Source organism: Pleurodeles waltl, chromosome 8 (assembly GCF_031143425.1).
Source record: "Pleurodeles waltl isolate 20211129_DDA chromosome 8, aPleWal1.hap1.20221129, whole genome shotgun sequence".
Taxonomy (NCBI): domain Eukaryota; kingdom Metazoa; phylum Chordata; class Amphibia; order Caudata; family Salamandridae; genus Pleurodeles; species Pleurodeles waltl.
Genome location: NC_090447.1, coordinates 882756053 through 882900231, shown reverse-complemented (window position 1 = coordinate 882900231; position 144179 = coordinate 882756053). Strand labels below are relative to the sequence as shown.

At 44.8% G+C, this 144179-nt stretch overlaps 1 protein-coding gene and 1 pseudogene across 1 annotated transcript; both read left to right on the top strand.

Moving 5' to 3' along the window:
- Positions 1-46792: 46792 nt before the first annotated feature.
- On the top strand, positions 46793-111649 carry LOC138250372 (DNA dC->dU-editing enzyme APOBEC-3C-like). The gene is made up of 4 exons (XM_069205186.1): positions 46793-46843; positions 63808-64375; positions 89639-89693; positions 106230-111649. Exons 2-4 carry the CDS (start codon positions 63824-63826, stop codon positions 106418-106420), a joined length of 798 nt encoding a protein of 265 aa, XP_069061287.1. The 5' UTR covers positions 46793-46843; positions 63808-63823; the 3' UTR covers positions 106421-111649.
- On the top strand, positions 57347-58393 carry LOC138249173 (RNA-splicing ligase RtcB homolog; annotated as a pseudogene).
- Positions 111650-144179: the final 32530 nt, after the last annotated feature.

Here is a 144179-nt window from a genome sequence, read left to right as displayed (position 1 = left end):
ATGACGTTGGGAATATGTCCAAGGGCATAGAAATCACCCTTCACTGTAGCCAATTCGCCCACCTCAGGGAAAAGGATGTAGCTCCTCATGTATTTCATCAGGGCAGACAACACTCTGGATAACACCTTCGAAAACATGGGCTGAGACATCCCAGAAGCAATTCCCACTGTTGTCTGAAATGACCCACTTGCCAAGAAATGGAGTACTGACAGGACCTGCACCAGAGGGGGAATCCCTGTGGGTTGGCGGATGGGGGACATCAGGTCGGGCTCCAGCTGGGCACACAGTTCATGTATAGTGGCACGGTCAAGCCGGTAGGTCAGGATAATGTGGCGTGCTTCCATTGTCGACAGGTCCACCAGCGGCCTGTACACGGGAGGATTCATCCGTCTCCTCGCCAAACCCAGCGGACGGTGCCTAGGAAGGACAACATGGAGCACACAGTCAAGCAACCCACAGGTACGTACTCACAGCTTGCACAGTAAACGATTCTCTATGCAGTGAATGGCGTGTATGAGTGGCTATGCAAGGCCTAGGCCTGTGTGACGCAGTTGAAATTGAGCCATGTGGACCCTCGAAATGGCGGCTGCCTGACCTGTGAAGTGTGACAATGGGATGTGAGGTCAATGCGCTGGCGTGGCACACCGCGGCGGTCGGCGGTCGAAGACCGCGGCGCGAAGCCGCATTGGTTAACATTGAAGCCTATGGGTTTCAGGAGCCAATGGCGAAGGGCGCCGGCGGTGGCGGTACGCACCGCCGCGGTACGCACCGCCGCGGGCGTGACCGCCATTTTCTATCGACTTATTCACTCACGACTTGAACTTTCACAGGAGAGGACCTATACTGCAAGTGTTGCTGTGACCTCGGTCTGGAAGGGACAATGGCTGCTGCGCCTGGGGAAAGGGCCCCTGCCTTCACTGGAGAAGAGTTGGAGAAACTTGTGGATGGGGTCCTCCCCCAGTATGCGCTACTCTACGGTCCTCCAGACCAACAAGTGAGTTTAATTCAATATGGATTTGGGGCCACTGGCTGGCTTGGGGGCCTGGCGGGGGGCCTGGCGGGGGGCCTGGCGGGGATGGGGGGCATGTTGGGCCTGGCGGGGGGCCTGGCGGGGATGGGGGGCATGTTGGGCCTGGCGGGGGGCCTGGCGGGGGGCCTGGCGGGGATGGGGGGCATGTTGGGCCTGGCGGGGGAGCCTGGCGGGGGGCCTGGCGGGGATGGGGGGCATGTTGGGCCTGGCGGGGGCCTGGCGGGGGGCCTGGCGGGGATGGGGGGCATGTTGGGCCTGGCGGGGGGCCTGGCGGGGGGCCTGGCGGGGATGGGGGCATGTTGGGCCTGGCGGGGGGCATGGCGGGGGGCCTGGCGGGGATGGGGGGCGTTGGGCCACTGGCAACGAAAATGCAGACAAACTTGAACGTGGTATTTCTCCCTCCCTGTACGTGTCACATAGGTCCGCGCCCATGAGAAGATCGGGATTTGGCGTGCCATCACCAAGGAAGTCCGGACCCTGGGGGTCCACCATCGACGGGGCACCCACTGCCGCAAGAGGTGGGAGGACATCCGCCGCGGGACCAAGAAGACCGCCGAGTCTCTGCTGGGGATGGCCTCCCAACGTAGGCGGGGTGCCTGCCGTCAACTGACCCCCCTGATGTTCCGGATCCTGGCGGTGGCCTACCCTGATTTGGATGGGCGCGTGAGGGCAGCACAGCAGACACAAGGGGGTGAGTACAAGCATAATCTACTCTGTTGTCGCGCAGTGGAGGTGTCTGGGTGGGGGAGGAGGGCTGTGGGTCCCCCTAGGCCAGGGCGATATCTGTAGGCTGGGCACCCCCGTAAGCCCCTTTGTCCCCAGCCACCACCCTCAGTAGTGTGCCAGTACAGCCATCCCTGGGCAGTGTCATCCATGGGTGCAGTTGTCAACTCTAGGCGTGTAGGGCATGTTCCACGGAATGCGTAGCGGACCCCAAGTGCGCAACTTAGTGCAGGGGGCATCTGTGTCTGTCATGTCCGCTAACTGTACCGGTGATCCATGTACTCAAAATCTCTTTATTTCTCTCTCCCCCCCCCTTTTTGTTTGTCTTTCTGTGCTTGTGTGCATCAGCATCATCAGGCGGAGGAGAAGTGGCATCGGGGCAGGAGGGAGCTGCATCTCACATGGCCCAGGAGGGCCATGCCACAGAGTCTGACTGGACCAGTGAGACGGAGGGCGAGGGGAGCTCCACAACGGGGACGACTGGACCCTGCAGCGACACGGACACGTCCTCGGAAGGGAGCTCCCTTGCGGGGGTGGCACCATCCGTGCCCCCCACCATTACAGGTACAGCCGCCACCCAGCGCACCATCTTCGCCCTCCCAGCAGCCCCTCAGCGTTCGCCCCGTGCCCGCTCTGCCAGGAAGCCGGGCATCTCCTTCGCCCCAGGCACCTCAGGCCCTGCCCCTGTTACCCCCGCTGCCCTCAGTGAGGAGGTCATTGACCTCCTCCGAACGCTCATTGTTGGGCAGACTACCCTTTTGAATGCCATCCAGGGGGTGGAGAGGGAGGTTCATCGCAGCAATGCATACCTGGAGGGCATTCATTCGGGTCAGGCTGCCCATCAGCGATCATTCCAGGCTCTGGCCTCAGCACTGACGGCAGCCATTGTCCCTGTCTCCTGCCTCCCTCTACTAACTCCCTCCTCCCAGTCTCCTGTTCCTCTGCCTGTCCCACCCACACCATCAGACCAGCCTGCACACACCTCAACACCCAAGAGCAGCTCATCCAAACATAAGCACCACAGATCACGCAGACATTCACACAAGCAACATTCCGATGCAGACATGCCAACAGTCACTACCACCTCTGTGACCCCCACCTCCTCGTCTCCCTCCTCCCTCCCTGTGATGTCTACACTCACACCTTCATTCACCTCACCATCAGCCAGTGTTTCCATCACCAGCACCCCCTCCAGTACAGTCCGCACACGTGCAGTCACCACCCCCACTGCCATTTACACGTCCCCTGTGTCCTCTCCCACTGTGTCTGTCACCCCCTCTTCCACACCACACAAACGCAGCCACCCACCCACCCAACAGCCATCCACCTCACGACAGCCTCCCGCTCCTGCACCTGCACCCAAAGACAGCAAACTTGTCTCGCCTACAACCACATCCTCTCCCTCCACTCCCATACCCACTGTACCTACCACTATCCATTGTCCCAAGAAAATCTATCTCTCTACTGCTACCTTCTTTCCTGACCCTGAGCCCCCCCCTCCTTCTCGTCGGGGTAAGAAGACCACCTCAGCCACCACCAGCCCTGCAGCCCCCTTGACAAGGGTGCAGGGGTATTGGAGCCCACCAGCCCGCAGGTCTGGATCTTCGCCCAGCAGCAAGGGGACAGCCAGCCCACCCCCTGGGAAGAGGAGCAGAAGGCGGAAGGGCCGCCGCAGGAGCCCGGGTTCTATATCCCCCCAGGACACTAGCCAGCCACCGTCAACAGCCACAGCTCCAAAGGGAGGAAAGGGCCACAGACTCCCGACTAAGGAGGGCAAGGGCAGCAAGGCGGAGAAGTCAGGCAGCAGGCCTGCTGCCCATGGAGGACCCGTCACAGCTGCCCAGGAGGAGCCCGCAACCCCTATAGCCGCTGCCCATGGGATGGCCGCCGTCTCCAGCACCGCTCCGCTGGGGACCGCCATCTCAAGAACCGCTGAACTGGGCCCTTCAAGGCAGGAACCGCTGAACTGGGCCCTTCAAGGCAAGAACCGCTGAACTGGGCCCTTCAAGGCAAGAACCGCTGAACTGGGCCCTTCAAGGCAGGAACCGCTGAACTGGGCCCTTCAAGGCAAGAACTGCTGAACTGGGCCCTTCAAGGCAAGAACCGCTGAACTGGGCCCCGCCGTCTCCAGCACCGCTCCGCTGGGGACCGCCGTCTCAAGAACCGCTGAACTGGGCCCTTCAAGGCAGGAACCGCTGAACTGGGCCCTTCAAGGCAAGAACCGCTGAACTGGGCCCTTCAAGGCAAGAACCGCTGAACTGGGCCCTTCAAGGCAAGAACCGCTGAACTGGGCCCCGCCGTCTCCAGCACCGCTCCGCTGGGGACCGCCGTCTCAAGAACCGCTGAACTGGGCCCTTCAAGGCAGGAACCGCTGAACTGGGCCCTTCAAGGCAAGAACCGCTGAACTGGGCCCTTCAAGGCAGGAACCGCTGAACTGGGCCCTTCAAGGCAAGAACCGCTGAACTGGGCCCTTCCAGGCAAGAACCGCTGGCCCTTTGGCAGACGTGGCAGGGCAGGATCTGTCTCGGGCAGGGCTGCAGGATGTCCTCTGGCCAACATGCCTCCTCCAGTGGCAGTGGAGTCTGTTATGGACTGTTTGGACTGTGGCTTTGCACTCCCCAGGATGGCCCAGTGGGCAGGCCACCCACTGTATGGACTGTATGGACTGTGGCTTTGCACTCCCCAGGATGGCCCAGTGGGCAGGCCACCCACTGTATGGACTGTATGGACTGTGGCTTTGCACTCCCCAGGATGGCCCAGTGGGCAGGCCACCCACTGTATGGACAGTATGGACTGTGGCTTTGCACTCCCCAGGATGGCCCAGTGGTCATGGAGTCCCCTCGTGGATCTGGCGTCATGTACTCAAGTGGCTGAGGTGCCCCCCCTTCCCTTCCCCCTGAGGTGCCTGTCCTTTTTTCTTTCTGATGCCCCTGCAGTGTTCTCTCCGTGGAGTTCTTGTCGTGGGACTGGGCCTTGCCCCTTTGCTCAGGACCCCTGTGGTCCACGGACAGTGGTTGGACTACATATAGTAGATGTATATATTTTGTACATAGTTTATTTATTTATTTGGATTACTGCTGTCCATTTTTCAATATATCTGCCCGTTTAAGATCTCTTCTTTTGGTCTTTGCATTATTTCGGAGGGGGGGGTTTGTGGGTTGTGACAGTGATCTGTGGGAATGCATTGATGTGTGTGTTGTAGTGGGTGTGGGTGGGTGGGTGTGTGCCGGTAATCTTTTCCCTCCCCTGTGTCGTAGGTGCAGTACTCACCGATGTCTTCCGCGCCGCCGGGCGTGCTCCTGGTACAGGAGCAGGTATAGGAGTGCGGGGATGACCTGTAACTCGGGTTCCATACTGCCGGAATCTCGCGTGGAGTATGTGGAGGTGAGCGTTTTCCCGTTCGTAGTCTGTTTCCGCCGTGTTTTTATCGGCGGTGCTCCCGCCCCGGAAAAGGTGGCGGATTGGTGGGTCGTGATAGGGTGGGCGGTACATTGTCTGCCGCCTGGCTGTTGGCGGTGACCGCTGCGCTGTTTGTTTGTTCCGCCGTGGCGGGCGGAGTGTTAATGCGGCGGGCTGTGTTGGCGGTTCCTGCCAGGGTCAGAATTGCATATTTTGGACCGCCGGCCTGTTGGCGGGTTGGCCGCCGCTTTATCACCGACCGCCAGGGTCAGAATGAGGGCCTAAATCTGAGATGAGTTCCAGTGCGACTCTTGTTGATACAAGTGTTATCCACATGACTCTCCCCAGTTCTCATTACGGGGCCTACAGGAATGACCTACAATCCCTAGATAATACAATAGGATAAGCATTGGCCAACTCAAAAATGGTGAGAAACTGAAATCCCACTCATGGAACAAGACAAATGATTGGCCAGCGCGTCACACCTTGCTATGTGTTCGACACACAGGAGTCCATCAGACATCACCAGCAAACACAACACATAACAGATATATCAACACTGACTGGAGTGGTCGGGGTCCTCAAATGTAGCCACCTCTCCCACAGTGTACGGTGCCGGTCCACCTGTAAGGCATGGAAGGAAGAAATGTGCTCAAAATCTGTGCACTGACCAACAATTCCAAAGACAAAAACAATGTGTAAGATGACATAAGTAATGAAAGCTATTCAGACATGATGATACTGCATCTGATATATCACGGCTAACATGTACATAGCATGGGTCTCCTGTGACAATTACACACATATCTGCACACATGCAGTGGCCCTAACTGTCATTTGGTGGCAAACATGCTCCTTCATTAGTGAGCAGAAATAATAATGGTGTGTAATTGTCTCATCATGTGCATCCAAGAGAGACATCCAAAGCCTTGTTACTTGAGGACTGCATTACCAGTCAAACAGCCTATGTGGCCATGACACATTTATGACACATAGGTACAATGTACAGAGGGGCAGGGACTTTTGTAAGCCCTCATGTTGTTACAGTTTCTTCATTTGATGTGGCCCAGCAATGGTGATTTGCACCAAACATAGAGATATGAACCCATGTGCATACCTTTGGACTGCCATCCCTAATTGGAATGTGGGACAACAAACTCCAAATACCAGTGTGAGATGTTAGCTGAGGGCACCTTACACCTTTTCCCGATGTTTTCAAATCCAGATCTGACATGTATCTAAAAAGATGAAGGACCACAATAATCCCTAACATTCATAGAACTTCCAAAAATGCTTTCCTTACACACTCACCAGACACACATGAGACATATGTCTGGGCCACATTGCTATCATCAATTGACGTGAAGCTAGCACTCATTTTGTGCATCTAGTAGTGTTTCTAAAGTCAGTCTAGCTATTGCGTCAACAAAGGTTGCCAATATTTTAGTAAATCTATGCTTGACTGGCATGCGTGAAAAAATATGCCGCATAATGATAAAAACGTCAAAATTTCAGGGCGTGAACTGGTTTGGGGGATTTTTTCCATTTTACATCTGGGACACAACTGAGATAGGCTGATTGCACCCACTTGGGTTTTGATGGTGTATGTTCACATATGAGACATCATACTGCAGCAGACCATGACCCGCTACTTCATTAACATGATTTTGACGCACTAGATGGCCATATGTGTGGCCTACATATATGTATTGCACAATTTGGGCATGTTTGGCATCAGGAGAGGATAGCAAGGTGACGCACATGAGTACAATACCTCAATGCCTATGGCTCAATGTGTGTGCAGTGGCTACTAATGTGTTAGTCGACCCAGTGTGTGTGCATCACAAGATGCATTATTGCAAATATGCTTGTATGAATGTGAAGTCAATGTGGCCAAACCTTAGATGCAAGTCATTGTGGAAATCAGAGAGGACATTTGTTAGTCATACATGTAGCAACATCCGTTGTGTGCACTTCCAAGATTTTGGGTAACGTAGACACCACAAATGACAAAGCATGCACCAGATAGATGACAGACGCTTGTTCATGTCAATGGTCCGCAATTTGGCCATCCCATGTCCTAGATTTTTGGTAACTGCTTCCTAGGCACTTGTTGGTGAATCCCACAGTGAGTCAGGCACATGCATAGACGAAGTGGGTACCATGTAATTGGCCCAGACAGCCAAAGGTGAACCACAAATGTAATATGAAGCCACAGTTGAGGTCATATAACTGAGCCACAACTCTCCAGTGGCTGTGGTGGACCAGCAGACGAGGCAGCATGTGTCCACATTTTTCCAGTGATCAATTGCACAGAGGTGTCTTGTTCATGTGTGTGGTCCAATGTTGATCCTGTATATTTTTAGAGGTGTATGTTGTCACAGTTACATCCAGGTTTCATCATGAGTCAGTGGCAGCTATTCCTGTATCTACTGAGTATCCTTCAGAGATCAATGTGAGTAAAGTTAATGAGGACGTGAGAACCTACATGGGGATGGTCCCCCCGTGTCACTGAAGACGTGTAATGAGACTGTCAACAGGGCAACCTTGGTGTGCTGAGTGAGATAATGTCTCAGGTGTCATGTTCCAGCAGATGTAATTACAACATTTGTACACAGGTTGGCCTCTAAAATTCCCACTGCATCTGGGAACATCATAGCCTCTGTGCTGATTATTCTCGCATCTTTTCACCATGCACGGCCCATCAATATGCTGTGAGCAATGTGATTCAACGTGTGAACTGTCAGGGTCCTAACATATGTGGACTTTTCATGGACATTATCAGAGGTAGCTGGTTCTGCTGGAGGCACCGTACCCAATCCCTGCATACGGCCCTGTGACACTCTGTCGTTCATGCATATATGAGACCCAGACAAGGGATGGGCCATGATTTTGGTATTCAAATACAATTTAACAAATATGGTACAATTAAAAGGCAGATGATGCTATACAATGTATTTGGGTAGCCATTGATGAAGCACATGACAAAATACCCTCTGAGGAATGAGAGGTTTGGTAAAGCAAGTGTGGTACATATGTAGCCACAAGGAATCTTTAGGGTAACGCACAGACAGGTGCCAGTCAGGCTGACAGGATGCAGGGTCAATCAGGATCCAGCAATTTCACAAGTTACATAATCAGTGGTCTGACTAAGACTGGTCGGAGGAAGAACAAGACAGTTGACATGTAAAACTGTCTATGTCCTGTGTTTTTTAAGGTGACACATGAACCATGTGTTACACGGCTTAATTACTAGCAATGCATAACGGTGTATTTGACAAAATGGCAACTTCTATGCTGTTCCAGGCATCAGCAGGGGCAGTGCATGTTCAGATGGGTGGTGTGCATGGAGGTGATCACAGGTGTGTGCTGCATCTGTTTCTCACAAGTCCTGTATGTGAGATTTGCATTCAAATGGCCAACAGTACCTTTCACATGGGAAGCAATCTACAGGTGCTAACAGGGCTTAGTAACTACAAGCCAGTGTATTCATTGACCTGACATCCATGCAGTCAGATGTACTATGACAATGGCATACCATAGGAAAGGGTGTAGCACACTGGATTACTATTGTTTGTCTGTGTGTATAGAGGAGGGAATATCGGGTGCACATATTACTATTCCAGGGACCTCTTCCGACAGGTGGGTTGTGACCAGGAGCATGGGTGTGTCAGGAGTTAGGAAATGGGCTGACATGTACATGGAATGTCATGTGCGCAATGCTTGTCATATGTGTGGCACTTGTGCTGCCTATGTTCTGCTTATATGGACCTCTAGTCACAGATAGTCGTTGCAAAGATTGGATGCAGTTGGACTTACTGCTGTCAAGGGTCTGGTCATACATTCCTGTTACCAATGCAATAGCGCATCAACTGCCTCATGTGAGAGGCTTGTTTTCCCCTTATTGAGTGATGGTGACTTAGTTGTGTGCCATATGCTGCGATGAACCATGTTTGCAACGTGTATGTGTGAAATAGGTGTGGTCCTCTGCTATTGCCCTTCAAAAGTGAAATGTACAGGATATATGTCATCTACAGTGTTTCTGTATGTGACCGTTGTATGATATGGATCACAATTGCTCTGGGATTTTCTGTGTCCTGATCGGTATATCAGCAATGCTCCATGAGGCTACACTCTTTTTCTGATAGTTAGAGATAAAAGTGAGCAAAAATGATTAGCCAGACCATGCAATGGTGATTATTATCAGTGTTTATTTACATTAGTTTACAGTGATGATGGTGATTATTTTTAAAATAAATTATTCACGATATGTTGGCGCCTACGCAATCCAGCAGCCGTGTTTTGTTGTTCCCCCTCATGTTGCAGGCCACCATCCTCCTCTTCAGGCATGTGTGGCTCTGGTTCCAAGAGGTGAATGTTCCTTCTTATGCAAATGTTGTGCAGGATGGCACATGTTAGAATGATCTTACAGACCATTTCAGGGGATTATAGGAGGCTACCACCAGTTATGTTGAGGCACCTGAATCTCGACTTGAGGATGCCGAAGGTCCTCTCGACTATGCTGCGTGTCCTCCTATGTGCATCATTGTAGGCATGCTCCTCTGCAGTGCTTGGGTTGCCAAATGTGTCATTATCCATGGCTGGATCCCATACCCCTGAACAGCTGAAAGAGAAAATGAATGGGATCATTTTGATGTAGCTTGCCCCATTGATATCACCTTGCATGGCAGTAGATGTCTTGTGTTGTCTGTGACTCTTTTGTGTTATTGTGTTGCATCCTAGGCTTGTAGGATGTACCATCTGCATTGTGTTGTTTCCTTGGCTGAATGAGTGTTTGGCTGCTGACGTTGTGGTAGCTGCTGTTGTTGTTGCTGGGCTCTGCGTCTGCGTGCACGCTGGATGAGAAGCACCTCCATGTCTTCCTTTTGCTGCTCTGCTGTTTCTTCTGTGTGTTCTGATTAAATGCAGGTGTGTTTGCCCCATTTTAATGCCTGCCCTGACCCAGGTGTTAAATTTTGATGCAAATCGGGCTGTGCGTCATTTTCCGGCTCCACCTCCCGGCCGTGCGGCATTTGCCCGAAAGCATAAATATGACACACTGCCGCTAAAGTCATTTTTTGGACGGGAACACCTACCTTGCATATGATTAACGCAAGGCGTGTTGCCGCATCCCAAAAATGACGCAAACAGTGGGATTTTGACGTCAGCGGGCTCGGGCGTCAAAGTTTAAATATGGGGCAAGGTTTGCGCTGAATGTGCGTCATTCGGCGCAGACAGAGTATAAATATGCCCCTGAGCCCAGTGGTGGCAGCAAAACTACAATGTCCAGTGCTGCGGAAGAGGTCAACCTACCCAGACATTTGGTACCTGACTTCAGAGAGGGGGAGGACATAGACGAGTGGTTTGAGGTATATGAGGTCACCCTAGTAGCACACAGGATTCCTGAGGAGGATTGGGGGGCTGTCCTATGGGGCATAAACCTGATAATGGGAGGGATGCCCTTCTGGCTCTAGATGGGAGAGACAGATTGAGGTATCCAGCCATGAAGGAGACCCTTGACAAGAAGTATGGGGCTTAACCCCAGAGGAGTGCAGTTTGAGATTCAGGGACAGTAGGAAACTGCCTCACCAGTAATAGGGGATTTTGTGGGACACTTTTGTAAGGCACCGAATGGCTGGGTGAAGGGTAGTATGGTAAACACTTTTGAGGGGCTGTACAATTTGATGACCAGAGAGCACGTGTTCATTCACTGTTTTCCAGGGCTATGCCAGCAATTGGTTGATTGTAAGTTCTCTGACCCCAGGGAACTTCCAAAGGAGGCAGACCTCTGGGTGAGTACCAGAGTGTCTGAAAAGGTATTTGGGAGTGATCCTAAGGAGAATGGTTTAGGTTCCCCTCAACAGAGTGGAGGGGGGGAGGTACACGGTGACCTACATAGGTCCCATAATGGTAAGGGGGGAAAGGGTCCCATGTCCCTTCTAAAGGTAGGAGGGGAGGTGGGGGTGGGCAGAGGCCCAGGATGCCCTATTTCCAGCCCCAGTGCTTGTACTGTTCCCAAAGGGGACCCAAGCAGGGTAACCTAGTCTGCACAGAGAGACCGTCCCCTGATGGGAGCTCCCCTGTGTCAGGAGAGCTGAGCGGGGTGAACCCTAAGGGTCCCCTGACAGTTCAGTTGTCTGGCAGTATCACTCCTCATAGGAGGGCACGGAAGTCCAGAGGGAGGGGCAAGGTGAGGAAGGACTCACCCTTGTCCCATGTTCAGCCTCAGGGTACAGACCCTGGGCTGAGTGACCAGTGTCAGGGCACTGCACCTGAACTGGTGGGAGGTAGAATGGAGAAGGGGTGCAAGACCCCTAAGGCTACTGCCTCCCATTCTGAGATGCCTCAGGAGCCCCTTGGGAGCTCCCTACCAGCCCCCCAGCTGGAGGAGAAGCTCATCCAAAGGCCACACTCAGGGTCTCCATTTAGTGGACGGTCAGGGGCCTAGCTCCTGACACTGACAACTGTCAGCGGCATCTTTTGTCCAGTGGGCAGAGTTTTACCTGGGTTGGGTACAGAATTCATACCCAAGGGTTGGAATGGGCCACATCACTTTGTTGGCCATGGTTGTACTGTCTGCATTGGTGTGCAAATTAAAGTTAGGAGCTTCACAGATGGGTCCTCAGATGAGGAAAAGGGTTCCCCATGGGTCAGTTCAGTGGCCCCAAAGAGTATAGACAGAGGAGCCTTACTGAGTTCAGATAGGCGTAGAACTGGCAAGTGACCCTGCAGTAGTGGGCCATTGTCCATGTTCTATCGCCTTAAGCAGGGAAGTCTATCAGAGTGTTGATTAGCCTACCCTGGCTTTAGGTTGGAAGGGGGATATGTTGGAAATGGCCTTTCTGCAGGGTCACCCCCAAACTTTTTGCCTTCCTCCTTCTCTTTTTCTGACCTCATTTTTGCTGGCTTTAGGACTCTGCGCACTTTACCACTGCTAATCAGTGCTAAAGTGCATATGCTCTCTCCTTAAAACATGGTGACATTGGCTCATACCCAATTGGCTTATTTAATTTACTTGTAAGTCCCTAGTCAAGTGCACTACATGTGCCCAGGGCCTGTAAATTAAATGCTACTAGTGGGCTGCAGCACTGGTTGTGCCACCCACATAGGTTGCCCCCTAACCATGTCTCAGGCCTGCCATTGCAGTGCCTGTGTGTGCAGTTTCACTGCCACTTTGACTTGGCATTTAAAAGTACTTGCCAAGCCCTAAACTCCGCTTTTTCTACATATACGTCACCCCTAAGGTTGGCCCTAGGTAGCCCATTAGACAGGGTGCTATGTAGATAAAAGGCAGGACATGAACATGTGTGTTCAATATGGCCTGGTAGTGTAAAACTCATAAATTTGTTTTACACTACCGTGAGGCCTGCTCCTTTTATAGGTTAACATTAGGGCTACCCTAATATACTGTTTGAGTGGTAGATTCTGATCTGAAAGGAGTAACAAGGTCATATTTAGTATGGCCAGAATGGTAATACATAATCCTGCTGACTGGTGAAGTTGAATTTAATATTACTATTTTAGAAATGCCACTTTTAGAAAGTGAGCATTTCTCTGCACTTAAATTCTGTGCCTTACAATCCACGTCTTGCTGGGTTAGTTGATAGCTCCCTTCTGCATTCCACTCAGACAAACCCCAAATACAGGGTGCTCAGTCACACTTGCACACATCTGCATATTGGGCTGGGAGGGTGGAGGGCCTGACACTTACATGTTAAAGGACAGTAGCCTGCCCTCACACAAAGGACTGTCACACCCCCTACTGGACCCTGGCAGACAGGATGGAACTGAAAGGGGACCTTGTGCACTTCTAAGCCACTCTTTGAAGTCTCACCCACTTCAAAGGCACATTTGGGTATTTAAGCAGGGTCTCTGACCATACCAACTCAGACACTTCTGAGGGAGACTCCTCTACCTCACAGACACTTTTGGACAATATACCACTGGTGAAGAATCCCTGAACCAGAACCTGCAACCTGCCAAGAAGAACTGCCTGGCTGCCCAAAGGACTCCCCCGGCTGCTTTTCTGCAAAGGACTGCTGCCCTGCTGCCTTGCTGTCTTCTGGCTGTGCTGAGAAGTGCTCTTCAAGGGCTTGGATAGAGATTGCCTCCTGTTCCCTAAAGTCTCAAGACTAAAAAGACTTCATTCCTGCAAAAGAACTCCTTGTGCTGCGAACATCAATGCACAGCCTGCAAGAAACAACACACAGCCTGCATCGCAGTGAGAAAATCACTGCACGCCGAACCACATCGATGTAGCCCAACTTCCCGAAGAGGAGAACGACGCAGCGCCAGCGTTGTGACCGGAAATTCGATGCACAGCCCACTGAATCTACGCAAAGCAGAGTCGTAACCACGCAGCCCGAGAGGAATCAATGCAGCACCTGCCATGTGGCAGAAATTTCCATGCATCGCCCACCGGATTGACGCAGCCCCTGTGAATTTGTTCTGCACACCCAGGATTTCAATGCCTCATCCCCAGGGCGTCCGAAAACCCCGCAACCCGAAGAGGATCCCAATCTACAAGCCTGCCCTGTGTGAAAACTCAACGATGCATCGTCTGTGTGCGCTGGAAAAATCGACACACACCTCCCCGTTTTCCACACATCTCCTCTGCGGTCACTTATGGAGAATCTGAACGCAAAATAGGTACTTTGTGCTTGCAAGAGACACTTGTTGCTTTTTAAGAACTAAAGACTCTTTATATCATTTTCTAAGTGATATTTCAATGTATACTTATTGCATCTTAATCGTTTTGACCTGCATTTATCCAGATAAATATTATATATTTTTCTAAACACTGTGTGGTGCATTTTTGTGGTGTTCTACTGTGTTATTGCATGATTTATTGCACAAATACTTTACACATTTCCTTATAAGTTAAGCCTGACTGCTCAGTGCCAAGCTGCCAGAGGGTGGGCACAGGATCATTTGGATTGTGTATGACTAGAATGAGGGTCCTTGCTTGGACAGGGGGTAACCTAACTGCCAACCAAAGACCCCATTTCTAACACCCTCAAAATGTTTCAATGGTACATTCTTTTTTGTCATGGCTACTTACTGTTCAAGATACATACAAGACTTTGCCTCTTTTAGTGCTCCATTATCAGAGATGACGAAGAAAAATGTCTTTTTTCAATGGTCGCAAGAATGTGAGAAAAGTTACAAGAGAATCAAACATGCCATTGAAAATGCTACTGAAATGGCGCACCTCAATCCAAAGCTTCAAACAGAGGTTGTGGTCAATGCTAGCCCGGTCAGGTTAGGAGCTATCCTTGCACAGCATAGTGGACACCTGACAGCATATTGTGGCCTATGCTAGTAGAAGCCTGTCCCATACAGAATATGCTTACTCACAACCTAAGATAGAAAGATTATGGTATGGGCTTATGAACATTTCCATATATGCCTGTATAGAAAGCGTTTTATACTGATAACTGCTCATCATGCTTTGCTGACCATGTTTGGCAATCCAAGAGCCAAGATGCCTCCTTGCATTGAAAGCTAGGGACTACGATTGCAATAGTACGATTACACAATTGTGCATCATCCAGAAAGGAATCAGAATCCTGCTGACTACTTTTCAGGAGTGCCTATACAAGGTCACTGTACTCCATCCAAGACGGATGAGGCCTGCATGAATTTAATTGTAAACGCAAATACACCAGCTGCTATTTTTTTTTAAACACATTTTTATTGCTTTCATCATATAATATACAATATCATTTATGCTGTACTTTGTGTCATATTTTGCATATTATGTATAATCCTTATCTCAGTAGCATATTTTCATATATTAGAATTCAAACATCCAATCTTATGCCAAGGCTCTATTATAATGTTCGTTCTAGTCCAATGCATAGTTATATATCATGAGCATGGTAAATTTAACTCTAACAAGTGATAATGTGTTCTTTTAATAACTCATAGCAAATATTAATTAACAATCCCCTCCTCCCCTCCCCCTTTGAACTCGACATCATATTCTCATATAATAATCACAGCAGTGGTGTGTCTTATTTCAACCGTTCACGGCTTAGCACATGACCACATCCTGGTTCTAGTGTGGAAGAGATCTTGCAGTGTATTTGTGATCCGGGGATAATACTCCTGTATCCCATCTCTATTATCTACAATTTTCAGTGGCTACAGTTGGGCTTTGATAATCACAGTAGCCTATTATGAGTAATTTTTATGTCTTCAGTCAGTCTCCCTCTCCGTCTCACATCTAACAACTCATCCCAATCTAATGACATACAGGGGGTCATTCTGACCCTGGCGGTAAAATCCGCCAGGGCCAACGACCGCGGGAGCACCGCCAACAGGCTGGCATTGCTCCCTTGGGCATTCTGACCGCGGCGGTACAGCCGCGGTCAGAAACGGAAAACCGGCGGTGTACCGCCGGTTTTCCACTGCCCTGGGGAATCCTCCATGGCGGCGCAGCTTGCTGCACCGCCATGGGGATTCCGACCCCCATACCGCCATCCTGTTCCTGGCGGTTTTGGCCGCCAGGCACAGGATGGCGGTATGGGGTGTTGTGGGGCCCCTGGGGGCCCCTGCAGTGCCCATGCCAATGGCATGGGCACTGCAGGGGCCCCCGTAACAGGGCCCCACCAAGATTTTCAGTGTCTGCCATGCAAAATGCGACGGGTGCAACTGCACCCCTTCCACTCCGCCGGCTCCATTCGGAGCCGGCATCCTCATGGAAGGGTGTTTCCCGCTGGGCTGCCGCCGGCCGGGGTCAAAATGACCCCCACAGTGTCTTCTCAGTTCCCTACTCTCCTCCCTTCTGAGGGCGGTACTCTCAGTTTTGCCCCACTCCATCACCTCTGCACTCCACTGCACCACGAGTGAACTGTGGTAGCCTTCCAGCGCCTAGTCAAGAGGCGTTTTGCCAATAGTAGGGCCAAGTCTGCAAACCGCAATGACACCTTCCCTTTTTTTGTGTGGGGAAATAACCCAAGCAGGCACACCTCCGCTGTCCTCCAGACACAGCTTCCTGTCACCCTCTCCAAGATGGTACCCACATCGTGCCAGTATTGAGTGATACTAGGGCAACTCCAAAGCATGTGTAACAGCTCTGCATCTTCCGCCCCACATGTTGGACATGCCGGCGAGAGCGTTGGGAATAGTATGTGTAGCCTATATGGTGTAAGATATGCTCTATGTAGTATGGTATATTGTATAAACTTGAACCTCGTATTTCAGGATACCTGTCTAGGCTACTCCAGAATGGAAGACCACTCCTTGTCCGAGAGTTCTTTGCCCACGTGTACTCCCCATTTAACTCTAAGAGCTGTTAGGCGCTTTTGTAAATGTACTCTAAGCCCTCGATAAAGCCATTTGATTAGGTGTTTACCATGTCCTATTACGAACAAAGTATGAATTAAATTGTGTGTAGGAGGCTGTAGGAAGTTGGCTCTGTATGTACTATTTCAAAGTAAGAAATAGCATGCACAGAGTCCAAGGGTTCCCCTTAGAGGTAAGATAGTGGCAAAAAGAGATCATCTAATGCTCTATTTTGTGGTAGTGTGGTCGAGCAGTAGGCTTATCAGAGGGTAGTGTTAAGCATTTGCTGTACACACACAGGCAATAAATGAGGAACACACACTCAAAGACAATTCCAGGCCAATAGGTTTTTGTATAGAAAAATATCTTTTCTTAGTTTATTTTAAGAACCACAGGTTCAAGATTTACAAGTAATACTTCAAATGAAAGGTATTTCACTTAAGAACTTTAGGAACTTTGAATTAGCAAAATAGCATATACAGTTTTCACACAAATGACAATAAGCTATTTTAAAACTAGACTGCAATTTTCAACAGTTCCTGGGGGAGGTAAGTGTTTTTTAGTTTTGCAGGTAAGTAAACCACCTACAGGGTTCAAAGTTGGGTCCAAGGTATCCCACTGTTGGGGGTTCAGAGCAACCACAAAGTTATCACACTAGCAGCTCAGGGCCGGTCAGATGCAGAGGTCAAAGTGGTGCCCAAAACGCATAGACTTCAGTGGAGAAGGGGGTGCCCCGGTTCCAGTCTGCCAGCAGGTAAGTACCCGCGTCGGGTGCAGAGTGCAAAGTCTCACGCTTCCGGCGGGAAACGTGTGGTCTTTTAAAAGTTGCTTCTTTGTTACAAAGATGTTTCTTCTTTGGAGCAGAGCCGCTGTCCTCGGGAGCTCTTGGTCCTTTTAGATGCAGGGTAGTCCTCTGAGGCTTCAGAGGTCGCTGGACCCTGTGGAACGCGTCGCTGTTGCAGTTTTTCTTGAAGTGGGGAGACAGGCCGGTAGAGCTGGGGCCAAAGCAGTTGGTGTCTCCGTCTTCTCTGCAGGGCTTTCAGGTCAGCAGTCCTTCTTCGTCTTAGGTTGCAGGAATTTCGTTTCCTAGGTTCTGGGGGCCCCTAAATACTCAATTTAGGGGTGTGTTTAGGTCTGGGGGGTTAGTAGCCAATGGCTACTAGCCCTGAGAGTTGCAACACCCTCTTTGTGCCTCCTCCCTGAGGGGAGGGGGCACATCCCTAATCTTATTGGGGGAATCCTCCATCTGCAAGATGGAGGATTTTTTAAAAGTCAGAGTCACCTCAGCTCAGGACACCTTAGGGGTTGTCCTGACTGGCCAGTGACTCCTACTTGTTTTTCTCATTATCTCCCCTGGACTTGCCACCAAAAGTGGGGGGGTGTCCAGGGGGCGGGCATCTCCACTAGCTGGAGTGCCCTGGGGCATTGTAACACGAAGCCTGAGCCTTTGAGGCTCACTGCTAGGTGTTACAGTTCCTGCTGGGGGGAGGTGTTAAGCACCTCCACCCAGAGCAGGCTTTTGTTTCTGTCCTCAGAGAGCACAAAGGCCCTCACCACATGGGGTCAGAAACTCGTCTCTCAGCAGCAGGCTGGCACAGACCAGTCAGTCCTGCACTGTACAATTGGAGACCAGTCAGTCCTGCACTGAACAATTGGGTAAAATACAGGGGGCATCTCTAAGATGCCCTCTGTGTTCATTTTTTAATAAATCTAACACTGGCATCAGTGTGGGTTTTATTATTCTGAGAAGTTTGATACCAAACTTCCCAGTATTCAGTGTAGCCATTATGGAGCTGTGGAGTTCGTTTTTGACAGACTCGCAGACCATATACTCTTATGGCTACCGTGCACTTACAATGTCTAAGGTTTTGCTTAGACACTGTAGGGGCATAGTGCTCATGCACCTATGCCCTCACCTGTGGTATAGTGCACCCTGCCTTAGGGCTGTAAGGCCTGCTAGAGGGGTGACTTACCTATGCCACAGGGAGTGTGAGGTTGGCATGGCACCCTGAGGGGAGTGCCATGTCGACTTACTCATTTTCTCCCCACCAGCACACAAGCTGGCAAGCAGTGTGCCTGTGCTGAGTGAGGGGTCCCTAGGGTGGCATAAGACATGCTGCAGCCCTTAGAGTCCTTCCCTCGCATCAGGGCCCTTGGTACCAGGGGTACCAGTTACAAGGGACTTACCTGGGTGCCAGGGTTGTGCCAATTGTGGAGACAATGGTACATTTTAGGTGAAAGAACACTGGTGCTGGGGCCTGGTGCGTATAGTAAAAATAGTGAGGTAGGCAGGTTGTGTTCATGGATGAAATCCATATGTGTGAATAAGTGACAGTCCTTGAATAGCATCCCAATTGTATCCACTCCCTCATGTGTCCACCTCTGTATCCTACTTTGAGTCAGTATTCCAACATTCATGGGTAGTCCCAGCAAAGGAACATTGGGGGCATAGGGAATCGTGCCAGCCGTGTATCTGAGAGCAAGCTTCCAATACTGTAGGGCCACTCGCAACAAAAGTGGCATCCTCTTGGGGGGATGGGATCCGGGTAATACACCAGCTGCTATATCGTTAGCCCAGACTGACATTGCCATTATAGTGACCTGCAGAAATTAAAAAACATAATTACACATCAATCCTGGAACAAACACATTCAACCTCTCAGAGGGGATGGTGAATATCAAAAATAAAAAAAGGTCAGAGATTAATTATTCATAACTCAGGAAGGAGTTATACTGCAAGGGTCAAGTCTGCAACAGAAAGTGATTGAAGTGGCTCACAAAGGACATCGTAGTATCGTTTCCACAAAGAGAGCTGTCCAAGACTGAGTTTGGTTTCCATACTTACATTAAAGAGTTGAGAAGGAACTCCAGAGCTGTCATATATACAATTGCCTGTCAACCAGTGTTACTCAACATACTTTGAACACGTCAGAAATCCCTAGACAAGCACTGAAGAGAATAGCCATTGATTTCTTTGGTCCACTTGATAATGAACATCATCTAATGATGATTGTAGAAGAATACAGATGTTTTCCTTTGGTTCAGGATCTCTCATGATGTTTGGGAGAGCACTGACAACCACGTTCCCTCAATGGACCACAAAGAGATAGAAAAGTGTATATATGACTCGTTGAAGGGATTCGTTAACAAGCAGAAAATTAAAGCTCATACAGACTAATTATACAGGCACTGATCAGTTCGCACCTTGATTATGGTAAAGCCCTATTTCTTGGGTCTTCAAACTATGTGAAAAAGAGACTAACTGGTGCAGAATTCTGCTGCCAGCTTGCTTTTTAACATACCTAGGCACGAATCAGTTAAATCGACATTTTAGCTCTGCACTGACTCCCATTGGAGCAGTGCATGACATTTAAGGCACTATGCTATATTCACAGAGCTCTATATGCCAAAGGGCCACCACAACTTCAAACCCTGTCCACTTTTTATAAGCCTATGCAAGCCCTCAGGCCAGCCTCAGCTGCCCTGGTGGTAATTCCCTCAGTAAAAAAGGCCAGATGGGGCGGAAGATCTATGTCACATCTAGGCTCTAAACTGTGCAATTCGCTACCTCTGTCCTTACGCCAAACGGACAAGGAATTAACCTTCCGGCGGCTACTGAAAACATGGCTGTAGTGATTTTTTCTCTATGAAAGTGTTATGGAGGATTTGTTGAAGCGCTGGGAGGCCTTCGGGTGGCCATGCGCTGTATAAATTCGTTCACATAACATAACATAACATGACATGGTAACATGCAAAAGACATCTCATTTAGAAGAGGAGATTTGCTGATCACCTGACAGATGCCCAAAATAAAATCTGATGCTCCCTAATATGCTAATCCTTTCCAAGTGGCAGCTATCATGGGACTCATGGTGACTGGCTAGCACCCTTCGAAGTCTGTTACCGGAGACCCTTCTCACTTTAGCCTCTGTTTCATCTGTATTCACATCGAAATGGTGAAAGAAAGACTGCCTTTAAGAACATGCCAAACTTACCCACTTTAGCAATCCCTGACACTGAAAATGACATCTTCCAGTAACCAGATCAGGTTGTATGATCAAAGTGCCATGAAGATTGATTTAAGATATATAGTTGTACATGTGTCTATATATGTATATATATGTGTGTGTGTATGTCTAACGATTTTCTAAACATTTTCATTTTTCATTTAACAGATGGGGAGATGAAGTGAGTTGCATGTTTTAGAACAGAAATGTTCTGGCTCCTAGATTGGCTCTGTATCAGTGTGACATAATTGCTAGAACAGAATGTAATGAAAGTTTGGTTTAGAATGTGGGAGTTCAAAGGTACACGCAGAGGAATAAAGACGTGTGATTTACAGCGCTGTGTGTGGCATAGTCATTGGGAGGTGCCCAGGCTGGAGAAGATGCTACAGCATCCACTAACTTGGGCTTTGACTTGATCTTTTCTTCACTAACAACATACCTCAAATAAATGACAGTGTTTTGAGCAAATTTAAAAGTTGACTGTTTATCCTATAAATTTCCAATAACTTTTCCCAATCTCCTCTCATGTTCCTCCCTACTTTTCCCAAATATGAATATGTCATTTTGAAATGCTCTAGAAACATATTTTTTCCCAAGTACCTGAAACATCAGCTGGTGAAACACTGACACCACTGACACCACAATAAAAGGCATTCTCTTGAACTAGAAACTCTCTGTGGGGGTGACATAGAATCAACATCCTATGGGATCCGGTGGTATACAGAGGACATGTCCATGGTCGGAAATCACCTAGCACTTTTAACCAAGCCTATCTTCTCATTTATCATAAGTATTGGAAATCTGTCAATAATAATGCAATTATTAAGGTGGTGCAGGTCCACACAAAGTCTTATCTTGCCACTCATGTTTTGAGCCACCACCAAATATCAGGTTCAATAATGCCAGCTTGCACCAATTTCTCCAGTTCCCCTTCCACCTCTCCCACATAGTCATGGGAATATTTCTTAGTCTGTGGACTTTAAGATAGGTGCTGCTGTTCAGCAAATTTCTGTGTTCAAATCCACCCAGTTTACCTATAGTCATATTGAAAACCTTAGGGAATTTCTGGAATATGACACTTCCCACTGTTTCTTCATTATCAACTACCAGGATTCTGGTCTCTACTATCAGAGCCCAACACAGTCTGTAAATTCCTATGGTCATGCCATTCTAGCACAGAAGAAGCTCATTTATCCACATACATTTTTCCTTATGTTTTGCTATTCTTGAACACAAATTCCAACCATCTGTACTTTAACATATCAGTTTATTCACCCCTAAAGCCTTCATGGGCACATACATTTCCAACAATTTACCCCCTAGCTTGCCAACAAATGTATCTTTCCATATATCCTCATTAAAGATTGTGATCCTGACACTGCAAACATTGTGAGGGAAACTCCACCTATGCTCATCCGACACTCAGATTTTGATTAACCTTTCATCTCATCTGTTACATTTAAAACTAAATTTCCTCTAACACACATAACTCCCACAATATTGCTAGTTTCCTCACCAAAAGCACACTTCTTCTCATCTTATCTTACACACTCACACATGTAATGCTTTCTTTCTTCTTTCTAAAAGCCTTCTCAAAATGGTCTACCATACTGCAAGCATCAAACCTCTCCTTAATCACAGCACACGATTAACTGAAAGCTAGATGTTCTTCGCTATTGAACTGATTACATATAAGTTGTCATTACTTTTGGTACTGTTCACTTTGGTTACATTATCAAACAGATTTCGAATTTACAGTGAAGAGCTAACTTCATCAACCTAGTAATAGCATGCTCATCAATTGATTCTAATATCTCTTGCTTCCTCTGGAAAAATTTGTTTTAGTGAACCCAATGCATACTTTAGAGGCAAAGTAATTAACCAAGTCAATGAAGACAGAACTGTAAACATTCTAACCCCCACACTGGCAGCATAGGCATTTGATTGTACACTTTTATTCCCTTAAATCTCAAGGAATGCAATAGAATATTTTCCTTCTGTTCAGGGAGTCATAATACCCTGGTCATCCAAAACAGACAAATGATCAATGAAGCACTCCTATTCTTCCCACCACAAGGAAGTTTCTACCTCACAGGGCCAACTTGTAATGGGCTGATCATCCCATGTGATCTGTCCAGTGTTGTGGTCTCGCCAGTAATCTGGCCAAGTCCACTGTCCTTTCTTCTCTATTGCACCACTTTAGCCTCACTATAACAATAGCAGAAAACAGTGCTTAATCCAAAACATACACGATTCAGAGGAAAAATGAAATTTTAGTACAAATTGGTAAAATGTAACAACTACTTGACTTGTAGAATCACTGCCAACTGTGGTTAGTTGATAGTACCAAAGTTCACTTGTATCACAGAAACTGTGCTTTAAAGACCATAAAGTTGAAACCCACCTCAATTTCCAGATAAACCACTGCAAACTCACCAAAACAATTTCAGGATAGCTCCACAACTAATTGTCCGATACCACACAAGAGCTCAAGTACTGAACGATTTGTATCGCCCTGCTTCAAAATAGCCATCATATAAGGTTGTCCACCACAACCTTGCATTTGGCATTCTCTGCTGATGACACTGCTCACTAGCACATCGTCACTTACACTTACCTAGCACTCAAATGGAAGGCCATCCTCCACTCTGTGTCAGTCGAAGTTGAAGTTCTGATGTACGAGAGACACCTTCACAGAGGATCAATCGGAGGTGCTCATGCCCTCTTCCAACAATTAGAAAGTTTCCCTTGGAATACTGGCCACACCCAAAAATGAGAAATCTGGTCTTCTGGTGAACAATCCTAAGCACCAGAACTGTTTTCCCATTGCACAAACTCCAAACAGTGTCCTATAACAAATCATTGTTTCCCCAAAATTCCAAAGTGACACCTAATCTTATGCACACATAGGTCCCAACTCCTCAGCTCATAAACGTATTGCCACTTTTGTTAAATTAAGTATTCCAAGTAACATGATACTTTAAGTAGTTTTTGGCAAACTTGAGGAGCCGAAGCAAGAACAAGGACACCCAACATCGCCTCCCTGTTCTCAAATTCTCTAACCTCAGAGTATTTTTAGGAAGTTGGGTTATTAGTTGTTTGGCCAGCACAAGTAACAGGTCCACAGTTGTCCTTACTGGGAACCAAGTACCCCATTGTAGTGCTTGACTTCCTCAGGGTAACAATGCAGAGCAGTCCAAGGCCTATGCAGGAGAGATGGTGTGGGCTAGCAATCACCGTTCACTGGCAGGCAATAACGAGGTGTGGGTTAGCAAACAACGTTCACTGGCACACAATAATAACACTTAATAAATGATTGTCCAGTCAGTACTTTTTCTTTAGAAAAGGAAGTACATTTATTACACACACTACTAAATACTACATAGTAATTTACAAATATATACAATGGTAGATGGAAAATACCACAGGTGACATTATATAATCACCTTCGACTCTCTAAAGTGGTCATTCAAATATAGAAGGTAAGTCCATTGGCTTAGTCAATGGCTCAAGATAAAAAAAACACATGTAAAAGACATCACTTTGTGCCTAAATGCAATCATTAATAATAATAATCAGGTGTAAATGCACTTATTACTTTTAACAAAAACTATTCACTGTGAGCAATAGATGTCTGTCCAATAGCCAGCCATTTACAGGCACTCCTAAGCAAGGTAGAGAAATGTGGCCTGAGGGGCAGTGCATCTCAGGCAATGCACCTCTTTGCATTGGTCAATGTGATGCAGGTACACTGGGGTGCATTATAGTCTGTTCATAAACTTGAAGTGGATGAGCCTCAATCTGTAAGTGGGCGAGAGCAATGCATTCTGACCACAGCAGTAGAACCACTGTGCATCTGTGATGGGGGGACTAAAGTCCAGTTCCCAATCCATGCGGGCCGCAGGACCACATACTCCTACATTGTGGAGTGTAACTGGGTGACCAATTTTCATGGAGAAGAAATTAATAGGTGCTCTAGGGCATGCAGTGTGGGGGGAGACACGGGGAACATTGCATGTAGAGCAGCATGTAGCACAACATTGGGAACAGAGGGGCATTGCTGTGTCGTGGTTGGTGAGCTGTGTGCGACCAGCAGCGTCAAAGTCCCCCATGAACAGACCGTAACAGCACCTAGAAGAGGTTGGGGGGCACAAGCAGGCCCAATGCAGGATAAAGAAGGAGGACAGGCCTGGCAGATTAGTGGCAGGTCGGGGCAGAGAGATGTACAGGAGTTTCCCTTCATGACAAGTGGGGTTTGCAGATCACCAGGGATCTGGGTGGGCCAAGCCATGTCTCCCGGTAAGGGCTGCCCCTTTCTCCTGCAGCCACCCCCCCACCTCACCTGCTGCCGCTGGTGCAGAGCTAGGGCTGTCAGTTAGAACCAATGTCCAGGTGTCGTCTGCGGTCTCTGCATCCATGTACTAACAGCACATACCAGCTCAGGAGGGAGGGTGGCCAGTACACCAGTCTAGGTCCAGAACAAAACCCCACCCTGGTTATCGATGGGGGCATGCCCTGTCTTGAAAGTGTAGCACTGTCAGGGGCTTTCGAGAGCCCCCAATTGATCAGCTGTAGCACAATCCTCCGGGCAACCACCAAAGCAAGTGCAAGTCCAGCTCCCAGGGCCCCCCCTGGGCCCAACAGCACAGAGCTTGCCCACCTTGGGTCCAGCCCCTGGGAAGAGAGGGCCACTCTTCAGGGCAATGATGGACTACTAGGGCTTGCCATTCTCTGACGCCATGATGCTCTCCTCAAGCAAGGCTTCTATGGATGGTGCAGTTTACAGGGACAGGTTCGCCAGTGGGATATGTCAGCAGCTCCAGTGTGGGAAACCCCATCAGGGCAGGCCCACTGCTCTGCAAATGTAAATCCCGCAGGTGGGCCACTCACCAGCCCCGCACCACCTCCCCCAAGTGTAGCAGGCCAGGATCACACAGCTCCCTGAAGTGGGCCCGCTGTGCAATCCTGCGGTAGTAGTCACAGCTCTGAAGCTCACCTCTAGCCATCTCAGCATGCACAAGCACCCGTCTTCTCATAAGCTGAGCCCCAGCCAGGAGACTACAGCCGCAGGGGCCATACGCAGGACTCTCAGGCACTCATGGCCAAATATGCTTCGTGAGCGCACCACGGGATGGGGGGAGGGACCACAGGGATGCTCAGTGTCGCGAGGTAGGCTGTGCCCGGCAGCCACAGGTTTCGGGCTTCCTGAGCCACTACTGCCAAGATAGTGACATATCCAGTTGCTGCAACTATTCAGGTAATGTATCAGGCGGACTGATTGCACCAGGAGGAGGGGCAGGGCCAGGAGGCCCCTTTAAACAACGCTCGCACTCCCGCTTCACGGGAAGCTCGGACTGATTGCACCAGGAGGAGGGGCAGGGCCAGGAGGCCCCTTTAAAAAACGCTTGCACTCCTGCTTCGCGGGACGCTTGTGGGTGGCGCCCGGGCCAAGGGCGGGCCCGTCCTTCACCCGTCATCGCCAGGAAGAGGCAGGGCTGGCCCCCCCGTGACATTTTCTCCGCGATTGTGACTCTGGGACTTGGAAGTGTGTGGTCGTTAGGAGGTATTCTTGCTAATAGTCTCCCTGTAATTTGATAAGGGTATTCTTATTCTTGGATTGTTGTAAGATTATTTTAGATTATTCCCATCTGTTTTAGCTTTCCTAAATCTAGCTATTAGCCAGAAGTATTTTGGAGCAATATTGTCTGAATCTCCTAGTATAAGGCAATTAGCCAAAAATGGGCAAGAGGAAGCAATTAAGTGCAAAAGATATTACCACTCACAAAGATCACTCTTCAATACTAAAATTTATTTCAGGAGCAATGGGTGCTATCGATAAACAGATAACTAAAATTGAGGAAAGGATACTAACTCAGAAGTGCCCGTCGGGATCTTATCCTAATCTTAATAACCCTCTTCCGCTAGTATTAACCCCTCCAAAGTTGTTGGAAAGCGGGATCCAAAAAAAAGGTTTAAATGGATGTATCTACTATCTAAATGAGACTATCTCAGAGGCTGATGAGCACTCACCTTCACTCAAACGTACTAGAAAACCTAAGCTAGCTAGAAAGGGCAGAGCCTCTAGTCAAGAGCCATCTGTTATAAACAGATATGGCAATTTTGGAATTCAATCCATGGAACAAGTTCAAACTAACTTTGAACATATAAAACCTGGCCAGAAGCCTAAACAAACCACAGCTAAAGCAAAAATTAACACCTTAGACATTATCAATGCGTTGGAACATCTAGTTAGGTCATCCTTTGAGCTAATGATAAAGCGTTTAACCCAAGTGGAGGAAAATGCAGAGTTAACGCTCAATTTAATGAAGGCACAGTCTTTAGGTCCACCACCTGTAATCACCCAACATTGTGGTGACATAGACTTAACCCGAAATTCAAACTCTCTCAAAAAGTGTCACAATCCACCAATTATTTCCCAGGTTACTCAACAACACGCAGATCCTTGTTTTTCTCCAACCAGTACTAGAAGTCCCCAACATTTAAAAGCAAACACAAATTGTTTGGAGCCACAGAACAGACTGAAACCCTCCTGGCATATTCCACCAACATTAAGAGACACATTAGATCTTCCGCCCGCGGCAACTCCTTATGTGGTAGTTCTTGCAAATGTCCCTACCTTACCCGTGGATAATAGGGAAACATGGACAGCTCTGAGAAATAAATCCTTGAATTGGATAGGGACTCGTATGGAACCTGGCATGATCGACCCACACTTTGATGATATTAAAATGGTCAGAAGAGTAAAATGGGTGGGTAGGAACCACAAAACATTAAGAGGCTACTGCGTGGTACTTTCGTTTAAAACCCCAAAATTGGTTCAAGACATTTTGAGCAATTTAAATCCGCGAAAGATTACTGCTAATGGCATTTCACTGCTCCCTTTAGGCTTTTTTTTATAATTCTAACGCAAGGCATGATCGATCTAGTCCTAACTCTGTAAAACGACAAAGTAGATGTGAGAGAAATTACACTGTTCCTACTATGAACAGATTTCATGCCCTTTCCTTGGAAGAAGTTGATTGACTGTTAATAGACCAGACCGTGAGCAGGATTAGCCCTGTACCGACAAGTTCTGTGCCTGACCTACTGAAGGGTGGCGATGGCCTGGGGGGGATCATGGGAGACACAAGTATGGAAATGGAAAATTTACCCAGACAGGACGTTATTGATGAAACTCCAATAAGTGGAGCTTCCGTCCAATTGGCTATATCTACATTAACTCCCATATTCCACATAGAGACGGAGATTAACATCTCCTCACCAACAAGGAAAGTAACACAACACGCACCTGTGGGATTCGGTAGAAACATAGTGGGAGACAATTTTTTATTTTGGAATGTGGCGGGTTTGCGTACTAAAATCGAGAACGAGGAGTGGTTAGAATTTATCAGATCTTTTTCTTGCGTTTGTTCACAAGAGACTTGGTCCGTGGATCCTATTCATATAAATGATTTTAGGACATTCCATACCCCTGCAATTCCTAGTTCACGGGGCAGGGCCAAGGGTGGACTGTCCACATTTATTTCCAATAAGTTTGATTTAGTAAAGGATTTTAGCTCAATTTGTAACACGTTTTACCAATTGATAGTATGTGAATTAAAAAATAAAGCACAAATGGTGATTATTAACTTTTATAACAATACCCCCCAACAAAGATTTTTATCTATACTTATGTTACTGCAGGAAGACTTGGACCGTGTATTTAATTATTCACACAAAGAGACCTTTATTGTCAATACTCACCTGTGCCCTCAAATAGACGAGAAACCCTGTTCCTTTGGCACAGGTGGAATTGATGATTCATTCCACTTCACACATAACCATTATGGTAATTTGTTGAATGACGTCTTACTTAAATTTGATCTTTTTTTCTGCAATACTCTAAGTGATAACAATTCACAGCTAAAACCTACTTTTAATGGCAGATGTGCTAATACAATAATCAATTTTATACTAGTTTCTAACAATTTTGCTTTTTGAACATCTGAGTATCAAATTCATGATATTGTGTTCAGCGACCACTATCCTCAAAGTTTAAGCCCTGCACTGCCTCAAGCTATAAATAAACAGAGGGGTACAGTAGAGAAGGTAGTGAATATCGAACTGTGCGCAAGGAATGGTTACACTATTCAGTGGTCCCAGATTGAACCTATAGGCTTCATGAAACAACTGCTGACTAAATACTCTAATGAGTTTGAAATTTGTCTTTTAGATAATACCAGATCACAGGAGTGTATTAAAGCATTCACCACAATCACTACTGGAATAAAACAGTCTCTTACAGCAAGTATGGGGAAAACTAGATTATGGGGAGACAAAGGGTGGTTCGATAGTGAATGTACACAGGCCCATAAGAGACTCAAACAGCACCTACATAGCCAAAACCCTGACAAATATGAAATCACTTTTTTTAGGAAAGAGTATAAAAAGGCCATAAAAAACAGGAAACAGAACTTAAAAGATGAGGCATGGCATTCTCTTCATGACGCAAGTCTTCAGAATGACAATGTCAAATTCTGTAGGATAGTGAACTCCCCCTCCTGTGTGATGGAACGCCACCAACTATTGAAATAGACATCACGGAAGAGGAGTGGGTTACTCATTTTTACAGAATATACTCCTCAGAAAACCTAGCCCTAGACTTAAACGCCGATAGGTTGGACTCCTACCCTATTACGCCATCATTTACTTTAAATGAGGTTATTGATACCATCAACACTAGCAAGAGTGGGAAAGCATCAGGCCCAGATGGAGTACCAATCGACATTTATAAGTCAAATGTCTTACTATGGGGCCCATTATTGACACAGGTCTTACGAGCCTGTTGTGACACAGCCTTTATTTCAACCTAGGCTGAGTCCATTATTGTCCCAATATTTAAAAAAGGAGATTGCCAAAATCCAGCTTGTTACCGACCAATCTCATTGCTTGATACTCTTGCAAAGATTGCTGGACGCATTCTACTAAATAGGCTGCGGGAATGGACGGAAGTTAATAATACCCTTTCGGATCTACAATATGGCTTCAGGGCTGGGATAGGGACAGTGGAACAGGCCCTGAATTTAGATATTATAATTGGCAAAAATACCAAGGCCAAGTCAGGAACCTTACACCTTGTATTTGTGGACCTGATTTCAGCATTTGACTGTGTAATCCACAGTAAACTTTGGTCCATTTTACTGGATATGTGGGTAGATATCACAATAGTTCACTTCATCAGGGAACTATATTCAGGAGCCAGTGCTAGGGTGCGTTATGGGTCTCAGGGGGAATGTACCTCTGCCTTTCCTATAAAGCGGGGGGTACGTCAAGGCTGTGTTTTAGCCCCCTTATTGTTCGCCTTATACATTAATAAATACGAGAATGTTCTATCTACTGCTTACAGAGATCTTCCTCGAGTTGGTCCCCGAAAGATTCCAGCACTTATGTATGCGGACGATGCCGTTTTTATGGCACGTACCCTAGTAGCTTTGCAGCGATTGTTAACAACTTTTGATAACTATATGGAAGACCTAGTTCTTAGAATTAATCCTTCCAAAACCTTTCTAATGAACTGTGGCAGAAAACCTGCAAAAATATTTCAAGTCACGCTAAAAGGTGTCAATTTAGACGACACAGAAATGTTCCTCTATTTAGGAATCATGTTCGATAATAAAGGTACTTGGTTGCAAGCCATCAGGTCTAGGAATTTATTATTTATGAAAACTATCATGGCCGTAAAAAAAAATTCCAAGAAGGTTGGTAGGGCTACCCCTAAAGATATGATGCCAATTTATAAGGCAAAATGTGTTTCTGTTGCATTGTATGGGGCAGGCCTTTGGGGATACAGGAAATGCAATGCCCTACAGCTAGCCGAAAATGATTTTCTAAGGTCCATTCTAAGTGTGCCAAAATCTACTTCAACTTTGGTGTGTCATTCAGAAATGGTGGCAACATATGTTACAGATTTAATAAGCACGCAACTAATTTTACTTTGGCACAAGGTATGGACTTTTGACCTTAGGCTGAATAGGGCTATCATTGAAGATGCTCAACTATTAACTTATTCACTGCAAATCCCATGGCTGAACTATATAAAGAATTTTCTTACGGACCTGGGCCATCCTGAGTTATACTTTACTCCAGACAAGTTGGAAACATTTTCTAGGAAAGGTCTGAAAAACATCTGTTTTACCTACCTGGCTGACTCGAGGTGGGCCATTGAGTCACAGAAAGCTAGTGTAAGGAGGAATATTCTGCTACAGCAAGTAGATGGCATGGAACCATATCTGAAATACGTACTGAATTCGAGGCACCAACATGTCCTCACGCGCTTGAGACTAGAGACTTTTCATCATCTCATCTGTTTTCCGCTTACCAATGACTGGACTCCAGTTCTAGAAACATTTCCTTGTAATTCATTGTCTGACCAAAGTACAATGCATTTAGGGCCTGATTACAACTTTGGAGGAGGTGTTAATCCGTCCCAAAAGTGACGGTAAAGTGACGGATATACCACCAGCCATATTACGAGTCCATTATATCCTTTGGAACTCGTAATACGGCTGGTGGTATATCCGTCACATTTGGGACGGATTAACACCTCCTTCAAAGTTGTAATCAGGCCCATAGTTTTCTTTTGCAAATTTTATTCTGAATTAAGGAAAGTGTTTGTGATTCCACTTCTAAACTCTATGCACTTTAAACAATGTCGCCCAGCTTTTATGTATTTGCAGTCTCTTCCATCAATTATGATCTGCAATGGATTAGCTCTATATTTATGTGCTGTAATTAAGGCTAGGTCACATCATTAGGCAAATCAGGGAGGCCTCCTATTATGTTTTTTTTTTTTTTGTCAGGTTTAATAGTTCTTGCTTCTAAACACATTGTTTTATTGATCTTATACGGTTTTATAGAATTATATATAAACTTGGCTCTTTGTAGTGAATTTTATCATATAGTATTAATTGTTGTATGCTTTGATATATTTTATTTATTTATTTCATGTGTTTACTGATTGGTGTTATTCGTATGTATTAACTGCTTTTATGATTGTGAGATACACATTTGAATAAAGAATTTTGATGATGATGATGATATCAGGCCAGTTTTGTACCAACCAGTGCCCTTACACCATGAGTTATTGCTGGATTGTGAAGTGTAGGCCGGAAGAGCCTCACTATGTGATGGCCATCCTGCCGCCGGCTCTTTAGCACTCCCACAGAGCATCACAATTTGATTATATTACATTGCAACCATAGACTTGGCCCACAGAGAGTGCCTGAATGATCTTTAACATATTCAGGCCCCCATAAATGCAGCTATAAACAAGCCCCACTGCCTACTGCAGAGCAGAGCTCCAGCCTTGGGAGTGCATGTAACATTGAGAACATTTCAGATGGGTCTTAGTTTTGAGGACCCTGCAAACAAAGGGTGAGTGCCTTGTGAAAATTCTGAGAGGGTGAGCTACTGCGCTCCTGCAGCTTCCCCCCACCACCACGACCTCTGTTCCTTCATTTTGTTAATGGTGCCTCTGCCATCCTGGGGCCAACATGAGGAGAGGAAATTTGCAAAATTGAACAGCAGGGCATTATGGGGCTGTCCTATGAGAGCAATGAATATTAAATCAGCAAGCCTCCTGCTGACCCTGGAGCCCATGTGTCTTTTTTTGTGTGTTTCCTTTTTTCTTTCTGTTGTTTTTGGGGGTGCCTTGTCCTATACTTCTGTGGTGTAAGCCATGCTCCCCCAGACACGGGCATGGAGGTGGCATGGGCAAGGCCAACACCATGTGGGGGAGGCGCAACAGTACTCCCCATCCTCCTTTGCTTCAAGGGAGTCGGAGATGGGATCCCAAATCAATTTTAAGCAGAAAAGGCCTGGGGGATTGGGTCCCAGGCCAGTAGAGAGTCCAGGGAGGGGTCCCCATACACACCCTTTTGCAGAGAAATATAGATAAACAAATATATAATCTGCAGACAAACGGCCCCTGGTCCACTCCAGGGCTAATGTAAGGAATGGTGGTGAAGCCCCACACAATTGACCGATGAAAAGGTCAAATGTTGCCATTCTTTAAAATGACATAACTCTGCCCCATTAGGGCAGTTTGATGATCTTGGGCTAATTTGACTTCTGGTGGCAATCTCTAGCCACCAGGGGCAGTTGAAGTAGACCATCTCACCTCCAAAGCATTGTCTTCCTCAAGGATCTGGCTCTCCTGGCTCCCTGTACCAGCCTTACTTCCTTCTGGTCTTTGTTCCTGTGAGCAGTAGTCCAGGGCTTTCCCTAACTGGTGTTCAGGGTGTATAAGGGGGCAAGCCTCACTGGCCTTTGGGGAGACCCACTGCTCCAGGGTTAACGGGGCAGAGTCCTTAGTCCTTTGTGGGCAACATGTGGTTCTTCCTTCCAGTTCTTCATGGTGGCCCCAGAGTCCAGCAGCGAAGCACAGAGAAATCACCAGGCAAGAGAGAGTCTCCCCCTTGTGCAAGCATTTTTAAAGCAGAGAGGAAGGTTCCAGAAGCCATGCACCCCTAGCCAATCCTAGGGTGTCATGTCACCTCTCCACCCCATCCCACCCCTCCTGCACAGCATGCTGGGACAGTTCAAATGGTGTCATCCAGGAGTCACTTGTCACATTTCCTCTAGGGGTCTCAGCTCCGCCCATCGCTGACATCACTGCCAGGGCCTTCCTCACTAGATTTTTAAAGGGGAGCTCCCTCCTGTTTTAGCTTCAGAGGTTTGGGCTCCCTCCTTTGTTCAGTGGGCTTATGCTGGCCCATCCAGGGCACAGTGTGACAGCTGATTAATTAATGCTGATCATTCCGCCTCACCCTTTTTCTCCTCAGAAGCTGAGTGAAGTATTGTTAATTGCTCCTTTTGTGTGGAGAGGCCATTGTTCCTGCTGCTGGAGAAAAAGGTAAGTAACTGGGCACAGCATGGTGACACAAGGCCAGGGCTTTGATTCTGCGCTAAGCCAGAGAAATATGACAATTCTATATGGCCCATAATTGGTAGAACTATTATTTTGGGACTTGCAGAATTGATTTTCACCGACAATGTTACACCCCAGTTTGATACATCACTGGTCTCGGTAGGCCAAGGAGAAGCAAAAATGGACTGCAGTTTTCTCCCTCTGTGTATAATAAAGTGTCACTACAGACAAAACAGTCAATCATACTGGCTTTCCCTATTAGTGTACACTAACATTATAAGGCCTACCTAAGTCAATATCAAATACTGCAAGGTCTATACTGCACCAGGCTACATGAACCCAGTTATTGGGCTGCGCACAACAGTAGTCTCCCACGTGCATTCACACATGTGTGTACACACGTGTATACATGTTCATGTGTAACAAGCCAAGTTTCCCTACGCTTGCTGCATCACAGCAGTCTTATCTTAAAAGGCAGGCACTGGTGGTAAACACGAGCAGTACATTTGCCATATGAGTATCATGACTGAGACACATGTAGTGAGTTTCACCCTTAGTAAAAAGTAAAAATTTTTTAGCAATGGGGACTTTGGTTGACAGTCAGGTTACCCCCTGTTCAAGCAAGGACCCTCACTCTAGTCAGGGTAAAACAGAATCACCCTCAGCTAACCCCTGCTTACCCCCTTGGAAGCTTGGCAGAGCAGTAGGCTTAACTTCAGAGTGCTAGGTGTAAAGTATTTGTACCAACACACACAGTAACTTAATGAAAACACTACAAAATGACACAACACCAGTTTAGAAAAATAGGAAATATTTATCTAAACAAAACAAGACCAAAACGACAAAAATCCGACATACACAAGTCAAGTTATGAATTTTTAAAGATTAAACTCAAAAATAGCGCTTAGAAACACAAAATGCTTCAATGAGGTGTTAACACGGCGTCGTGACGGAGTCGTTCCCAACAAGTCGACACCAGCAGCACTGGACACGGAGTCGCGTAGACCCCCAAGTACAGTACCTTTGGTGAAGAGTGAAAACAAGTTGATGCGCGAAGTCCGGGATCGCGGCGTCAGTGTAAAACGTTGAATCTGCGCACTTCGAGCGGCGTTGGTCACGACGTGGTGCGGTGACTTCCAAGGAGTCGTGGACTTCAGCGGGGCTGCAGCAGGGTCGGGCCTGCGAAGGTCGTTGCGTTCCAGCGAAGATCACGGAGTCGGTTGCAGGCGGCGTCACCGGATTCAGCAGCGGCGTCGGTCCGAAGTCGATTTCCTTGGATTTCCACCAGCTTTCTTTTCAAGGGACTGGATAGGGCACCACTTGTCAGAGCAGGAGTCTCTCCAGAGACTCCAGGTGCTGGCAGAGATAAGTCTTTGCTGTCCCTGAGACTTCAAACAAAAGGAGGCAAGCTCTAAATCAAGCCCTTGGAGATTTCTTCACAAGATGGAAGGCAGGCAAAGTCCAGTCTTTGCCCTCTTACTCTGGCAGAAGCAGCAACTGCAGGATAGCTCCACAAAGCACAGTCACAGGCAGGGCAGCACTTCTCCTCAGCTCTTCACCAGGCAGAGGTTCCTCTGGATGTCCAGAAGTGATTTAAAGTCTGTGGTTTTGGGTGCCCTTCTTATACCCAATTTCTCCTTTGAAGTAGGCCTACTTCAAAGTAAAGTCTCTTTTAAATGTGAAATCCTGCCTTGCCCAGGCCAGGCCCCAGACAACCACCAGGGGGTCGGAGACGGCATTGTGTGAGGACAGGCACAGCCCTTTCAGGTGTAAGTGACCACTCCTCCCCTCCCTCCTAACACAGATGGCTCATCAGGAAATGCAGACTACACCCCAGCTCCTTTTGTGTCACTGTCTTGTGTGAGGTGCAACCAGCCCAACTGTCAAACTGACCCAGACAGGGAATCCACAAACAGGCAGAGTCACAGAAATGGTATAAGCAGGAAAATGCTCTCTTTCTAAAAGTGGCATTTTCAAACACACAATCTTAAAATCAACTTAACTAAAAGATGTATTTTTAAATTGTGAGCTCAGAGACCCCAAACTCCACATGTCCATCCGCTCCCAACGGGAATCTACACTTTAATCAGATTTGAAGGTAGTCCCCATGTTAACCTATGACAAGGACAGGCCTTGCAACAGTGAAAAACGAATTTAGCAATATTTCCCTGTCAGGACATATAAAACACATTACTATATGTCCTACCTTAACCATACACTGCACCCTGCCCTTGGGGCTACCTAGGGCCTACCTTAGGGGTGCCTTACATGTAAGAAAAGGGACGGTTTAGGCCTGGCAAGTGGGTACACTTGTCAAGTCGAATTTACAGTTAAAAGTACACACACAGACACTGCAATGGCAGGTCTGAGACATGATTACAGAGCTACATATATAGGTGGCACAACCAGTGCTGCAGGCACACTAGTAGCATTTGAGTTACAGGCCCTGGCACCTCTAGTGCACTTTACTAGGGACTTACTAGTAAATCAAATATGCCAATCATGGATAAGCCAATTACATACACATTTTGTAAAGGAGCACTTGCACTTTAGCACTAGTTAGCAGTGGTAAAGTGCCCAGAGTGACAAAAACAGCAAAATCAGAGTCCAGTACACATGAACAACCTGGGGAACAGAGGCAAAAGTTAAGGGAGACCACGCCAAGGATGAAAAGTCTAACATGTGTCCCCCCCAGCTGAAAGTGGGGAGCAACTACCCAGCCTCATGGGAGTTCTCATCACTAAAGCGGAAGAACCTGAACAGACCATCAGCAGTGGCGTGCTCTGTACCAGGACGGTGTTCCACCGTAAAGTCCATCCCCTGTAGGGAAATGGACCACCTCAACAGTTTTGGATTCTCCCCCCTCATCTGCATTAACCATCTTAGGGGCCTGTGGTTGGTCTGAACTCGGAAGTGAGTCTCAAACAAGTAGGGTCTTAGCTTCTTCAGTGCCCACATCACAGCAAACTCTTCACGTTCTATGGCACTCCACCTACATTCCCTGGGTAGTAACCTCCTGCTAATGAAGGCTACGGGTTGATATAGGGCCACTTCATTAAGCTGTGAGACTACTGCTCCAATACCATGCTCTGAGGCGTCTGTTTGCACAACAAACTCCTTGGAGTAGTCAGGTGCCTTCAGCACAGGTGCTGTGCACATGGCAGCCTTCAGGGCATCAAAAGCGTTCTGGCAAGCCTCTGTCCAGATCACTTTCCTGGGTTGCTTCTTGGAAGTCAACTCAGTTAAGGGGGTAACAATGGTACCACATCCCTTAACAAAACTTCTGTAATATCCTGTGAGACCTAAAAAGGCTCTCACTTCAGTCTGGGTCTTGGGAGGCTCCCAAGCCAGAATTGTATCAATCTTAGGCTGTAGGGGTGCCACCTGGCCACTCCCCACCTGGTGTCCTAAGTACACCACCGAAACCTGCCCTATTTGGCACTTGCTAGCCTTAATAGTGAGGCCTGCCTTCTGCAGGGCCTCTAACACTCTCCAGATGTGTTGCAGGTGTTCCTCCCATGTGGAACTAAACACAGCAATGTCATCCAGGTAGGCGGCACTGAACTCATCCAGTCCTGCCAGCACCTGGTTGACCAACCTCTGAAAGGTGGCAGGGGCATTCTTCATCCCAAATGGCATCACTTTAAATTGAAAGTGTCGATCTGGTGTAGAGAATGCTGACCTCTCCTTGGCCCCCTCAGTTAAGGCAATCTGCCAGTGCCCAGATGTTAAATCAAACGTACTGAGGTACTTGGCAGCTCCCAACCGATCAATGAGCTCATCAGCTCGGGGAATGGGGTGTGCGTCAGTCTTGCTGACCGCATTGAGTCCCCGGTAGTCCACACAGAACCTGAGTTCTGGAGTGGCACCAGGGGCAGCAGCTTTGGGGACCAATACCACTGGGCTGGCCCAAGGACTGCTGGAGTGCTCAATAACCCCTAGGGTAAGCATTTTGGATACCTCATCCTTAATGCATGCCTGGACCCTGTCAGTCACCCTGTAAACTTTCTGTTTAATAGGTGTACTGTCCCCAGAGTCCACATCATGTGTGCACAAGTGTGTGACTCCTGGGATCAGGGAAAACAGTGAGGAAAACTGCCCCAACACGTGGCGACAGTCACCTTGCTGCTCCTCAGTCAGGAAGGCGGAGAGGATCACTCCCTCCATTGACCCATCTTTTTCTCCTGCAGACAGGAGGTCAGGAAGAGGCTCGCTCTCCTCCTCCACCCCATCATCTGTCGCAAGGAGCATGGACAGCTCAGTCCGCTCAAAGTGTGGCTTGAGGCGGTTGACATGCAGGACCCTTAAAGGGTTCCTTGGAGACCGCAAGTCCACCAGGTAGGTGACTTCGCTTTTGCACTCCACCACCTCAAATGGCCCAGTCTACTTATCTTGGAGCGCCCTAGGCTCCACTGGCGCCATCACCCACACTTTCTGACCAGGTTGAAACTCGACCAGAGTGACGTTCCGGTCGTACCACCGTTTCATATCCTCCTGGCTTGCTTCTAGGTTCTCCTGACCGAGACTCCTGAAGCGGGCAGTCTGGTTTCTTAAAGCCAGCATGTAGCTAAATACATCCTGGGGTGGTTTACTAGGGGCTTTCTCCAAAGCTTCCTTCACCAGACTCAAAGGTCCCCTCACAGGGTGGCCATAGATGAGCTCAAAGGGGCTAAAGCCAAGTCCCTTTTGAGGCACCTCCCTGTAAGCAAACAGAAGGCATGGCAAGAGGACGTCCCACTTCCACCTCAAGACCTCTGGCAGGCCCATGATCATGCCTTTCAAGGTGCGGTTGAATCTCCCAACCAGACCATTACCTTGGGGGTAGTAAGGGGTGGTGAACTTGTAGGTTACCCCACACACCTTCCACAGAGACTTCATATACGTAGATATGAAGTTGGTACCCCTATCAGATACCACTTCCTTGGGGAACCCCATGCGGGTAAAAACTCCCATCAAGGCACGGCCTACCACAGGGGCAGTGACGGACCTTAGAGGAATGGCTTCTGGGTACCGGGTGGCATGGTCCACCAAGACCAGGATGAACCTGCTGCCCATGGCTGTCTTGGGATCCAGAGACCCCACAATTTCAATACCAACCCTTTCAAAGAGGGTACTAACTACAGGAAAAGGTTGGAGGGCCGCCTTGCATTTCCCCCCACTCTTGACACTTGCCTGACAAATTTGGCAAGACCTACAGTAGGTATCAGAGTGCTTTCACATTTAGGGCCAATGAAAGTGGGTGACAAGCCTGTCAAAGGTCTTGCCCTGCCCCAAATGTCCAGCTAAAGGCACATCATGAGCCAGACCCAGTAGGAAGGCCCTAAAGCACTGGGGTACCACCAGCACATGGGCTGACCTAGTCTCAGGAACCTTAGGCTCGCTATACAGGGGGCCATCCTCCCAGTAGATTAGGTGTGATCCTGGCTCCCCGCCAGCCGCCTGGTCTGCAGCCTGCTGCCGCATCGTGGGAACTTCGGGGGCCAGTTTCCCACGCCCCCTGCCCTTCCTCTTCTTGGCAGTCCCATGGGCCATTGTTTCAAGCTCCAGGGGCTCGTGATCACCCTGACAGGCTGCCATTGACTGGGTGGATACGCATACCCACCCAGGCAGACCCAACATCTCCAAGTGAGACCTGTGTTCCACCTCCTTCCAAGGGGAGTCCTCCAGGTCATTGCCTAGCAAACAATCAACAGGCATGGTTGGACTCTCAGCTACTTTTAAGGAACCTGAGACCCCCCACCCCCCATTCAAAGGGAACCTGTGCCACTCTGCACAGGCATTCTGAGTTGTCCACTGCAACTACTTGGTGAAGTACCAGGGGATCTATCTGCTCTTCAGACACCAGCTGACTCCTCACTGTAGTCACACTGGCTCCTGTGTCTCTCAGAGCCTCCACCCTCTGTCCATTAATGGTCACCCACTGCCTGTACTTCTTAGTGTTTTCAGGCACTAGGGTTCTCTGTACCATCTCACTGTCCCCTAGTGAGACAAGGGTCATTTCAGCTGGCTCCCACCCACCTGAAACCAAATCCTCCCCAAGCGCTACACTGGCCAAACCCTGGGACGGCGCACCAGTGGGTGCCGATGTACATTTGGGGCCCCCTTTCACATGACCCACCTGGTCACATGCATAGTATTTACGTGGGGGACCACCTGCCACTGGCTTCCCTTTGGAGAACCATGGCTTCTTCTCACTCGGGGTTGGGAATCCTTATGCTGGGAATCAGTTTGGGGCCCTTTAGAGAACTCCCCCTGTTTACCCTTACCCCCCCTTTCTTCTGAGAGGGACCCTGCCCACTCTTGGCGTGGTCTCCCCTATACTTCTTCTGGACCCTGGTGCTCTCCCAGCGGTCCGCTTCCTGCGCAAGCTTCCTGGGATCAGTCAGCTTGCTGTAAATCAGGTGCTGGCGCAGCTCTGTAAAACATAAACTGTACAAGTGCTCCCAAGCAATCAAATTGTAAAGCCTCACATATGTAGTTACCTTACTGCCCTTCACCCAACCATCCAGTGACCTGCAAAAATAATCTACACATTCCAACCATGTTTGGGATTCCTTTTTCTTGTAGGATCTAAACTTATCCTTATACTGCTCAGGGGTGAGACCATACCTTGTGAGTAGGGCATCCTTTGTGATAGGGTAGGTGAGATTCTGAACATCAGCTAAGGCCGTCAGTGTATCCCTCCCCTCTACCTCAAAGTGCTTCCACAGAGCCACCCCCCAATGAGCTTCAGGGACCAGATTCATGTGGAGAGCAGACTCATACCCATTGAACCACAAGTATATGTCATCCTCCCTCTTGTAATCCTTCACAAGATCCTTTGGTATGTGTACTCTTCTTTCAGGCTGCACTGTAGTAATGCTGCCACCATCTCTACTAGACTGGCTCCTCTGATCTAACTCCTTTAAGTTAAGCTCATGAGCCAGCTTCATCTTCTTTTCCTCAAGGGCTGCTCTCCTCTCCTCCCTATCCCTCTCCCTTTCCCACTCCATCTTTAGACTGAGCTTTTTCAGCTCCAACCGGTACTCCCTCTCTGCCTGTCTGTCCTGTAACTCTTCAGGGGTCAGACCCTTGGAGAACACACTGCTACCTGCCCTAGAGACTCTCTCCCTGGGTATAACAGGTCCACCCACTATACCATTGTGAATGGATTGCCCCTCTCTCTCCTCATCCTCCTCATCCTCTGTGTGCTCCTCAGCTTCTGTGGCTTTCACCCAGGCCCTCAGCGCCTTTTGTAGCTCCTCCTTCTTGGATGAGCTCTTCATGGGACAGTCAAAACTTTTACAAAACTGCTTCAACTGAGCCTTTGTATAGCTCTCTAATTTCTCCAGGTCACAAGCAGCTTCAGCTGATGCATCTCCAGATTGAGACATGATGAGAGGTTTAAGTGCAAAGTTCCAAAGGCAGAAAAACAAGTTCCCTAATGAAGTTCAAGAAAAGTCAATCAAGGGATTCAGCAAAAATGGAAGTAGAACAAAAACAGTCCCAAAGAGAAAAAGCAAAAATCACAAGACAAGTAGTATGTGGTCATGTAGTGGTCTGCACTCAAAATAGTAGTGTACATTTAATCACTGTATGTCGAGTACAAATACAAGTACATATCCCAACCACTTATCACCAATGTTAGAAATGGGGTCTTTGGTTGACAGTCAGGTTACCCCCTGGTCAAGCAAGGACCCTCACTCTAGTCAGGGTAAAAGAGAAGAGTACAGTACCTTTGGTGAAGAGTGAAAACAAGTCGATGCGCGAAGTCGGGGCTCGCGGCGCCAGTGTAAAACGTTGAATCCACGCACTTCGAGCGGCGTTGGTCACGATGTGGTGCAGTGACTTCGACGGAGTCGCAGACTTCAGCGGGGCTGCAGCGGGGTCAGGCCTGCGAAGGTCGTCGCGTTCTAGCGAAGATCACGGAGTCAGTTGCAGGCGGCGTCACCGGATTCAGCAGCAGCATCGGTCCGAAGTCGTCCAAAGTCGATTTCCTTGGATTTCCACCAGCTTTATTTTCAAGGGCCCAGGGACTGGATGGGGCACCACTTGTCAGAGCAGGAGTCTCTCCAGAGACTCCAGGTGCTGGCAGAGAGAAGTTTTTGCTGTCCCTGAGACTTCAAACAACAGGAGGCAAGCTCTAAATCAAACCCTTGGAGATTTCTTCACAAGATGGAAGGCACACAAAGTCCAGTCTTTGCCCTCTTACTCTGGCAGAAGCAGCAACTGCAGGATAGCTCCACAAAGCACAGTCACAGGCAGGGCAGCACTTCTCCTCAGCTCTTCAGCTCTTCTCCAGGCAGAGGTTCCTCTTGATGTCCAGAAGTGATCTAAAGTCTGTGGTTTTGAGTGCCCTTCTTATACCCAATTTCTCCTTTGAAGTAGGCCTACTTCAAAGTAAAGTCTCTTTTGAATGTGCAATCCTGCCTTGCCCAGGCCAGGCCCCAGACACTCACCAGGGGGTCAGAGACGGCATTGTGTGAGGACAGGCACAGCCCTTTCAGGTGTAAGTGACCACTCCTCCCCTCCCTCCTAACACAGATGGCTCATCAGGAAATGCAGACTACACCCTAGCTCCTTTTGTGTCACTGTCTAGTGTGAGGTGCAACCAGCCCATCTGTCAAACTGACCCAGACAGGGAATCCACAAACAGGCAGAGTCACAGAAATGGTATAAGCAAGAAAATGCTCACTTTCTAAAAGTGGCATTTTCAAACACACAATCTTAAAATCAACTTAACTAAAAGATGTATTTTTAAATTGTGAGCTCAGAGACCCCAAACTCCACATGTCCATCTGCTCCCAAAGGGAATCTACACTTTAATCAGATTTAAAGGTAGTCCCCATGTTAACCTATGAGAGGGACAGGCCTTGCAACAGTGAAAAACGAATTTAGCAATATTTCACTGTCAGGACATATTAAACACATTACTATGGCCTTCATTCCAACCCTGGCGGTCTCTGACCGCCAGGGCGGAGGGCAGCGGAAGCACCGCCAACAGGCTGGCGGTGCTTCCTGGGCTATTCTGACCGCGGCGGTAAAGCCGCGGTCAGAAAAGGGGAACCGGCGGTTTCCCGGCGGTTTTCCCCTGGCCCAGGGAATCCTCCATGGCGGCGCTGCTTGCAGCGCCGCCATGGGGATTCCGACCCCCTTCCCGCCACCCTGTTTCTGGCGGTTTACACCGCCAGGAACAGGATGGCGGGAACGGGTGTCGTGGGGCCCTGGGGGCCCCTGCACTGCCCATGCCACTGGCATGGGCAGTGCAGGGGCCCCCTAACAGGGCCCCACAAAGATTTTCACTGTCTGCTTAGCAGACAGTGAAAATCGCGACGGGTGCTACTGCACCCGTCGCACCCCTGCAACTCCGCCGGCTCCATTCGGAGCCGGCTTCCTCGTTGCAGGGTCTTTCCCGCTGGGCCGGCGGACGCCCGTTTGGCGGGCGCCCGCCGGCCCAGCGGGAAAGCCAGAATGGCCGCCGCGGTCTTTTGACCGCGGTGCGGTCATTCGGCGGTGACCGCATGGCGGTCAGAATGACCGCCTATATGTCCTACCTTAACCATACACTGCACCCTGCCCTTGGGGCTACCTAGGGCCTACCTTAGGGGTGCCTTACATGTAAGAAAAGGGACGGTTTAGGCGTGGCAAGTGGGTACACTTGCCAAGTCGAATTTACAGTTAAAAGTACACACACAGACACTGCAATGGCAGGTCTGAGACATGATTACAGAGCTACTTATATGGGTGGCACAACCAGTGCTGCAGGCCCACTGGTAGCATTTGATTTACAGGCCCTGGCACATCTAGTGCACTTTACTAGGGACTTACTAGTAAATCAAATATGCCAATCATGGATAAGCCAATTACATACACATTTTGTAAAGGAGCACTTGCACTTTAGCACTCGTTAGCAGTGGTAAAGTGCCCAGAGTAACAAAAACAGCAAAATCAGAGTCCAGCACACATCAACAACCTGGGGAACAGAGGCAAAATGTTAAGGGAGACCACGCCAAGGATGAAAAGTCTAACAAGTGCCATGAGTGAGACACATGTAGTGAGTCTCACCCATAGTAAAAAGTCAAAAACTGGGTGACCCAAAAAGCAAAACAGTCCAAGCATACTGAACGAACTGAACCCAATTGCAACAGTGTTCTACTCACAAGTGAGTCCCTAACCCAGAAGCGTTAGTGCTTTCCTATGTGCTTATTTTGCAGACCACACAAAGCTATCAAATGGATCAAGTTCCACCCCTGAGCTTGGTCAACAAATCAATACATTCAATTATATGTGAAGCATATTAGGCTCCACAAAAAGGACAAAGAATAATTCAGTTTCAAACTATGAAACTTTATTAAAAATTAATGGTTTCCAGAAGACACAGACAGGTTAGTAGCAATTTATAATCAGAATGTGTATATTTCAGATAATAGGCAAATCAAATTGTATGAAAGTCATATAAATTAGGAGGCGATCTAGCATTTGATGGAAAGGACAAAGGAAAGTCAGTCCTGTCTCTTGGGAGGGCACTCTAGTGTCTTCTGCTCTGCTAAATTCTAATTCAAAGTTTGAAGTACTCAATTAGCTCTGTACTACGCACCTACACGCAGTTCTCAGAAGACTGTCCAATCAGGTTAAAACAGGATGATACATTTAGAACTCCAGCCCACTTAGAAACAAAATGTTCATGTTACAAAGCAAAGATGCCAACCAAAGTGTAGGAGATGGATGGCAAAAATTGTTCAAAAAATAAACTCTCTCAGTCAACAGCCAGTAAAATAGAAAATAATGTATTCTTCAGTAAGGACCCAGGACTGCAGACATCTAAACAACTCTGGAATCACTCAATAACCGGCTCTAAAGCAGAAACACTCTAGAACTGTACAACTATTCTAGCCATAGAACATACCATTATATAATATACTAATAGCATTTGGAAATACAAATAACGTCAATGCCGAAATTAAGTAACCCTAGCCATTTCAAAATTCAGGCCTACATTAACAATAGTGAATCTAAACATGTATAAGAAATATTTCTTAAATAGCATTAGTGTGTCTATGCATTATTGATGTTTTAATCTGGGCCAGACTGGCCTACCGGGCATCTAGCATTTTGGTGGGCTTGCATGTTAGGGGGTGGTTTCACTGACGATGGGGATCGGTTGTATTGCTGGGGACTGCCAGCCATAATCCTACTTGCAGCACATCTAAATAAACAATGCAAAAACAAATGTTTTTTAAAGTACACTTCAAACATGTTTTAAAACTATTTGTTTTTATATTATTAATTTAGAAGAGCTGCAAGTAGGAACGCGACTGGCAAGTTCTCTGCAACAAAACTGCACCCACAAAAAAATAAACCGCCAGCCCACCAAAATGCCCGGTAGCCAGTCCATCCCAAATTGTATTCAAAAGCTGTTTAAAGCCCATAAGCCCCTGTGAGTAAAATAACTATTACCATTTCCTTACAGTATTAATGAAAATACACTGGCAGGTATATGTAAAAGCCATTTAACACTCATCATCCCCCATATAGAAAATCCCTATGCCTATTTCCTACCTGGAACACTCCTAATACAGTCACAAACACATTCAATAGCCACATACTCCCATAAATCCCCAGTTAAACGTTATCTATTCCCAGTTTTCTAGCAGAACCATTATAATAGAGGGAAATGTGTTGAGCAGCTGTTTGAAGCCCATAATCCTCTGTGAGCAAAAGTAGCTATTACAATTTCCTTCCAGCAATCATGAAAATACAGTGGCTGGTATATGTAAAAAACAATTAACGCTCATCATCAACGATATAGAAACTCCCTATCCCAATGTCCTTCCTTGAAGAATCCTAATACATTTCCAAAGGTATTCAATTACCACATAATACCCACAGTTCCCCATGCAGAACATAGCTATGTCCATTTACCTTCAACATTTACTAAGTAACATTACCAGGTATATGTACCAGCCTCAATCTTCCTGATGCAAAAACTTTGTTTGCCCATTTCCTAAACACACGTCACTATATTACAGTGGCAGGTATATGTCATTATCCATGATACCCCATGTAGAAATCATTATGGCCATTACTATTTCCTTACAGTAATCGTGAAAATACAGTGGCAGGTATATGTAAAACTATTTAACGCCAATCATCTCCAATGCAGAAAGCCCTATTCCCAGTTCCCATTTCTTACCTGGAACAATCCTAATACAGTCCCAAATATATTCAGTGACCATGTAATCCCCATAATCCCCCATACAGAATGAAGCTATGCCCATTTTCATTCAACATTTATTCAATAACAGTACCAGGTATATGTAACATCCATCTAATTTCCATCATCTCCATTGTAGAAAATCCCTATGCCCATTTCCCACCTGGAACAATCCTAATGCATTCCAAAGTAGATCCAATGGCAATTGAACACCCATAACTCCTTATACAGAACAAAGCTATGCCCATTTTGCTTCAACGTTTGCTAAACAGCATTTTCAGGTATATCTAAGTATGTAAAAGTATCAGTCAGTGCTAATTACATGTTATTGCAATACTTCATCCAATAATCCCTGCTCCATAATGTATATTGTGTGTCCAGTATCACTATGAATAGCTGCACTGCAGCTGTATGTGGCCAAGCAATATAACAATTAAATTACCATTTAATCGCCAGTAATCGACGTTGGTATAAAACACCATATCCTTTAGTAACCCATCAGATTTCATGTATAGGTAAAAATATCTCCAAATGCACATATTATGATTGTCTACCAACAAGGCACTGCTAAATAAATTCACTAAAATATATCCTGATAGGTCAAAAATAACAATCGGTGAAGAAAGTTAACTTTCACTTTACACATATAAGATAAAAACCCTTCCTGGTAACTAAACATTAGCAATTGCTGAAGAGAGTTAACTTTCACTTTGCACTTGTAAGCATTAAACTACACTGCCACTAGTGGCCACTTAAGAGAATGCAGCATACCATCCCATCATCCCAAATGATCCTTTTAGTGTGTCCTTATTTAACCAAAAACTCTACATCAACCAGACATACTAAAGAGCTATAATTGTATATTCACCCAACACAGAGTCTGTTAGTCTGCAATGCGTGGCCAGGTTTAAGAATATTGTTGCCATGCACCAGCTTCCGAAAAGCTATTTTTTTCACCCTTAGACGTGTGTGGTGTATTAGGTGGCGGCATCTTGCCCGATAAACAGCTGAGCAAGACGCCGTGTAACCTGGCAGCTTTAGCCTTGGGTCGGATACCAGACCTCTTTCTGAACGTGTACAGTTCCTATGCTACGCCTAATCACCAGCAGCTGTGAGCCTTGGCAAGAACAGCACTGGTGGTTATTTAAAGGCACCGGTGCCAATGTGCAATGTACAGTGGGTGGGGAGTTACAGAATGATGTAACGCATGCAAAGCAGTTTCGGTTTCGTTTCCTGACATTTGCTTACAAAGCCTATCTGTTTCGAAGCAGCAGGGTAAGTATAAATCTTTATCACTGCGATTTTCGTTGTAATTAGAAGCTTCATTCGAACGATCAAATGAGTATTACCAATTATTCTGTTTAAAAAAAAGTGCTTTGGGATAAACGCCCGTACAGGGGAACGGCGCTGTGAACTTTATTGAAGGGTTTCCGAACGTAATGTTGAAGTGACAGCATGTAAACAAGAAAACAAAGTCAGCTGGAACGTGTAAATGAACATCACTCCTCTACAGAAAGTGGTGTGCAGAGTCCTGACATTGATTATATAATTCTAGAATGTGGAGACACGCCAGGCACTGTACCACCAAAGAACGTTATCACAGTGCACTTGTTAATATCTCTTCCCGTGGTGTCAAGTCCTTCACTCCTCCTGTGACATTTATTCAGACCTTAAATACATGTTACAAATTATTTGTCTGCCTAACCTTTCATTTTAGGTTAGCATATTCAGTATACATTGACATAGGAATGTCGAGTTGTGGTAACAGAAGTTTGTGTAGCGGGCGTCCAGCCCTTATAAATTACCTGTACCTGGACACATTGGAGGTCGGTGAATCTTTTAACCGAGTCGGGCTCTCCTCATCCTCAATAGTCGAGTCACTCAGATCAATAATCAATAACTGTTGTAATCGGTAATCAATACTCAATTAATAGATCGATATAACACATCAGAAATCAATAACAGTTGGTATTTCGGCGCACCATGACCTTTCAGTCATGAATAACCACACCAATTTATTAAAAGTTAGTGAATTTATTTCCCTATATTAACAAAGCTAGCACGATATATATATGTCTCAAGACCAATTGATATATGTATATGAACATTACTAGCTGTCCATAACGGCGGAAGAAACGCAATCTACGTAAAATCTGAATGATGATACACTCTGTTATAGCAATGCAAATCACCAATGTGACTAACTGTATTTGACTAATTGCATACATTCGGTCAGCATAACAAGATTTAAATTCTTCATGATACATTGAATGAAAACCTCGACTAACCTCTAATTAGCATTGGCATGTGGGACTTCATGCAAAACGAATTTAGTCAACACAAATTTGGAAAACTTCTAGCTAGGATCCTATCAAAGTAGCAGTTGGTACCTAAAAGGAAAAAAAAATACACAATGCATAATACATTTATCCTTTCATATTTACCAAATACAATCAGCATTCAAGAAAAGTCTTCGTCCTTCAGGTACCGGTTGATCAGCATGGGGCAAATTTCAAAAGGGGCAAAGTTAAGGGCAGGCTTCCTTGCAGCGGCAAGGAGAATAGGGCAAAGTTACTGCATGGGCAAGATGGGGGCAAATTAAAGTTAAAGTCTCTAGGGTGAGAATTCTTAAAGTCTCTTTCTCTCAGATAGAGAAAAGGGCATCAGGGTGTCGTCCAAAATGGAGTCTGGCATCAGGCTTCAAACTGGCATCGAGGAAAATGGCTGACTTCTCTTTGTCCGGTGGGTTTAAGTAAGAAACATTCCAAATTCTGTAGGGTCTTCCATTGGAGGGTTCATAGGATGGCTTCAAATTGTCCAATCAAAAATTGTCTTTTACTAGCGCCCATTTATGCATACACTGTCCTTGGAGCCTTGGAACACAAATTGTATCATGGTTTGCCAATTATTTTACTATCTGTACCTCCATTGTCCGCACCTGCAGAGGCTGACCTTGTATCAAAGGGGATGTAACCGGCCTAGCACGAAACCTTGGAGATAAGTGTACCAGCCAGTTTCTACTGGAAAAATACAACTTCAAGCAAGAATATATTTCATTAATTCAAGGAAAAAAAGAATCACGCAGTTAGAATTTGAAACCAAGCAACTAGGCCAAAGCCTGTACTAAATTTAAGCTAAGCAAAACAGTATTCAAACAAGAAATCATGGCATACATTTGCGATTATGACGGATTAGTACAATTTTAATACTTCGTGATTAATAAAGCTCGTTTATAATGATGGCGAACTACCCCGAGGGCACAATTTCCCTCGTACATTATTTCTTTTACTAAAATCACACTTCATTATGTGTATTCGATTACACGGTATACATGAATATATGTCGGACCTTCTTTTTCTGCGTCATCACGGTCGATTGTTATTAGTATGGCCTCGCAGCGCTATGCTCTGCGAGGCTGCGAAGCACTGCCGCATTTTATGCAAGCGCATACCCCTGCCCATCCTTTCTCATAAACTCTGTCCAATGCTTAATTTGTGCTTGTTGTTTCCGGTGTTGAGCACCGGCACTTATTTTTGAGGGCCGGGGCTTGCTCTTCTGCCTCAAGCATTTGCTGCGAGAAAAAGACACACATGGGAAAGATGGAGGAAGGGAAAAAGGAAAAACAAGTCACACGGGGAGAAAACAGCTGCAAGAGTGAGCTGAAGGGGCAGGGAGTGGCTTTATATGGATTGAAGAGGCCCAAGATGGCTTCAGGCTTACGTTGCCTCAGTATTCCGTGTTCACACATTTAATTGTAGCAGCCGCGTGTTAAAGAGGAGGGCTTTGGGCACGGCACCTCTTTATTTACAAATTAAGCACTGACCCTGTCCTATCTCACTGTACACGTGAGGTACGCTCACTGACACTGTCATACCCGGAAGTAGATCTCCTATGCAAGCCTCCCCTCGAAGCGCTATATCATTTCACACATATTGACTACCACTGAAGAATTAAGATGACCTTTCTCTGTACCCTCTAGGCCCACACACAGGATAGTGTAAATGGGACTCTTGTTTACCACATTGTCTCCATCGAGAGGCACTAACGCCCATTATTATGCAACCCTGTACGAGAAGGCTATTCTTAGAGCCAAACGCATTGTCAAAGCAAATACGTCTGGTATAAGCTGCCAGCGTTGGCTTTGCCAATGCTGGTTCTGTTTTGCCATGGTTTTTGTAAAACGTTATTGGTCCGGGAGATGTCTAGCACTCACCAATACAAAGAAGCATTGGCAAAGCCAATGAGTTTCACTTTGTGACCTATTGGCTTTGCCTATGGCTTTTAGCCACGCTCTGCAGCATCTATGATCATGTGCTGCATTACTAAGGTTAAAAATAGCAAAAACCTTTGACAAAGCCGTCCATGCCATTTTAAGGCGAGCACACCACTCCTGCTCGAGCCAGCTGAATGACACAGACACTTTTTTTAAAATTTACTTTCTGATCTAAAAGGTTTTCTAAAACAGAATACTTTGTACAAAAGTGTATTTTTTTTATAGTGATATGAGAGGAACAATGAAAGCAACTCAGGGAAGTTTAAGGAGGAACGCTAAAGCAACACCGGAGGAGAAGCAAAAGCAACGTGGAGGGCTGGAGGGCTGGAGGGCTGGAGGGGAGACAAAAGTAACATTGGTAAGGGTGGGAGCAAAACCAACATGGGGGATGGGGAAAGCAACATGGAGGGCTCGGTAGAGGAAGCAATGTGGAGAAGCCCACGAGCGAGCACAAGAGGAAGGGGGCAGGAAAAAGCAGTCCGGCAGCAGAGTGCAGAGAGGAGATATACACAAGAAAGACAGCTCGAAAACAAACGCACTCTAATGGAGTGCTTCAAACAAAAGAAAAAGTAGTACTTGAAAACCAAGCAGTGGAAGCAGCAATGCCAGACAGTCAAATAGATTGTAAAGAAGCAATGCTCTATGGGAGGGATGGAGGGAGAGACAAACACAAGATTGACAAGTTGATCCACTAACAAAGATCAGACAAATGAGAGTGACAAGGAAAGTCAAACAATTGTAACCAATGGGCGGGCTTTAAGCTCCTCCATATTCCAGAGGCAGCTGATGCAAATTTCAAGGAATTAGGGGGAGTGGCGGATAAAAGATAGTTAAGAAAAAACCTACGGTTCTGATGCTGCCACTGCCTCACTCCTCTGCTCTCCTGGTGTCCCAGCAGTCCCTGGGACACCAGCACAGGCTCCCCATGCAAATCTGATGCTGCTCTCATGCCATGCCTAGCTTAAGAGCAGCGTCAAGATTGGTCTGTGAAGCTTGGTCTGCCACTCAGACAGTCTCAGCCTAAATAGAACAATGTTAAATGCAAAAATATTTCTTGGGGTCTGATTGCTGTTGAAAAGGTTTATGTAAAGTTTAAGTAGGTGAATTTTTTATTTTTGGAGGATTTGGAGCAAAATCGTTGAATGTCTCAGGTGACCAGGAGAGACTTCCAAAATCACTTCTAGAGAAAGACTGTGTTAATACAGAGCCCTAAACTTTCAAAGTCTGGCTGTATGTCAGTGCATGGGAACCTGCGCATGAGTGAATGATTTTATTTTTTGTAAAGCGTAACACATACCTAAACATCTCTTGGTGACCGAGAATACATGACACAGTGAGGGAGAACTCGCCAGAGACAATTTTAGCATAACAGATAGGTCTTAAGAGCTGTTCTGAAGGTAGTGTTCTGGTCAGTCTTTCTCATATGAAGAGGCAGCTGGTTCCAATGTTTAGAATTAAGAAGGCTGAATGAGGGCCCACTCGTATGTGCTCTTTTTACTGACGGTACTTGAAGTAATAACAAGGTTTCTTAGCGACAAGATTTCAGGGGAGAGCAAGGGCTCAGCAGATGGCCTAAGCTGGATTCCTCTGGGCCGTAGTGAGCATTGTGAATTAAGCGCAGACTCTTGAAATGCACTCTTAGCTTCACAGCCAACCAGTTTAGCTTTCTGCGAGCCTCAGAGAAATTATCATATTTTGTAGATGACATTCTGTACTCTTTGAAGCTTTAGCATAACAGAAGTTGGCAGTCCAAAACATAATCTGTTGCAGTAATCTAATTTAGACATCACATATGCGGGAACAACAGATGCATGTACATTTCAGGAATAAAAGTGTGAGCCTGTATGAACAGAGACAGGGCCTTATTACGACCTTGACGGAGGGGTTTGCTGCGTCACAAATCTGCCATGAAGGCCCAAAGTATGGAAACTTGCACTGCTTTTTTGGGAATGCATAGAAACCTTGTGGCCCAAAGAGGTCTGCCCCAGAAAATCAAGATGGGAATCTCAATATCACAAGATACCTTGACCAGCATATTGAGGCTGAAATGTTGAAAGGTTAGTAAGTGGATATTTTCTATACCTAATTCCACATCTATGTACCTTGACGATATATATATCTTCAAGGGGCACAGATGTGGAATAATGAATTATAAATCTATGCTTTCTCTGGACGCACTTCCTCTTTGAATTTCAGTCCAGTGCTTAATTTGCTAAAAAATATAAATTCCAGGGCCCCTGTCAGGAGGGCATTGGAGTGTGCACCATCCATTGCCCCTACCAGCGCTTCCAAAGACAGCTTCAATACAACTACTAACCATCACACCTCTATAATTGTGACAATTCAGATGATTCCAGGCCTCCAAAGCTATTAAGAATGGCTTGGGCATCAGGTATTATTCCCATTTAATATATATAAAATAAATAAACCACTGTTGTTCTGTTAATCTCTAATTAGACAAACACCACCATGTTGGAGACTGACATAAGTGCTGGTGTTGACAATTAGGTGCCAGCTCAAATTAAGCACTGATTTTGTCCCTCATTATTCTGTCCAAGTAATTTTAATACCACAATATTCCTATGCTCGATATTCCGTAATATCATTGTCCAAAGAGATACTTAAAGATTTTTCCTTTAGTAACCAGGGGGTGGGCATACATTTTGGAATGTCAAGGGTATTTGTATGGTTCAGGGGTTGTGGGTTAATATGGTTATATATGTTCCCTACTTGCGGTGGTCAGTAGGCAGTTATAGTTTGCACCTAGTTTCCATAGGAAAGCGTTTTTTGACTTGGCTATATCGTTGGCGCCAATGAATCTTCATGAAATGTTCCAAAGAAGGTGTCCTCTAAGGTCTTGTTGTGCTTGGAAAGTTTCAGCGTGATCCATCAAGTGGCCACCAAGAAAAGGGGGAGGTCAAAAAAGTGCATTTCCCATGTGAATTCCCATACGGAATTTGAACACAACTACAGCCCAAACCACTGGACGGAATTACATTAAATTTGGTAGAAAAGTAGCTCTTGGTCCAGAAAGCAAGCTTTTTGTTATTTTGTGTAAATCCTTTCAGTAGTTTCGGAGAAATTAGAGGAAATCCAAATTTGTATAGCTAGGATTGCGACAAATTCATGAATCCTCCCGATCTTGTGCAGAGATCTGATTGGCTGCCAACACTTCAATCAGGAAGTGTTGGCAACCATTTTGGGACTCAACATGCAAACTAAAAGAAAAGGGGGCAGGGTACAAATATCCTGAACCCCTAGCCTTGGTGCCGGGCTCTCCCTGGGACCCTGGCAGGACAAAAAAGCATTTAATTTTTAAGTTACAGCAAAATTCGTAGATATCCATGAATGTTGTCTTACATTTAAAAAAACAAAACAAATGCAGTCTCCTTTGCTTGTTTTTAATGTAGTCCCCAGGTGGGCAAGGTCCTGGGGGCTGGCACATTTTTTTAAAATGGCGGGGGTCAAACAGGCACCCCCTCCAAAGGGATTTCTTAAGCCCCAGGGACCCCCACCTCCCAGGGACTACATTAAAAAATATATAGAGGAGGTCGCACTGACCCATCCTGGCTCCAGGGACCACCAGCTCCCCAGGGCTTTTTCAGAAAAAGGAGGGGGGTTTTCAGACGTCCTGGGGACCACCACCTCCCCAGGACTAAATTGAACATTATGGAGGGGGCCCAGGGCCCTGCAGACCACTGACTTACTGGGGCCAAATATTAATTTTAAAACATGGAGGGGAGCCGTGTCACCCCCTCCTCACGAGCCATATAAGGCCCGGGAACCACCACCTTCCTGGGACCAGCCCATGCAAAAGAAAGGAAGGGAGCCCGGTGCTCCCCCCTTCCTGGAGCCATCAATGACCCTGCGGACCACCACCCTTCAGGGCCAGCTCCTGCTATCTCCCGTGGTAACCACCCTCCAGAGATAGCTGTTTGCTTTTGCTTGGTGGGAGCTGTCAAAATGCTCTTGCTTGCTGGAAGCATATTTTTCAACTGTTTCCCTGCCCGCAGACATGCACTGCTAATAACCCCAGATATTATTGCACTCATGACATCTTTTAAAACACCATTATTAATATCAATTCAACATAAGGAGTCAAATTATTGATAACTGTGCATGATGGGAGTGCGAGTTATGGTTACCTTAGGGCACGGATTATAGTTACTTGAAATAGCTATAACTATAACAGCTGAATTTCTAAGGTTTTGTATGTTAGAAATGTGAGCCTAACTATAACATCCATATATATATATATATATATATATATATATATATATATATATATAGACACATAAAACACCTATTGGCAGTTGCCACTTGGTAGTTATAGCTAGGACCTTATTTTCATAGAAAAAAGCATTTTTTGACTTGCCTATATCTTTAGCAGCGTTTGATGTATCTTCACTAAATTTTCCAAAAAAAGTGTGCCCAAAGATCTTGCTGTACAAGGAAAGTTTTTGGAAGATCCGTCAAGTGGCGGCCGAGAAAATGGGGGAATAAATAAAGAGTCCTTTCCATAGTAATTTCCATAGCATGCCTGCAGTCCGAACCATTGGACAGAATTACACCAAATTTGGCAAGAAGGTAGCTTTTGGTGCGCAGATCACCACTTTTTTATTTGGTGTAAACCTGTTCAGTAGTTTTTGAGACATTAAAGGGAAAAGCCATTTGTATTTCTAGGGCCATGGATCCAGGGAGATCTCCTGCTGAGAACTGATTGGCTGCCAACACTTTACCAAGAGGTGTTGGCAGCCATTTCGGAACTCATCTTCAGTTGAGTCCCAAAAAATAGTAAAAAAAACAAGAAAGGAAAGTTTATGTTTATCCTAGCTCCCTAACCTTGGTCTCCTCCAAGGCTAAAGCGCATTTTTTTTTTAAAATCAAGGTGAAATCGTGACTGGATCTGCGTATTTCACCATGATTTTTAAAAAAACAACGCAGTTCCCCACTTTACTAAATGCTTTGGACCCCGAGTGGGCTAGGTCCGAGGGCATTGCGGGCTTATTATAGGAGGGGAGGAGGCCTCTCGCCCCCTCCAAGGGTATGTCAAGTATGCGGGGGCGCACAGCCCTTCCATGCCCCGGGGACCACCACCTTCCTGGGGCAGTACAAACAATTATGTGAAGTATTTGGGGGGCTTCACAACCCGATGTGCCTCGGGGACCGCCACACCCCTGGGGTAATGCAGTATGTGAAGTAGGCAGAAGCCATACTGTCCCCCTGCACCCCAGGGACTGCCACCTCCCTGAGGCAAAAAAAGTATTTAGGAGGGGGTTCATTGCAGAGTCCTGGGGACCACCACCTCCCCAGAGCAAATAGAATATAAGGAGGGGGGCCACTGGCCCCCCTTTTGGAGCCATATATGGCCCTGGGGACCGCAACCCCCGGGGCCACCTTCTGCTACCTCCTGAGGTGCCCACTCTTGAGAGATAGCTGTTTTGCTTTTGCTTGGCGGGAGCTGACAGTTCCTGCCTAGCAAAAGCAAACACTTGGATTTCAGCAAGCGGGAGCTGTTAACAGCTCCCACTTGCTGAAGGTGTAGATTTCATCTCTTTCCCTGCCCACTGTCATGCAGGCAAGGAGAGAGATGAAAACATTGCTCCCACACTCAGGGAGCTGCTATTTGTAGCAACTCCCTGCATGAAGGAGCAATGCTGGCTCCCACAGGAGGCCAGAGCTGGTGGACCTGCAGGGGCCTTGAGGTTTCCCCCGCAGTCCCCATAACTTTACATTGGGCACCCAGTAGCATGTGGCCCGGCCCCTCAGGGATAGGGTTCCCTGGGGCTGAAATCGGCCTATGGAGGGGGGCCACATGGACCCCTTCCATTTATAAAAAAAGTATTTAGCCCTGGGGAGATGCTGGTCCCGGGGCCAGGGGGGTCTTTGTAACCCCCCTTTAAATATATTTTTAGAATAGCACTGGGGAGGTGGTGTGTGTGCCCCCCTATCTTTTTAAAATGTTGCCTCCAGAATGTGGTGGTCCCTGGGACATGGTAGGGTCTGTGTGCTGCCCCCCCCAGTATATTTTTTATGCTGTCTCAGGAGGTGGGGGCCCTGGGGACACAGAGGGTATTGGTCAATGGGGCCCTAGGGGGGTGGTGCAGACCATCATATATTTATTTAGTGTTTTGCCAAGGAGGTAGTGGTCCTAGGGGCCTGAATGAGGGAATTGCATTGCCCCCCCAACATTTTTATCAGGGAGCCATGGGGAGTTGCAGGGCATGGCAAATCCCCACCGCACATGGCCGCACACGGCCGAAGGCTGTGCATGGCACGGGGTTGGGTGGTTATAGGGGGTTGGCTGCTGGATCTGGCCACAGGCCAGGCCCTACGGTCAACCTCCACTATGCATGGCCAAAGGCTGTGCGTGGTGCAGGGTTGGGTGGTTATAGGGTGGTTGGCCGCACGGCCTGGCCAGAGGCCAGGCCCTGCGACCAACCCCTACTGTGCATGACCCAAGGCCATGTGTGGCATGGGATTGGGTGGTCATAGGGGGTTGGCCAAAGGGCCTGTCCACAGGCCAGGCCCTGTGCCAACCCCCTCCTTGCACAGCCAAAGGTCGTGCATAGTTGGGTGGTTATTGGGGGGTTGGCTGCAGGGCGTGGCCATATTACTGGCTCTGCAGCCAACCCCTGTCACACATGGCCAAAGGCTGTACGTGGCACGGGGTTGGGTGGTTATAAGAGGTTATAAGAGGTTAACTACAAGTTGGGTGGTTATAAGAGGTTATAAGAGGTTAGCTACAGGGCCTGGACACAGGCCAGGCCCTGCAGCCAACCGCTGCTGCACATGGGTTTGGTTGGTTATAAGGAGGTTGGCTGCAGGGCCTGGCCACATGCCAAGCCCTGCAGCCAACCCCCATTGCACACGCCCTAAGGTAACTATAACTTGTGCCCTTGTCATGCACTGCTAATTACCTCAGATATTACAGCACTCATGACATTTTCTTATAACATCATTGATAATATCACTGTAACTTTTGTTGTAAAATTATTCATTAAAAAAACTGTGCAAAGCAGGGGCACAAGTTATGGTGACTTGAAATAACTCTCACTGTAGCAGGTGCATTTCTATGGTTGTGTGTGTTTAAAATGTGAGCCTAACTGTAATGTCTCTGTAACGTCTGTAACTTTTTGTTTTTTAAGTGAATATATCTATATATATATAAATAGATTTAAACTTACCATGAGTATCTGATCATAAGTATGCCTTTACCATGCATGCTTGTACAACAGAAATGTAAGTATTTTATAAGTATAAACCCATTGCACATACACAGATATAGATATACGTGTGTGTGTGTGTATATATATATATATATATATATATACACTTATATATATACATTTTTGAAGGGTTTATATTTACCTGTAAAATGCTTACATTTTCATGGTAAAGGCATTTATGGTAAAGGCTTACTCATAGTAAAAGAAATGTGTTGACTTTTGTTGTAAAGGCATTCATTGTAAATACTGTTGTGATTCCATCATACATCCGTGGGTATAGGTTCCAAAGTAGTCATCCCGATGAACACCAAGGTCCGAGAATAGGCTCTTGAGATGGGTATAGACTGGACGCTGCAAGAGGGCTATGCCTGGGCAGAGGATAAAGAGCAATGTGAGGAGAATGACAGGATGCCACAAGCTGACTCAGTAAGGTATCCTCAAAGGCAAAGAAACAAGAACTGCCACCGCTGGGTACACTAGGGGCTGGGAGTCATTATGAAGAAGTTCAGGTTGTGGATGAGGTCTTCAATGAGTACGCTGCCAAAAAGATGGACATTGACCACAAGGGCCAGGTGTGCGTGATGATCCACAGTGGCAGTGGAGGGCTTGGACATCAGGTTGCTAGAGATGTTCTTGTTACCATGGAGAAAGCAATGAAGAGGGACAAAATTATTGTGAATGACTGGCCACTGGCCTATGCCCAGATCTACTCCCCTGAGGGACAGGACTACCTGAAGGGAATGGCATTAGCTGGCAACCACACCTGGGTGAACTGCTCTTCCATGACTTTCCTTACTAGACAGGCTTTTGCCAAAATCCTCAACACAACCCCGGATGACCTGGATATGCACGTTATCTATGATGCGTCTCACAATATTACAAAGGTGAATCAGCATGTGGTGGATGGGAAGGAGAAACCCTTCTAGTGCATAGGAAGGGTTCCACATGTGCCTTCCCCCACACCATCTTCTCATTGCTGTGGACTGTCAGTTAACTGGATAGCCAGTCTTCAGCGGTGGGACTATGGGCACATGCAGCTGTGTACTGACTGGGACTGAGCAAGGCATGACTGAGACCTTCGGAACCACCTGCTACGGGACCGGTTGTACATGTCCTGAGCTACGTTCCAGCGTAACCTAGACAGGATGTGCTGGACAAGCTTGAAGACATGGGATTGGCATCCATGTGGCTTCCCTGAAGCTGGTGACGGAGGAGGCACCCAAATTTTACAAAAATGTAACTGATGTTGTCAACACATGTCACGATGCTGGAATCAGCAAGACAACCATCAAACACTGCCCCATTGATTTGATTAAAGGCTAGAACTGTCCTACCTGTTGCATTGGATCGACAACCAACAGCAAAATCAATGTTATCCTTATCCCACTTTTTATTCCAACCCCTTTCCTTACTCACTCTTATACAATAATTTCTGCTATTGCTCGATCTTTCTGCTACTCCCTTGCAGCCTCTGTCAAACTCTGTCTATGTGAAGGTTTTTTAAGGGTTTATCAGTCAGAAATATCTGTGTTTTGAAGACGTAAACACACATTGTACTTTGTTTTTCATTTTTTTAGTTGCTCTGGGAACAGCAATTTCAACCTCCTCATTTTGTTTATGTTTTTTGTAATCTGGTTTCAACCGATCCCACGCACAGAATACACCTTTATGTAGAGCACCTTGTGCATAATATTCTCCTGATGTCAGAGAAATGTTGTCTATGAAGGGCTCCATTGGTCCTTTGGCTTAGGCTCACACTGTCAAATACCTAACGTAGAATTAAAATAATCCCGAGTTCACACACATTCCCATACAAAAGTTATGCAACAACGTGCATTAACACCCCAAACTGTTTTACTACCACTAGAATATGTAATATGGAGGGTATACTGAAGTTCCTGTTTCACCTGGTGACCATGTGAAGCTACCTGGCTGAAGCAAGGCTTCCAGTGGAAACAGCACCTGGCTGAGACACCTGGGGAATCCCTGGGATCTGCACCTCTACACTGTGATGGAGCGGGGATACTAAATCTCAAACGTCAGGTGTAATCATCATACAAACCCCACTACTGGTCATATGGACCTTTTTTTGTCAAAGTGGAGAGACACCTCGAAATATTCATTTACATAAATTGCCATAACATGGAAGAACAATGGGGCTACAAAGGAAATAACAAAGAGAATTGTAGTAGGTTTAAAAGATGTATTAACACCTTTAGTTAAATCAAGGTCATTAATTCATTAAGTATTGAGAATTAAGCATCGGTATTGCAAGTTTAAACGGCCCAAGAGGCGATATTTCAGGAAAAGGAAAAGTAGAACATTGACAAGAACTACACAAAGAATACAAAGTCCTCAAAAAGTGTGTTCCATGAAGGAAAGCTCTAATCTAAATTAGGCAAGTACATATATATATATATGTATATATATGCATTTGTTTTGGCAAGTAAGGTAATAAGTCAGCTTCAGAAAACCTAATAAAGGTCTAGCTAATCCTACCGTTGGCTGTGGCAGCGGTAGGTATACTGCCGTCTTTATGGCAGTATCCCTAATGTCGCAAGCACATTATGATTGGCGGCTGTATGGCAGCACCTTGTTAGAGGGAGTCTACTGCCTTCCTCCGCCAAGACCAAAATAGAGGCCAGGTTTTAGTGACAGATTTTCTTTTGCAAGCACTTTGTGTACAGCATATCAATCTTCAATATCTAGATATACATAAAGGGCTTCAAGACTGATTACTTTTCTAAATTTGTATCCTCCCGTTGACACCCCTAACATGCACCGACAACCTCCTACTCTCCCAATACCATTTAAACTTCCCTACCCCAATTTGTCGCATCGTGTTTGTTAGTTGAATACACAATCGTGATTGTTGGGAAACCCTACTAAGATGCCAAAGCCTATTGTCCTGCAAATTCACACAATTGCACCCACTTAAATCACACTTTGGGGATTTGGTAAAAATGACTGTCCCTTTTTGCAATAAACCACTTTTATTATTACTAACATAATAACCAATCTATGACTTTTTTCCACAACCTATTGATTTTTTCAGTCCAGTACCACTTTACTTTTCCACTGTCTCTCTTCTGTTACCCTCTTCTAGTCCAGGGCATTTTGTCAGATGCCTTGTACCTGCCAGGCATGCATTTGTATCTAACTGTTCGTCCTCTCAGGAACTCAAATGGTGAGAACCAGTCCCTTCAGGGATCTACTAAATCTCTCTATGAGACCATCACCCCTTGGATGCTATAATGATGTATGAATGTATGTAATTTAGAAAAGCATCCATAGTGTTTCTGAGGTTAGATGAGTGCAGTTGCTATGAGGCAGTTTGGCACACACTATTCACTAAAAATTATTCCTAAGAACCATAAAAATAATTTAGTAATAATATGAACCACTGTTTCTTCCTGTGGACCTTTACTATATTCTTTAGTCAATGTAAAGAGACATTTATGTTCCTTTGCACCAAGCTAGATAGGGCCCATAACTTTGATAGATAACTTTCCCGATTGGAGGCATGTGCTGAGTATGAAATTGAACATGCTATCTCAGTCAATCTAAGCCACAAATAGCCTCGCCACTTTTTAAACACTTGTTCAAATCAGGCCACTTAAAGTCCTTCTTTAACTTTTTCTTGGTCTTCCAAATACCTAAATGCAGCGTATGACCTCACTTGATTGTGAAGAAGGGGCAACGTTCCATTCTCTGCACACACAATCTCAGAACAATTCTTTGCAACATACATAAAAACTCAATCTGTAATTCCTTATGAGGAAAACCTTCCAAAATCCATGTTTTTACTTTTTAGTGCTTCATCTTCCTCATTCCCATGCTTGCTGTATGAGGAACATTTTTTTTTTAAATGGCACTCATGTACATTTATCCCTGTCAACAATCTTTCCACGTCCTCTGGTACGTGCAACAAGAAATCCACAGTAACAACATTTGTTCACATTACTTTCTACCATGTGAGAACATTCATGATGACACACTCACCACAAGCCCAAAGGCTTTCAACCCACGGCGGCTCCTCGCCTCCCGTCAGCAGCAGAAGCTGCAAACCTCTTACAATGAAAGGATAATAAACTGTGTTTATTATCCTTTCATTGTGAAAGCGATGGGGCCATGTACAATGGCAGGGACGAGGGGAGTGCACTGTGCACCCCTACAGTGTGCATGTGTATTTGGCCGGCCGTCTCGGGCCGGCCAAACACACATATGCATTGTGTTCTCTCCAGCCCAGCACTGTGTTGCCACGCTGGAGAGAGCAGGCACAGGCTCCCAGTCTGACTGGGAGTGCCCTGGCTGGGAGCTCCCAGCCAAACCTAACGCTGCTCTGAGCAGCGTCAGGATTGGCTGCCTGCTGCTGAGGAGAAGGAAGATCGGAGGATCGATGGCACAGTGGCGTGCGGGTAAGGTTTTTCATTTAAAAAAATTAAATGCCCCCCCCCCTCGTGCGCAGCACCGCCCCGCCCCTTCAGAGCACAAGCCGCAACAGCTTTCAACATTGCCTTTAAGGGCAACAATTTTGTCAGAGTTTTATGGTCGCTCCTTATAACTAATTCAGCACACACACATGCATGCACACACTCTCATAGAAACAGTTTTTTTTGTAGACAGGATTACGTTTGTTCTGCTTTTATGAATGAACGTCCCCATGTTACGATCCTTTTCAAAGATTACAATGCATTTTTCCTTATTTATTGCATCGCTAGGCACTCAATCCTGCAATTTTAGAGGGTACCCTTTAAACATCCCTCTACTTTATATTGATCACTTGAAACTTCAAAAAGAAAATATATTTACATTCATCGCCCCAGTTAAGTTGTATTTTTAAGAGTTTCTTTAATGAAATTATTATGCATTCAAACTTATTTTTACATATGTTGCATAAAGTTTGTTGACACAAAAAGATTGAAACTTGTGGTTTTGGTTAGTGGCTTATCCTTTAATGATGAATCCAACAAAGCGTTTTTGGATGCACGCACAAGCTGCTCAACTTATTCCCTAAGTATGTCTGTAAAACCACTATAATTTTGAATGTATTTCCATTCCACAGTTAACATGTTTTTCTTTGTGTGCACCTTAAGCCCTTAAAATCTTCGGTCATATTCTTTCTGGTCTTCCATTATTCTCAACATATGGTCGTTGGAATACGTTAGACCTTCCTAAGCATTGACAAGCCATGCATTATTCTTTTAAAAACCTCTGCAGTCGGAACAAGGCCAATGATTACCCATTTAGGCTGGGAACACCCAAAAGGGCTAAAAAAACACTGTTACAGGCCTAGATTCTCGGGGCAATGGCATTTGCTGGTACGCAGACCTAAAATCTATAGAGCTAAAGAGTTTAACATCTCTCACCTGAGCAAGCATTTCCCATTGTGTAGTTAAGTTATTAATCTATGTTTTCTCATTGATAAGGCCTTTAAATCTGCAGATGCATTTTTGCTCCAATATCAGGCAACCACCAAGGTGATCGCCTACCAAGAGGCCTACATGGACTCTACTGTACCTGCAGCCTCCAATGTCATAGGTAGTGCATCAACTTCGTACCATACTGCCAAAGACATCTTCCTAACATTATGCATTGGTAGTACAGTATAATCTTTCAAACAAATATGTTGACCGTTATAATTCAACATACCAATAGGACCACTGAATACCTCTGGAGTTCCCTCCTGAACCCCATTGCTCACTTTTTTCACTCCAAAAAGTGTTCCTCACTATTGACATCTCATCTTGTCCTTAACTTACCCTGTTCTCTCCATCCTTAGCTTTGAAGGATTGTTATTTCCAATATACAGTGTCCTCATTGTCTTCTCCCCTTTAAATTAAAATTCCAAATTATCATAACACGACATGGTGATAGACTGCCCACTATGTCTATTGGGGTTACCACCCATGGTAATTAAGCATTTGCCCATGCGGCCCCTAAACACATCCTACCATGGTTCTCTTGACAGTGCGGTAAACAGATCTTGATTCTACCACCATCTCATGTTTTTTACTCCACCAATATTCACACTACAAACCAGCACCCTTTTTATGCTTCCTTCTCTTCCTCATTTGATACAACATTTCTACCATTGCTCTCCATGGAGTTAAATATTGATCTAGCATTTGGGACTTTTCAATCACTGTCACCTCTACAGCAGCTTTCAAAATGTCTACCATTTTTATGTGGGTGACATTGCACCTTGCCCCAAGGACATATTTTATTATCTTCCATATAATGCATACTTTCACACTAATAGCACAATAACGTGTCCTCCCACTGGTCCCTTTTTCTTAGTCCTCTTCCTGCTTTTATATTATTCTTTTTACATTGCAAGCTCTTTTCCACAAATGTTCTTATTAGTCATTTTAGCTCAGTGAGTCACATTGTCTTAATGAAAGTTCAGAAATAAGATTTTTGATAAGTATGATGAGATCTGCACTGTACGGGGAAAAACGAGGGGAAGCTTTATCATAGTCCATATAGATCTCCACTGCTCTTCCACTCCCCATCAGTAGGTTTGTTGTATTATACAGTGTGATGGTTACATCCGAGTCAGCTACAATTGTAAGCTGCAGCCCAGTTCCTTTGAGGTGAACAAGATTCTCTATAGTGTGTAAGTGTAAACACATTTAAATTAGAAGTAAAACACTATACGTATTCCTATAAAGCATCATGTTGTTCAATAACTTTGATTGTCATTTGATTACTATTCAGTGTATTTTTCTGTTTAGATCTAGCTCAAATGAAATGCCTCTGAAATTGAGAGAGTTTGTATCTTCGGATGAATTCCAGAGAAACTTTTCCAACACAGATTATCTTTACGAAACCTTGTTGTGCTTCGGAATGAAGACAGAAAACAGGCAACTCTGGAACTTGTGGGGCTTTGCCTACAACAACCTACAAGGCGAACATGCGGAAAATCTTGTTTTAAAAGAATTGCAACAGTATATTAATGTAAACATTCCTAACCCACGAGAAAAATTCAAGGTCTCTTTTTACATCTCTTATAGTCCCTGCTACAATTGCTGCAACGAAATATCTGAGTTTATTTCTAAGAACTGGAACAAAGTTGAGTTGGATATAAACTGTGCAAAAGTTTACAAATGGAATGATGAAAATATTCCAGTAGGCCTGAGGAAACTTACGGAAAATGGAGTATCTATTAAAATAATGGACAAAACTGATTATGAAGAAAGTTTTTATTTGTTTGTTGACCCACGTGACAGCTTTGTGCCATGGTCTGGCTCAGACCTCACCAGAAATAAATATACAGACTGGCTTCAGGTTCAGCTAACAGAGGTAAGGTATTTCTTCCAAGTATGCAAAACACAAAATGACAATGTAGGAAAGACAGAGGAAAGGCACATCAAGCTTCTTGTAGACCTTATTTGACATATAAATGCACATGCTGGTTCTATTATGTTACAGTTCTAGAGGTAAATATGTATTTATATATAGTAAACTCTTGCGGACAAAAGTCAGGTGACCCAAAGCTATGGTAAGCTAAAATCTAATTTGATCTTAACTGATGAACATGAGAAAATCAAGAGCACTGTGAAGAACTCAGTTAAACGTTGAGGAGATCACACCAACTGCTCACATGCCAGAGGGTGGTTCCAGAAGTTTAAATGAGCCACAAAATTGGGGGCAGATAAGTCGATTTGTAAATAGTTAAGCTATCCACATGTTAACAAAATGATCATAGCAGCTATGATTCATTTGTCAAATGTGTGGCTAGAGTTGTGTATGCCTGCAGTTTGTTGGATCATTAAGGTAGCAACATTTTCCAAGACATTATTGGGAGACCTCATTCAATTGCAATGGTGCCGGTAATGGCAGTTACTAGCCCTGTGGTAAATATGAGACCCCCAACAACACTGCAATACAAAAATGCTTTTTGGGATGTACAAAGCCCAAATTGGGATTCAGTAACTTGTTACTGAATTGCAATTTGGGTTTTGCAATTGGTATTAGGAAGGGGCATGTTCAGGGCGTCCCTTCCTAATACAGCACCTGAATTGTATGAGTGATTGTTTTGCGACCGTGAATGCGATTGCAAAACAATTGCAGTTAACACCAATTTCAAATTGGTGTTAACCCAATCACAAATCGGGAATGGGAAGGAGTCCCCACGGGACCCCTTCCCCTTTGTGAATGGAAGCGCAAATATTTTTTCAAGCAAGTAGTGATCTTGTTTTCTTTTAAGGAACACGGGCTGCATTTCAAAAAATATAAAACTGCTTTACTTAAAAAGCAGTCACAGACATGCTGGTCTGCTCTCCCCAGCAGACCACCATCCCTGTGAGTGTGGCCATTCCCAACCTACCTCATATGTACTTAAAACTGCTGTACATTTTGTTTTGCGACTCACAATTTGCGATTCCCAAATGGATCGCAAATTGCAAGTTGCAAAACAAAAGGTCATCCATCTGGCTCTAAATCTCTCTATGATCGCCAATCACTGAGAAACACTATGGATTGCCACACATGAATTCTTTTACTTATGAATCTAGGGACCAGATTTACAAGGCCCTAGCACCTCCTTGCGCCACATTAGTATAATTTGTTTTTTTACGCTAATGTGGCTCAAGGAAACAATTTTCGCAATGCCATATTAACAAAGTGGTGCAATGTGCCACATTAAGCCTTCGTCAGGCATAATGTATGCAAGGGGTGTGTTCGGGCGTTAGGAGGCCTGCAAAAATGGTGCAGTGAAATCTACAAGATTTCACTGCGCCCATTTTCTGCATAATTTTTAACACCTGCAGGCATTAAAGTGACGCACCCATTGTAATCAATGGGCCTCCTTATACTTTGCTGCACTAGCGTCAAAACTTATGATGCTACTGCAGCAAAGCACCACAATAGCATCACAAATGTTGATGCTATTGTCCTAACGTGCACCATGGTGTGTCGTATTGTAAATATGGCGAACCATGGTGTTGTTAGATGGGAGTAGGGGCACGCAAGAAAAGTGGCGCATCTGGACTGTTGCGCCACTTTCTTGTAAATCTGGCCCTAAATCTCTCTGTGGTTGCCATTCACTGAGAATCACCAAAAGCACAGCTTCCGAGTGCTGTCATCTTTTGCCTCGAAAGGGTTTTTGTATGAATTTTGTCGCCATGGATATAAAAGGGCCTGATGTTGGATTTTGTAGTCAGAGCATAACTACCTTGTTGGCAATTATTTTAACCATATTAAATTGGATTATTAAATTCACTCGATTGTAACTCTTCTGAACGTGCATGTTTGTGTATCATTTTGCCACTGGCCTTAAATTTACCTTTGCAGGAGCTCATTTGTTTTTATCTTTCGCCATTATCTGTTTGTTCTAGGATTCCCCCTTAACCCATTAAATAATGTATTCTATATAACGTAATCTGAATTGAATTCAGGACTATGCAGACTGAAATAACTAGTGCTATTTGAGTCCTTTTCTAACCAGACTTAGGGAGAGCTTAGCTTTTGAATGTATAGACAGAGGCGGAGAAGTAAAGGAATAATTAAAATAACAGTACTTCTGGTGTAGTTCGTGGTGTAGCTGACTCAGTGACAAGCGCTGCAGCAGTTCATAAACCAAGAGCTTCTAATGACCTACAGGAGAACAGAGGAAGAGATGAGGCAAAATGGCTCCTTTGTGTGACCCTGTAGTTTTCTCCATTATCGAACCAAGAGCTGATTTGGAGGTTTGGGGAGATGATTCCTGAACTTGTGCAGGATTCACGATTATAGGGATTGTTCATACCGAGAAATCTAGAGCCACCATGTAGCACCCTAATTTTGTTCTGGTTAAGCTATCTTTTTCATTTAACTGAGATCAGGTGACAAAACCATTTTACTATTCACTGGGTATTCAGATGTCTTTCTGTGGCATAACGAAACTCGAGGAGGCCCGCCTGCAAAGTACATGGAGACCCCTCCCCCTTTAGACTCACGCTGGAGCTCTAAGGCCAGCGTACTGTGCTGAGGGGGCCCCCTGGAGCTCGGGACCTCCCCTGCACCACGAGGGCTTCGGGGGCCTTTGTTATTCCACTGTCTGTATGTCAGGATGCCGAGGTTTGACAAGGCAGAAGCTATCTGGCATGTCTCAATGGAAGGAAGACCAGTCATGCACTGGGTGACCTTCATGAGGCTGTATGTCCCTGCTGATGTAAGGCATTCTGCCAGGCTATTCATCCTGGGAGCAGGTTTGGCTTACAGGAAGATAGAGGTATCAGTTGCTCTCTCTGCCTGTGATATGTAGCTCGTACGCCTCCCTTAAGATGCTTTAAAAGTTCCATCGTGTTTTGAAACGCTATGGGAACCGATGTATCATTTCCATTCAAAATCAGGGATATGCATTTCGCACACCAACTGCTTTGATTATGGAAATGCTGTTTGTGATGTGACCTTTGTACTAATAGGCTGCATTGCAAATGTTCTATTTGGAGGGGTGTCACAAAACAACTTCCCCAGTGAATATTAATTAGGCAGGTCGTAATTTGTGACCCAATGAGAATAGAGGTCAGTGCTGGGATGGTTGCTTGCAAGAGATAGCAGACCGCTATCCCTGCATTTGTTTTCCAAAACGGGGAACATTTTTAAAGGCAAACTGTGTCAAAAAAATGCGCAAAGAATGCTTTAAAATGCTTTCCATTTGGAAAGACAATAGGGGTCGTAGGCAAATAGCCAGAAAATGTACTTTAATGTTGGGAGATGTTCAAGCTTTTAACAAGTAGAGACAGAGTGCTGCAGGAACTTCTTCAGGTTTCAATGACTGCGCTCTTAGGAAACGCCTCTTCTGCAGTTGTTCATAGGAAAGTATGAGCTGAGCATTAATGCCATAATTATTTCTTTTCTGTTGCCCAGTAACCCAGACAAACTTTTTTTGTGAATTCTCTTGTTGCCTTTAGTCCTTGATAAGTGCCACCAGTGTTGCCAAGTTTTATAAAGAGTAGTAAACCTGTTATAAAAAGTGACAATATTTAGAGGCTCAAAGGTCACCTTGATTGCACTTGCCACATTATGCTGTTGTTAGGAATCTTTGACAATGTCAGATCTAGTCACTGGTGGGATAATGTATGCTGTGAAAAGTTGTGAACTGGTCACATCTGCACTCTGTCACTTAGTTACAGCAACCAGCTTCACAGTTCTTAGAAAGATATTTGTAAAGCAGTGGCCTATGGCTGTTTAGAGGTAAGAATGAGTGTCCATGCTTTAACTTCTTCAGGCGCCCATGGACACTTAGGGATCACTGGTTAAGAATGTATCAACCCAAGCCACTTACCACTGGTTCCCATCGCCTTCATCTTACTATTTTACCCTAAACTGATCACCAAGTGCATCCTTTTAGCACTGACTCTCAGGGTAGCAAAGTCAAGCAGTCCAAAAAGATGTACTCAGGGAGGTAGGGTGTAGCTAGAAGCTCAGCAGACAACAATCATTGGGCGACAAAATATACATCACTTTGCAGACAGTATTTGATTTGTAGCAAATAAAGGGGCATATTTATACTCTGTTTGCGCCGGAATTGCGTCGTTTTTTTTACGCAATTCCGACGCAAAACTAACTCCATTTTTATACTTTGGCGTTAGACGCGTCTAGTGCCAAAGTCCATGGAGTTTGCGTCATTTTTTAGCGTGGACACCTACTTTGCATTAATGATATGCAAGGTAGGCGTTCCCGTCTAAAAAAGTGACTCCGAGGCATGTGCGCCGTATTTACACTCCCGGGCAAAAATCACGCCCGGGAGTGGGTGGGTCAAAAAAAATGACATCCAGCCGCTTTTGCGTGGTTTTTTAGCGCCTGGTCAGGGCAGGCGTTAAGGGACCTGTGGGCTCGGAAGGAGCCCAGAGGTGCCCTCCCATGCCCCCAGGGACCCCCCCTGTCACCCTTGCCCACCCCAGGAGGACGCCTAAGGATGGAGGGACCCATCCCAGGGAACATAAGGTAAGTTCAGGTAAGTAAAAAAGTTTTTTTTTTTGTGGCATAGGGGGGCCTGATTTGTGCCCCCCTACATGCCACTATGCCCAATGACCATGCCCAGGGGACAGAAGTCCCCTGGACATGGCCATTGGGCAAGGGGGCATGACTCCTGTCTTTGCTAAGACAGGAGTAATTTCAATGGGGGTTGGGAGTCGAAAAAAATGGCGCAAATCGGGTTGAGGCGATAATTTTGCCTCAGCCTGACTTGCCCCATTTTTTGGCGCCCAAGCTCCATATTCCCCTACGCCGGCGCTGCCTGGTGTACGTCATTTTTTTTGACGCACACCAGGCAGCGCCGCCGGCTAACGCCGGCTAACGTCATTGAATAAATACGGCGCCCGCATGGCGCTTCGGAATGGCGTTAGCCGGCGTTAGATTTTTTGACGCACAACTGCGTTGGCGCAGTTGTGCGTCGAAAAGTATAAATATGGCCCAAAGTATTTTAATAATATCGTAGGCATTAAAGAAAAAGGAACATGTAAACCATTTAGCAGAGGGTGGTTAATGGAGCACTAATGTTAGCAGAAAACTCAGTATGATCTGGGTCAGTTTTCTGATGCAGTGCATTGGCTCTTGGCCTGGGTAGTGGGAGCTATACCCTGACAGGAAGGGAATATTACCTGGTGCTCAGTCCCTATGTTACCGTACCTTTCTTTTTCAAACAGTGAAGTTCATGAAGTCTTTTCACAGGCACTGCCTCTGTTCACCACCTCTGTTAGTGAAGGTAGACCCTTTCTGATGGTGTACACTTGGCACAGCTCACATAGCAAGGGCACTTCAATCGGACCTCAGCCCAAATAGAGGAGTTTGCCCATCATATGGATGCCACCTGTACCAAAAAGTAGGTCACAGCATGCACAGCACAACTGTGATGAAGGTGAACAGGTGGCATCATAGCTCGTGGATGCAAGGATCTTACTTCTAGAGTATTTCTAGGTCCCATTCTCAACTCCCCTTCCAAACAAGCAGATTCGCATCCTAGGATGCAGTCGTGACCTTCATTCAGACCTTGTTGGGTTTCTCTCTGCACTCGGAGATTCTTGAAAATCTAACCACACTGTAATTTGTAGTTGCCTCTGTGCTGCAGTTCTTCTAGGAGTTAAGTCTTGCAACTGAATTTTCTTCAGGATACATTTTGGTACATTCTCAATTACAGGTGTTGATGCAGACTTCACACACGAGACCTTCTCAGGCTTTTAGACATTGATCGCAGCCTCTTAAGGGAGGTCGCACCTTGGGTCATTGTGTTGCCATCTCCTCACCTGTCCTCAGCTCCTCGTAGCCTCTGCTTCTTCTGAACAGCATCTTATTCATGCAAGATCACCTTTAATGTCTCTCCTGAGTATTCAGCCAGCTCTATCCCTCGAAGTGGGGGTGCATGCAGCCCTCCTAACAAGTTTACCCAAGGTTATTGATGAAGACCCTGGGAAGGGGAGTTAGTGGTCAGTACCCCAACTGTGAAACTCAAAAGTGTCACCGGTGGTGACCAAAAAAATCTTCTGATTACCACTAGTGTGGGACCCAAGGATTCTGATCAGGAAATCTTGACACACTGACTGAATGTTTCTGCCCCATCTTTATACTCAAGATGCAGAAAGGTCTTGTGTAGTCCAGCAGTTCAGCTTTGTAACCAGTCCTGAGCAGTTGGTCACTTTTTCAAATTCTTCACAGACTGATCCAGCCATGGTCTTTATGACAAGTATGAGCAAGAAAGAAGGGGAGAGCTCGGAGTCTTCACTCAGGAGCAACTCAAAACAAGATCACAATGGCATGTGAGGATGTCCAATTTACTACCAGTTAACCTGTTGGGGATAGCCTCTCCCAGGGAACAATGGATCAGGAAGGGACAGGGGGAACAACCTAGCTCCAATGAGACCCTCTGTCTTCTTTCCCAATTCAAGACTCTACTGTCAGACCTACTGATAGAGATCCCTAGAAGATTCTCAGGAGAAGCCCTGCAATATACACTTGCCGTCTGGTCTCTCCTGCAAACTTTCATCTCAGATAATATAGTATGCTATAAAATGGAACCCCCTGTGACCGTAGCTTCATGCATTGTCTCACTCTCCACATGCATTTTATCACACGTAGGCAACAAATGTACATGTAATATCCACACGTCGGCCTTACATACACATGCAACATCCATTCTTCTTATGGATAGGAAAAGGACACGGATGTAGGGGGACCAGCAGAACAGTTTCAAACAAGGGAGAGGTCTTTAGGCTGCTCTCCCAAAGCGGGCAACAGGAGCAAAGGTCTGCCCTGCACAATGATCATTCCTCTTGCACCACAGCCAGCCATCTACAGCCCTGGTAGATGAACTAGTCACTCTGCTGAAAGTGGGAAGGGCACTTGGTGTGCCTTCGTGACCACAAAGCCCTGTTCTTGGTCTCATTCTACATCGTGGAAAGGTCTTAGTGAACACGCGTGATCATCATGTGAACTGATATGGGGGTTAAAAACACTTGAGCTTGCTAATGGAGCTTCAAGGCAGGGACTACGCTCTGCAAAGTCATACAAGCAACCTTTCTCTATATCAATTGTCTATTTTTATTTTTATATAGTTTTGAATTCACCGTACAGGAAAACAGTATACCCACTGACCCACAGAAGTACAGAATTCCTTGCCCGAGTTAATAAATTAAATAAAACGAGGTTAATTGAAATCAGTAAATGTGTCCATTTTCATTCGCTTATTTCATTAAGTAATTATCTAATTTTCAACTCGATGTTACTCTCTAAGTGTTGCCCCTCCAATAAATCTTTATATAGTGCTGCATAACACTGTAAATAACAGATACTACAGTTTCCAAATTTAACAGCTCTCAATTTACAGACCTAAGAAGGTTGAAATGTCCTTGGTAGGATTCGAACTTGTGATCTTTATATCACAGCTGCTATTAGCAATGAGCGTTTGCTCACTAAGCCGTCTGTTAGAAAAATATAGACACAGGCTTTGCCGTTTGAGTGAGATGCTTTTCAATGGACCATTATAACAAGGGAGTCACTCCCACATAACGCCTACAGGAATTTACATTTTTGAATATTGATAGTAAGTTATAAACCATGACAATGGAAACAAATTGTACCAAATGCACATGAATACAAAAGGTGTTAGTGGCACAAAAATTGTCAGCAATCATCTATTACAGGATATTGCCACTCATCTTGGTAGCGATAGTCAAAGCTCTTCAAATAAATTGATATAAATCAGAAATTTTTTGTTCAAAACAGAAAAAGGGCAAAACCCAGTTTTATTTTAGGTTGCAGTTCTTAATTCATAAATATAACTGATGGATTGTAAATGCATGTTAGAAATGGGGTCTTTGGTTGGCAGTCAGGTTACCCCCAGTTCAAGCAAGGACCCTCACTCTAGTCAGGGTAAAAGAGAATCACCCTCAGATAACTCCCCCTCACCCCTTTGGTAGCTTGGCACGAGCAGGCAGGCTTAACTTCAGAGTGCTAGGTGTAAAGTATTTGTACCAACACACACAGTAACTTAATGAAAATACTACAAAATAACACAACACAGGTTCAGAAAAATAGAGAATATTTATCTAAACAAAACAAGACCAAAACGACAAAAATCCACAACACACAAGTCAAGTTATCAATTAAAAACCAAAAAGAGTCTTCATGTAATTTTAAATACAACGCTAAGGCTGTTAGCGTGGAAATGTACCTGGGAGCGTCAAAAATAACCCTGCACGTGCGAGTGTGCGTCAAAAGGGGCTTGCGATGTGTTAATATCACTCATGAGCGAGACGTGCGTTGTTTCTTTTTCAGTCGGGTTGGCGTGCGTTCTTTCTTCTCTCTGCTGGGGAGCGATGCATCGATCTGAACAACACTCTCGGGTTTAGGCAGGCCTTGCATTGCTTTTACACACGCCCAGCGATGTTTGCATCGGAAATCCTGCCACTCGATGATCCGAAAACCACACAGTGCGAGTTGTGATCTCACCAGCCTCAGTCAGCGAAGCTGTGTGTCGTTTCTCCAGCCGTGTGCGTCGATCTTCCAGCCTCACTGCAGACGAGCATCGATTTCAGCCGCGAAGATGGCGGCGTGTGGATTTCCCAGCCACGTCTCTTAGTTGCGTAGGTCTTTTCCCCGCACGGCAGTCTGTGAGTGGATTTCAAACTCTTGTTCTGCCAGCTTCTCCTTTCAGGGCCCCACGAACTGGATGGGCACCACTTGGCAGGGTAGGAGTCTCAGCAGAGACTCCAGGTGCTGGCAGAGAGAGGTCTTTGCTGTCCCTGAGACTTCAACAACAGGAGGCAAGCTCTATTTCAAGCCCTTGGAGTGTTCTTCACAATAAGGAAGGCACGCAAAGTCCAGTCTTTGTCCTCTAGCACAGGTAGAAGAAGCAACTGCAGGATAGCTCCACAAAGCACAGTCACAGCTCTTCTTCCTCAGCTCTTCAGCTCTTCTCCATGCAGAGTTTCTTCTTGGTTTCCAGAAGTGATCTAAAGTCTGTGGTTTTGGGTGCCCTTCTTATACCCATTTTGCCCTTTGAAGTAGGCTTACTTCAAAGAAAAGTCTCTCTTGTTTGTGAAATCCTGCCTTGCCAGGCCAGGCCCCAGACACACACCAGGGGGTTGGAGACTGAATTGTGTGAGGGCAGGCACAGCCCTTTCAGGTGTTAGTGACCACTCCTCCCTTCCCCCCAGCACAGATGGCTCATCAGGATATACAGGCTACACCCCAGCTACCTTTGTGTCACTGTCGAGTGAGAGGTGCAACCAGCCCAACTGTCAAACTGACCCAGACAAGGAATACACAAACAGGCAGAGTCACAGAAATGGTTTAAGCAAGAAAATGCTCACTTTCAGAAAGTGGCATTTTCAAACACAAAATCTTAAAATCAGCTTGACTAAAAGATGTATTTTTAAATTGTGAGCTCAGAGACCCCAAACTCCACATGTCGCTCCCAAAGGGAATCTACACTTTAATCATATTTAAAGGCAGCCTATGAGAGGGATAGGCCTTGCAACAGTGAAAACCAAATTTAGCAGTATTTCACTGTCAGGACATATAAAACACATTAGTATATGTCCTACCCTAAACATACACTGCACCCTCCCCATGGGGCTAACTAGGGCCTACCTTGGGGGTGTCTTAAAGGAAGAAAAGGGAAGGTTTAGGCCTGGCAGAATGCAGCACACATAGGAAGAGGGGAAAACGAGGAGAACTAAGGTAATTTAATCCTTTTACTGCTCCCCTGGGGAAGTGCAGGCTTTTGACACATTCCCAGGTTTACAAATCCTTGTAAATCTGGGAATGTATCAAAATCTATGGTTTTTGCGTGAGAACACCTGCCACAACACTCACGGAACACCTCTTTAACGCAGAGTAAGTCAACGCAGTGACTTGCTCTGCTGTGCCTTACTCCATATCTACAAGCCTATAAAGAGCCACGCAAAGTGGTTTTGCGTGGCCTTGTAGATATGACTCAGCAGCCTGCGCCTTCTGCGCATCACAAACAGGGACTCACTGGTGTCGCTAGCCACTTGTAAATAAGACCTTGGGTTCCTAGTGTTCAGATTAATTATTACAAATCTTTTGCATTGCTTGTGCTAAGCTGACATAACTATTCTAAGGAGTGTGTTTGTGACAAAAATGCCCACTACGAAGCTTGCTCTTCCCTGGAAACATTTTTGAATGTTAACATTTATTTTCCATGGTAGATCTTTCTCTTTTCTCGTACTTCATTCAACCCTTTTGCAAACTTCCCCTTAGTTTGTTAGTTCTGTCTACGAAACCTTGTAAAAAGAACCTCAGAATGATGCTTCCTTTCCCCTAGTCCCTCTCTTTCTTTTCTGTCACTCTTCTTCCATCTCCTCTGCTTTTTCCTTCTCTTATTTACTTTCAGCTGGAGCGCCCCCGATTTCATTGAATGTTCCCACACTCTTTCTATTATCCCCATGCCCTGCAAACTTTACTTTCTACTCTCGCCTTCCCTCACGTTCTCAGGGGTGTTGCTCACATTAGTGCAGCAGGTGCAGTGGCTGTGAGGCCCACATGTGTATGGGGCCTTGCTGAATCCCAGCTATGTCTGTCTTTTACTTCCCAACTGGAAAGGGTGGGTCTTGAGGCCTATTAGGGCTGTTAGCATCCATGCTAGATCATTTCATCTTTCCCCTGAAGTAATGTGTTTTATCATTTGAATACATTTTACCAAACCCATTGATATTGCATCCTTCTTCCCCGTTGTCTTTTCCATTCTAGATTTTTCTTCTTCATGCCCTTCTGTTTGTGCTCTATTGCCCTTCTTTCCAGCTTCCGTTCTAGGCAAACTAAAAGTTTAAAAAACACTAAATCTTGATTCTGATTTCCTCCTAACAATTCCGAAACATCATTTATATTTATAATTAGTGTTTAAATTAAACGAACTATTTTTTAAGGAGTATTAGACGTTTTCTTATGGTTTTATTTTATGTTTATTTTCAGTCAGGCCAAATATTTGATTTACATATTTCGTCAAAATCTCGTCAATATAGCATCTCCCTAGCAAACTGAAGATTTATCATTCTAATTTGAACAAACTGGGTTCCTCCAACTTAGATTCTTGTAATTCTGTTACTTCAAGTTAGCTAATCATCACGTGTTTGTATCTTGAATTAGATTGACTGGTCCATAGTATAATTAGCAAAATGTTGTTATAATGGGCCACTGGAGGCAAATGTTTCAGTGGCATCTCTTTAAAGGGGATTCACTCCATGGAGGTAATTGTGTGTTGTGAAAGAACTATGGTTTTGTGCATGAACAGGCATATTTCACTTAGAGGAGTACAAGTAAAACATTGGTATACTTTGTAAGAGGGATGAATATTCTAGCAAGACACCTTCATTTTTTTCAAATCATTTAAACCGCTGAAGCTGAACATATTATATTAAAAAAAAACTCAGATGATAAGATGTTCCAAGGACAGAAAAATTAACACAATATTCAAATATCAAACCAACAAGGGAAATGGAGCTGATGAATAAATATTTATCATGTCCTCATACACTAAATGCAAGGGGTTCCTAATGCATCTGGTGTGTACTGCCTTGCAATATACCTGTCCCCATTTTACTCACTCATAAATGCTCTTTGTGACTGGATGTACTTCCCCCTCTTGAAATTTCCTCTTTCCCCGAGAAAAAGCACCAAGCCGGACACAGGGATTTGCAGTCCTGGGTATACTTGGGCTAAGGGATGTCACTCAGCATCACCCTCCCCACCCCACCCCCTGCCAGTAGCTGCAAAACTTTAAATATAAAACGATAATAAACTGTGTTTATTATCATTTTATTTTTAAAGGGGCGGGCCATTGTGATGATGAGCACGGAGGGGGAGTCTCAGGACGGCCAAGCACACATGCGCACTAAGCTCTCTCCAACCCAGCACTGTGTTGCCTGTTGGAGAGAGCTGGCACAGGCTCCCAGTCTGCCCGGGAGCGCCAAGCGGGTATGCTTCGGCCAATCCTACAGCTGCTTTCATGCTGTCAGCAGTATGAGAACAGCGTTTGGGTTGGCCACAGGGCAGGCTGGAAGCCTGTGCCTGTAGTGGAGCCAGAAGACCGGCGTGTGGCGATTCGGTGCAATTCAGGTAAGTTTTCTATTTTTTAAATATATTTTTTCTCTTTTCCCTACCACACACTGCCCAGACCCTTTTCCACACCGCGAGCCACCACTGATGTCACTGTACTTGCCTGTGGTTGTACCCCACAGAAACATGGGTATACCAACCGCACTGCCAATGTAGCTGCACCCACTGCACTGCCATGGCTAGCAATAGATAATCACGGTTGAGCCATGCTTTCGACCACAGGAAGACCTCTATTATAAAGTTTACATGACCTTGAGCTGTAGAAATGTGACGGTACAACTCTATATAATAAAACTAGCCCTTGTAAGTGGAGATTGGCAATACAGAAGAAAAACAAGTGGAGTGGGGCACAAAATGTGTATAGCACCTGGATTTTACCACAAAGGACCAGATAAAATAGTAAAATATGGCTGTGGAGACTAGAAAGCAGCACATAGATCGTTGTGGTAGTTAAGAACAGTTCTTTACCGTGATTCAGATTTGGTCTATAGTAGACATATATTTTATTAACTTTATTTAAAAAAAACTAATTATGGAAAAGAAAATTGAAGTTCAGCGATAAGAGAATGTTCACCCTTTATGCCATATTTGTGCTTACAGCCTTCCTCGCCTCGTCTGGAGATTCCAATAGCGCGACACGTCCATCTATCAACAAATGTTACTCAACGCGTCTTCTCACCCAGATGTGGCAATTCTGTTCCACCTTGGAAAATACCAGCGCTTAATTTGAGCTGGTGTTTTCCAGTGTTGGGCACCGGCACTTATTTTTGAGGTCCAGCACTTAGTTTTCTGCAACAGGCATTAACTGCGAGTATAAGACACATGGGAAAGATGTAGGAAGAGAAAAATGAAAAAGCGTCACAAAAGGGAGAAAGCAAAAAGCTGCAGGAGTGAGCTAAAGGGTTAGGGAGTGGCTGTAAATAGATTAAATAGGCCCGAGATGGCTTTAGGATTACACTCCCTCAGCACTCAGTGTTGCACATTTAAATGCAGCAGCCGCGTGTTTCAAAGGAGAGCTTTGAGCAACAGCACATTTTTATTTACAAATTAAGCACTGGCAAATACACATCTATGGCCCAGTATATCCAGAATCCCCACATCTCTCTCATCAGCTGCCTGGATTTCTGCTCCACTCTTCTGAGATGTGACAATTCTGGACCGTATTTGACTTGCTTTTGGTAACACCCATCCATATCTTTCCCTACAGTTGGCTTGTTAGGAAAAGCTACTGACATGTTGATGTAAAAATGCACAATAAAAACTGGATGAATTGAAATATTTTTTTAATGAGACCACAACAACATCAAGTCAGAGTGAAACTGAATATAAACTAACCAACTGACAACAAGCATTTCACACATACAACTAGTTGTTTTTAAAAACATATAGTTCGCTTTTCTAGCAACAATGCCACAAGAGCTGCTTGACTAATAGACTAAGAAGAAAATTTTCTAGAGAGTAATGAGACTACCATATGAAATGAATCGCGCACTGGCCTACCGAAAATACAGTTACAAAGCAAATACAGCACTCCTTCCTCCTTTCATTTATTATGCATTTAATTATGCAAATTAGCTGTTTTTTCAATTATCTCACTAGCCTTTCTCAAGTTCCTTTCTTCTGCTTTTCCTTCATGCTACACCACTTGACTGACCTCGTGACAAAATTATGCTCCTCTCCTCCCCCTGTTTTTATGACAACTGCTGATGTGCTCACATCTGGGGCCTTCAACAACTCAACAAAGGTCATTGTCCACAAAATCTCCAAGCAAAAAAATCAGGACTCTTTATGTGACTTGTGGAGTCCCCTCAGGAGATAGATGACATGCTTTAGCCTATTATGCACATTGAGTCGCATGGGCCCCTGCTCCAGCACAACTGAACAGGGCCTACATCTTTGCATTTGGATCATTTACCCAGGCCACATCAGCTATAAATGCAGGCCGCCTGCCTTGTTTAAGACAAAAACAGCCATCAAAAAGGCATTTTTTATTATTTTATCGTGTACTTTTATCAATTCCAAGGGGAAATTGGGACTGTGGCTTTAGAATTGAGGCTCTAGTTTTGTCACATTATAATCTAGCTGAGACACGTATTAAGATGTTTTCAGAGCAAACTCCCTTTTTGGAATTCTCTGACCTCACCAAGTACTGTATGCAGCTGACTGTGTGGACACTGCATCGGTTGGCTGAATGACAGCTAAAGTCACAAGAGGGCATTTGTGATAGAAAGACATTCTTATTGTGTGTTTTTCTCCGTTTGTCCATCTCTGCCTCGTTTCTCTGTATTGGCAGAGCTCCTAGATTCATCCCTGGGGCTGACTTTCGATTAAAACGATCTGTGGCTTGGCTACTCTCCTAGCGCTCTGGGAAAAATCCTGAAACACGAGGCCACGGAGCTCCCAACTGGGCTGCGGGATGCAACAATTTAAAACTATGCTCAGTGGAGCCATAAGTATGTTTTCTTCAACGAAAACAGTTATAAACTCCAAAAATTCCTTGCCAGGTTCTCTCACTGAAGATAACGACGCCCTTGGGCCTGGTGTTATAATTTCATTGATTTGTCCTCACGTTACACGCTCTAACCATGTTCGTAAATGAATATCACAAAACACTTTTTTACTGTGCACAAAGCGGATCTATTTATCTGGACATAAAAACAATTGAAGAACGAGGAAATAGAGAAGAAAAAAGTGTAATCCCATGCAAATTGATTTCACATCTAAACGCCAAACGTCAGAGTGGGAATCATTTAGTCAAGAAACACTGACATGTATGCCGCGATGACGTACAAAGTGGCACGCAAATTCCACCTCCACGACAATCACACCACAAGTAGAACAGACTGTTGTTGCCCGAGTTTTGTGGAGGAGGTTACTCCATCACAAACATGACGGATATCCCCTTCGCCTATCACGATCCCATTATAGCCTCTGGGAATGGTAATAGGGCGGATGGGATGTCTGCCACATTTGTGACGGAGTAACCCCCTCTGCCAAGCTCTAAATCAGGCCCTGAGCCATGTTGAACCAGTGCTTAATTTGTCAATAAAAACGTGCCAGTGCTCAAAGCCCTTCTCTTAAACACGCGGCTGCTGTAATTAAATGTGGGAGCATGGAATACTGAGGCAGCATAATCCTGAAGCCATCTAGGGCCTCTTCAATCCATTTACACTCACTCCCTGCGCCTCCAGCTCACTCTCAGCTGTCTTCTTTCTCCCATTGTGACGCTTTTTCGTTTTTCTCTTCCTCCGTCTTTCCCATATGTGTCTTTTGCTCGCAGCAAATGACTGGGGCAGAAGAATACAGTAAGTGCCGGCCCTCAAAAATAAGTGCCAGTGCTCAGCACCGGAAAAAACAAGCACAAATTAAGCACTGCGTTGAACCCTGAGAACTGTAGGCAATGGTCTTGGATCAAAAGAGTGGTACTTTTGCAACTCCCAAACAAATCTTTAGCAAGATTGTGTGCGATTTAAACACAGGTCTTTAAAGACGCCTACAACGGTAAAATAATGTCATTTCAGATTTAATTTTAAAAAAAATAAAATTGGGATTCTCACACCTCAAGGTAGCACTGGTTAGATGAGAACACACCCTGAAAGCTCACCTGCCAATCTGCCAAGCTGATACAAATCTTTGAGAGAAGTACGGAAGTGGAGTCCTGATTCCTGCAAATGACTGTGACCTCTTTTGCAATAACAGACTGGTGAACAGGATGGGCCAGGGAGAGGTAAAACTACAGCCGGGCCACTCATCTTGGTGGGGAGAGCCTGTATGGAGCTCTGTAGTGCCAGTAGGTGCATAACCCAGGCAAGAGGAAGCATGATTGAGGTACCGCAGGGCACAAGTCGGCCACGGGTGTATGGAGTCCCCAACTATTTTTAGAGAGGGAACACTCTTCCTCTTACACGATACTTCCACCAAGCAGTCCTGATGAATCCTTTGAGCAGCCAGGCAATCCTTCTGACAGAGTCCAGTTGTAGGTCCAGGAGTTTCTGATTTGGTGGGGTCACAGACCCAATATTTATACCCCCAAAGTGCCTTTAAAGTGATGTGAAGTGGTTTTGAATTGCACAAGTTCCCCTTTCAAGCCAGCCCTGTCTGCCAGGATCCCTGTTGGGAGTTATCAGTCCTTTATGTGAGGGCACGCCACTGACCTTTGAAGTGTAAGAGAGAGACCCTCTATCCTTGCTGCCCAGGGAGACCCATCAGTATGGAGATGAATGCAAATGCAGCTGAGTGTTTTGTGTTTATGGCTGTCTGGGTGGAATGCACAAGAGGAGCTGTCAACCAGAACAGGCCATACGTGGATTGAAGACAGGCTGTAAGGCACAGATGGCAGTAAGTGAAGAGAAAATGCCTACTTTCGAAAAGTGGCATTTCTGAAATAGTAATGTAGAATCTAACTTCACCAGTAAGTAGGATTTCTCACTACCATTCCAACCACACCAAACATGACAAGCCTATTCCTCTCAGATCAGAAATTACCAATTAAAAGCATATGAGTGAATTTCTAATGCTGACGTATGAGAGGAGCAGGCTTCAAAGTAGTGAGAAACGACTTTGGGAGTTTTTAACTACTGGGATGTGTAAAACTTATAAGTACATGTCCCGCCTTTTACTTACACAGCACCCTGCCCCCTGGGTTACCTAGAGCCTACCTTAAGGGTGATTTATTTGTAAGAAAAGGGGAATTTAAGGCCTGACAAGTAGTTTTAAATGCCAAGTCGAATGGGCAGTGAAACTGCATACAAAGGCCCAGCAATGGCATACCTGAAACATGATTAAGGGGCTACTTATGTGGATGGTGCAATTAGTGCTGCAAGCCCACTACTACCATTTAACTTACAGGCCCTAGGCACATAGAGTGCACTTTAGTAGGGACTTATAGGTAAATTTAATATGACAATTGGGTATGAGCCAATGTTACCATGTTTAGGGGAGAGAGCACACACACTTGAGCACTGGTCAGCAGTGATAAAGTGTGCATAGTCCTAAAACCGGTAAAAATGAGATCACCCTAAGGCTGTCAGGTCTTACACATATGAAGCCCACGCTAGTCCTTATGTGACAATGTTTGGCTTCAAAAATCAATGTTAGCAGCTCTTGATGCTAGGTTTGTGCAAGTCCTAAGCAGGCCTGATGGCCTAGAACAGTCTTAACTAATCCAACAGCAGTCAGCAAGCACAGATGGGCTTGGGTGTGTTGATGTAGAGAAACCCTGGCTATATTTTAGTCACAAGAGACTGAATAGTGGATTTCACTCACTTTGTCAATAAACCGAACCAAATCTGTTTTGAATAAATGTCATTTGAAATACGTCATAAATATCACATATAACTTATGATAATACAACTTTAATAGCCACACCACTTTATTAAGAAGTTAATACATTTATTTCCTGTAGGAAGTTGGCTCTGTATGCACTATTTCAAAGTAAGGAATAGTAGGCACAGAGTCCAAGGGTTCCCCTTAGAGGTAAGATAGTGGCAAAAAGAGATAACCCTAATGCTCTATTTTGTGGTAGTGTGGTCGAGCAGTAGGCTTATCAAAGGAGTAGTGTTAAGCATTTGTTGTACACTCACAGGCAATAAATGAGGAACACACACTCAGAGACAATTCCAGACCAATAGGTTTTTGTATAGAAAAATATATTTTCTTAGTTTATTTTAAGAACCACAGGTTCAAGATTTACATGTAATACTTCAAATGAAAGGTATTGCAGGTAGGTACTTTAGGAACTTTGAATTAGCAAAATAGCATATACAGTTTTCACATAAATGGCATATAGCTATTTTAAAACTAGACACTGCAATTTTCAACAGTTCCTGGGGGAGGTAAGTGTTTGTTAGTTTTTGCAGGTAAGTAAACCACCTACGGGGTTCAAGTTTGGGTCCAAGGTAGCCCACCGTTGGGGGCTCAGAGCAACCCCAAAGTTACCACACCAGCAGCTCAGGGCCGGTAAGGTGCAGAGGTCAAAGTGGTGCCCAAAACGCATAGGCTTCAATGGAGAAGGGGGTGCACCGGTTCCAGTCTGCCAGCAGGTAAGTACCCGCTTCTTCGGAGGGCAGACCAGGGGGGTTTTGTAGGGCACCGGGGGGGACACAAGTCCACACAGAAAGTACACCCTCAGCGGCACGGGAGCGGCTGGGTGCAGTGTGCAAACAAGTGTCGGGTTTTCAATAGAAAGCAATGGGAGACCAAGGGGTCTCTTCAGCGATGCAGGCAGGCAAGGGGGGGGACCCTCGGGGTAGCCACCACCTGGGCAAGGGAGAGGGCCACCTGGGGGTCGCTCCTGCACTGGAGGTCGGATCCTTCAGGTCCTGGGGGTTGCGGGTGCAGTGTCCCTACCAGGCGTCTGGTTCTTAGAAGCAGGCAGTCGCGGTCAGGGGGAGCCTCGGGATTCCCTCTGCAGACGTCGCTGTGGGGGCTCAGGGGGGTCAACTCTGGCTACTCACGGTCTCGCAGTCGCCGGGGAGTCCTCCCTGAAGTGATTGTTCTCCACAAGTCGAGCCAGGGGAGTCGGGTGCAGAGTGCCAAGTCTCACGCTTCCGGCGGGAAACGCGTGTTGTTTCAAAGTTGCTTCTTTGTTGCAAAGTTGCAGTCTTTGGTGAACAGAGCCGCTGTCCTCGGGAGTTCTTGGTCCTTCTAGATGCAGGGCAGGCCTCTGAGGCTTCAGAGGTCGCTGGTCCCTGTGGAAAGCGTCGCTGGAGCAGTGTCTTTAGAAGTGGGGAGACAGGCCGGTAGAGCTGGGGCCAAAGCAGTTGGTGTCTCCGTCTTCTCTGCAGGGTTTTTCAGCTTAGCAGTCCTCTTCTACTTAGGTTGCAGGAATCTGAGTTCCTAGGTTCTGGGGAGCCCCTAAATACTGAATTTAGGGGTGTGTTTAGGTCTGGGGGGTTAGTAGCCAATGGCTACTAGCCCTGAGGGTGGCTACACCCTCTCTGTACCTCCTCCCTGAGGGGAGGGGGGCACATCCCTAATCCTATTGGGGGAATCCTTCATCTGCAAGATGGAGGATTTCTAAAAGTTAGAGTCACCTCAGCTCAGGACACCTTAGGGGCTGTCCTGACTGGCCTGTGACTCCTCCTTGTTTTTCTCATTATCTCCTCCGACCTTGCCGCCAAAAGTGGGGCCGTGGCCGGAGGGGGCGGGCAACTCCACTAGCTGGAGTGCCCTGGAGTGCTGTAACAAAAGGGGGTGAGCCTTTGAGGCTCACCGCCAGGTGTTACAGTTCCTGCAGGGGGAGGTGTGAAGCACCTCCACCCAGTACAGGCTTTGTTACTAGCCACAGAGTGACAAAGGCACTCTCCCCTTGTGGCCAGCAACATGTCTGGTGTGTGACAGGCTGCTAAAACTAGTCAGCCTACACGGATAGTAGGTTAAGGTTTCAGGGGGCACCTATAAGGTGCCCTCTGGGGTGTATGTTACAATAAAATGTACACTGGCATTAGTGTGCATTTATTGTGCTGAGAAGTTTAATACCAAACTTCACAGTTTTCAGTGTAGCCATTATGGTGCTGTGGAGTTCGTGCATGACAGACTCCCAGACCATATACTCTTATGGCTACCCTGCACTTACAATGTCTAAGGTTTTGCTTAGACACTGTAGGGGCATAGTGCTCATGCACTTGTGCCCTCACCTATGGTATAGTGCACCCTGCCTTAGGGCTGTAAGGCCTGCTAGAGGGGTGACTTATCTATACTTCATAGGCAGTGTGAGGTTGGCATGGCACCCTGAGGGGAGTGCCATGTCGACTTAGTCGTTTTGTCCTCACTAGCACACACAAGCTGGCAAGCAGTGTGTCTGTGCTGAGTGAGGGGTCCCCTAGCGTGGCATAAGACATGCTGCAGCCCTTAGAGACCTTCCCTGGCATCAGGGCCCTTGGTACCAGGGGTACCAGTTAAAAGGGACTTACCTGGATGCCAGGGTGTGCCAATTGTGGAAACAAAAGTACAGGTTAGGGAAAGAACACTGGTGCTGGGGCCTGGTTAGCAGGCCTCAGCACACTTTCAAATCAAAACTTAGCATCAGCAATGGCAAAAAGTCAGGGGGTAACCATGCCAAGGATGCATTTCCTTACATTTCCCTATATTAACAACACTAAGGTCACAAAAATAATTCTCAAACACAAATGATACATATAGAGAAACAACAAAGGCTGATTCAAATGCCAGATATATCTAAGTTTGATTAATGCAAAAAGACAAATTATCTCAATGGTTATTACACAAAACCATAACAACAGAATCTGAGCAAGAGAAATTGCATACATCTGAATAATGATGACACAAAAATATCAAAGACAATTCATGAGCATGTTAGTAACACCTCATTAACCACTGATTAGCATCAACATGTTGGGCTTCATGTAAAAGTTTTAGTAACACACATTTAGAAAACATCTAGCTATGGTGCTATCAAAAATAAAAATAAGCAGCAGTAAATAAGCATTTGCAGCTGTTACCTGAAAAACAAAAGACAACAATTCACAACCTATACATTACCAAATCACTACAGTAATCAGCAACAACGTCTACTTCGTCAGTGGGACAGCAACATCAGGCACCAACATCAGGACAGGAACAGGAATAAGGGTAGGGGTAATGATTTAGAATTTGGACTATAAGATACACTAAACCATCTAAGCATAAGTTCAGTATTGAACAGACATAAACTAATAAGTATCAGAATGTCAATAGACTATCTGGAAAACATGAAATGCCAAAGTGACAGATCATAAAGTAGGACTCAGGAACTCAGGAACCTGGAACATGGACAAAGAGCATCTGCTCCCCAACTCATGGTGTCTAAACATTAAATTAAACTCGCTAAATGAAAATGATTGGAAAAAGTATGTTATGACCAATCAGAACATTAACATATATAAAACTTATACAATTTGTTTACTCCAAGCTCTTCTATTTGCTGTTATTTCATTGATGAAATCTAAACTAATACATTTGTATCCTATACTTCCTCTTCTTCAGCTTCATCTGTGGATCCATTGTTTCCACTTCACTGGAATACGAAGTCACAGGAAAACAATGACAAAATATGTTACCACACCAGTTCTTTTCCCTCGAGGAAAGACATACAAGTTAGAAACATATCTACAAACAATGAAGTCAGTCAAACTATGGAACACACTAGAAACATTTTATACAGCTTGCATTGCACAGTGACCTTGCATCTGCTTCTACTTCAGTCCAGCAGAGGCCACTAACTACAAATTTATTTCTAAGATTTATTTTAGTTAAGAAACACACTCTCTTGTAAAGACAAAATATTTCATCAGCTTAAGTTAGCATGGACAAAATATAGACCTTACATAATATGATGGCCATTCAGTTAGTCACAATTCTCGTAAACACAATATTATCACCTAATTAATTCACACATTAATCTGTAAGTATAATTACGTAAGGACTTAACATTTATCAAGAAAATGTCAGCTCTCACAGGTGCTTCTTTGAGGGCTCCAGTCTCTTGATGCTAAGAGCCTGTGACCTCAGGTGGTCGTTCCCCAATGATGAGTCAGACTCAGTGTTAAGATGGCCTGCAACCAGTGTTGGATGTCCCCTCTCAGCTCTTGCGGCAGTTGACAAATGTTCTTCACAGTATCCTTGGCACAATCATTCAGGGGGTCAGCTCTGACTTCACAGTAGCTCCATCCTGGCACACAATGTTGCTGACTTTGGCTCACACACTAGCAACACCCTTATGGTCACAAAAGCATCAAAGACTAGTGCTCATACACAGAGACAGCCTTATCTTTATGGTAGCCACCCTCCTGGCACATAAGGGTCGCCGACTTTAGCATGCACACTGTATGCCCATCCCACCCATCTCACCTCCATTGATCTGCTGAGTGAACCTTCCCATCAGGTAAAATCCAAGCCGTTTCATTTAAATGCTTGGGCATGATTTTTAAGGAGAGCTTAACACTGTCTGTTTTTGTTGACTTTTTATGAGTTAGGTATCATTAAAATACCTATCATGCTGTCAGAAAACTGGCCCTATTGATAGGCCCGGAGTGACTAAAAGCCCTGCCTTTACAGCCCCCATTCATAAAAAAAAAACTCTTGCAGTGTTGGAATGCTCGGACATGATATCTAAGGGGAGTTTAATACTGTTTGCTTTTGTTTACTATTTACAAGTTAAGTATCATTAAAATTCCTATCATGCCAGTAGAAAACTGGCCCGGTGGGTGGGTGGCTGATAGGCCCAGAGTGACTAAAAGCCTTGCCTTTACAGCCGACCTTCATTAAAACGACTTCTGCAGCGTTGTAATGCTCGGACATGATATCTAAGGAGAGTTTAATACTGTCTGTTTTCGTTTACTTTTTACAAGTTAAGTATCATTAAATCACCTATCATGCCAATAGAACACTGGCCTGGTGGGTGGGTGATAGGCCCGGAGTGACTAAAAGCCTCGCTTTTACAGCCCCCATCATTAAAAAAAGACTCCTGCAGTGTCAGAGGGGGGGAGACAGACAGAGGACAGAATTTGTCTGCTCTGCCTTGTCTGCTCTGCCGCACCCAATTGGCACTTCACAGGGGGTCCCCATCACACTCCTGCAGCCTCTTGTTCCTATGCTTGACATCCACAATAATTACCCCTCCCCAACACACTGCAGGGCTCTGAGTTTGTGGGGGGGCAGGGAGGATTTAGAGCTGCTGCAGCACAGAGCCTGTGGTGCAGGGTGGATGATGAGTGTTGTGCTGTATGAGTGTAGGGTCAGAGGTGACCATGTATGAGAGCAGGGTGAGTGATGAGCCTGGTGATGAGGCTGTGTGAGCGCACAGTGAGTTGTGTGACTATAAGTGCAGGGACATCAGTATCCATGTATGAGTGCAGGGTGAGTGGTAAGACTGTGTGATTGCAGGGTGAGTGATGAACCTGCGTGACTGTGGAATGAGTTGTGTGACTGTATAAGCGCAGTGTCAGAATTGTCCATGTGCGCGTGCAAGGTAAGTGATGAGACTGTGAGTGCAGGGTAAGTGATGAGCCTACGTGAATGCTGAATGAGTTGTGTGACTGTACAAGTGCAAGGTCAGCGGTGTCCATGTATGAGTGCAGGATGAATGGTAAGACAGTATGAGTGCAGAGTGAGTGATGAGAGTCCACGGGGTGATTAGTAAGACTGTATGATTGAAGGGTTATCTGTGTGAGCATTGTGAATGGTGTGCCTGAGTGAACACAGAGTGAAATGTGCAATTATATGAGTACACTGGATGAATGGCATGCCTCATGAGCACAGAGTGAGTGGTGTGAATGCCCTGGATGAGTGGTGTGCCCTTGTCAGTGCAGGATGAATGGTGTGCTTGTGTAAATGTAAAGGGAATGAAGCAGTGTGCGTCTATAAGTGTAGGGTAAGCCGGGCAGTGTGTGTGAGTGGAGGGTGAGTGATGCGTCTGCTTGACTGCAGGGAGCGTACTGAGTCTTTACGAGTACATTTTCACTCTTCTTTCAAAAAATTATAGCCAGCTTTCTTGTCTCAAATGTTCTTGCACCCCCACCCCCGTGTTTGATTCAGGATTGCTTGAACTTTATATTTAACTTTCTGCCCTACCACTTTTTGAAAAGCACCAGCCGCCACTGGTTCTGGCAGTACAAAATTTTTGGGTAATGGAGTCTTAGGTTGTCAAAATATTGACTCTTTTCCTACAATCAAATACCACCATAGAAGATTCTCGGGTTGGGGTTTACTCCAACAGAAGCACATAACTCGCCCCTGTGGCTGTTGTGGACTACCTACGGTTGGCTGCAGATGAAAACATATCTCCATTCCTGATTCTATTGGATCTCTATGCAGTATTCAACACCATATTGGTGGACCCATTGCTAAGTGTTTTGTTGTACTTTTTAAACGGTATTTCTCAATAAGTGCTGTTCGACGAATAGCTGTTGACACCACAATAAATCAAATACAGTGCTCCCCAGGGTTCATCTATGCCCCCATCCTTGTTTGCTGTTTACTTGTCCCATCTCGCAGCTCTGCTTCATTTTTGGACTAGAACCATACACTTATGCAAAAGACACTCACTACTTTACAAGCGGAAGGCCCCAGCCGCTCTCCTTTCATCTATGTAAAACAGCCTATTGGCAGTTTTCTCCTGGAGGAGCCAAAAATTGATCTAATTAAACATGGATAAGACAGAGATCGTTATGGTGGGCCCTGGGGCTATTGTAGTTACCATAGGCATCTACCTGTTGCACCTGCCTCCTGTCACCAAACTTGCCCTGTTTAACCCTGAGGACAAGATTAAAGCACTCTGCTATGGCGGGCTTTAGACTTGAGTACTTTAACAGCCCGAATCTCAATATCAAAACTTCTTTGTTGGATTGGCTGCCATCAGTCCCAGCTCAGGGAGATAGAAAGACAGTAGGAGCTCCGAAATTTACTTCTACCTCTAGTATTTTGAAGACCCTTTTAGGGCTCCCCATCTGCAAAATTGCTGTCATTAAAGTCTTGTTTATTTTTCATCATTTGATGTATGGCTCTTCTCACTCCTTCATTTCCCGAAGACTTGCCCACTACTTTACCAAGAGGGTTCTTAGCTCCTTTAAACGTTTTCCATTGCAGATCACCAAATTTCACTCTGGCAGCCCCTAAACTCGGGAACAATTTTCCAGAACATCTTCAGTGTTGCCCAAATCATTTATCTTTCAAAAAACAACTGAAGATAGTTTTGTTTTGTAATTCTGCTTCTAATCAATTTTTTTTTTGTTATTTTTAATGCTATATCAAAATGTCTAGTTAATTTAAAAAAAAAATGAATTAATGGACATTTATGATTTCAGTGAAATGGCATGAGTGTATTTATATGCAGTCTTTTTTGTTCAATTAATTTCTCCTGTTCGCCAAATGGAAGTTTACTAGATACATAATACATGTATTAAAATCACATTTAATTAGCAAGCAGATGGACAGCGCTGTGGAGGATATTGTCTTAATATATGACAGATTCTTTACCCTTTAATTATATTCTTATGTTTCTTCTAGAGGGAGAATAATTGCAGTGCTACCAACGTAAAAGAAACACATATGCAACCCTCAGGTAAGGTTATTACTTTGAAACTGGCTATGTGGCTGTGATTCACATAAAAATACCCTGAAGGATTTACTGCTCTGAATGATTCTAACATCCAGTAAGCAAAGTGCCACGAAAGTCATGTCACCCCTGATGAAATTGCACTTTTCCGAAATGGAACGTGAAGATATAACTGAATTCGCCAAGTAACGTTTTTGTATTAATATAGCGTTCATGCCAACATTTCAAAAAAGGAAAGAAGGAAATAGTGAAAATAAAATCAGAGGAATTTATTTTCCCCCTTGACTAACATTGAAACAGGGTCATTGTTTTGTCAGGAAACAGCTAAAAGTAAGCCATTTTGTCTTTATAAGTCAGGGGCCATATTATATACTGTGTCCCAGGGGCACAACAAGTGTGTGAGCCTGTTTTGTCTGCCCCAGGGGCACAATGGTATTACTGAAGAGGCGGCAGACGCTTGTGCGTCCCCTTCTGTAATACTGATAACGCTAGTGCACATGTAGCGCTTACACTATCAGGAGAGGGCATTCCCTCATTTGAGTGGAGACGTGGAACCCGGCAAAAAAGAGAAATTCTTTGCCACACACCCAGGCCATGTTATAGACATGGATGCAGACGCAAACAGGCACTCAGGTGAAACACTGATAGTGCACCACAATGTGCCTCCTGATGGCAGCCTTCTCATAGGCTTAAAGGGGGGGTCCAATGGACCGCTCGAGACAGGGAAGCACTCATTTGTAACTTGGCTCTATTTTTACCCAAATGAACAGTATCTTAATGTCCTGGCGGGTACAAAAAGTAGGAAAATCATCTAAAGTAGATATTTTTTCCTTCTATCAGTACATACTTAAAATAGCAAACATAAGAAGAAAGCACTTCAAAATGTGCTCTACAGCTGCCTTAATGATCCTTAGCAGATAGTTCAAGAAAGCAAATCCATGTTAAAAATAAATGCGGACAATTTTATATAAAATCCTTTTTATGTATCATTTCTGGGCCATTGAAAAATCTTAAAACATTTATAAATGGCTGGTATTTTTCTCTGGGAAAGGTGGCACCCCTACTCAGGGAATAGATGAGACCTTAAGGAAATAGAGAGAAAAATAAAATACTCCCCACTTTGAAACATGTGAGGCGAGTGAGCCGTGCATTTGTTTGGTTGTTTCCCTGAGGGAATTCAGAGCATGATGTGGCTGAATCGTTCTTTTCACACTAAAATTCTCACTGAATTTGGTCATCTATCTATTCTTCACTCCATCTTTCTCTTCATCCATCCGTCTCTTCATCCATCCTTCCTACTGACCGTCCATCCTTTTCTACCCTCTGTCATACATCTATCTTCCTCTTCATCGCCTGTCCTTACTTCTCTCCATACCTGCATGTCTCCTTCTTTCCATCATTTTCTCCATTTATCCTCCTATCTCTACCCTTCTCCCCATCCGTTGTCTCTTTTATCCATCCATCTGTCTATCCGCCCTTTCATACTTCCAACCATCCATTCATACCGCAATCCAGTCATTCTTTTCTCCATTAATCCAGCCCACCCCTCCTTTTTCCTTTCATGCTACCTTTCTTCGTGTCTTCCCCCTTTCCGCAGCTCCATCCTATTATTTATATATTTTTTGCATAGGTATTTATGTTTGAAGATTGATATCTCCTGTCGAAGAAGAAATAAACAGCATTTAAGGCCCAGATTTAAGAAGCACTAGCACCACTTTAGTGTAATTTTTTTTATGTTAATGTGGAGTTAGGCTTCAAAAGTCGCAGCGCCATATCTACCAAGTGGCGCAATGCATGCATTGCTCCATTTTTTAACCCTTTGCACTACATTATGCATGCACCATGCATAATGTATGGAAAGGGGGTGTTCCCCCGTTAGAGGGACCGCAAAAATGGTGCAGTGGAATCGGAGCGCATCAAAGATATACCCATGGTATTTCCCATTCCAGATTTTCAACTCAAAATAGCCCTTAAAATGTGAGGTAATACCATTCAGTCTCTATATTACCAAATGTGGTATTACCACATCGTTTTATCACACCACCAGTACTGACAGCCTAACTCTCAGCATGTGTTTCAAGGGTCAGTTCATCGGTATGGGCCTGTCACCCTTGCTCGGTGTGTTAATCGCTGCATTTGGTGTTTGTGTGCAAATAGCTTCATACCTTGTGACAATTAGGGTCCATGTAGCAAACATGTTTGCACTCTTTATCTCACACACCTTCATACAATACATTAAGGCCTGATTTAGTGTTTGGGGGATAGGGTTATTCCTTCACAAACATGATGGATATCCCGCCCTCAGTATTACGATCGCATTATCTCCTATGTGAATCGTAATACGACGGATGAGATATCTATCACATTTGTCACGGAGTAACCTGTCCACCAATCTCTAAATAAGGTCCTGAATTTTGTTAATTGGGCATGTATTCTTATTTTACTTACTCTCTCTGCCTAGGCAAATGTTTAGATTTTTGGAGTAGGCATATCCCAGAGAGTCTCTTGGTGCTATAAAAATGGAGCAAGTAGGGAGGCGCTGAGGAGGAATCCAACCTGTTTATCATATTTTCTTAAATAACCAAGAGCGAATCTTCTTCCTAAATGTTAGATGAGTCTCTTCTATGATCAATGCCTATTATAAAGATTTAGATCTTCAAAGAGGTCAACAACCATATACAAACAAGTGATTACATTTTACTACAGATATATAAAGCTTACAAAAAATGTACAATTCTAAAACATGTAATTTCATTTCCTGGAAATAGTAGAGAATTATGAGCTTTTTTTAACAGAGTATACATTAAATGTTGTAAAAAGAGACTTGAGGTATAAGACTCTTCTAATTTCAAAAGAATGGATAGAATTCCAAAGCCTTGAACCTAAAACCCCAAATAATCTTCTTCCAGGTTTAGTGCACCCAAATTTCAGAACAGTAAAAAGTTGGCTGGAAGCAGATAGTTGACTGAGCCAAGGGGAGTTACAAAAGATTTAAATGAATTGCTCTTCCTAACTGGAAACCAGGGAAGAATCATGTGAATGTTTGCAGAAACAGAATCATATTTTTAGTGACCAAAATGAATGTGTGCTGCTGTAATGTGTTGTAGGATTTCTATCCCCACTATCTGTCAAGGGATGATAACTGCATGCCATTTCCAGGCAAGTAAGAAGATAGAACGAAATAGAGACCACTCTGGAAAAGTCTAAATTAGAAACTCCAAGGCCCAACTCAACCCTCAGCGGGAAAGATGATCTATCTAGAGCAAAGACATGGGAGATTTATTCAACACATCGAACATGAGAGATGATTAGCCAGATGTTAGGGACTAACCCTGTTGCAAGATTAGGTGCTTTTGAGTTCCCTTCCCTTTATACCAAAGGGCAGTGTATGGAGAAGGAGACATCTCTGCCAATACCTGGAAGGATGACAGTGGACATGGATTGGACAGCTGGGACTATCAGTGCAATCATGCACAGTGTTAACATATGGTTAAATGCATATCCTCGTGACCACTATTTTCCCTGAAAAAAGCCTGCTCAATCACATTTTAGATCCAAAATGGCTGACTAATAACACTATGTCACTAGGGGCCAGATGTAGGAAACTCTGGCATTGCGACTCGCAAATTGCGAGTCGCAATGCCGGATGCAGGATGGTCTCCCTGACACCATCTGCGAGTCGCAAGGGGGTCACAAAGGCCCACCTCATTATTATTAATGAGGTGGGTCGCAAATTGCGACCCCCTTGCGAGTCGCAGCACTCACAGGGATGGTGGCCTGCTGGAGACAGCAGACCACCATGTCTGTGACTGCTTTTTAAATAAAGCAGGTTTTTTTGGCTAATGCAGCCCGTTTTCCTTAAAGGAAAATGAGATGCATTACAAAATGAAAAATGAAACGTTTCAGTTTCATTTTTTCAGAGCAGGCAGTGGTCCATAGGACCACTGCCTGCTCTGAAAAAATGTTTTCAAGGCCATTCACAAAGGGGAAGAGGTCTCATGGGGACCCCTTCCCTTTTGCGAATGGGTTACCACCAGTGTGATACTGGTGGTAACTGCGAATTGCTTTGGACCGCGTTCGTGGTCACACAGCAATCCTACATCGCGATGCGACTCGCAAATAGGAAGGGGGATACCCCTTCCTATTTGCGACTCGCAGTCCCATTTTGCAAGTCGGTAACCAGGTTACCGACTCGCAAAATGGGAATGGGCATCGCGATGTGGCTTTTGCACCGCGCAAACAGCGATTCTCGCTGTTTGCGAGGCGCAAAAGCCTTGCTACATCTGGCCCTAGGTCTCCACAGAGGTTTCAAGGCTCCACAGTCCACCAATGGCACCTCCAATTCACTGTCCCCTTTACTTCATTCTCTACTCAAAGCGATGCTGGCTGATCACAATGGGAACAGACATTAGTCCAATAGGCCTCCAATGGCTGTCCAATGGCTCCCAGGGCCAATGCCAGCAATACTGTATTTGGCCTATCCACGTTTAACGGTCTGCTACCATGTGTGCATGTATGTATGTTATTTGGGATTCTGCCACTTGAGGGCAGAGACTCTTTATCTGATGTCACAGTGTTCAGGTTAAGACATTAAAAAATCTGGGTGACTATCTGATAGAATGGAAGGGGTTTGAATCCTAATACTCACAGAGTGCTTTTTGACTCCGGGCCACAAGTCACAATATTGTGAAGAGAACATAGTAGCTTGGATTTGCTGGTGATAGAGGTTGCTGTTACAGGAAAGTGCAATATTAGTGCTTCATTTGTTATATTTGGGTGATTGTTTTTTATTAGTACATCTGAATCACTCGATAAGATGCTCAACTGTTAGGTGGTTGCATAAATGACTGATGCTCCATCTGCTCCATGGCCACTGGTCAGGGGACTATTCTTATGTATCTTTAACTATGTGGTCACTGCTTGCATGTTGTAAATGCAGTTTACATACCTAATTTCCATGGCCATTAGTTCATATTTGTATCCTAACAGACTAAAAGTAGTAAGAAGCAAAGAAAACAACCATAATGCAAATTAATTCAAAAGTGGAATGTTCAAGACTGGAGGACATTTATAAGATGTTAAACTTTTTTATTTGCCCAATTATCAGTATTTGTGTAGCAATTTTTGCTTTGTTCACTGTTTGGATCCCATGATATGAGCCTTCCTACTGGCACCATGTGACTGGCCGTAAAACATTTGAATGAATGTGGCTTTTGACACATGACCAGCAAGCTGTCCAAGCAGCTCCAGGGGCTAAATAAATCCCCTTTTGTCTCCCATAAATTAACTATAAGTAGGATGTGTTAGTCCTGTCAGCCTTACAGTGGTCTTCCTTCAAACCTTTTGCTTTACCTTCTTCATTTTGCTGAACTTACTTTTGTTGGCCTTATGACTCTGTACTTTACCACTGCTAACCAGTGCGAAAGTGCTTGTGCTCACTCCCCTAAAACGTGGTTAAGTTGGCTTATACCTAATTGGCATATTTAATTTACCTATGCCTCTTGCAGAGTGGTATACCATATCTCCAGGGCCTATAAATTAAATGCTACCAGTGGTCCTGAAGCACCTATTGTGCCACCCACTTAAGTAGCACTGTAAACCATGTCCCAGGACAGCCATTGCTGTTTGAATTCGAGTTTTAAACCGCCACACCGACTTGGCATTTAAAACCCCTTTTGCCAAGCCTTAAAATCCTCTTTTATTAACTATAAGCCATGCTTAAGGTAGGCTCTACTTAGCCCACAGGACAAGTTGATGTGTAATTAAAGGGTTGGATGTGTACATTTAAGTTTTACATGTCCTGGTAGCGTAAAACTCCCAAATTAATTATTTGCTACTGTGAGGCCTACCTCTCCCATAAGGTAACATTGGACAGTCCTTTTTATATTTAATATGTTGTAATTTTCAAGTGGGAGCAGGTAGCTCTATCAAGTTTGGTGTCTATTAAATGGTAATGATAAACCCTGTTTAATGGTAATGTCTGATTTTTTATTACAATTTTGAAAAGGCCAGTTTTCGAAAGTTGGCATTTTCATGCCCTTAGCCCTTTTGTGCCTGTGGTCTGTCTTGGGTCACATGACTCGTATAGCTACAGTTAGACATTGTGAATTCCTCCCGGATAGTCACACAACAGCCAGCTTGGAGCCAGGGAAGGGAAGGCAGGGAATTCCATGCAGTTCAAAGCCATTGTCTAGAAGCTTATCCCACCTTCCAGAACCAGGGCACCAAGGTATAAAAAGAGTACCCCAGACACCAGTTCTTCAGTACACTTCTGAAACTGTGGATACTCTATGAGGAAGAAGGATTGCGGTGCTGTTACCAGGACTGCCACTCTGCTGGACTTCTTCTTTAAAGAAAATAGTGCTCTGCTGTGCTGACCTACTGCCTACTGCCCTCTTGCCCGAGAAAGAAGAACAGGATCTGCAACTCATCTGTAACTCATCTAGATCCCTGTTAGAAATGGGGTTTCTGGTTGGCTAGGGCATGCATCTCAGCCAGGCAGAACCCCACTCTAGTAAGGGCAGGTCAGTTAAAAAACATCAAGAATAACCTGTACCCGCCACCTGTAGCTCAGCACACAGCAGTCAGGCTTATATCCAGAGGTCATGTGTAAAGCATTTCTACAACACAATCACACCAGTGACACAGTATATACACAGCAAAAGAGACTTTACACAGGGTTGTGGGTACAAAACAAGTATATTGTATGTAACTTATACCAAAACATAATATATCATAAGTATAGTGCATATTGTGCAATCATAGTTGTAAGACTCATCATTCTCATTCTGTAAAGCAATGCAACATCATGTGATCAGTAAGTATCCTACTCATAGAAGGCATTAGGCTACAGAAATTAGATACATACATCATCACACGGCAACAACGTTAGGGGAAACACCTGACTGACTGACACTCTGTCACCACTCCCCACTTAATACCTTGCAATTAGGGCCCATTGGTTTGGAGAAAACACATACATCGCCCACAAACATAGGCCCCAGCACATTTTGCACTTGTAGTAGTGGGGTTACAGTAGATTTGGGTGGTTCCCGCTGAGCCAAGTGTATTTGGGAGCAAGGAGTAGGCCGCAGAAGCACCTGGGCGCCTACTCATCGGGATATGGTAATGTGGGTTCTACATCTGTCAGGAGAGTCCCAGCACCCCAATGATGAACTGTACCGTCCTGCTAGGTCTCAAGTAAAAGGCAGCTTTAGCCCCGGGCGGACAAACGGCTGTCCGGTCCTTGAATCCTCTAGTGAGGGTGTATGCAGCCATGGGCACTGTTTCCTCATCCCTGCGAGAGATCTCGCTGGGCCCTCCAACAACCGGAGAAATGCTGAGATGCAGCCGCCAGTAACCACGAAGCATGGCTGTTCTCTCTCCTCCTTCCACTTGGCCACACTACCCCGGACAGTGCAGGAAATTGGAGTAGATGGTGCAACAGCGTGGGCAGTCGGGTGCGGCTTGGCGCACACAGTGCGAGTCGACAGGGACAGCTGCTGATTCACATGAGTTCTCCACGCACTGGTGCAGTACTCTTCCTCCGAGAATTGCCCACTCTATGGTATGGTCCCAACACAGTACTCCACCTGTGCGAAGAGGACAGAGTGCTCACCACGCGCTAGAAGTCCATGACCTGCTCACCATGTGGAAGCCTGTCGAGATTGAAAAAATGGAGCGCTCACCAGGCGCTTATGTTTACAGGGGACAGGGCAACACTAAGCACTCATACCACGCTGGTTCCAGAGGCACACCTTAGTTTCCAGCTAAAAGTTGAGGTACAGACTACTAACTTTGATCTAGGGAGCAGCAAAGCAGAGCCTACCACATACTTGGGAAATAAAGCGATATCCCTAAAGAAATAAGATTCGTCAGCCTCTGAGCCTTACAGCAGTCCGGCTAGTGCAGAGGCTCTGAGGGAGCAGGGGCTAGTCGGCAGCCCCTGGAGAACACTGAGGAAAGACACAAAGCGGGCAGCAAGGAAGAAGAAAAAACAGCACAGCCAGTCTAGCAGTCAGAATGTTGGGGTCTCTTAGTAGCAACCCAGTGTCCTTGCAGAACAGATTCAGGGAGCAGCTGTCAGAAAGGCATCATGCAGAAAAGCAATCCAAATGAGTCCTTTGTGCGACCCAGCAGACACCTGGCAGCAGGGCAACTTAAGAAAAGCAGTCCAGGTGAGTCCTTTGGTCAGTCTAGTAGTCCTTCTGGCAGAGGTTGAGCCACAGTTACAAAAGTGCTCTAAAAACCATGCGGAGATAGACCCTCAACTTATAATCAAAAATGCCTTTGTTCAGAGGGTAACTTCAAAGAGACCCTTTTAAGTGAAGCACAACACCCTTTCCTAAACCCTGTCTCCAGACATCAGTATGGGGTAATCAGTCCATAGTGTGAAGGCAGGACACAGCCTATTGACATGTGAACGGCCCTCCCTCTCCACAGCCCAGGATGACTATCAGTATGCAGATGCCTCTTCTGTCACACCCATCCCATCCTGTGTTACGGCTGTCTGAAAAGTATGCACCAAGTGGAGCGGTCACTCTGCCCTAGATGTGGATTGGAGTCAGGCTGCAAAAGTTATAAGCACAGAGAAATGGCCACTTTCTAAAAGTGGCATTTCTAAAATATTAATGAAAGATCTACCAACACCAGTAAGCATGATTTTTCACTACCATACCAAACATGCCCACACTACTCCTAACAGATCAGAAATTAACAATTAAGACATATATAAGGGAATTCCCAAAGCAAACATATGAGAAGAGCATCACTCACAGTAGTGAAAAATGAACCAGGCTGTATGTCACTATTAGGACATGTAACACATAAAAATATATGTCCTACCTTTTACATACATGGCACCCTGCCACCCAAAGGGCTATCTAGGGCCTACTTTAGGTGTGGCTTAGGTGTAGTAAAACAGGAGTTTAGGCCTTGGCAAGTAGTTTGACTGGCCAAGTCAATGTGGCAGTAAACTGTGCACGCAGGCACTGCAGCGGCAGGCCTGCAAGAAGTTGGAAAGGCTACTTCTGTGGGTGGCTCAATGTGGGCTGCAGGCCCACTAGTATAATTTAATTTACAGACCCTGGGTATGTGGTATATCACTTTACAAGGGACATAAGGTAAATCAAATAAGTCAAACAGGTGAAAGTCAATTATACCAAGTTTTATGGGAGAGAACACTTGCACTTTAGCACTGATTAGCAGTGGTAAGGGCCCCAGAGTCCTAAAGCAAACATAAAGAGGGTCAGAAAAATAGGAGGAGAAAGCCAAAACGTTTGGGGACAACCCTGCAGAAAGGGCCTTTTCCAACAATCCCATGACTCCAGAGTGACTCAAAGGGCTAGCCTGCTGACTTCCTGACCTGAGCCTCAGAGGCATAAAAGCCCCCCTAACCAGCTCCTGGACCCAGCAGCAGCATGTTGCTGACCCCTAAGTGGAGCCTCTCAGGTGCTGGACCCTTAGGGTGGCTCACAGGTTCTAAAATCAAGCTTATGTGCTCTTTGCGACCAGGAACGGGCCAGTTCTCAGTGAGGCCGCACTGCTCGCACCAAAATTCAGAGCGAGCCAACGACAGCCCACCTCTTTCCAGAAGGCCACCAATTTGAAGTTTCAGCTCGCCCGTCCGTGATGCCTGGCCTGCTTTTCGCACCATGCTGACCACCAAATATGATGCTGTTCTTGCACTAAGTAACCCTCTCCAATGCAAACAAGACTCCTGGCCTGAAACCTTCAGCACAACTTATCTGGGACTGTATCTTACCAGTGCTTCATCACTGTCAGACTGAACTTTTGACTTTGACCCGGCCCAGCGTTATCAAATATCCCTGATTGGTGCTTTTTGCTTTTAGGTGTTACTTTTCACTTTAATATTTGAAAAATCCATAACTTCGGTTCTACTGATTGGATGTTTATTGTTTTGGTCTTGTTTCATTTATTAAATTAAACTCTATTTGCCTAAGTTGGTGTGGGATCTTTTGTGTGGTATTTTCACAGTTTTATTGTTTGAAGCGTTGCTCAAATACTTTACAGATTGCCTCTAAATTAAGCATAACTACTCTGTGCCAGGCTACCAGGGGATTGAGCACAGGTTAATTGGGGGTTTGCTTGTGCCTTACCCAGTCTAGGAATTTGGTTGCTGTTTGACTAGGGCTCACACCCCAGTCAACCAACAACCCAATTTCTCACAGTATGTATGTGACACCACTTCTGCCACGGTAAAGCTCTTTAGGCATAGGTGAATATATTGAAAGATCTACCTCCAATCCCTACAGGACCACACAAAATGTCTGATGCACAAAACTAACATTTGTTGGGGAGATGTGTCATGTGCAATGTGTACCTTTCCAACTGAGGAATATGTGTATCTTTTGGTGATTCACAAAGATACACTTGTGTCTCATATGCCAAATGCTTGAAGCTGAAGATGTGCATGGAAATGTGTGTGAATCTTGAAAAACTGCAAATTCTGTGCAGATACATGAATAACACATACCCATATATGTGCATAAATGTAAAATGCTCTAGGCCTGACCATTAAAAGGAATTCCCAAAACTTTTTATGAAGCAAGGAAAATTGGTGCAGGCTTTGTGAATCGTTAAATCTCTATACAAGATCTGCTGCTTTGCGGCTTCAAAGATCCTGCCAATCACTGGCTGTGATTGGCCACATCCATTTTCCAAGTGTAAGTGAGGTGATTGTGCTTTCCTCTTCACTTTCTTACAACGTGCATATTCTGCGGCCAGACATCACAGTTTGCACACGTGCACTGAAGATTTTTTCAGACACATCATAAACTTGCTTCTTTTTGTAGATTGTAAGTATTTTGTTGCAGGCACCAGCTGAGCATTTTAGGAGCGTAAACCAGGACCACAGAAATTATGTGATTCTGAGGCTGCTGTATTTTCTGCTTAGTTATACTTCTGCTGCATTTGCCAAATAATGAATCAACTGCTACATAATCTGCTGATTTTAAGATTTTAAGAAAAAATATGGTGTTTTTAGCTGGAGTGGATCGAAAGTTACTAAAAATGTTGTGACGTGTTCGTACTCAGTGGAAGGCCCTTCGCAAACGAGGCTGGTCATCTTTCAGTTACTTGTTGAGGTATTTGGTTGTTAAAAGGGTACTAATGAAGTGAAATCATTGCTCAGACAGTGTCCATAAGTGCCCATGAGTAAAAATGACAAAATAAGTAATACCATCACATGTGCTGCTTTACGCTGAATAATTTGTGTTTTCTTGCTGCATAATTTAGCCCACCTTGCCACACAATTTGGTCCTCCCCTGCCCTATACTTTCCGTGACCCTGGCTTAAACTGCATTTACAGCAAACTGGACGTCCATGAGAATTAGAAGACAGACTCTTGGGTTTGCAGTCAGCAAATTAGCCACTGGCATGATTTCCGTTGAGTAACGAGTTTACAATGAGGCGTGATAAGTAGGGTGACCACCTGTCTGTAATCTTCTCGGAACGCCCGTAATTTAGCCCTGCTGTCCCTTGAACGCCAGCATTTGTTCCTAATTTTAGCTTTTCAGCTATAGGACAAATGCAATTAGGAAAATTCAGTTTCCCCAGCTGTATTGAAAGGCAGGAAGTCTCCAGTGCTCAGAACCTGAGGGAGGGACACACAGATAAGAATCAGGCTTTATTGCCAGTGTGTCTGCTTCCCAAAAGAAATGCAAATGTGCACAGCTGGTAAATTTGCAAATGTAAAGGGGCTTGTAAACCTGTATTGGCTTTAATGGAAAGAGTCACTTGAAGCTTTCCGATGGCAAAGATATTTTCTTTCAGAGAGATACTGGAAGGGTGCTCCAAACTGAGCTGTGGCGTGCCTGGTTTTAATGAATAGTTATAAAAAATGTTTTCACGAGGTATAATCCATATATTATTGAAATCTCCATTTTAGGAGGGCTTTTTTAATTTAGTCTAAATGTATTTGTGCATTTTGTGGCAGCCTATATTATGCTGTGTGTAATGCATGTTTAAAATAGGGACTTACACAGTCTTATCTGCGCAAGAGTTATTGGTTTTGCCTCTCTGATTTAGCCATGTTATACACCAGGACGGCTGCTGTTCAGCATGGCTAAAATTTAGTGGCATAGAGGAGAGTGGCACGGAGTGGCACAGAGTGGAATGGCAAAGAGTGTTGTAGAGTGGAGTGGCAGGGAGTGTCATGTTTAGGAGTAGCATACTCTGGAGTTGCATAGAGTGGCACATAGTGGGGTGGGATGCAATAGAGCTGACTGGTGTAGAGTGCATTGGCATAGAGTGTTGCAGAATAGAGAGTTGTAGAGTGAAGTGGCATTGAATGCAGCAGCATAGAATTCAGCGGGGTACAATGCAGTGCCGCAGAATGCAGAGGCATAGATTAGAGTGGTGCACAGTAGAGTAGTGGCGCAAAGTGAAGTGGTGCAAAGTAAAGTGTCATAGACTGCAGTGGCATAGAGTAGAGTGGTGTACAACATAGTGGCAGAGTGTGCAGTACTGTAGAGTGGTGTATAGTGCAGTGGCATAGAGTGCTGGGTAGACTTGAGTGGCATAGAGTGCAGTGGTGTCAAGTGGTGCAGAGTAGAGCAACTTAGAATGGTGCAGAGTAGAGTATAGTGCTGTAGAGTGCAATGGCGTAGAGTGGAGTAATGCAGAGTAGGGTGGCATAGAGTGCAGTGGCATTGAAGTGCAGTAGCGTAGAGTGCAGTAGCACAGAGTAGAATGGTGTAGAGTACAGTGGCGGAGAGTGCAGTGTTGCAGAGTAGAGTGTCAGATTGCAATGGTGTAAGTGCAGTAGAGTGGCACAGAGAGCAGTGGCATATAGTACAGTGGTGCAGAGTAGAGTGCAGTGGCGTACAGTGCCGTTGTTTAAGGTGCATTGATGTAGAGTGCAGTGGTTTAGAGTGCAGTGGCTTAGAGGGGAGTGGGGCAGAGTTCAGTGTCAGAGAGTGCGTTGAAGTAGAGGGCAGTGTATTAGAGTGCAGAGGAGCAGAGTAGCGTAGAGTGCAGTGCTGTTGAGTAGATTGTTTCAGAGTAGAATGCAGTGGCATAGAGTGGAGAGGTGCAGGGTAGAGTGCAGTGGCATAGATTACAGTGGTGTAGAGTGCAGTTGCGTAAAATAGATTGTTTCACAGCAGAGGTAAGTGGAGCGGTGTAGGTTAGAGTGCAATTGCATAGAGTGGTATAGAGTGTAATGGCACATAGTGCATTGGTGCAGGGTAGATTAGAGTGATGTACACTGTATTTGTGTATGGTGCAGGGACACAGAGTTGAGTGTTTCAGAGTAAATTGCACTAGCATAGAGTGTATTAACAGAGAGTGCAGTGACGTGCAGTGAAGTGTTGCAGAGTGGCATAGTGTGGAGTTGTGCAGAGTAGATTTGTGTGGCCTAGACTGGAGTGGTGTAGTGTGCAGAGATACAAAAAGTAGTGGTGTAGAGAGGCGTAAACTGCATTGGCATAGAGTAGAGTGGTACAAAGTAGAGAGGTGTAGCATGAAGTGGAATAGAGTGCAATGGCATACAGTGGAGTAGAGTGCAGTGTTTCAGAGTGCAGTGGCATGGAGTGGTGTAAAGTAGAGGGGTGCAGAGTAGGGTGCAGTGGTGTGGAGTGGTGCAGAGTAAAGTGGAGTGGAGTATGCATAGTTTGGTAGCAAACTGACATTACAGACAACACATTTTTGATTGAAATGACCACTACATTTGCATAGACATACAGTTTTTCTAATAAAACTATACAGTGCACAGACGATGTGTGGAAATTTCACCTAGTATAATGATTTTTTTAAATCATATTAACGTATTTGTTTCCAGCACAGTTCAGAATTAACAAAAATGTGCTTCAATGGTGTTCCTAATTCTGATGTATTCTGAAATCCTTGCACAGTTCATTTAAATGGTCCTGTGTGCTAGAAAACCCTCTTTCCTACCCCCAGTATCCAGCACGATTATCACAGAAATCCTCTCACTTTGAAGTCAGAGAAAAAAAAAGTAAACACCAAGCTCCTACCGCAGGCTCTGACATTTTCCCTTGTTCTTTGAATGCACAGCAAATGTGATTAGATAAGAACAAGATTTACAGGCCTTTTTACAGAAAGGGAGCACTCAGACGGAGACTGTAAATGAGGTTTGGGTAAGGGAAGAGACAAACTCAAGTTGGACAGCCTAAAACAAAGTCAGCAAATTTAAAGCAGTAAAATGTGAGTTACAATCCTCAAAGCCAATTGAAGCAACAGGCGGAATGCATTTCAAGGGAAGTTCTATGAATGTACTTAATGTTGAAGCCAAAGGATACTTTGTGCGAAAAGTCCAGCATTTTAGCCCAGTCTGTATCTTGCAGAGGTTTGGCCACATCAATCTCCCAGTTAGTTTGACAAGAAGCCCTGGAGTGGTCTCCATGTTGCAGGAAAGGTCTATACACCCATCTTATCAGTTTGCCACCAGTCCCTATTGTGTAGAGCTTCTGGCACACCTCATGTGGTGTTAGTGCTAGGTAGCAGACATGAAATGAAATAATGATTGTTTAAGATATTTGTAAGTAAGAGTTGACCCGGGTGAAGATGGTAGTCTGCCACAAGGGTTTGGAAATCTGTAGCTCACCATCCAGAAACAAATCCCCATTTTTAAGACACCTGCATCATGCCACTGACGGAGTTGCTAAGAGCAGCCATCCTGTGTAATTGGGAAGGTCTAGCACAGGTAGTGCAGGAGCACAGGGTTTCTTCATGTCAGTGAGTTTACAGGCTCTAGCAAGGCAGGAGAAAGCTGTGCAGGATAACCCCAGATCGTGTTCTGTAGAATAGTCAGTAGGAAACAATGAGCAGCGCAGTAAGACCTTCTTTAAGTCTTTATGGATAAACCCCATCTCATGCAGGGGGCGGGTAGAGAGCCAGCAAGCCACCCATTGGACCTGTGCAGCTAAATAATAGCGTTATAAGTCTGGAAGGCCTAATCACCCACAGGTAGCTTTAAAGAGGAAAGAGCTACCCAACGACACCACAGCAATCACATCTGATGTGTGGCGTGTCTGAAGAAGGAATGTGGCATGAGCAGGGGAAAGTTTGCAAAATAATACAATAATCAGGGTAGTACACCATCTACACTAGTGCCACGTGGCACACTACAGAAAGCAGAAAAGAAGACCAAAAAGTAAACTGCGCTCTGAGGGACTGTGACCCTCTGCTGAGATTCCCATCCTGCAGAGCAGTAGGGAAATGGCAGATATTAATATCTAGTTATCGAAAAGTAATAGGTTCCCAGAGGTCTGATTGTATATAAAGGGAAAACCAGTACCATATGTTAAATAAACATGAATTAAATTTGTAAAATCTTTCTCATGTTCTTACATTTTGTTTGTGCAATTTACATTGCATATATTTTGAAGTTTCTATGTGTACTTTGACATTTAGGGATAAGCCAAATCACTGGTTTGGCCTTTGCTCAACTGCAAAACCATTTTAAGACATGGACAGAGTAGATAATTGCCTTTCACAACCTTGCAAGGGATCTGGCCCCTGCTAATCCATCACAAGCATGAACAGTGGACCATTGCACCAGAAGAGTTTGCCAGGGTGGGTGAGTGACAGTGCCTCTGCTCATTCCCTCCTGTCTGCAGAGACAACTCCCCAGGTATACAATATCGTCTGGTACTCTTGGTGGACCCATCTTGTCTGATTTTAGGAACTGTCCTACCTTGTTCTTATCATCCTTATTTATCAAGTTCTTAGCAACAACCCTTTGAATCAATTGGTGTGGATCTCCCATCTGATCTCAATTTCATCCTCCTCTTTTATTATCTTTGATTGGTAGTCCGGGCTCCCAGCTCTGAGATAAATGTAGAGTCCGAACATACTGTACACTCTAGTGCTGCAAGACTACAGACAAGTTGTGGGTACCTCACATCCTGACATTAGGTGTGAGACTGTCGTCCACACCATCTGCTCTGCTTCATTAATATTTTTAAGGTTGAAAGTCCATTGGAGGTTGAGCTGAGCCAGATGTTTTTGTTCAACTTGTTTAAACAAGCATAAGGTTACTTAACCTTATGTTTCCCAAAATGTTTGCCATGGGTTTTAATATGGTTAGCAACATAATAAAAATTTTGCTTTTACTTTCTCTTCAAGAAAGATTGGGTAGATTTAGGTAGGGATGATGGCCTTGATACAGTGCTGAAGGGCATTTATTTACTACTGAACAAGGACATAATGTGACACCTGAATGTAGCATACCAGGAGGCAATCACAAAAGACCACAGTGAATAAATGGTGCTATGTTAAGAAAAGTAAATGCACTGATCACGCAATGGGGTACGGCCTCTATTGGATGTGTGTGTAAAACTGACGTTTGCTGTTGAATTTTTGTCCTGAATTTTGACCCTTCATCCTGAATTTTTATCCTAAATTTTCACCCTTTGTCCTGAATTGTTTACAGTCCTGCCCAGAATTTGCCTCCATGCCAGATGGTCACCCTAGTAATAAATATATGCAGTGTGCCTATCCAAAATCTATAATAGCTATGCGATATATCAGTATTTTGACTTGTATCTCTCCTTTCAGGGTATGTCAAACCACTGCCTCCCTGTGATACAGACCATAAGGCTGAAAACGTCAGAAACCCTGAATGCACACCACTGGCGAAGAGAGAGGATGATTCAGGCCCTGAGACGCCTCAGAAACCCGGACCTGCTAGAGAAAGACTCCAGCCGACAGCAGGCGTGAAGAGAAAGCTATTTGACTCCAACTACTGATGTTCATGAGGTTTCCCCTGCATCGTTCCACACAAAATGTGTAGAATACTGGTCTTCAGGGGCCACCCAATGTAGAGAAAAAGCAGCTTCCTTTTCCCAGTCCTGCATCTCTAACAATCACCAACAAAAAGAATTCCAGTTACTTTGATGGATGATGTCAGCTAGGAGTCTGAGGAATACTGTTCTATCATTCACTGGATGTCTGCCTTATATACTAATCAAGCAGAAACTTAGGGATTAGTGGAAGTCATGACAGGCGACTCAAGGCACAGCATAGTTAATCATCTCTTCATCCAATAGCTATTGCTCATCCAGATGAGACTGTGTAAAACTTAGTAAAACAAAACATATTCCATATTGGTCTATCATGGGTAGCGGCAGATCAAATCTTGGAAATCATACATGGAATTTTATGGAAATACTTTCACATATCTGAGGGGGACTAAATTCTGCTGAGAAAATCTCAGGAATCTGTAGAAATAACAAATACTATGTTGACAAATATTTCTGAGTTCGGTTTAAAAAATAAGTACACTTACTAGTGCTCACAATAATTATTTTCTTCTTCATTCCGTGCTTTGAAAAAAGCTAATTGAAATACATAAGGCCTCGGTACACCACACACTCATCCCTCTTCTGACCCTCTTTATATGTCCTCATGTCAGTGTCTCTGGTTCTCATCTGCCCGCACCTGTTGTCATCCTCTGTCCTGATGTCCTGACCTCTATGCCATTACAGACCTTGACTCTGCCCCGAAGACCTCCACTCGTGGCCAGTGCCTCTAAGTGCAGAACACACCTGCCATGTTCATTTATGGGTCGGGCGGCTTCCCTGCTAGGACTCACTGTGCTGATGCCTGCTACTTTCTCTGCCCGGCTGAGCTCCCATTCCAATTAGTCAGTACTTCCAGTACTCAGTCATTTTCTGCAGTGTTGCTAGTCTTTAGGTTTCACCTGCACAGTGCTTGGACTGTGCTTGCGAAATTGCTTGGAAAAAAAAAAATCTTAAAAGGCTTACAGTCTGCTCATTACTTACCATTGGTTGGCTTCAGGGTCACTCTCATTTTCTTGCTTCTCCTGGGTCAGCAGCACCAGATTTCACCTTTTCTTCCTGGCCTTCATCTGGTCCTTGGAAAATGGACCAAGTACAGTTTCCTGTTCGCGGCCAGTTCACTTCCACTGGCTGCATGCTTCTAACTTTTTCACCACGTCCTAACACTCCATAAGAGAGCAGATGTTTACAGACCATCTCCCCTCCTCAGGGCGACCCTTCTGCGTCATTCCTTTCACCTGGAGCCCCCTCCCTCCACTTGTCCCCATTATTGCTTGCACCAGCCCCCACACCTCTGCATTGCGAGAGCCTCTGTTTGTGATGTGGGAGTAGCAAGCACCATGCAAACATCACCCTAATTTTTGTCTTGAAAATATGATAGATGCAGGATTGCTGCATGACCATGGATTTTAGGAGCTAACAATTTATGAATTTTACACAAGTCTCTCTAATGTGCTCCAAGTACTGTATTGGGTGGAGTTTCTACTCCCCATTTTGCCAGTTACCTAAAGCTGGTGCTAACAGTGCTAACTTCTGGATTGACGTACATTTTCATAGGTGCTATCATACTCTTCATTTACTCACATAGGCCCAGTGCTCGAGGTAGGCAAGGGTCTGTCACTGCCGAGCCCTGTCAAAGTAAAAAAAAGAAAATGTGTGTTAATTCTGAGCCTTACAAGGCCTTCTATTTTGGTAATTCACTTGCTGAAGAAAAATAAAGTGTCTGTCTGCTTTTGACATGAAGGAGCTGTAAGGCAGGGTCAACGGAAGCCCCCCCTTGTGACAAGGAAGCAAAACCATATGGTGAATATTGTTGTTTACCATTTGTGTCCCAGGGTCTAAGATGGTATTTCAGGCTGATTGAATAGCCAAGTTATGGCTGCTAGCCTTTAAATTTAGCCTCTTAAGCGTTTTATTGCTTATAGTCCAGAATAATGGTGCTATGAAAATAGCTAAATGACTATCTCGTTCCCTGTTGTTTTTGTCTCATTTGTCTAGTAAGACTCTATGAATTTGTCAAGCCTATGTTTCTATTCACATATACTAGAGCATGGCCTCAGCAGGCCTTGCCTACGTGTAGCTTTCTTACATACACTGCCTGACCATGTAACCCGGCCAAACGTTGTCTACCCTTTTGAACAAGAGGCAGACTGGCTATTAACATACTAACGCAAATGCTCGTAGGCTGGTGTATCAAAGCCAACAGGGCGGGCTCCTTATTAATTTAAAGCTGCATTTATTGGCCGAGCTAAAACGATAATGGCTATATCTGAGTTGAGCATGGGCCTACTGAACTGCAGCACCTTCTTCCTGTTGTCAGTCATGGAGGTGAATGATGGGCTTGCTGTGGCCCACGTGGAAGTGGATATAACATGAGTTGCGAAATCTGGTCTGACGGGGATCCTTCCTATGGCTGTTGGTGGCATCTCTGCATGCCCCCGGCCATGACTGACTGGCAAGGCTCGCTTGCTTTTCCACATTCTCATTCCTAACAGCGGTGGATGCTGAGCTAGTGAACCTTTACTCCGACATTGGTGGTTGCTCACAGGTAATCTCAACAAAAGAAATATCAGTCGGGGATGAACAGATGTTTCCTTTGCAACAAAAAAACTCACTTCAAATAGAAATTGTATGAATGATGACTAACACATGCATGACGCACACACTACGCTCTTCAAACTCAATGTCTAAACTAAAGGGAAATGCAATATTCCTGCAATGTTACACTGTTGTGTTAGAAAAGAAGGAAACCTCCTTTAGGATGGCAAAACATATTTTTACCGGTGTTAACAGTATGCTGGAACGAAGATCAAACTAGGGAAAATGTACTTGAATGTAGAAAACAAAAATGTGTAAACATCTCTGTCAACTGCTGAATTGTTTGTCGGCTTATATATTTGTTGGTATTTATAGACTCCAAATGTCGCAAAGGAAAAGCACATAACAGTGGTATCCACTCGTGTGGCACAGAACCGTGACATGATAATATAAAACATTAAATTGCAAACAGCTATACACATATAAAATATAAATTGTCACAGACATAATAACTATATAAAAAGATAATTTGGGAACACAGATAAACCACTGTTTGAAAGGGGGTGACAAGGCAAAGACTGGGGGGCTGATTCACAAAGGTATTTATGAGTACAGGAAGGAGTCCTACAGGAGTAATCTTTAGCATACTCTTACCTGCCTTTGCTGATGATCCCCTAAACGTTCAACTAGTACATAGTAAAAGTGCTAAAATAGTATAGTCATTTTATTTGTTCTAATTGTCTATTAGTATACCTTAAATATTGTCATTCTATGCCAATTTCAGGTAATTTTATGCCAATTCATAACGACATACAAGAGTAAGTATTACTTTACAGACTCCAAAATTCCATTGTGAATAGTCCCCTATACTCACACACATACTTGAAGCCTACTACAAACCAGATATTGAAGGTATAAATGGGCCTACAGCAGGTGAAAAGCACTAGTGGAGCGCGTGGTGCAATCCACTAATGTGATGACATTGAGAAGTAATACTTTGTATATCTCTAGCTACTTCTAAATGTGGCATAACCCAATCTTCTGTATACTGTAAGTTTTCCAACGCGAAGTCTAGCAACCATCAAGTAGTTCTTTTCTGTAGCCTGAAAATGATGCAAACCACCAGGTTTTGCACCATCTGAAATTCAAGATAACTGATATAAATTAATCTAGGCTTTAGCACAGCCTAAAATAGGGATCTTTGAATGAGGAGGGAGCAATAATTCAATGCATTTTATCAAGAAAATAAATAAGAGGACTCAAATAAAAAATGTAGAGAAAACATGAAATATTTCGTAAGGACATTATTTAAGCTTAGGAAGATCATAAATCAACCACAAAACGTGGTCATTTAGGAATGTCAACTTCTAAGTAGGGAAAGAACATTTATTTCATTGCACATGCCACACTTTGTAGGACAAGGAAAAGAATGTTATGGCCCATCTGGATGAGTGCTGGGTATGAGTAGAATTGAGTCATTCCACACATACAGTGCACAATTTCAATGAAATAATACGCAAATCAAACGTGGCAGTCTTCTGTGTCAAGATTATGCTAAATATGCCATTTCTTACAAGTGTCATGTGAGATACCTGCCCAATATATTTTTCATAGTTCTAAAATAATGAGATGAACATTGCTAGTGCAACACTTGCCGCTGTGGGACACATCCTCACAATCTCTCTAGCCATTTTCTGCTCAAATCAATCTACTGCAAGTGAAATCAGACATGAAGCGTAAGCAGGAGAACCAAACATTAAGTCACATTTACTACGTTTTCATGCAACGCAGTGCAGCGACTTTGGTTATGCACTGCGTTGCATGAAAGGGAGAGAGCAGAACAACACCATATCTACTAAGGCATGATACTCAGGCTATCATTCCTAGCACTAACTCACTTTAGGATGCCTTGCAGCAGTGCACACACTCATGCACTAGTGGACAAGGGAGTGGATGTGATGTCAAGCATAGGTTTTTCACTGGACGGGTACCCTTGCAGTACACACTAGTATGCATTGACAAAGTTTAACACTTTTCTCACTTTGTACGTGTGCTGAACAGTAGAGCGCACATGCAAAGTTGGAAATGTTTTGGAGATGAAAACACTTTTCTCCAATGTTACACCTGCCTCAAGTGGGTGTATTTATTATTCAAATCCATGTTTAGAAATGTTAGTAGATAGGGCTTGCATCCAAATCCATGAGTGGTTGCCTGGGAACACCGATGTGCTACCCATGGTACTCCCTCTTGATGGAAAGTAACATGTAGCGATACTTTGCATTGCTTTATGCCTGCTTTTCATTATAAAACACGTTTCGCTGGAAAGTAAATGGAAAACAACACTCTTGTCAGTGGCGGCCCGTCCTTTAGGGCGGAGGGGCCACGCCCCCCCACCTTTTGACCCCCCATGAAGAGTGTCTGTCAGGCTGAACAAAGGTCAGCCTGACAGACATTCTTCATGTTCAGGTCAGGCAGTCAGGAGCAGACATGCGCGATTTGCGCAGACTCCTGGCTGCCTGAGCTAAACTTTGCTGGGCTGAGGAGATCACAGCTCCTATGGGCGTGACCTCCTCGGCCCAGCAAAGGTGCTTCGCGGCCCTCCCCTGGGTGACACGGAAAGCGTCACCAATTGACACTCTCCCTGGGCGCTTCAGGTTTAAACCCTGACGTGCCCAGGGCGAGTGTCAATCAGTGACACTTTGTCACAGAGTGGGGTGGGGTCAGCAGTCCACTGACCCCATCCCACTCTGTGACGAGGCTGGGACTGCTGCCTTCCCTCCAATGAGGGAAGGCAGCAGTCCCAAACCTCCTGGGACCTGGAGGCCGAAGGTAAGTGTGTGTGTGTGTGTGTGTGTGATGTTTTAAATTGAATGTTTAGTGCGCGCGTGCATGTTTGAGTGTTATGAGTGTTGTTAATGGATGTGCGTGCGTGTGTGTGTGAAAGAATGAGTGTGTGCGATCTTCTAAAATGAATGTTTGGTGCATTGGTGCATGTTTAAATGGTATGAATGTTGTTAATGGATGTGCGTGCATGCGTGTCTGTGTGTGAAAGAATGAGTGTGTGTGTGTGCCCCGCCCGCCCCCCTCCCTCCTAAGGCTGCCGGCCGCCACTGACTCTTGTGACACAAACCTGCTCAAAGTGCTGGTAAATTTGGGCAATTATCCAACATACTTGAAACTCAATATTGAAGTCAGTGCTTAATTTGTAAATAAAAACGTGCCGGTGCCTAAAGCCCTCCTCTTAAACACGCGGCTGCTGAACTTAATTGTGGGAACACAGAATACTGAGGCAGCATAATCCTGCAGCCATCTCGTGCCTGACAATCCATTTACAGCCACTCCCTGCCCCTTCAGCTCACTCTAGCAGAGTTATACTTTCTCCGTTTGTGACGCTTTCTCGTTTTTCTCTTCCTCTGTCTTTCCCATTTGTGACTTTTTCTTGCAGCACATGCTTGAGGCAGAAGAATAAGCACTGGCCCTCAAAAATAAGTGCTGGTGCTCCACACCGGAAACAACAAGCACAAATTAAGCACTGATTCACATAGTACACAAAATGAAACTTGCCTAGACCTAATGCACTTCACTGGCTCTGGAAGGCTGACAATAGATTGCCTTAGCTGAGGAGTGTGCACTTTGACTATCCAGCAGAAACCACTTCTGTGTTGAAACACACAGAAGCAATATTTGGAGCCTACACTAAGATGAGCAGGCATTAGCAAGCTAGTAATCACACTCCAACTTCTTTTGTCAGGGGAAGATAGAAATATTGCACTGGCACTGCTCAATTATACTAGAGGTGTTGAAAGCACTGAATATGGCAATTTTAGGGGATATCACTGTACTTTGATAAATTGATGACCCGCTGTGTGTGTGTAAATGTAAACATTTACTAATTGTAAATTTTGTTTAACTTTTTTAAACTATTTAGTAAGTTGTGTCAGTCATGATTTTCTTAAACATGTATTCATGATTTGCTTGTTTTGTATCGTTTTGTGAAAAACAACGGTACCAAACTTATAAAACCTAACGTATAAAGTAGAAACTTTTAATATGTATTATAAATGATAAGATTGTGTGATTAATGTAATAATGCTCTACCTATACTGGTAAAAGAGCAAGTTTACATAAAATGCTTGAATAATGAGATGCCTCAAATTGATCGCCTTTGCAGCGTGGTGGCTCTGGTTCTTTTACCATAGAGTTGATGCACAACATTTTTAAAGTTCTTCCATGTTTTTTCTGCACTGAACTATAATCAGCGTTACTGGAATTATGCAAATATGTGGTGCAGCTTTTTTTGTATAATTATGGATCTGCCGCCTTTGTCACATAATCCATTATCTGCTGCATAATCTGCAGACTTTAACTAAAAAAAAATGTTTCTAACTCAAACTGTTCAAAAGTTACTAGAATGCAGAAACACGTTACCATGCGGTGGAAGACTCTTTGCAAAATTTGACTGGTTAGCTTTCTTTTGCTTATCGCTGTATTTGGACATTAAACTGCTACTAATTTTGTGCAACAAATGCCCAGGCAGCGTTAACAAGTGTAAAAATGACAAGATAATGAAGAAATATTATTACACAATGTGCCGCATTACACCACGTAAGTAGCTTTTTCTTGTCACAAAATTTACTTAACCCTGCCACATAATTTGCCCCCCCCCCCATATTTCCAGTGGCCCTGACTATAATGTGTCTGTAACTCTGCAATGGCTAATTATAGACATTTGGCAGGCTGAAGGGAGACAGCCTCCAGGAAGCGACACTCCGAGCACAATGCCACAGCCAGTGATTTTTTTTACATGTCTTTCTGAATTTAAATAATAAAACAAGGAGCTCTGGTGAGAACTGGCAGTTATGGACTATATTTATGAAGAGAAAAAATATTTTAAAGTAGATTTCATAATTTAAAAGAAACAGATTTGCTGTTGTCATGAATTAATTTGTTTGATTTTCATACAAATGAATAAAGATTTTCCATAAATGTGGTATAGATATGCGTAATGGATGTTCATGTGTATTAAGGATTCTGATGGCATTACTCAGCCTTAATTTGAACCGTCCAGCTCAGGCTCTTCGTTTCATATTTCATGTTGATTGGTTAAGAGGGGTAAGCTAAAAGCAATATTTTCAGTCCCATCGGAATTTCTGGCCTTCAACACAGGTAAAACTGCTGAACCGCGTTATTACAACGTGGCATGAAGAGTAGACCTTTTTGCAGTTTAGCGTCAAGCCATTCAGTAGTGTTTGAGATGTCTGTATTACGAAATAACTGTCCGGTAGGCTTCAAAGGGTTATTTTACTTTATATACGTGCTGTTAATTTGTAAATTTTCTCGTGGAGCAAGGACAAAGACAAGTTCAGGTCACGGTCTCACTCATGGATGACTATATACACGTACAAGACACCAACAGTACAGGCATACCAGGTAGAAACGCTAAACAAATTCCTAATAATAAAGGTGCTGCACGCCAGGTTGGGATCTACTTTCCTCACTGGTCATGATCCCAAAATGGTGCAATCCCTCACAAAACGGGGATTGCAGGCTATGTGCATATCATCAGGAAGACTTCCTACACCTTCTATGCATCTGCCCGGCTCTGACACCCTGGCACAAACTGTTCTTCAAAAACATGTTCAACGCAAATAACATTTGATCATGCAGACAGGCCATCTTATTTTGTCTCAAAGGATTGACACCTCCGCACATGGCATGTGTAGCAAAATTTATATTAAAAGCAAAACTCCTTTAAAGCATGCGTTAACAAACTCTGGAAACTGAGGGAGATATTCAGCTCAGGATTAAACAACATCCTTCACTGTACTCCCTCACTCAGCCTAGATACGGAACATTATGGATAGCACAGAATACGAGAGGCACTTTTTAATTAATCATCACCCCTGATGAAACAGCCATCCTTTTAAGTGGACTTCCTATACCTTGACTAGGGTCTGTTGTTTTTATTCTGTGTAAGCTAGAAATACTGTTGGTTGTTTCCGACCTACCAATTTTACCATTGATGTAAATTGCTTTTGGACTGCAATTATTTGTATTAATTATGTAATAAAGGTATATCATATCGTAAATCTCCACAAACCCTGATCTGTTGTGGATCCATTGATAAAATACATATATTAAAATCTGATTGCCTGAGAGTCCATTTTCTCTCATGTCCAATTTTGGGATGAGAAATGCGGATCTTGGATGAACTATGGATTCGAGTGATCTGGTTGGCTGTCTACATTAAGAAAATATTGTTGAAGCCACCATCATGTAATACAATTGATAAGAGGATCCTCACAGAATAAAACATCACAGAGCTGTAAAAGGGCTAGTGGAGCATTCTCCAGCCCCTGGAGACAACAAAAGTGCTCAAAGAATGGAAAGGCGGAAAGTGGGGAGCAGGGCCTTTAGTGGGATAAAAAAAACTGGGGGTTGTCTCTTAATGGGCGTGGATGATGTAATTAAGGGCATGGCTTAAAAACAAAAGCTAAAAACCTGTGCTTAACATAGTGGGCTTCCCGACTGGTATTTTGCTGCATTTTTCTGTCATTGCTTTCAGGTAGATAATACAACACGTAACATTACACCTACAACATGCCAGGACTATTGGATTTGTCAATGGTTGTTAGTTGTATAAGATACATAAGCAACAACAATGGCTTCATTATAAATAATATTGGAAATGCTTCAGTTCTTAAAAGATGAGACTATGAAAGAAATGAGTCTCTTTGAAGTTACTTCAAAAGCGGTGAAGGATGCTATTGCTGCAGGCAACAATCGAGAGCCTGATAGGGACCCGTCTCAGCACCTGGTTTTAATAACTGTCGGTGCTCAGCACTGGAAGGACCCGGCCCACTTAAAGCCCTGGTTGGGGGGAGGGGGGAGGGAATTCATGCCTAAAAAATATTTATTTTTAGTGTTGCAGGATCTATCAGACTAATTAAGACCCTCACAACACAGATCTCCTTGTGAATGCCATCTTGAACCTCTTGGAGCTCATTGAGGCCCGCAGATTTAAAGAAAATTAGGAAGCCCTTAGTGGCCAAATAGGCACTGAGAGTAGAGATACCGGCCACTGTTACCTGGAACCACGAAAATGAACACGTCCTCATCGAGAAAAGGAAGTACCAAACGGCCCTTGCCTGATGTTTAAAATACATGAAGCAAAAGCGGGAAAACACCCATATGTGTGAAAGTGAAAACAAACAACAGACTGCTGATCCTGCATACTAATTGTAATTCCATTTATATACTAAAAAAAGAATCACATGCCCAAGAACAGAGAAGAAATAAATACCAATTAAACAACAAAATGCAGTAAAAATTAGTGAAGTAAAAAACAAATCTAATAAATAATAACTCCTCACAATGTGCCGTCTTTGATGACCCAACAATAACCATGTAAATGTGTGACTCTACTAATTACGTGGTCATTACATCAGTCTCTCATACTCTGCATCCCGGGCGCAGTGGTTCAATGGAAATACATAAGAGAAACCAAATAGCACGTTAATCCTAATAAATCGAGAAGGCCAAGAACATAAATACAAATAGGGTATAAACCTGTACAAAAAGGACCTTAAACAACAAAATGTTTTGGAATTAAATGACAGATAGAACACTGACAATAAAAAAATGACCCAGTGACATTCAAATACTGAATCAACTAAATGCATGCGTAAATGGAGTATAACACCAAAGATAAACATGTTAAATAACATCCTATGTATAATTAAACGTCCACAAATTCTACAAATCAAGAGAAACATGAAACCATGAGGGTGAACTGAACTGAACAAAATGACCCGCTTGCCACTGTGAACAAGTGGGATTCTGCAAGTGTCAAAATGCATGTGTGGTTGGACCCCCAAGCAGTGTATTGTGAATGGTATGTGCTGTGTTTGCAATGTTGGTTGTGACCAAAGAGTAAATGACTCGGAAATCTATAAAAACATGACATTTCAAGTTTGTCATTCAATCTTCCAGGAATACGGCTGTTAAACTGCCAGATCCAGTGAGTTTCTCATTGGGACAACCACTTCTGAGTGTTCAACTCAGGGTTAGTATGGATAATCTATAACACTGTGAAATGTAACCGAGCAATGTTGTGCTTGTGATCAACCCAATGTACTACAAGAGATAAATTCCTATTCTTATTTCTGATCATGCTTTTATGCTGAGAGATTCGTACCTTAATGTGCCTCTCTGTCTTCCCTACAAATAACAGTCTGCAAGGGCATTTAGTAGCATAAATCACTGATTAGGAGTTGAAGTCTTGTGTGTGTTTAATTGGATCTGTTTTCCCATTTGCGGATGAACGATGGAATCACCCACTATCTCATTGTTGCAGTGTATACAAATATAACACTTCCTCATGCCTTTATATGATGTATCTCGTTACTGTTTGGACAAAGAAAGAATCTCTCCCAAATAGTGTGTGCATTCATGTGCAAATAGAGTTTGTCTCGAAAGAGACCTCTAAAATCGGGTTCTGTCTGAAGAAGTTCCCAACGCTGGTTGATAATCCGTTTTATGATGGGGTACTGAGTGGAGAATTTAGACACGAAAACCTCACGTGCGGAACTCACTGATTTCGTCTTCAATAATGAATCAGACCAATCAAGAGCAGACATGCGTAGTAGAGCAGAATCCAACACCTGGTTTGGGTAACCACCCTCTACAAACTTCATTTTGAATGTTGAAAGTGACTGGTTGCAAGTTGCAGCGTCAGATATGATCCATTTCACACATGTAAATTGTGAAAAAGGCTAATGTTGCTTCAATGACAGCAGATGGAAACTGCTAAACAGTAACAGGTTGTTCCAGTTAGTTGGTTTCTTGAACACTGTAGTATTTATGACAGATGATGTAAGTTCAAGGCACACATCTAGATAAGTGATGCTCGTCTTTTCAATGCAATGGGTGAATTGTATCCTGGGATTTTTCTGACTGAATTCAACAATCTGTTGTTCAAGGAGTTCCCTGATACCTTTCCAAATGACAAATATGTCATTGATGTATCTTAGGTATATGATCAAATGTGATTGCCATGTCTCAGAGTTGTAAATGAAACTGTTCTCGAATTTTGCGATAAAAATATTTCCATAACTTGGAGCCCCAGAAAAACCCATAGATGTACCATTTTTCCCACAAGGCCTCATTTAAAAAAATGCCACACTAAGGACTCCTTGGGTGGCTCAGGTGGCTGAGTTGTAGGAACAACACTAGGCTGTTCATCTGAATCTGACGATGACATTCTGGTGACAGAAAATTAGCAAAGTAAAAGAACTGGCAAAAAAGCTCTACCCACAGCAAAACCCAATAGGTGAATGAAGCAACAAGGGAGGAATCTTTCTTTACTAAATAAAGACATTTATATGAACCAATCACAATCCTTCCTTGGGATGTCTTTCCTCTCTCTGGCGTCTTGCAAGAAGCTTGCAAGATCGTAAAAACAGAGAACTTTCTTTGTATCTGAAATGCAATAAATACATTAACTGTTTTTCTACTTTAAACAACACTTCACATGTTTTACTTTCTTCAGAATCACAAAAATGCATTGTTATGAACTTAATTCCAAAAGTAGGATCTCACCAAATGATGGCAACAGCCGGAAAGGAAGTGCAGACCCCTCATAGATCATGCAGGGTGCTGTGTGTTCGGCTCTCAAAATTGTCTTGTGAGAGCCATAAGTTTGTAAAAAGAATAATTAATAAAACATACATACTGTAATGACTCAGTTATTAAAGATTAGTATTCAATAATAGCTGTCCACATGAAAAAGAACTCTGTACAATAGACTAGAATTACATTTATAGCTCTATGATCTTGTCAGTTGCCCATGAGCCACCCACAAGCCTCCCACGAGAGCAATCACACACCTTAAAAATAGAGGTGGGCAGAACCCACAGAGTTTTACTCCACCGTATTCTGCTGAGTTACTTAAAAAATCTGTGCAACTCTGTAGACTTCCGCCCACCTGCAAAGTTCCCCCCAATAGGCTTTTGGGTGAGTGGAAGGGCTGGTAAAACCCACCACTGGAGAGTGAATTTAGTGGTGTGATCCAAAGTTCTTAAATGCGAAGCATTATACATCTCCGCTCCATATTCTGCTATGTCCCGCATTCACTGACAAGACCTAAGCCTCAGAAACATTGGCCATAATCCAGCTGACTTTGCTTAACTAGCTAAGGATCAGCATCTAGTCAATGGGCCCGTTGATTAAGGGACCACCTATGCGGGGACCTATTGTGCCCAAGAACTGACTAGTACTCACTCTCAGTGCCTGTGGTCATACCTAAACCAAGCACCACGCAACATCAGGCTCCGTGCTCTCGCCTGAGAACTCTTCTTTTTTTTTTTTCTTTTTTTTTTGTTTAATAATGCTTTATTGAATAAGTAAGCATACACTGGTACAATAGAATAAATACATTTGCAACCAGAAGAAAAAACAATTAAAAAAAAAGATGAATCATAATCATAAAGATAATTATATCTATAAGAAACAATTTGTATACACAACCAGATTGTAATATTGTACCGTAGAATAATAGCATTTTTTGTTATGTTTTAGTAAAGAAAAAAGAAAAAAAAGAGAAGAGAAGAGAGAAAGAAAAGAACGAAAAAGTAAAACAATGCAAGTTAAAAATCACATAGTTACAATAAAGCAACCATTAATTATTAACAGTAGTATGTAAGGTCTTGTGTTACGAAAGGAAAGAGGTGAGGGGAAACTAAAGCATGTCCCTTTTAATTAGCAGTTGAGTAGTATTAGCATTTGCTCGATCCATTCTGTGATTATAACAGATCAGATTCCACCAAGTTACAATAGAAATGTTCGTAGTATCTTTCCAATTAGAAGTTATAATTTGCAGTGCACTTGCAATGAGCCAATCAGCCAATTTACCAAGCAGTGGTTGGGAATACCAAATAGATGAAGTACTACCCAAAAAAACATGTAATAAATTGAAAGGTACATTGATGGAGAAAATCGGATTAACTTTACCCCAAACTTGTTCCCAAAAAGTATGAACTGCAGGGCACTCAAATAACATGTGCATAATATGACTGTTTTCTTTAGAGCATGACCAACACTTGCTATCTGTAGTAAGTTTAAATTTATAAAGGTCTACAGGAGTATAGTACAACCTAATGTAAAAATAAAATAACGTTTGGGTTGTAGATGCTGAACGGGATGTTGTATGGAGTTTTTGACCATATTTTTTTCCATGTAGATATAGGAATTTTTTGATTGAAATCCTGCTCCCATGCTAATTCTATTTTAGATTTTGGTCTCACAAGGGTGGTATGTGTAAGGGTTCTGTATATAAAAGACGCGGGGACTTGTGAGGAAAAAATATAAGGTTGGGAATTAGGCTGTGTAGAAGAGGGAGCCTCCAAAGATTGAGACAATAAGTTATAGAGGATAGCAGAGAGAGTTTAATATTTCACAGCATAATAAGTGGAGATATGAAATGTCCGTTGAATATCTTGAAATTCAAGTACAGCATTATCTAGAATTAACTGATCTAAAGTTATAATGCCTTTGTGCATCCACTCTTTCCATACCAAAGTTCTATTATGAAATGTAATATCATTATTGTACCATATAGGAGTTTGCTTAAGGTTCTCATATGAAGAGTGAGAGGCAAGAAGTAATGGCCTGGCAATAGAAATAGAATGAGTTATTATCGGAGAGAAAAGAGATTTAGGGGGTTTTGAAAGCCAAACTGCATCTCTAAATGTAAATGGTGTAATTTGTGAGTGTTCCAATTGACTCCATAGAGAGGTCCCTTTATGAAAAGTGGGAGGGACAACCATATTTGTTTTAAAACAAATGCAGAGTGATATCTTCTAAGGCATGGAAAATTTACACCTCCATTATCTCTAGGTTCCTGCAGTTTGACTAGAGATATACGAGATTTACGTTTGTTCCATAAAAAAATTCATAAATAATTGCATTTATAATTTTTAAAAAACTAGAAGGAAGTTTAACTGGGAGCATAGATAAATAAAAATTTAAAAAGGGCAACAACATCATTTTAATTGTGGCCAGCCGTCCCCACCAAGTTAAATAAAGAGGATACCATCTGTCAAGTAATTTCACAATCCTTGACTCTACCTCTCTGAGATTAGTTCGAATAGTGTCCTTAAGAGAATTGGAATAGGATATGCCCAGGCATTTGATATGGTTAGAGATCCACGTAAACCCAGTATCTTTAAACATGTCTGGTATACAGTAAGCATTTAATGGCAAAACCTCTGATTTATCTACATTAAGCTTATAACCTGAGACACTTGAGTATTCTTGTAATAATTTAAAAAAATACAGAATAGTCTTGTGAGGATTAGAGATAAAAAGTAAAATATCATCAGCATAAACTGTGAATTTAATCTCAGTATCTTTGTGCTTAAAACCATAAAAATCAGATGACCTACGTATTTTCTCTAGAAGTGGCTCAAGGGCTAATATAAATAACAGAAGTGATAGATGACAACCTTGTCTAGTACCTCTGTGTAGGGGGAAGTAATGGGATTGTTTACCATTGACTAAAATTGATGTAGAGGGTGAAGAGTATAAAAGTCTAATAATTTTAATAATATGAGGACTAAAACCATGCTATTTTAATGCTCCAAACATAAAATCCCAACAAACTCGATCAAAGGCTTTTTCAGCATCTAGGGTTGTGACAGCTATAGGATCCCTGGATTTAGAGGCAAGATGGATAATATTGAGAAAAGTTCTAGAATTATCCGATATGTATCGCCCCTTAACAAAACCTGACTGATGAATGTCTATTAGGTCTGGGATAAAATGATTAATCCGTAAGGCTAGGACTTTTGCAAAGATTTTACAGTCAACATTAATAAGGGATATAGGTCTGTAATTACCACATTTGGATAAATCCTTATCTTTTTTAGGAATCAAACACAACATAGCTTCAGAAAAAGTGCCCTTTGCTTGATCTTATGATATGAAATATTATATAAGTGTTAATAGCTTAGGAACTAAAATAGATGCAAAGGTTGAGTAATATTCTATTGAAAAGCCATCTGGGCCAGGAGCCTTATCTTTAGGAAGCTTGGTAATTGCATTTTTAATTTCTGCTTCAGATAGGTCAGAGTCTAATGGTGACAAATCTACTTTTTGTTTCGTAGGAATAGAGTGGAAGAAGGCATCCACTTCAGTCATATTAGTAGTATTTTCAGGAGTATATAATGTGGTATAGTAGTCAGTAAAGCATTCCAGGATTTCTGAATCTTAAGTGTGTCTATTTCCAAATGTGTCTGTGATAACAGTAATTTTAGACTTTTGTTTTTTGATCTTTAAATAATTTGCCTATAGTTTACCTGCTTTAATTTTCCCCCCGTAAAATTTGGAATTTATTTTGAGTAAAGTTCCACATGCACTTTCCAAGGAATGCTTATTGTATTGTAGTTTAGCATCAATCAATCTGGATAAGGTGTCTGGTTTGTTAGATGAGAAATATTCATGCTCAAGACATTTTATTTGTGTGAGCAGTTGAGAGGAAACTTTAGATTTTTCTTTCTTTTTAATGGCGACATAATCTATAATAAAGCCTTGAGCAGTTACTTTAAATGCATCCCATATAAAATTCATCTGAGTATCTGAAGGTAAATTGTGCATAAAAAATTCTTTAGAAATCATCGTAAATTGTTCAATAAATAAAGGATCTTGCAATAAAGTGTTATTAAACCTCCAGCGATTAGAAAAGGAGGAATTTCCTGGAAGGCTCATATCAATTACTACTGGGGCGTGATCTGATAAGAGAATAGACCCAATATCAGCATGTGAAATTGTTTGCATAACATTTTGTGTAGTAAATATATAATCTATTCTAGAGTATGAGTGATGTACTGGAGAATAAAACGTGAATTCTAATACATCTGGGTGAGCAATTCTCCATACATCACGTAGACCTCTGGAGGAGATTGCTTGATAAAATGTTTTTTGCATTTATTAGGGATATAATGAGTTTGGGAGCGACGATCTATAAAAGGATCCATAAGTTGATTGCAATCACCTCCTACCACAAGATTTTCAGAGTTGCAAGATAATAATAAAGAAGAAAAATAAACCCCAAATTGAGGCTCTACTCCAGTTGGACCATAGACATTGCAAATGGAAAACAGCAAACCAGTAATCTTAACTGTCAGTAAAATCCATCTTCCTATATCATCCTTAGTCTCCTCTACAACTTGTACTTGTAAAGATCTATGAAACAATATTATTACCCCATTCTTATTATGAGCTGCAGAGGAGCCAAAAACAAGACCAACCCAATTTCTATTCAAACTTTTAAAATCCTGCTCTTTAAGATGGGTTTCTTGTACAAGAGCAACTCGACAATTCAATTTAGAGAGATGCTGGAGCACTCTTTGTTTCTTAACTGGATTACGTAAACCTTTAACATTCCATGAGATGATTCGAAGACTGGTCATTTAACTAGAAGAAGACATTTAGACAACAGAGCCTTACCAAAACCTAAGAGACAAACAACATGTGAATCATAGAAGAAGGTGGAAAGGAAACATATGAACACATATCTAAATAAGGTTGCGTGTTGATGCCAATCTTGCATTGTAGGACGTAAGAAATAATAACGGAAGAAAGAAAAGTAGAAAGGGAAAAAAACAGAGAGAGAGAAAAAGAAAAGGGTAGCAAAAGCGCCCCATTGATAAAAAAAAAGAAAGAAAAGATGACAAAAAGCCTAGAAACTTCAGTCATAATTGTCTTAAAGAGAAGAAAAATACTTTGCATGGGAGAAAGGGAGGAGCAAGAAAAGAAGAAGATGCCAAACAGCAACATTACCCAGAGTAACTACAATGATTGGGTAACAAGAGAGAGGAGAGACGAGGAAACAAAATATATACATTACAATATGAACAACTGACGGCGTGACTTACCAACAAGGGAAAGAACACTATGATGTCGAGATATACAGGAAGATAGACACAATCGGAAAGGGGACTTTCTCAACCTGAGATTTCAATGGTTCCAATATCTGTAAAGAAGAAATAAATAATTTAAGAATTTCACATTAACCGATCAAGTCTTGCTGAGTTCCATTGCCTCCACTTTGTGTTATATATAAACTGTTTCAGATCATAGGGATTTTCGAAAGTAGTTGTTCTGTCCTTGAAGGTGACCCTAAAAAAGCAAGGGCGAATTAGGCCAAATCTAGCATTCATAGATCTTAAGGCTGGTCGGAGATCCAGAAATTCCTTCCTTCGCTTGGCGGTCGCCATGGCCACATCCTGGCTAAAGAAAATCTTTTGGCCCGACCACAACAGTTGTTTATGTTGGTTGGCGGCAGTCAAAACATTCATTAAATCTGAGTACTGTAGGAAGTAGGCGATAATTCCTCTCGGTTTTGATGGAGAAGAGGGACCAATACGATGGGCTCTCTGGATATTGAGAGCAGTAGTAGTCTGAAGACCAACAATCTTTGGAATATGAGTTTGCAAGAATGTTATCAAATCTTGGCCTTCTGAGACATCCGGAATGCCATAAATGCAAAGATTATTTCGCTGATTGCGATTTTCCAAATCTTCTATCTGTTTTTTAAGTAGTGCGACTTCCTTAGTCAAGTTATCAACTTTAGTAGTAGTATCTTGAATGTCACTAATCCACTGTTCCACCTCAGAAAGTCTAGACTCCATATGTGACCATTTCTCCTCAATTCGCTGTAGCGCAATATTCGTCTCCATAACAAAAGGCTTTATTAGCTTGAGCTCATCCATAATGTCATCCAATGTGAGGGGCAATGGAGACTTAGTTGGAGAGGATGGGTCTTTTTTAACTCTTTTGTGGCCCCCGGAGCCTTTACGACCATTAGAGTTAGAGACAGAGGATACAGATAATTTGGAAGTATGAGGGGCTTCCATTTCAGCCACACAGTATTATATTTAATACAATAGTTTAGTTAATGTTCCTGCAACGTCGAGTAAGTCACCTCAGAAGACAAATATTAAACATTTTAGAAGAAAATCCAGAATAAAATGACTATAACAGCTTCAAGAGTGGCATCCAAGAGTGTCCAAAACATATTAAGATCTCCACATTAATTCAAGTAGCCAAAAGACAAAAAAGAATATATTTTTAAGGAATAAAAAAAAAAATATCCTCTCAAAATGGCGGCCGCATTCCTGTCAGAAAGGGAGCAGTAGATTAAAAAGATTAAACTCTGTAAAACACCAGAGTTTTAAAAGAGAAAAAACTGATCATACTGCGCCCTGCTTGTTCCAATATTCAGTTCTGGGAAAAAAAGCAGCCAGCTGTCAAAAACGCCTCCCTCCAATATAAAAACGTCCTCGGCAGGTCGGGAGCGTCGTTATCGAGCGTCCATCTTAGCTGCTCCGGCGCGCGATCTCCTCGTCTGAGAACTCTGATGGCTCGGGTCGAGTCAGGTCGATTACCTCTGAGACCATTGCTCAGGACTCCAAAACTAAGGGCGCAGGTAAGTCAATATTGGCATTTGGTTGAGTGGAACAGTGCAAACTAAACAAAAGAACAATCAACAAAATATCCATAGTCACACAGCCAGCTTTAATTAACACATCACGGCTTGCACATGAGAACGATATATCTAAGTGCAAACAATGTGTAACTAATACCAATCCCAAATATATCAAACTTGAATAAAAGAGTGTACCAAATACCAGACAGAAAAAAGTTTATAATCCTTTTTTTAAATCGAAGCATCACCTTAAACTGTATATACACGTGAAACAGTCAAGTCGATGCAGCAACACAAATTCATCAAATAACAAGACTGGATGCATATCGGTTACTGAATATAAACAAAAAGATACACACAGCCGCAAGTATGGTAGCTCAAGGTTCATATTCTACACAATATATGCAAGCCGCACATAAATGCTGCCCAGTTTAGGTGCACTGTTTACACAAAATAATATTAACGTTACAAATGCAGCCTACGAGGATCCATGTCTAATGTTATGTAAGGCACGTCGCGGTCTGAATTTCTTCTGTTTTCGCTCAGATCAGTAAGTGGGACAGTTCACCCAGTGTGAAATTGACATTCATCCTTACTTCCCAAGAAAAGCAGACCGCAGTGGCCAACGGTTCATGAAAAATACATGCTGCGCGTGTCTTAGACTTGAAGCACATCTCATTTTTCTTTGAGAAAATCTCAGCCCTTAAATTTAGAGAATCGTTCAAAATAATTTTGGTAGAAACGTTTGACTGGAATCACTACTACCGCTGTAACTCAGAAGTGCCACGATAACATGCTGCATGCAAATCTCTCCGAGGTGTTTACGAAATGAACTTGGAGCAGCAGGCTTACCTTCTTGTTTTTATTCAGCAATAAATCACACAGAGAGTGCTATGTCTTGGAATCTGAAAGTTTGCATTACTGCCATGTTGTTCCTGCACACACATTGTACTCAGCTGCCATATGTTGCTTTAACAGGGGCAGCTTCTTCACAATAGCAAAGATGCGTCGCTCCCCTGGCTAAGCCAGAAGATGAAAGATAAAACTATATTTAATTATCATTTTATCTTTCATCTACTGGCTCTGCCAGCAGTGTGTCCAGGGTGGGGCGGGGCAGGGTGGGGCTGGTCTTTGGGAGAAGGGGAGAGTTCACTAAGTGGGCATGTGTGTTTGGCCGGCCGTCTCAGGCTGGCCAAACAAACATGAGCACTTAGGTTTCTCCAGCCCAGCTGTATGCACAGCCGGGCTACAGAAACAGCACAGACCCCAGGCTTGTGTCTGAGCGGACGCTCAGACCAATCCTGACACTGCTTACATGCTATGTTTATCAGGTAAGCAGCACCTAGATTGCTGGGGAGCCTATGATGGTGTTCCAGAAGACCAGAGGAGCAACACGGCAGAGGCAGCGGCAGCCATGACAGGAAAAAGGTACGTTTTTTTTTTTCTTTGCTATGTTTTTTTTATTTATCCCCCCAGAACTTGTGCCCCCGCCATGCACTGCTTATGATCTCACATATGACAGCACTCTTGGCATGTTCTATAACATCATTTTATGACATCACTGATTACATCTCAAATGACATAATTGATGACATCACTGATGACGTTATTAAATGCCAAGTGGGAGATCTATTTAAAGTGCAACAGTAATGGCAACTGTGCCTAGGCTTGAAAATAATTAACTATCTAAGCAAGACAACTTACCATATCGTACAGTAAGGTGTGCCAAACATAAATATATATATTTTTTTAATCAATTGACTTCAGCTGCCATTCCATGAACGAAAGCACTGAATAACTGAAACTTGCACACACTCAATCACTCCCTTATTGACATTGGCATTCAACTTCTCACACTTGATGGTGGGCGTAAATTAAGTTAGATTATGCCCTCAACTGGTGAAGTTTCCATCTTCTTAGGTTTTGTGTTGTAGCCATACTTTCTCTAATTTTAAGTTTCAGTAATTGTGTGGGACAATCTAACTCTTCCTAGGGTGCATAGAGAATACATCCAATATAGGTATCTGTTGAGGAACTAACACAAATGTTCTAGCAATTCATCCTTGTTTTGGTGTCTGGTTGACATAAGAGAGTTAAGAAAGTCTGCTTTTCATTTTAGGCAAGGCTAATTGTGTTCAATTTGACACATGGCTGTGTATTGGGATATCTTAGTGGCTGTTGGACTCCGGCAGTTGCAGTTGGTGTTTGCTGGGTGTTGGTCATGAACGTTGCAGACAGATATGTGTCACACACTTTCTAGGAATACCTGTGCCCAAAATATTCTACTGCTGTGGCACACAGGCTTCTCATGAAGAAGGATGGAGATTTCTGGTCTTTAGATTAAAGAGACCTCTAGGGTTGGACGGATCAGTGCCCAGATGGCAGAAGTAGGACTGGGTGCAGAAAGAGAGAGAGCACTTGTCACAACCTGCACAGTAACAGTGGTTTGCTTTGCTCTCACTCCTCCTCACTCTGGTGGCTGAGCACAATGATATCTTCTTGCTAGCTCTCTGTCAGGGAAACATGAAGAGAGCAGTGAGAGAGCCACTCTTGGTGACAAAGAACTTGGGTTAAAGCTTGGCTGCATAATATAGCTCTTATGATGGGAAACTCCTCACTCAGCTAGTGGTTATCTGTCTGGAGCTCTTGAGCAGGTTGTCAGCAAGCAACAGTATCTTCTTACTGTGTCGTACACTGCATCGGGTCTTTTCCTCAGTCCTTCAAGTAGGACCCTTCCTCTCTGGGACGTCTAATCCAACCAATCCTGTCTCTGGTCTGAGGCACAGAATCTCTGCTAAAAAGACAAAGGAGAACAAGAATGCAAGACTCACAGGCACTGTCTTATGTTCACAAACAATGTCAACTGGGGTCAGCCCAAGAAGTTGCTTTGAATTGGTGCAGCACTTGGGAAAAAAACAATTGCATTTCCAAAATTCTTTCAATTCAGTCTCCAGGTATTAAGGTGCAGGTAAGGTTTCTCTCTTGATTGCACAACGAAAGGGTAACTCCTCCCATTAGACTCAGCGCCACCCTGTGCTTAATTGCATGTTTTTCCCCTCTCTTTAGATGGTCCGGAGTAGGGAGGGGAAGCCAGAAAGGGAAACACCTCCTTGGCAATATGATAGTTCTTGAATGAAGTGGAGATAAATGGAGTAACAGATAAGCCGTGCCCTGAATTCTTGGTGACATTAGGGTGTCAAGTCATCCACAAGAAGATCCAAAAGGAAAACCAACTGTAAGGCGCAAAACCGGAACAAAAATAGTAGCAAGTAGGCAATAAACACAAAGAAAAATAGAGAACAAACGCCTTGCAATGCATCTTCCACTCGTGATTGCTGCCTTTATATCCGATTCAAACAGGATTTGCCAGTACAGAAAGACTAACTTCATCTTAGATTGGGAACTTCCCGTAAAGTTCTCTGGACAAAACACCATCTTGGGAAGGGTTCTTCATAAGCGAGACCACGTCACTTTTCTCAAAATCATCCAGACAGACATTTGATGGGCTTTGGCTCCTCTTTTCTGCCACTGCTGAGTAGAAGGCGTGAGGATGGACAGTTAACACATCCCTTTCTTTCAAGTGATGGCACTGACAGTGCCCTTGCCCAGTTTTTTCAAGGTGTGGATTATTTGGGGACCAGAGAAGGACTGATCTGTCCACATGGGTCTACTCTAGCGAGAAGTATGAAATATTCAACATGTTCCATTTTTGTTGATCCAAACCAGACACACAACAAATTAGATACAACACCAGGTGCAGGAGGCAGTGATGGTAAAGAGCAGTGAAGCAACCCTGACTATTAATCAGCTTCCTGCAGTCATATCTTGGCCAGGCATTTTTGGATGACGCTCGTTCATTTAGGGGTTCTTTGGCTGAACTACATCTCCAAATGTAACCAGTTCCAAAACAGTATAGTGTTTCCTAGAGTGAATCAGAAACATTGACACGAAGAGCAGTGTGCTACAGGGCTACTGCACCAGGGACTTTGGATCACACAACCCTAATGAACTCAGTCCTATTGAAGTAAATCAAGGTGAATTTTGGGCATTTCACAGGTAACGCAAAAGTTCTGATATTCGGGATTAAGCCAAACTAAGCCTCCCCACTTGACACAGCTCAAATATGACAATTCTCCAAATAGTAGGAGAGGTGAACCCTCTGCTGCCACTGGCATCAGGACCTTTGTAAAGACCAGGGATCTGTAGTAGGACAACATGGCAGTGTCCTGTACTCATAATTTTAGATTCCACCAAAAAAAAGAAAACTTTCTATCCTTCCACAGATGGGTATGTGGAAGTAAGCATCCCTCAGATCCATCAACTACAGTGAGGTGTGCTTTTGTACATTGCAAGCATTTGGGCAAAAGTCAGCATTTAAAATCTTGTGTAGAGGGAGACCTATTTTTAGCCACAGACAAGGAAATAGTGTGAGTATTAGTGCTGCCCTGTTTCTTGGAGGTGGTTTGAGCTAAAGAGCAAATCCATTTTTAAAACTTGAAGGAACCATGTGTCAATGGTAATGGTAGATAGGAGAAGGACTTCCTCTCTCAAGCAGAGTGGGTCTCAAACAAGGGTGCCTAGGAGGCCAGCTGGTCACTGGGGTAGTCACTAGAGCATCTTTGCCTATGTAGAGCCTGGGAATGCAGGTTTGTTCTTCACATTGAAGTTGCTCCTCTTTGGCTGTTGTTTGGGTATTGAGGAGGAAAAAAGTCCTGATGGTGGTGTGAGGTGAAAGGAACAGTGCCTTGAGAAACTGGATGAGGCTAGAAGAGAAGAAGTACTGTGGCAGTACTGTGTTGATCTCACTCACCTAATTATCAATGCCATCATATACTGCTATAGGGCCTTGCTCTTTTAGAGCTCAAGCAGGTTATTTGGATTAAAGAGGGGGTTCAAGACTTTCCCATAAGGGAGTTTGAGATCATTGACTTAGAAATATTATTTTTATGATATCCAGAATTTGTTTAGGTGTTTGGGGCTTTTTGGTCAGACACTTGAGGAGAAGTAGTTGTCAACCTAAGAGTACAAATACCCTCATTCATTGGTGGGGTGTCAGGGCTTCAATAGACAGTACTTAAAGTCTTGGCCATGACTGCATTGTAGTGCCTTATCTTTAGGTCTCCGGGACCAATCTCCAAGCCAGTGTCAGGTCTCTTAAACACAACCTCTGGCAGAGTGGTTGCGTGGACATTGGATCCATGGGAGCACAAACATCACTGAAGGCCCAGCTTGAGCAGCTGGAAGAAGGTTTGGAGTTGCAACTGGATTAGTGCCACTGGTGCTAGTAGAAACAGGGGGACCGGTGACAAGGGCTGGTCTCCATGCCGTGGGAGCTGCAGCAGAATGACAGGTGCAGCACTTGGGTTGGCAGGAACTGCACTGGGTGAGGCTCAGAAATGGGGACGACCTCCTTAAGCCACTGCTTTGCTTTCAGGGCATCCAAGAGAGAGTAGAATCTGGGAATTAAGGACAGCAGTGAGGCAAAACCTATACTAGAATCCAAGGTGAACTTGAAGGGGTTTGCCACCTGCTGGTTCATCTGTTCCTAGTCTAACAGATTAGTTACAACTTACCTTTTTGTAATGGGGTGTACTTACTCTAAGGAGACAAAGGGGAGTGCAGACTCTAAAGGACATTGTCCACTAAGGGGAGAGACTGATGATGCAGAGTGAAACTCCTGAAACCCCTGCAGCTGTGCAAAGGAGACCAGCAACATCTCCTGCTCTTTACAAAACTGAATCAGCAGTGAAAATCACATGGTCATTTACTCATCCGGTTGCCTCCTGTGTCAGGGCAACAGCTCAATAAGATCCCTGTAGTAATTTGCCATAAAAAGCTGGCTCTGGGAGTGATGCTTCTCAGTGTGTCTGCTTTGTCTTGTCTTCCCATGTTTTGGGGTGGGTGGTGGTGTTAATGAAATGCCCAAACACTAGCACTGACATGCTCCCTGCACTGTTTCTTGGGATGATTCTCTCCACTGAATAACTGAGTGGTACCATCCTCCTCAACTGCCATCTACACAGTAGTGGGGCTGACCTCGACCACACAACTGTAGAAGGAATCAAGAGAAGGCTATGCTTGGTCAGAGTTAGACTACAACTGGGACTGAATAGGAGGAGCTGGGCTTGTCCCCCTAGTCTAGTTTCCACAGCCTCAGACCAAATTGAGACCTCATCCCCTGGTCTGTGACAAAAGACAAGACTTTCATGAACTTACAGTGAAATGTGCCAGCAGCACCACAACCAGAAGGAGAGACGTGGTCAAAACGGTGGCAGCGTGAATTCTGCACCTAGTCAAGGAACCAGGTGTGACTGAATGCACAGTTGAATCTTGGAAAAGAAACTATGCCTGGGCCAAAACGACTCACCAATTCCCTCCTATTGTCCACCTTACTTTCATAGGAGAATTATCAAAAAAGCAGTCGCCACCCAGCTGCAGGAGCACATCAGCAAGAACAATCTTCTACAGGACAAGAATGAAGCAATCAGACTATGCTGCAGCACTGATATAGCCACATTCCAAGTAGTCGACAAATCCCTCCTCCTTAACAACAGGTACGACCCTTGATTCCTGATCCTACTTGACCTATTTGAAACCTTTAACACAGTTAGCTGTCCAGCTATCAACACCCTGAAAACATGTCTGGAATTTTTAGGCATTATCTTGCAGTGTTTCAGTTGCTTCCTCCCCTACTGTTGCCAATGCTTTTCGCAAAATGAGAGACACTCCCTGTCTCTTGCTGACTACCCCATGGCTCAATTCTCCCTCCCATCATCTATAACCTCTCATAGAACCCCTCATTCTTGCAGAACGCAGTGTAAAGACCCATGCATACACAAATGATGGAGGAGCAGGAGGAGGTATCGCCATCGTCTTCAAAGACTCCATCAGCGTCACCACCTCCACCGAAGACACCCCTCTCGCAGCTGAACACCTGCATTTTCAGATTCGCACCGACCCGAGGACCACCCTCAGAGGATCCCTCGTCTACCGTCCTCCCGGACCACGCGCCCCCTTCAGCGACGCCATCGCCGACTTCATCTCCCCGCACGCCCTCGCCTCACCGGACTACATCCTCCTAGGCGACCTCAACTTCCATCTGGAACAAAACAACGGCCCCAACACCACCACCCTGCTCGACAACCTCGCCAACCTCGGCCTCAAACAACTGGTGAACACTGCCACCCACATCGCCGGACACACGCTCGACCCTATCTTCTCCGCCAGCAAACACGTCTTCTTCAGCCACACCTCCGCCCTACACTGGACCGACCACAGCTGCGTCCACTTCACATTCAGACGCGAGACCCGCCACCTCCGCACTCAACCCATCCCTCGTCGACAGTGGAACAAGATCCCTGAAGAGCAACTCCTCTACGCACTCGCCGCCAACCAACCCACCCTCACCACCGACCCCAACGACGCAACCCTCAACCTCACAAACTGGATCTCCAACTGCGCAGACAACCTTGCTCCCCTCAAACGCACGCATCGACAGACCAACACCAAAAAACCTCTCTGGTTCTCTGACACCCTCAAAGAATCTAAGAAAACTTGTCGCGCCCTTGAGAAAGCCTGGCGCAAGGACCACACCGCTGACAACATGACCGCCCTCAAGAACGCTACCCGCGAACACCACCACCTGATCCGCGCTGCCAAAAGGAACTTTTTCACCGACAGACTGGACAAAAACAGCCACAACAGCAGAGAACTCTTCAGCATCGTCAAGGAGTTCTCCAACCCCAGCGCCAACGCCGTCACGCCCTCACAGGATTTGTGCGAATCCCTCGCCACTTTCTTCCATCGCAAGATCAGCGACCTCCACGACAGCTTCGGACACCAGACCCAACCAAACACCACCGAACCCGCATCCCCGGCCATCACCCTCAACAACTGGACCCACATCAACACGGAAGAAACCAAATCCATCATGAACTCTATCCACTCCCGCGCCCCTTCGGACCCCTGCCCGCACTTCATCTTTAACAAAGCCGACGACATCATCGCCCCGCACCTCCAGACCGTCATCAACTCTTCTTTTTCTTCTGCTACCTTCCCCGAATGCTGGAAACACGCCGAAGTCAATGCTCTACTAAAGAAACCTACGGCTGACCCGAGCGACATGAAAAACTTCCGCCCCATCTCTCTTCTGCCTTTCCCAGCCAAAGTAATAGAGAAGACCGTCAACAAACAGCTGACCACCTTCCTGGAAGACAACAACCTGCTCGACCCCTCACAAACCGGATTCCGAACCAACCACAGCACTGAAACCGCCCTCATCTCAGTCACAGACGACATCAGAACCCTGATGGACAACAGTGAAACAGTCGCCCTCATTCTTCTCGACCTCTCGGCTGCCTTTGACACCGTCTGTCACCGCACCCTAATCACCCGCCTCCGCTCCACCGGGATCCAAGGCCAGGCCCTGGACTGGATCGCCTCCTTCCTCGCAAACCGTTCCCAAAGAGTTTACCTCCCTCTGTTTCGCTCAGAACCCACCGAGATCATCTGGGGTGTACCTCAAGGCTCATCGCTCAGCCCGACACTCTTCAATGTCTACATGAGCCCCCTCGCCAACATCGTACGCAAGCACAACATCATCATCACCTCCTACGCCGACGACACCAAACTTATACTCTCCCTCACCAAGGACCCGCCAGTGCCAAGACCAACCTACAAGAGGGTATGAAGGACGTCGCAGATTGGATGAGGCTCAGCCACCTAAAGCTGAACTCTGAAAAAACTGAAGTCCTCATCCTCGGCAACACCCCGTCCGCCTGGGATGACTCCTGGTGGCCCACGGCCCTCGGCACAGCACCGACCCCCACAGACCACGCCCGCAACCTCGGCTTCATCTTGGACCCTCTTCTCACCATGACCAAGCAAGTCAACGCCGTGTCCTCCGCCTGCTTCCTCACCCTCCGCATGCTCTGCAAGATCTTCCGCTGGATCCCCGCCGACACCAGAAAAACCGTGACCCACGCCCTCATCACGAGCCGCCTGGACTACGGCAACACCCTCTACGCCGGGACCACAGCCAAACTCCAAAATCGCCTGCAACGCATTCAAAACGCCTCGGCCCGCCTCATCCTCGATGTACCCCGCAGCAGCCAAATCTCTGCACACCTGAGACACCTGCATTGGCTCCCAGTCAGCAAAAGGATCACCTTCCGACTTCTCACCCACGCACACAAAGCCCTCCACGACAAGGGACCGGAATACCTCAACAGACACCTCAGCTTCTACGTCCCCACCCGCCTCCTCCGCTCCTCTGGCCTCGCACTCGCTGCTGTCCCTCGCATCCGCCGCTCCACGGCGGGTGGGAGATCTTTCTCCTTCCTGGCGGCCAAGACCTGGAACTCCCTCCCCACCAGCCTCAGGACCACCCAGGACCACTCCGCTTTCCAGAGACTCCTAAAGACCTGGCTGTTCGAGCAGCGATAACCCCCCTTTTTCCCCTAGCGCCTTGAGACCCGTACGGGTGAGTAGCGCGCTTTATAAATGTTAATGATTTGAAATGATAGTTACAAATGTACTCCAACAATGACACAAATGGCTCAAATCCTATCTCCAACTCATCCAATCTTGAAAGTCAACTAACTTCCTAAACATAAACTTCACAAACTGGTTTCCTCCTGCTTGTCACTAGCGAAAAAACAACCACAGAATCAAGACTGTCCCTCCAATTTAAACCTGCCAGGCTTCACCCCCTATTGGACAGACCATTCAAAGTCTGTGGGATTCACTCTCAACACAGACCTCTAAGTGAAGTAACACATAACCAGGAGGACCAGCATAGCTTGGTTCTCTTGAAGAAACTAAAGAAGTTCCTCCCAAAAGGTGATTTTAGAACACTCATACAAGCCTGGACATAGGCACCGCCTTGCTCAGTGGTGTTACTGATACCACCATAGCACCCAAGAAAAATTTTGTGAAGCTACCTTTCTATGGGTAAGTAAAGTTTTACTGTATATAATTCCACATATTTGTACATTGACTGTACAAATATTATATATAACTTGAAGGTATGTATATGAGGAGTTAAGAATAGTAAATCTACACTTACCTATTTGAACTTACCTTTCAATATTTTGGTCCTCAATAATTTTGACACGATATTCTGTCCACACAATATTTTTCGTTCCAATATTCTGTCAGTGTTCCACTGTGTTGCCCTCCAACTAGGTTTGCACTATACAGATACTAAAATATACATACTGGATGAAATAATTCATGTTAGGAAGGTGCTTCCGAGTCAAGTGGGCTATTGCGATTTCCAATCCACTAACTAAAATTGCAACTCCCTGCTTTGTGGGAGAACCTCTTTCTGCATGACCTTCCACCTCTGACCAGCAGCTACTTTGTTCTTTTTGAGTTGTTCTTTTTGTTCTGATTTTTCCATCCTCTTTCCCTTGTAGATTGGTTTGTCCCCTCTCGGGTCTTTGGGATGACTGGGTACGCTTGTGTGGTCTGGATTTCTTATCGTCTCGATCCTGTGAAAAGTGAGAGGAGCACTCATTTGAGAACTGAGATCTCGCAGAGGCTTTAATGCCCTTTTAATCATAAGCACATAATACTCCATCTTCTTCTTCTTTGCGATACTTTTGTTTTTTTCTTTTTGTGAGATCCACAGTGGGTTTCTGAACTATCCCCTTTCTGTTGATCCAGCCTTTTTCTTTCCAGTTCCCCTCATTTTCAGTTTTAGATTTCGACTGATTTTGAGGCCGTTTAAGACCCAAACTATGACAGACAGGTTGCAAAAAGTGTGAAAAGTGTGGACTGGCTTTTTGTTACTTGCCTTTAATTTTGCAGTGCAACCTATCTGATAATAGGTCACCTAACAAAATGCTAATTCCCAGAGGGTCACAGAATGTTCTGCCTAATTAATATTATTTAAACAGGTCGCTCCTTCAATTGGCTGCCCATAAAGTGATGATGGCTGCAAGGGAATGCAGTCCTCCATCCCTGCCTTCGCATCCCCACGGCATTATTTTTTTTACAGCAGCCATGTTCCTTAAAAAAGCAGGTGCCTCTTAAAAATAAAATTGGAGGAGCTACTGCTTGCTCACCACAAGGCCACCCGATATGATTCACAAAGAGAAAGCTTCCCGTGGGGACAGCTTCTCCTTTCAAATCAACTACCCCCCTCTTAGGGTGTCAATAACTTTTTAATGCTTTGTTGGGTCACAAATCATTGATACATTTTGCTGCGAATCACAAAACCCAGGCGTGATTGTGCAAAGTACAATGTTTGCAACCTCAAAATGGTTTCGTTCAACAGGCCCTTAGTTGCTAGAGCATCTCTTCCTATTGGAAAATAGACTTGGTTTCCCTCACCACAATGAAGGGCACATTTTTAGGTTCTGCGCATGAATGATCAAGCAATGCATTGCTCTGGGTGCTTGAGGCAGCAAACATCATCCCAACTACAAACCCCACTGCCAATAAAGGCTACATTTGTGCAGCATGTATTGAACCTGCTGGCTGCCTGGGGGCAAAAACACAGATCACTGCCTACCAGCTCTAGAAATCACTGACCTGCAAGGACAATGGGAGTTCTGAGAACGACATCTGTGCCTGGCTATGTTCCGAGTCAATGAACCCTTAGAAACACAGACAATGGCACTTCCGCCATCACCTGTGGTAGACAATGGAGTGATTGGCATTTAAGGTAAGGTGCTATAATCCATGCATTTATCTCCATTTGACCAAGGAAATGAACACTGATGGCCCTGATGACTTTGCTCTTCAATATGACCATTTGGAGGAAACAACACTGCTATTGTTACATTGGCTGCAACCCCACTGGCTCTAGACCTTCGGTTACCACAGTCTGACCACTGAGTTGATTAGTATGTGCTTACCTAACGCCATCAGTTTGGGAATTTTAGTTGAGTATTATCCCTCCAATTTTAGCACAACATACTGTATTTGTTCATCTAGTAACATGGCCAGATATAGTGAACTCTATCATCTTAAAATTAGAGCCCATGATGCACCTCCACGAGAATGCTCACATGCCCAGGATTTCGTCACAGCGAGGTCTTTAACACTCACAGACAAAAATACAAATGTACCCTGCTTTGCTTTAAGATAACCTCATGTCGGCCCAGCACATCTTGTGCATGAATGTGAGTATACTATTAATCCACTCTTCTATTTACCAGCTACTAATATTAATAATTGTATACCTTTGTATTGGTTTTTATGCAGCACCACTGCAACTGGGGAGCAAATGGAGCTATGAACATTATATGCAGAGCGTAAAAAGATGATGTAGGAAGTTGTCTCTGTATGCACTATTTCAAAGTAAGGAATAGTATGCACAGAGTCCAAGGGTTCCCCTTAGAGGTAAGATAGTGGCAAAAAGAGATAATACCAATGGTCTATTTTGTGGTAGTGTGGTCGAGCAGTAGGCTTATCAAAGGAGTAGTGTTAAGTATTTGTTGTACATACACACAGGCAATAAATGAGGAACACACACTCAGAGACAAATCCAGCCAATAGGTTTTGTTATAGAAAAATATATTTTCTTAGTTTATTTTAAGAACCACAGGTTCAAATTCTACATGTAATATCTCATTTGAAAGGTATTGTAGGTAAGTACTTTAGGAACTTTGAATCATTACATTAGCATGTATACTTTTTACATAAAACACAATAAGCTGTTTTAAAAGTGGACACAGTGCAATTTTCACAGTTCCTGGGGAGGTAAGTTTTTGTTAGTTTTTGTCAGGTAAGTAAATCACTTACAAGTCTCAGGTTTGGGTCCAAGGTAGCCCACCGTTGGGGGTTCAGAGCAACCCCAAAGTTACCACACCAGCAGCTCAGGGCCGGTCAGGTGCAGAGGTCATAGAGGTGCCCAAAACGCATAGGCTTCAATGGAGAGAAGGGGGTGCCCCGGTTCCGGTCTGCCAGCAGGTAAGTACCCGCGTCTTCGGAGGGCAGACCAGGGGGGTTTTGTAGGGCACCGGGGGGGGACACAAGTCCACACAGAAAGTACACCCTCAGCAGCGCGGGGGCGGCCGGGTGCAGTGTGCAAACAAGCGTCGGGTTTCCTTTAGTTTTCAATGGGAGATCAAGGGATCTCTTCAGCGTTGCAGGCAGGCAAGGGGGGGGCTCCTCGGGGTAGCCACCACCTGGGCAAGGGAGAGGGCCTCCTGGGGGTCACTCCTGCACAGGAGTTCCGTTTCTTTAGGTGCTGGGGGCTGCGGGTGCAGAGTCTTTTCCAGCCGTCGGGAAATGGAGTTCAGGCAGTCGCGGTCAGGGGGAGCCTCGGGATTCCCTCTGCAGGCGTCGCTGTGGGGGCTCAGGGGGGACAACTTTGGTTACTCACAGTCGTAGAGTCGCCGGAGGGTCCTCCCTGAAGCGTTGTTTCTCCACCAGTCGAGTCGGGGTCGCCGGGTGCAGTGTTGCAAGTCTCACGCTTCTTGCGGGGAGTTGCAGGGGTCTTTAAATCTGCTCCTTGAAACAAAGTTGCAGTTCTTTTGGAGCAGTGCCGCTGTCCTCAGGAGTTTCTTGGTCTCTTGGAAGCAGGGCAGTCCTCTGAGGATTCAGAGGTCGCTGGTCCTGGAGAAAGCGTCGCTGGAGCAGGGTTCTTTAGAAGGCAGGAGACAGGCCGGTAGGACTGGGGCCAAAGCAGTTGGTGTCTTCTTTCTTCTTCTGCAGGGGTTTTCAGCTCAGCAGTCTTCTTCTTCGGTAAGTTGCAGGAATCTAAATTCTTAGGTTCAGGGAAGCCCTTAAATACTAAATTTAAGGGCGTGTTTAGGTCTGGGGGGTTAGTAGCCAATGGCTACTAGCCCTGAGGGTGAGTACACCCTCTTTGTGCCTCCTCCCAAGGGGAGGGGGTCACATCCCTAATTTTATTGGGGGAATCCTCCATCTGAAAGATGGAGGATTTCTAAAAGTTGGAGTCACTTCAGCTCAGGACACCTTAGGGGCTGTCCTGACTGGCCAGTGACTCCTCCTTGTTTTTCTCATTATTTTCTCCGGCCTTGCCGCCAAAAGTGGGGGCCGGGGCCGGAGGGGGCGGGCAACTCCACTAGCTGGAGTGTCCTGCGGTGCTGGCACAAAGGGGTGAGCCTTTGAGGCTCACCGCCAGGTGTGACAGCCCCTGCCTGGGGGAGGTGTTAGCATCTCCACCAAGTGCAGGCTTTGTTACTGGCCTCAGAGTGACAAAGGCACTCTCCCCATGGGGCCAGCAACATGTCTCTAGTGTGGCAGGCTGCTGGAACCAGTCAGCCTACACAGATAGTTGGTTAAGGTTTCAGGGGGCACCTCTAAGGTGCCCTCTGGGGTGTATTTTACAATAAAATGTACACTGGCATCAGTGTGCCTTTATTGTGCTGAGAAGTTTGATACCAATCTTCCCAGTTTTCAGTGTAGCCATTATGGTGCTGTGGAGTTTGTGTAAAACAGACTCCCAGACCATATACTCTTATGGCTACCCTGCACTTACAATGTCTAAGGTATTGCTTAGACACTGTAGGGGCACAGTGCTCATGCACTGGTGCCCTCACCTATGGTATAGTGCACCCTGCCTTAGGGCTGTAAGGCCTGCTAGAGGGGTGACTTATCTATACCTGCATAGGCAGTGAGAGGCTGGCATGGCACCCTGAGGGGAGTGCCATGTCGACTTACTCGTTTTGTTCTCACCAGCACACACAAGCTGGCAAGCAGGGTGTCTGTGCTGAGTGAGGGGTCTCCAGGGTGGCATAAGATATGCTGCAGCCCTTAGAGACCTTCCTTGGCATCAGGGCCCTTGGTACCAGGGGTACCATTTACAAGGGACTTATCTGGATGCCAGGGGGTGCCAATTGTGGATACAAAAGTACAGGTTAGGGAAAGAACACTGGTGCTGGGGCCTGGTTAGCAGGCCTCAGCAAACTTTCAATTCAAAACATAGCATCAGCAAAGGCAAAAAGTCAGGGGGTAACCATGCCAAGGAGGCATTTCCTTACACAACCCCCCCCCCCCAAACGAAAGAGGATGAGACAAACCTTTCCCAAGAGAGTCTTCATTTTCTAAGTGGAAGAACCTGGAAAGGCCATCTGCATTGGCATGGGCAGTCCCAGGTCTGTGTTCCACTATAAAGTCCATTCCCTGTAGGGAGATGGACCACCTCAACAGTTTTGGATTTTCACCTTTCATTTGCATCAGCCATCTGAGAGGTCTGTGGTCAGTTTGAACTAGGAAGTGAGTACCAAAAAGGTATGGTCTCAGCTTCTTCAGGGACCAAACCACAGCAAAGGCCTCCCTCTCAATGGCACTCCAACGCTGCTCCCTGGGGAGTAACCCCCTGCTAATGAAAGCAACAGGCTGGTCAAGGCCATCATCATTTGTTTGGGACAAAACTGCCCCTATCCCATGTTCAGAGGCATCTGTCTGCACAATGAACTGCTTGGAGTAATCTGGAGCTTTTAGAACTGGTGCTGTGCACATAGCTTGTTTCAGGGTGTCAAAGGCCTGTTGGCATTCTACAGTCCAGTTTACTTTCTTGGGCATTTTCTTGGAGGTGAGTTCTGTGAGGGCTGTCACAATGGATCCATATCCCTTCACAAACCTCCTGTAGTACCCAGTCAAGCCAATGAATGCCCTGACTTGAGTCTGGGTTTTTGGAGCTGCCCAGTCCAGAATAGTCTGGATCTTAGGCTGGAGTGGCTGAACTTGGCCTCCACCTACAAGGTGTCCCAAGTAAACCACAGTTCCCTGCCCTATCTGGCATTTGGATGCCTTGATAGAGAGGCCTGCAGATTGCAGGGCCTTCAAAACCTTCTTCAGGTGGACCAGGTGATCCTGCCAGTTGGAGCTAAAGACAGCAATATCGTCAAGATAAGCTGCACTGAAGGACTCCAAGCCAGCAAGGACTTGATTCACCAACCTTTGGAAGGTGGCAGGGGCATTCTTTAAACCAAAGGGCATAACAGTGAACTGATAATGCCCATCAGGTGTGGAGAATGCTGTCTTTTCTTTTGCTCCAGGGGCCATTTTGATTTGCCAGTACCCTGCTGTTAAGTCAAAGGTACTTAAGAATTTGGCAGCCCCTAATTTATCAATCAGCTCATCAGCTCTAGGAATGGGATGGGCATCTGTCTTGGTGACAGAGTTATGTCCTCTGTAGTCCACACAAAACCTCATCTCTCTCTTTCCTTCTTTGGTGTGAGGTTTGGGGACTAAGACCACTGGGCTAGCCCAGGGGCTGTCAGAGTACTCAATTACTCCCAATTCCAGCATCTTGTGGACTTCCACCTTGATGCTTTCCTTAACTTGATCAGACTGTCTGAAGATTTTGTTTTTGACAGGCATGCTGTCTCCTGTGGCCACATCATGGGTACACAGGTGTGTCTGACCAGGGGTTAGGGAAAATAGCTCAGCAAACTGTTGTAGGACCTTCCTACAGTCAGCTTGCTGTTGGCCAGAGAGGGTGTCTGAATAGATCACTCCATCCACTGAGCCATCTTTAGGGTCTGATGAGAGGAGATCAGGGAGAGGCTCACTCTCAGCTTCCTGGTCCTCATCTGTTACCATCAACAGATTTACATCAGCCCTGTCATGGAAGAGTTTTAGGCGGTTTACATGGATCACCCTCTTGGGGCTCCTGCTTGTGCCTAGGTCCACCAGGTAGGTGACCTGACTCTTCTTTTCCAGGATTGGGTAAGGGCCACTCCATCTGTCCTGAAGTGCCCTGGGAGCCACAGGCTCCAAAACCCATACTTTCTGCCCTGGTTGAAATTCAACCAGTGCAGCCTTTTGGTCATACCAACACTTCTGGAGCTGTTGGCTGGCCTCAAGGTTTTTGCTTGCCTTTTCCATGTACTCTGCCATCCTTGAGCGAAGGCCAAGTACATAGTCCACTATGTCTTGTTTAGGCTCATGAAGAGGTCTCTCCCAGCCTTCTTTAACAAGAGCAAGTGGTCCCCTTACAGGGTGGCCAAACAGAAGTTCAAAGGGTGAGAATCCTACTCCCTTCTGAGGCACCTCTCTGTAAGCGAAAAGCCGACATGGCAGGAGGACATCCCATCTCCTTTTGAGTTTTTCTGGGAGCCCCATGATCATGCCCTTTAATGTCTTGTTGAATCTCTCAACAAGGCCATTAGTTTGTGGATGATATGGTGTAGTGAATTTACAAGTCACTCCACACTCATTCCACATGTGTTTTAGGTATGCTGACATGAAGTTGGTACCTCTGTCAGACACCACCTCCTTAGGGAAGCCCACTCTGGTAAAGATACCAATGAGGGCCTTGGCTACTGCAGGGGCAGTAGTCGACCTAAGGGGAATAGCTTCAGGATACCTAGTAGCATGATCCACTACTACTAGGATGTACATATTTCCTGAGGCTGTGGGAGGTTCTAGTGGACCAACTATGTCCACACCCACTCTTTCAAAGGGGACCCCCACCACTGGAAGTGGAATGAGGGGGGCCTTTGGATGCCCACCTGTCTTACCACTGGCTTGACAGGTGGGGCAGGAGAGGCAAAACTCCTTAACCTTCTGGGACATATTGGGCCAGTAGAAGTGGTTGACTAACCTCTCCCACGTCTTGGTTTGTCCCAAATGCCCAGCAAGGGGAATATCATGGGCTAAGGTCAGAATGAACTCTCTGAAACCCTGAGGCACTACCACTCTCCTAGTGGCACCAGGTTTGGGATCTCTTGCCTCAGTGTACAGGAGTCCATCTTCCCAATAGACCCTATGTGTTCCATTTTTCTTGCCTTTGGACTCTTCAGCAGCTTGCTGCCTAAGGCCTTCAAGAGAGGGACAGGTTTCTTGTCCCTTACACAGCTCTTCCCTTGAGGGTCCCCCTGGGCCTAAGAGCTCAACCTGATAAGGTTCCAGCTCCATAGGCTCAGTTCCCTCAGAGGGCAGAACTTCTTCCTGAGAAGAGAGGTTCTCTTTTTCTTGCTGTGTTGCAGCTGGTTTCCCAGCTGACTTTCCTTTTCTCTTGGTAGGCTGGGCCTTTCTTCCAGACTCCAGCTCTACTTTTTCACCCTGTGCCTTGCACTGTGCCCTTGTCTTGACACACACCAGTTCAGGGATACCCAGCATGGCTGCATGGGTTTTCAGTTCTACCTCAGCCCATGCTGAGGACTCCAGGTCATTTCCAAGCAAACAGTCTACTGGGATATTTGAGGAGACTACCACCTGTTTCAGGCCATTGACCCCTCCCCACTCTAAAGTTACCATTGCCATGGGATGTACTTTAGTCTGATTGTCAGCGTTGGTGACTGGATAAGTTTGTCCAGCCAGGTATTGGCCAGGGGAAACCAGTTTCTCTGTCACCATGGTGACACTGGCACCTGTATCCCTCAGGCCCTCTACACTTGTCCCATTAATTAAGAGCTGCTGCCTGTATTTTTGCATGTTAGGGGGCCAGGCAGCCAGTGTGGCTAAATCCACCCCACCCTCAGAGACTAATGTAGCTTCAGTGTGACACCTGATTTGCTCTGGGCACACTGTTGATCCCACTTGGAGACTGGCCATTCCAGTTTTAGCTGGAGTGGAGTTAGAAGTGGTATCTTTCTTGGGACAGGCCTTGTCTCCAGTTTGGTGTCCAGACTGACTACAGCTACGACACCAGGCCTTTTTGGGATCAAAGTTTGTACCCTTGTACCCAGAATTGTTTTGTGAAGAGGCTCTGGGCCCACCCTCCTGTGCAGGTTTTTGGGGGCCTGTAGAAGACTC

What these genes read in the sequence shown, in the direction of transcription:
- LOC138250372 (XM_069205186.1), top strand. Translation starts at nt 63,824, where the DNA reads ATGCCTCTGAAATTGAGAGAGTTTGTATCTTCGGATGAATTCCAGAGA. An exon ending in TTCAGGTTCAGCTAACAGAG is followed by an intron (nt 64,376 to 89,638) that starts GTAAGGTATTTC and finishes TGTTTCTTCTAG; the next exon opens with AGGGAGAATAATTGCAGTGC. An exon ending in AACACATATGCAACCCTCAG is followed by an intron (nt 89,694 to 106,229) that starts GTAAGGTTATTA and finishes CTCTCCTTTCAG; the next exon opens with GGTATGTCAAACCACTGCCT.